The 144,179-nt window shown below is 28.5% G+C and overlaps 4 protein-coding genes across 4 annotated transcripts; 3 read left to right on the top strand and 1 right to left on the bottom strand.

Moving 5' to 3' along the window:
• Window positions 1–1,080: 1,080 nt before the first annotated feature.
• LOC129608528 (integumentary mucin C.1-like) lies at window positions 1,081–2,894 on the top strand. The gene is made up of 2 exons (XM_055520087.1): window positions 1,081–1,215; window positions 2,257–2,894. The coding sequence occupies exons 1-2, from the start codon at window positions 1,165–1,167 to the stop codon at window positions 2,821–2,823; spliced, it is 618 nt and encodes a 205-aa protein (XP_055376062.1). The 5' UTR covers window positions 1,081–1,164; the 3' UTR covers window positions 2,824–2,894.
• A 24,867-nt stretch (window positions 2,895–27,761) lies between these two features.
• LOC129608403 (probable serine/threonine-protein kinase DDB_G0282963) lies at window positions 27,762–111,540 on the bottom strand. The gene is made up of 3 exons (XM_055519888.1): window positions 108,896–111,540; window positions 106,903–108,803; window positions 27,762–27,886 (listed from the first exon to the last, which is right to left on the bottom strand). The coding sequence occupies exons 1-3, from the start codon at window positions 111,413–111,415 to the stop codon at window positions 27,883–27,885; spliced, it is 4,425 nt and encodes a 1,474-aa protein (XP_055375863.1). The 5' UTR covers window positions 111,416–111,540; the 3' UTR covers window positions 27,762–27,882.
• Window positions 111,541–121,070: 9,530 nt separating this feature from the next.
• LOC129608433 (collagen alpha-1(XIII) chain-like) lies at window positions 121,071–122,951 on the top strand. The gene is made up of 2 exons (XM_055519927.1): window positions 121,071–121,193; window positions 122,691–122,951. The coding sequence occupies exons 1-2, from the start codon at window positions 121,071–121,073 to the stop codon at window positions 122,949–122,951; spliced, it is 384 nt and encodes a 127-aa protein (XP_055375902.1).
• Window positions 122,952–124,527: 1,576 nt separating this feature from the next.
• On the top strand, window positions 124,528–124,915 carry LOC129608432 (cuticle collagen 1-like). The gene is made up of 2 exons (XM_055519926.1): window positions 124,528–124,563; window positions 124,622–124,915. The coding sequence occupies exons 1-2, from the start codon at window positions 124,528–124,530 to the stop codon at window positions 124,913–124,915; spliced, it is 330 nt and encodes a 109-aa protein (XP_055375901.1).
• Window positions 124,916–144,179: the final 19,264 nt, after the last annotated feature.

The following is a 144,179-nucleotide window of genomic DNA, read 5'->3' as shown; positions in this document are numbered from 1 at the left end:
AGGCAATATTCGGCAATATTCTTCGGATCGCCCTCAATGAAGTCTCTGTGAGTTCTGTGGGCCAACTTTAGCCCTGCCCCGTCCTCGCCAGAGAGAAGCCGGTAAGTCACTAGAAGAGCTTCCTTCAATATATGGAGGTGCAGTGGCGGCAATCCGATCATCACCTCCAATGCACGGGTGGGAGCCGTCCGCATTGCCCCGGTCACTCCCAGGCAGACCAGCCTCTGTAGCTTTTCCAGCTTGACCCGCACACCCGCCCGCTGAGCCTTGTGGCACCATACAATCGACGCATAGGTGACGATGGGCCTTGCAAGGGCCATATATAGCCACAGTGCTATTCTGGGACTAATTCCCCAGGTCCCCCCGATGAAGCTCCTACTTTTTATTGCATTTAGTCGTAAAATTTAATACTGGTCTTAAGCAATAAGTTACAGTTACTCATATTTATTTTCTTCTCATGTAAAATGATTGAAATATGATGCATTTCGGTTTTTTATAACCATTGTACACTTTTTTTGTGTGTGATTTTTAACTACTATAAATTTTTCTCTGTGTAATTTATATTCAACTAATAAATTGATAAAGGGTTATTGTTGGGTATTGTTTTAACTAATGACACAACAACTTACTATTAAACAATATTATCAGAATTTCTTTATTAACATCACAAAATAGAATTAACACTTGAGAAAATATTTGTTACATACCCTAGAACGCATACTACACATTATGTGTATAATTGCAGAGCAATGTTACAATGAAAATTCAATCAGGGGAGGCTTGGACTTAAAGCAATATTTTATTGTTAATACTTTTTGTATAAGTTATAACAATAAAATATATGCAATAAGCAGAAGTAATGTGTTCAAAACCTAAACAATTTAAGAAGTTCTTCTCTTAAATTTTACCTTCAGCTTTAGAAATTTTATAGGCAGCTTTATTTCATGATGCGCTCCTGCCTTAATTCCACATTACATTAATTAACATTTTATATACACTTACAAAGTTAGATAATTAACATACCAATTTAGATTATAAAAATAAGTAATTCAGAACATTTTGCAAATTAGTTCTCAAATAGCCGTTGCTCAGTGATTAAGGATTAAAAGAGGATATTGAAATTATTAGTTTTTTAATTATTTAAAAAAATTTTTAGTTTCAAAAATGAAATTATATTCAATATTCGCTTGTGTGACTTTAATTCTGCTCGTTTCTGTGAGTAAAAAATTAATAAAATGTGTTTACATTGCGTTTAATACTAAGACTAATACTTAAATGAGAGCCTTCAAATTAGATTTGGAGAACAGTTTAAAATAAAAACTTTGCCCGCAATTACAAGTACGTTTTACTTCCAAGATTAAAAGATTTCACTAATCAATTTTATTAAAAAATTATAGACCCTCTTTTTAATAAGTCTACATATCGTTTCAAATTTATTTAAAAAATAATATTTTAAATTAAATGTAAAATTCTTTTACAATCAAAATTTGTTTTTTAACTTAAATTAATTTTTTTTTACTTTTCGTATAGTTTACAAAAGAAACTGAGCAATATTATTGGTATCCATATTATTACCCAATTACGACAAGATCAACTACTGTCCAACCTATAACTGATCGTAGTCAACCATTAACATCAGTACCATTAAGTCAATTGGAAGCAACATCAAGACCAAGACCACTTCCATTTATTTTTGGTCGTTAAAAAAATCATAAATAAAATTTAATGTATAGCATTTCTTTTCAAAATAATTGTTAAAAATATTAGCGGAAAATAAATTTAAAAAAAAAACCAATGAATGTGCCTAAATTTTGTGATTTTACTCACTAAGCCGGAAAAATTGTTTCAAAAAAATTAAGTGTAAAGTATTAAATTTTAAAATTTTTAAAGGAAAATATTGTCATTATTTATAGAATCTAAACTATGTAAATAAAATAAATACGGCAAGTTTTGAGAGAACACAAATCGAACTATGGTGAATTCGAAATTATTAGAAAGTTAAAGAACCCCATTAGTTGACTTAGTCAGTTTTCAATTGGAACCATATGGATTAATAGGTCATGCAAATAATACCCAGCTCCGATTAATAATATTGCTCAGATTTAAATCAGATTTGAGACTTTGCTGTGAAAATTGTGAGCGTATGAATATCAATTCAAAATTTACATTTTTTTAATAACTAATCCATCAAATTCAAAAATTTTTAACTTTTAATTTTTAATTTATTTATTTTTTTTTTTGTTGTGTTTCTTAAAGTTTATAGAAAATACTGAGCAACAGTTTTTTTGGTATCCATATAATTTTCCGGTAACAACACCATCCAGAATTCAGACACCCAATCGTAATGCACCATTAACATCAATTCCATTGCGACAATTAGAAAGAAGAGGTGGTGTTCGGGCAATAACAACTAGTACAACCACAACGACCACTACTCCTTCAACAACTACAACCCCTACAACAACTACTACTCCTACAACAACGACAACCCCTACAACATCTACTACCACTACAACAACTACTACCCCTACAACGACCACTACTCCTACAACAACTACAACCCCTACAACAACTACTACTCCTACAACAACGACCACCCCTACCACAACGACCACCCCTACAACAACTACTACCCCTACGACAACTACTACTCCTACAACAACCACTACAACAACTACTGACCCTGTAACAACAACTGGACGTGCCGAAACAGCAACTAACCGTAATGCTCCATTAACATCAATTCCATTAAGGGAGTTAGAAGCAAGAGCTAGAGGAAGGCCTGGATCTTTTCCATTTTTCCCGTTTTCTTTCTTTGGTTGAAACAAATTTATATTTAAATAAAAATTAAATTTTCATTTCGAATTTCGATTTTGAAAAACTTTTAAATCGTATATTTATATAAGTATTTCAATCGTTAAAGTTTATTAAAATAGAATTGTTAACCCAAAGCGAGTTTTACTTAAAGTCACTAAACGAATTTTTACTCAAGCTGTTGTCAAGTGTTTTGAAAGCGGACACGCTTTACAATTTTTATTTGTTCAAAACTACTTGCTTGCACACAAATAAAACCTTTACTATGAGAAAAATTGTAATGGATTTAGTGTGAGGTGGGAACAATAAGCGAATTCTGCCATCTTATTATATAATAACCATAATAATTTTGATAAAACAATGGCGAATAAATTTGAATTTCAAGATTCACATCATAAACCCTTCTCCTTTTCAGTACATTTTTAATTAAACAATTGGGAAAAAATGTGCTTATTAGTTTCAGTCCAAACATCTTTTCGTCGTTTAATCTATTAATAATCCTATATTTCTGTAGAGGGAAATTTTTACCTAATTTATTCCTTTATAAAAATTTAGCATTGCCTTTTGCTCATAAGTGGCAAGTGCACAAAATTTTAGCAATCATTCGAAGAAAATCGTAGTTTTCAATTTTTAATTTTTCAATTATTTCTTAGAAAGTACATACATATACGAGTACAAGCTTGCATATAACAATTAATTTTATAAATACAAATAATTAATGGTAAATGTTTTCTTATCACAAAATGTAATTTAATACTTGAATCAAATTCACCATGACCATAATTTCACCAGTTTGTTATGATTACTTTTAATATTTTTTTTGTTATCCCTATAAGTATGCAATATTTATGACATATGAATTAATTATTGAAAGAAGTAAAAATTATTGTTTTTTTTTTCTCTAGCATTTTTATTTGGAAATGTGATACTTTAAAAACCAATAGTTTAATCTCTCTTCCCATTCAATCAAGTTCATAACATAGAGAATACACACAGGCAGAATCATTTTTAAAGCCAGAACAGCACGTGCGTTCCAACAAACTTAAGCTCTATTCAATCTGAATGAAAAAAAAAAAGTTTAAAATTTATCAAGAAAAAAAAATTAATTTTTTAATTTTCATTTCAGGTTTGTCTCTTCATTTTAAAGTGAATATGACATCATTTATACTACACGCACACATTTGATACATACATACATATATTTACGTCGCCAAAAACCCGTAAATTTTTAATAGTCATATACTTACATACGCGTTAGAATTTTAATACGTATATTCAAAAATATCTACATTCATATATATTGCTAATCGTAGAACAACAATGAAATACAAACTGTCACATTTTAATGCGTACTGTACGAAACCCAGATGGTTTATTCAAAATAAAGGAGATTTTAATTTGTTCTTTCATACATGTTAAATACATACACGTACGTATATATAAATTTATGATATTCAACTGAAGATTATAATCTTATTATATACAAGTATTCTGAAAAACAAAGAATTAAAATTAATCAAAGAAATGGGAAATTTTGTTCTATGTTCTTCTATTAGACCTATACATTTGTATGTATGTATATAGAGAATAAATAAAATGGCAAAACAAATTATTAAAATTAATTCTATGAAATTTACGATCCTCTTATTCAAACAAATTTTAAGAAAATATTTTGAAAAGACCTTTTGTTCACTTTTGGTTCATCACTGTGTTGAGCAAAAGAAAGCTAAGCAAAAAAAAATTCAATATTAACTCTCGTATTCTTTAGATTAATTTTTTTTTGTTCCTGCCTTTGAACAGTAACTTATTCGTTTAAAACAATTCATTATGGTGATGGCACGTTTTAATATTCAAAAATCTATTGATAATAAAATGAATACGGCGAACGTAACATCTTTTGAAATTAAATCTGAAAAAGAATATAAAAAACGTGTTTGAATTTTTCACTAAAATCTAGTTATTGGTTGGGAACTCAATTGATTGTTTGTGTTAAAGTAAACATAATTTCGCAAACTTATACATAAATGTAGTTCCATTTTTGACCAATTTTAATTATAATTGGACATAAAATTTAAAAAAGTCAAATTTTGTTGTTTCAGAGTCGGAAAACGCCAATAACACTTTAATTTAACTAAATGAACACAAATGCTTTTCAAGAAACAGCTGCGTTAAAATTACATTAAAACTGTAACGCCATCTGTTAGAAAATAAGCCAATTTCATTACTTCTAATGTAAGAATTCAAAATTAAACAAAAATAAAATATAATCAAATCAATTTTGTATAATTTTGTGATATTTTGATACTCAGAAAATTTCCCCACACAAGAAAAGTACTTCATTAAACACATGTGAGAGTCATTGACAAACAAAATTTTTAAAAAAATATTTAACATCCTCCAGCTGGTATTAACACTTAACACAAAACCTCACTTTTGATACCTGAATTCGTTTAACTAAATTGAACTATAGTCTAATATAATCACTTGAATAAACTCACCATATTGTTCATCTCTTTTCAATTGTTATATACACACCATAAAATTTATTATTCTAAAAACCGTATTGAGGAACATAAGCCACTTAAAAGAATTCTATAATAAATTTTCAAAATAAATTTAACTACAAAAAAAAAAATATTCGAAAAAAAGAAAGTTGTCAAAAAAAATTTCTTTTTGAACAAAAATTTATCAGTTGTCATAACATTTTTATAAAAGTTACGTTGCTTATTTTTTCATTTTTGTTATTCAAGATATTATCGACTTACTTACTGACTTATTTACTTTAAAAATAAAAATTTAAAAATTTTTCAAATGAAATTGCATGATGCATTCCATTCGCCCTCCAAAGTTTCGGTTTCCTTTTTTTTCTACTCTTTTTTTAACAAAAAAAAAAGGATAAAAGAGAAAAAAAACTGAGCAATCAACAGTAAGTATTGCATGCATGCATGAGTTTAGGAATACCGTGGTGAAATTTTTAAAGAATCAAAATCAGGTAAAGGAATAGCAAAAAAAAAACGCTTTTCACTTTTCAAGGTGAAAAAATCAAAAAGTTAAAAAATTTTGTTTTCAATAACAATAAACAAGTTAAAAATTTAAATAAGTTATTGGAAAAAAAACGAAAAGGAAATTTTTCATTAAAATCTATTATTTAGTTTGTTTCTTCATTTCACCACCAGGCAGGTGAATTTTTCTTTTATTGTTTAAATGTCAAAATTAAATCATATTTTTCGGTGTGCATTGCAATTATTTATTAAAGAAATCGCTAAAAAAACTTATTCTACTTTAACAGAATTTTGAAAATAATTCAATTATTTTTGAATTTTGTTTACCTAAAACCTATCAAATATTAAATGAAAAATCTATTACCTAACGTCAAAAGGTTGACATGTAATACAGAAATTTCGCTTAAAAGGGCTGATTTTACAAACAGACAGTCAAAAAACAAAATCAAAATTTTTTCTTGAAATTCCAAAAAATACGAAATATGCTAAAAATGAATTTGGTTTTTTAATAGAAAAACATAATGTCATGGTAAATACTTTCGAGAATTGTTGAATATACTTGATTTTATCATAGAAAGTAACAACTTTGTAAAAATAAAACAGAAAAATTAAAAAAAGAGAGAAAGAGAGAGTTCGAAATAAATAAATGTATACACGTAAACACTTATATTTATATTGCAGCTCTAGCTATATCAAATATAAATAACTAAATTCAAAGAATTATGTTTTTTTTTTTTCTTTAAAAAATTGGTTGCATACATTTAGGGATATGAAAAATATATGTGTATATATTTTTTTGACATGATTACAATATCTTTATTTTTAATAAAGTTAAAAGAGGATTTTAATAAAATTCCATTATTTTATATTTTGTAGATGAAATATATCTGAATATAAGACTTTTGTTGATCTGTGATTTGAGGGAAGATCAAAAAAAATTTTTTTAAAGTGTAAATAATAAGAAATATAGCAGGTGAAAATTTGTGTAAAGTATTGTTCTCAAGAATAAGAATTTTCAGATTTAATTATAAATATTATTTTCTTTTTTTGTTTAATCCTACTTCGCCCCTGGCAGGAGTATAGAGTTGGCGCAGATATCCATAAACTAGTTTCTTGCGTCATTGAATTTTAATAGGTAGGTGACTAGCCTACCGTAAATTTAAAATATTAAAGAATAATCAAAAAATTTTCTTGATTCTTGCTTCCATTTAAGAATTTTTTGTAAAAACTTTTTTTATGTGCACATTATTTGATTTTTAAGTTCTTATTTATTTAAAAATTTGACATTTGATTTGACAATATTGAATAATTGAGTAAAATCATTTAAAATATATTTCATTAGCGGGTAATAGCTGCATTAATTCAAATACATGTATTTTAATATATTGAAAAAAAACCTTATTATTCAATTAAATTTCTCATAATTAATCTCCCTCTATCGTAATATTTTTCAATTATAACAAAAACATTAAAATTAATATGAAATTTTCAATTTTTTAAAATAAACACAATAATTAAAATGCAAATGAACCAATTTTGTTTTTTATAATTTTTTTGTAAAATATTTGAAAAAATAAATTCAATTAAATTGAAAATAAAGTCTAATTTGTTATATAAAATTACCAATGTATTACCACCCATGTATGTAATTTCAATGGGAATAAGATTCTATTTCAAATATGAAATTTTGTAATTTTGTAAAAAAAAAACAAAACAAAGCCAAATTTTATAATAGAAAAATTGATTTTTTGTATTATCCTGTACGAGATATGTGGTATGGTGTGGTATAGTAATGGTGAGCTCATTAAAATGTTGATTATGTGGTTGATTTTCAACACAATTAAAAATTTTTAAATACAGATGGACTGTAAACAAATTGTATTTAAAAATATATTTTAAAAAAATCAACATGCAGTACCCTACATAATAGAATCTAAATATTTAAATTGCGTTTGTAAAGGATATTATTTAAGCGGTTTTAAAATGTGGTTGAAATAAAATCAAATAATTTTAAAATAGACCAAAATTACTTTTATTTCAATAACTATTTTATTTTATTTTAGTTTTTTACAATTATTAATTTACAACCCCTATTATTACTTATTTATTTTAAATTTATTCAAAAAATTAAAAAAAAAAAAAACAATTTCGAGTAATTACACAATTTTATGCAATAATTACTTTGTTATTCAATGTGGCGAAATCTTTAAGGTTACTAAGTGAACATAAAATTTATTTAATTTGAAAAAAAAAGTTAAATAGGCTTTAAAAATGAAAATGTAATTTAAAACTGGCAAGTATTTTTGACATTGTCAAAAAAGTGAGTTTGAAAGATTATTGCGACAGTGTGTTGTAAGTCCGTCTAAATAAGATTTACTAGCCTTTGTCAAAAATTAAATTAAAAAGACAATTTTATGTTCTTTACTGACTTACATAGCTGTATTGTTATATTAAAAACGAGCTGTCTCTTTTTTTCTCTAATCTGAAGATAACGCCATCTGGACTATACCACAAAAATTAGAATATTTTATTCACATTTGAAATACTTAAATACTCGCATATTCCGTCAGGAGGAATCTGGTTTATAAAGAAAAACTTCACACACAAAATGCAGACGATCGATCACACGCTCATGGAGATTACTAGATAAAAATGAACGTGACCAGTACACAAAAATAACTATTGTTTCATAACTCAATTATCAGCTCTCGTTTTAAAATTAAACGCATATCAAATGATTAAATCAAAATTAATAAATTAAAATTAAAAATCATGTTGATCGCTTTCAATATTAATAAACTTCTAAAATTTCATATCTAATTATTCTATATTAAAAAAACTAAGCTCAAGTATTCATCAATTATAAAATTCTTTACACTTTATACAATAACAATTTCAAATTTTATTGAATGTTTATAAAAGTTAAGAATTCAATGTCACCATAAATTAACGCCATTTATCCAATTCTAATGTTTAACATAGTTTTTTTTCTTGTTGTTTTTCTCAGTTCTGAAAAAGCTATAATAACGCGTTACGTCACTCAGTAATTTTAATTGTCGCTTATATAAATGCATATATACATACATGTTATTACACATGTGTACAATTGTACTTGAAATTAATTATATAACACAATAATTAAAAATACTAAATACTTTTAAAAATAGAACAAAATACATAGAAGTGCGTGTATTTGTATAAAAGTAAAGTCCATGATTTTGAACTTGTCTAAAATTAAATTTGATTTATAAAAATATTAAGTAATTGAAATCCCGCTCAATAATTGTATAGTATGGCGTTATTATACAATTATAATTCTTATAATCAATTAAATTCGGGCTTTAGTTTTCGAGTAGTTTTCGAGTAAAAGCTACCCAATGTGAGAGTTTTGAAAAAATAAATATTTCATAATTTTAAACGCAAATTCAAAATATTCCCTTATTATTAACTTATATTTCCATTATAAGTTCCTGCGAAACTAAAATTATTAAAGGCGAATTAAATTAAATATTAACTTAGTCCCGATTCTCTTTGATTTTATTACCTTTTATTGCCTGTATTAAAATTTTATTACCTTGTTGCAAAAAATTTAAGAGCTATTTAAAGGAACTGTTAAAAGATTTCTAAGATACACATAGATTTCCACGACTCCATGTTATATGCAACTGTATATACGACTCAACTTTTACAAGTTGATATAAACATGTTGAACCATGCTGTGTGAGAAGAAGAAGACAGAGAAACTAAAATAAAACTAAAACAATAAAAAGTATAAGAGAGGAAAAATTTCATTTTTTCTTTGTTGTTGCTAAAAATAGTTAAAATGAACGTCCTTCTATTTACGACTAATGAGAACTACATTTTGTTCTTATTATGTAATTTTTAATCTTACAAAAAAATATCGAGAAAATTACTTTTAATTTTCTTTCTTTCATAAAAAAAAATCTTTAAATTCTAAATGTTAAAATGTTAAAAATTCAAAATGTACAAAAAATTTTTACAAAAATAAAAACAAAAACATTTTCTTTACAACTTTTCTGTCATTTTCTCTCTTTCCTCTTCCTCTCTTGCTCTACACAACATCTTAATAATCTTTTTTCCTATTGTGAATGCCTTATTGCTTTTTTTTTAATTTTCATTCCCTTCGTACCTTTGAGGTTTTCTAAGCCCCGAAAGAAAATTTTTATGTTCATTTCATGCTCTCTTTTATCTGTATTACATACACATGTAATTTTCCAGTTAATTTAGCTTTTTCAATTCTTTTATATACTGTTATACGGTAGGAGATTTTTTTTGTTTTGCTTTAAAAAGAGAGAAAAAAAATTAAAACAGAAAAAGAAAGACTAACCTCTTTTTGTCCTATAACACAATAAAAATTTATTTTTATAAAATAACTGTAATCTACCATATTATACATTTTATATACATACACGTGTATTTTTATATTTGAACATATTGTAAGTATATTATAATTAGTGTGTATTCATGTATGGCTTTGAGCTGATTCAACATACATACTTATATAAAATTGCATATTTCCTTCCTTAATTATACTCAGTATGTAGGGTAAAATTTAAGAACAAAAATAAACTGCAGGAAAATGTTTTCAAAAAGTTTATGTATGTATGTATAGAAATGTAATTCTTATGTCATTTGCACTATATGCACACATACACACACTCATTTCTCAGTTCTTTTAAATAACTATATTATATAGGTATATATTTTGTTTCACTCTTTCTTTACCCTCATATAGATGCAAGGAATTTTTTGTTCTATTTAAATTAAATTTAGTCTAAGAAATTTTATTGTGATTTTTTTTTTGTTTTTAAACATTTAATTTTAACAAAAACTATTTTTGAAATCAGGTTAGTTACAAAACTAATTTCATTATGACAATTTAAGTACCTACACATACACACACATATTTATGCATTTTGGTTTAAGACCAAATAATTTATTGGTACTTTTGTCATTTTTAGTTCTGTATTTAATTGGAGAGTGAGGTACTAAAAAAAATCAGCAAATTTTGAACTTTTATTATAGGAAATCTTGAATAGAAACATAGAAATTTACCAGGTTCTGACTTAATGAAGTCAAATTCAATTTAGATACAAAAGTAATATTCGTAATTAATCCAAAACTTGATGTTATTCATGAAAGAAGAGCAACATTTTAAGAAAGAACAGGGAGAAAAAGCTTACCAGTACAAATAAATTTGCGATTGCAAACGATTGCTGCCTAAGTCAAATTTCACAATTTTTAATTTTATTTCGAATTTGATTTTCTTATTAGTAAAAATTTTATCATTGAACATTAATTATTTCCGAAATAAATGAAGTAAAAACTTGTTGTACCATTTTTTGAAAATTCAAAACAAACTTTAAACTGAAATTGTTAAAACCAAGTCTCGAAATTATTTTTTGAAAATTTATTAAAATTAAAATATAACAGTTAAGTTATATAACCGTTATATAACAGTTAGAAAAACTGTATCTGTACTCTTTCAGAATTTAATTAATAAGCTTCAATTAATTTAGAAATTGACAAAAACCTTCACTTTAAGGTCTTAACGTTTAAACTCGTAAAGCGATTTTTTTTGTGACTCAATAAATTTTTGTCTTTCATAAACCACATAAATATGCATTTAACAATTCTATATAGAAGACCAATAAAAAATTAAAGCAAATTATAAAAAATCTTACTTTCAATTTTCAATAACTACTAAAGAAAAAAAAATTTCTCAAAAACTTTTTCAACTTAATTATTAAAAGAAAATTTAATTGAGGTTAAAAATTTAATTTCAATATTGTATAACAGGAAAAAAATAAAAAATTTTCCCTTATTTTAATTGTTCTTTCTTTGTACTTATTGTGCTTATTCGAATTCACAAACACAAAAAAAACTTAAAATACCTTCAAGTAACAAAAACTTTTCCAACTACATTCCACACTTACAATGGAAAAATTCATATTCCAATTCATCCTAACCAATTCTATTCAATATTGCATTCGAAAATAATTTTTTCTTAGTTTGTGGACCGACCGAATGTTTTCAATATCCTTTAAAATTTTATACATTATAGAATTATACTTTTCTCTTTTTTAGATGACTGCAAACACAAAAGGATTCTTACTTTCTATAACTATAACTATTTGCTAATTGAATATATGTATTCAGATTTGAATGAAATAGAGAAAAAGCAAATTAATTTTTGGAAACCCTTAAAATGTAACAATTACGAGTATAAAATAACCATAATTAAATGAAATTTTTGTATCAATTGAATATTGTTTTAAATACAAAAGATAAAAATAAAAATGAATTTAAATTTTTAATAAATTGAATAATTTTTTTGGTATTTCCTTTGAAATATTTTTGATTTGAATTAGAAATTCTTTGGAAAATTTATTTGAAATTGAAAACAAAAGAAAATTACTTTATCTCATTGTAGGTATAATGTTATTAAAATGGAAGAGTTCTAAATAAATCTACTTAATTATTAAAAATAATTTTATTATGGTAATGCTTTTGGACCCTTCAGGGTTTATTAAAATTTTTAATATATAAAGGACAAATAATTATAAGTATGTTTTGAAAAGTACATTAAAAATATTTTAAAAATTAAAATTTTTGAACAATGCTAAATTTTACAATAATCTTATTAATTTTACATAACAGTGCTGCCAAAAGTGAAGATTTATCTTCAAAATGAAGATTTTTTGGTCCAAATTGGTGAATTCTTAAAATTTTTAAATTTTACATACAAAAATAACAATTTTAAATTAATCATATGACAACGCTCTTTCAATGACAGAAAATTATTGATATTCTTCGCTGTAATCAATTCTACATTTCATTGACTTGACGCAATAACTAAATGCTGATACGTCATTGTGCATGTCATTAATTTTTCTTTTTGACTCCTAATTTGGTTTGAATTGAAATGGTGATATTTTGATTCCCCCACTCCAAATTTTCAATTTAACTTCAATTGAAGATCTCGAAGGCTTATCTATTTGGCAGAACGGCTTCACAAGCTAAAATTATACGACAGTCTCAAACAAATCAAAGAAGATTCTGCTATATTTTAGACTGTACACGATGTATGACATTTAGTTTTTCCATTTGAACTTCTATAATCCTCGAAAAATATCCTTTTAATCGTCCCAACCCTCTTTCACTCACCCTTACTCGCCCCTACTTACGCTTACCCACTCCAAATTACTTTTACGCACGCCTGTTCGCACTTACCCTCCATTGCTCACCCTTACCCACCATTACTCACTCTTACTCACCCAAACTCACCCTTATCCACCCAAACTCACTTTTACCCCCACCTACTCCCACATACCCACCCCTGCTCAATCTTATTCATCATTACCCACCACAACTCACCCTTTCTCGCCCTACCCACTCCCTCAAGAATATTTGGCTCTCCGTCTGTTACTTTCGACCCTATGTTAGTAACTCAAAAAAGTGTGCTCTTAATCAGATTCCTCTTATTTTTATGTATTTTTTAAATTTGAATTTTCCTATGTAAAATTTTTTTAACTAGATGACAATTTTCTAAGTTCCCATATAAAAATTAACATCCCCTACATCCCTGTTTTTAAATTTAATTCAACTTTTATTTTACAAATTCTTTTTTTTTTTTCGATTTTAATCTGAAAAAAACTTTTATAGTTTTACATGATGTCAAAATAAATATAATTTTGTTAACTTTTTTATTATTATTTATATTCCGATTTTGCCAATAATCCAATGATGTCGCGCTTTATTCTTTTAACTATTGTTGTACAAGAATATTAAGAGCGTGTATATTTTCATTTTATGGGTCTTTTATTTTCTTGTCAGTTTGTTTGTTCGTTCGCTGGTTTTGTTTATTTAACACTATTGAAGCGTGGCTCATGGTTTGGTTAAACATAATGTATGTATGTAGGTATATGTATGAATAAAGTAAGATTATTCCAGTGTGCGGGTTTATTTTATATTCCCAAATGCTATTATTATGGTTTTGTTAACATTTTTGATAATGTTAAATTCTTTTTGAATTGAAAGAAATTATCTTTAAATTTATTTTTATTTCAGATTTTTTATAGTTTCTTTTTTTTTTGTGTGTGTTCATGGTATTAAAAAGTTTTTATGATTCTGAAGTTTTGGTGTGATTAACTTAAAAATATTTCTGGCTTTTTGTGTGCTAGCTGTGTCGTCGATAAGATAATGAAATTTGTCACTTTCAATAGTATATGTACAGTTAAAGCCTCCTACAAATAATATGAACATATACGTGTTTGTGTGAGGTTATGAAAATACGAATACTTATAAAAAAACTGCTGAATCAACAAATTAAAGCAAAATGTATTAAGTTTGTATGAATATAGTCGTGGGATGATTCTGGAATAATCACAAAAGGTGTTTTATGAACGCATTTTAATATTCTTCATAACGCATGTCAAGAATATTCTGTAACAAGGTTATCATGAAATACGAGGAATTTTTAATAGCGCATTTGAAGTACATTGACAGCGTAAATGATTGAAAAATATTATTTATTAATTTAAAAAGTTATTTTATAAACTTCTAGAAAATAGATAAACAAGCTTTCAAGAAAAATTTCTAAATTGAACTGACAAATTTGACAGATGACATAAATTTTTTTTTTCTTAGTAGCATTTGCATTTACAAAAAAACAAATGCACTAACGCTTTAAAACTGTTCATTGTTGATTAATGAGCTGAAATGGTATTAATAAATATTCCTCTGGTGGCGACAAATAGTAATTATTTGCAAAAATACTTCCCAGTAATTATTCAGCTCTCAATGCTTTAGTCTCCACATTTAGTACGCGTATGTTGTTAGAACAAAATATCCGAATCGAGGCATTGTTTTTAAAATTGTATGACAATATTTGTTTTTGAAGTTTATACTGAAAAAAATTATTCGTTTAAAATAATTTGCAACTACAAAATTAATATTTAGTAATTTTATAAAGGTATAAAATAAAAAAAAAAATAAAACCAAACTGATAAATGGTATAAAAGCCTTTAAAGAACACAATTCAAATTTAAAATCAGAAACGATAAATAGTAATAAAAACGATCATAACATTAAAAAACTTTAATATATGTCGAACTGAGTATTAAATGTCGTCTTATTTGTACTTCTCTGTAGATTCAGAGAAGTACAAATGAAAATGAAACAGAAAAGTACAATAAATGCAAACATACAGAATGTTTTTTATTTTATTATATAAAAGAGAATAACCAATTGGTTTTGTTTACAGATAACAGTAAACAAATGTCATATTAAAATGTCAAAATTAATGACATTTTTATTTTCATATACACATTTTGACATAAAAGTTGAACATAATAATGAATGCAAAATTAACTGAGTTTATTTTTATTTTGCATTAAGGAAAATAAATTGATTGAATGTATGATTACTAAAACTACTTATATACGAGTATAAAAAAAAATAAGTGGAAATAAAAAAAAAAATGAAATTTAGGATGCTACTGAGATTTTTATTTTATTACAGGTGATAAAATTGCCTCTTCATGACGATATTATTGAAATGATGATAAAAGAAAAACTAAGTGGAATAAATAAACTCAAGTAATATAAACTCTCGCTGCCTGTTTTAAGTCCCCTTAAAAAATTGAGGAGAAATAAAAATTATCTTATTCTCTCATTGATTTTCTCAATTTTTCAGACATTCCTTTTTTGAGGGTTTAAAATATAAATTGAACTTCTTATATTTTCTACTTTCCTGCGACTGAATATTGCTAACATTCTCTTTCCTACTGGATAATGAAATATCATGAGATGAGTACAAATATTAATCCACTTTTTTCTCATCCGCTGAGTAAGAAAATTTTAAAATACTCTTTACAATAATTATAATGAAATGTCAAATTTTCAGTTTGCAAAATTAAGTTTCCAATGTTGTTGAGCGCAAGAGCTACTACCTACCAGCAAATTTTAAAACCTGAAAGACTAAAATTCTAAAATCTAGCCATCTATCGGTACATATAATAAAATAAACTTATTTCTAGAGTAACTAAAATATTTAACCATAACATTTTTAGTAAAATTAATTAAAATTAACTTTAACAATATTCTCAAATGTTTTTAAAATTAATTATATAGATCCGTTATTAAATAGAAATTGATTTAAATAATAACTATTTTAAACTTTTAAATATTATTAATTAAATTTTTGTTATACTTGCATTTTTTACAAAAATTTACTAAATTTTCATTTGTGTTTCCATAGTTAGTCACTATATAAGTATTCAAAATTTATTTTTGTCATTCACAAATATATCATATACATATATATATTATACACAGGCATTCATATTAAAATTCAATATGTAATCTGATATACATGTAAGGGATTTTCAAAATTCATAAATATCTTTAAGAGAAATATTATAAATCACATAAAAGATTAAATCGTAAGAATAAACAATCCCTCTATAGTCTAAAATACATATTATAATATCTGTTATACATATACAAATTATATAATATTTAAATATATTTTAATAAGTAAATACTTTTATTTACATTTTTCCATAAAATTTTATACTATTAAAACTTTATGCATAAGGAAAATAAATATCCCCTTTAGTTAAAATGCTTAAATTATATATATATATATATATATCATATAAGAAGTTGATAAAATAATATGCAAAGGCATCTACTTACTGCCATATACATTAAAATTACTTTTTACACATATATGTATGTACAAATATTATCTATGCAAACTCTTATACATTCTTATGTATATTAACATAATATTTCAAATATTCATTTGTAAGCTTTATTATATAGCATGATCTAAAGTGTTATTAAGGTATCCTCATAATGTTTTATTTGTACATACAGTAAGTGTAATTATATATACATAATATGCATACTGTGTAACTATAACTGTGTATAATATTTATTTAGGTATAAAAGTGCTTTATAAATATTTGACAATTTATACAAAGAAATTCTTATAATATGTTAAAATTATTAGATTTTCTTTCTTTTTTACTCTTTCTCGTTTTAGAATGTCTCTTTTAATTCAATCAGCTTATGTACAAATATAAATGAAAATGAAAATTTAATTTCATGTTCAATCTAAGAGACTTTAAAAAATAATATGCAAGCACTCTGAAAAATATGAAAAATTAAAAAAAAAACATTTTTAAATATAAAAATTATATTTAAGAAACACAAGGAATAAAAAAAATTATTGCTTTCAAAAACTTTTATATTTGTATATAGTATGACAATTTGAAGTTGACATATAAAACTAATGTAAAGGAAATATTTTTTAAAATATTGATAATTTGAAAAATTTCCTTTTATCAGACAAATTCTCTAAGGTAGAAATTGCTCCGCATTAATAAAGTGTTACTTCAATAAACTACTGTTATAAAATAAATAAAATAATGTTAAAATTTACAAACATGATCAAAACATAATGCTTCATACTCCCGTATATAAAATAAATTAAAATTTCAATGAAAAGGATCCATTTTTCTCATATACATAGTATATGTATATACGTACTATTAAAACTTATATATGTATATGCGTATAGCTTTTGATTAAACTTTATTATACACGTTTTATTACTTTGAAAATCATTTCTCTTACGAATTACGTTCAACACTGATTAATGACAAGACAATGTAGGCACCCATATTTAGTACATATCTATATATTATATATATTACATATTATATAATATATTAGATTAACAATAAAAACAACCATAGTACCTATATAGCTATTTACATACATATTTATTAGTTGCTCTATAATAAAATGTTGACAGATGGAAAATTTATACTCAAATAATTTTTACTCCTACTCATTTATCATAAAGGATGAAAGACTAACAAATGTAAGCTGTCTTCATTACAGATTTCAATATGTTTATAACTGTTATACAATTATATATTAATAAATACGCCTACTTGATATATGTAAATACATAATATTATGATAAAATTAAAACCAAAGGCTTTGTTTTGTAAAAAAGCTCATAATTATAAATAAATTTTTTATATATGTATAAATGCACACATTTATTATAATACATATAACGTATATAAGTTGTTAAAGATAAGAAAAATTTTTCAAAATAAAGACAAAAGTTAGTTAAACTTTAAATAGTGAAAAAAGAATATTTAATTACGAAAAAATTAATAAATAAATAAAAAACTAAAATATTTTGTAAATAATTTTTTTTGTGTATAACAGTTTATTTGAATTTTGTGAATTTAGAAGCCTTATTTGACATACATAAGTATTTAATAAGTTTGTTTCTTGTATTAACTGAAGTGACGTATTTTCTAATTACTTATTTTATAAAGTTAACATCTTGTTGAAAAAAGTGTTATACAGGATTAAAACCTTCGGATAGATTTTTTCTATCTTAAACACGTCTTCTTATACCGAAAAATTGGTTGGTAAATCCAATTCCATATACATTTAGTCACAAATGCTATACGGGTTGATTGGAACGTCATAATATATGTAATTTAGATTGTGTTGTTATACCTCCAAACAAGTATGTTATACCTGAAGTGAAAAGTGTTATAAACATAGTTAGGCACAGTATGTGTGTATTTAGGAATGTTATATATGAAAGACTGAGTGTTACACGTGTAATTAAAGTGTTATACGCATAACTTGGAGTGTTATACGTGCAAATAGGAGTTTAAATTTGCAGTTAAATGTTATACACATACTAAGGAGCGTTATTCGTAAAATTTGAAGTGTTATACGTGCAAGTAGAGATTGAGAGTAATTATTTAAATTAAGAATACACTTTTTTTTTAAATGTGTACAAATAAACATAATTTATTCTATTAAAAAATAACACCAGATGGAACAGTCCCCACGTTTTGATGTGAAAGTTTTTCCTCTTTAAAAGTACCTAAAACTAATAAAAATGTTAAAACAGACTTTATTTTTTAATTTTTGATTTTATAAAAAAAAGTTAGCGAAAACAGAAATCTAAAATTCTCTCATCTGAAAAATCATTTTTCTTGATAAACTACACAATATAATTAATTTATTTATGTCCCATTTTATCAGTTTTAAGACTTCTTATAAGATTGAATTAATTTATATGAACCTTTGAACAAAAACAATATAATTCTATTTTTACTTTTCTCAAAATGTTGATAAATTAACACATTTTCTATGTTTTCATTTCCTATACAAAATAAGATCATCTTCAAAGTAAAAATAAAAGTCAGAATAACAACTTTGAAAATTCTATCTACTTTTCTATATATTTTCTATCCAGAAAACCAAAAAAAATTTTACTTACATTTTATTTAGTGTGAGTTTATTATTTTAACAAAAACTATACTTATAGGCACACAAATCGGATGTTACTATTTAAATGACATGCAAAACAGCAGAAGAACAACACAACAGAAACAAAAAAAAGGGTCTTATTTTTAACGCAATTATCATTCTAACATTTGGTTCGTTCAGTTGAGACAAGGTCAAGAAAAAGGAAAATAAAAAGTCACAACATAGAACATGAAAATAAACAAAAGGATGAAAACACAATAAAAAAAGAGTTGAGTGCTTTTTCTTTTGTTTTCTTTTCATTGAAAAGGTTTTTTTATTTTAACAAAAAAAAAATTGTGTCCCATTTTAAAATTTAATGCTTCAATCAATTTTGACGAAAGTTTAGGTTGTAGAATAATATGGTGAATAACAAGTGGGTGTTGGTGTTATAAGTCAAAATAAAACACAATTTTTTTTATTGTTTTCTGTTAATTTTTCTCTCATTTCAACAACACAAAACTTTTATTTTCATTATCACCCAAATTATCCTAAAACGTCCCTTTTTTCACTAATTCAATTTGCTGGGTTTGTTAAAATATTCAAATACCAAAAATAAATTTGAAAATTTATTGAACCAAAGGGTTTTTTTTCTTGTAAATTGCTGATGGTCTTAATCAATTTAGTAAAAATAATTAATTTATATTCATTTTAATTTTAAATATATTTTTAAGTATTATTTACGATATTGCGTTATTAATTTTTATGAAAGAATATTATGCAGAACGTTTATTTATTAATTATGACAATTATGAGAATATTTTATTGTGAAAGTGAAAACTTATGTTTCTGACACTTTTTTGACAGATTTTTGAGAATATTCATTATCGATTTTGATACTCGTATTACATAAAACCCATTTTAAAAATGGAATTTGTTCATTAACACGGGAGAATATGTCAATTTGTTTAACACGAGAAAAAAATCAGATGTCATGGCACAAATAGCAAAAAAAAATTTCAAATTTAATGAATGACGTCACTAACTTGACAGATGTAAAGAAATTAATTTGGCGACTAGTTTTTTCGGGGTAAATATTTTTTTTTATATCGATTAAACAGCAGTTCTTTGCTGTCATGGTACTTGCAATTGCTTTACTTGTCGTCATTTCATCACTAATAAAGTAGATTTGTAGATTTGTGCACCGGGGGCAACAGTGCACCGCGACCACGTATAAGGATCTATTTTGCGCCCCCCATCCGAGTGCGGAGCATGCCCTACAACACACGCTCGAGACTCACCCTCCTGATGGACTCAAGCAACTTGTGAGGACCAGAAGACCGTAACTCCGCCGCTGTTAGAGCAAAGCCCCCCAGTACCTCCCCCCCATATGAGCAAGAGCATCACACTCCCCCAGGAGGTGCACCGAGGTCTCCCCATACTCCCCAGAGAATCTGCAAGTATACTCATTTCCCAGGCCCAGCCGACTGAGGTGTCCCCTAAGCCTGCAGTGACCTGTCAAAATTCCGGTGGGGACTCTCACCTGGTTCTTGCCCATCCCTATAATTTTCTTAAATCGCTTCTGGTCATAATCTCGCAGGAGCTCCTTGGCTAGCCGCAGCCTTGGAAAACTTCTCCAGCGCTCCGACCGCCTTCTTTCTAATTTCTTCCTTAATTCCCAACGATTCCGCAGAAGAGCTCCGGCCCAAGAAGAAGTGTATTTGCCCCCTTCCTTGCAAGCGCATCAGCGGCCTGATTTCCTTCCACGCCGACATGGCCCGGCACGCAACACAGTGTGACCCGGTTGCATCTGCTTCACTCATTGAGCTTCTCAAGACAGCCCCATACTGCCGCGGAGGATACTAAAAACGAGTTCAGCGCTCCGATCGCAGCCCGGGTATCCGACATAATCATTATCCCCTGTCCGCGATACCCGCTTTCCACCCTGAACCGCACGCACATTTCAATGGCGTGCAACTCAGCCCGAAACACACTCGGAAAAGTTTCCATAGGTTCGGATAATTTGGTTCTTGGCCCAAATACCCCCGCACCTGTCCCAATTTTGGTCTTTGACCCATCTGCGTACCATCTGATAACGTGTGTTCCCACTGGGCGACCTGAAAAGTCACGCTCCCAGTCCCTTCTGTTACTCAGCAACGAGGTAAAATTTTTTAATACTAATAAAGTAATAAAATTCATTAACAAAGAGAAAATATAATTTACAATTTGGTTCCTACTTTCAAAGAAACTTAACACTTTAATCAAATAATTTTTTAATAATTTTCTAAATAAATACTGCAATGCACCTCAAAACTAGAATAAAAAACTGTCAAGTTCATAAAAATGTTAATAGACTTGAAAAATAAAAGACGCGTGCATTCAACCTCTAAAAAAAATTTTTTTTTTAAATAGTAAAACACTGAATAATTTAAAAAAAATTTTTTTTTGGGCAACAATAATATTAAAAATAAAGAGAACAACAACACATAATTTTTTTTTGTTCTTGTCAATTGCAATGACAAACACCTGCTGTTCATAATTTATAACGTTGTGTATTCTTGTGTTTAAAGCAATTTAGTATGTTGTTTAATATTAAAATATTAGAATGCTTTGACCAAAAATGAAAGGAAATAGAAGTACCTATACAACACGTAACGTATATATTTGTATACGATTGCGTACAGAAATGCTATTTCTAGCATTTAATTTGCATGTAAATTGTAATGTGACAATATTCAAATACCTCACATAACCTATAATAATAATTATAGAGGTGTCAATCATAATAGCAAATTCAATTATTATGGTGACTTGATTTAAAAATTACAATATTTAAATTGCTTTTTGTGTGTATAAATGCGTCTGTTATACATAAAACATTTAATTTTATATTAATAATGTTTTTGATTGATTCACACTTTTTTTCATAAATTTTTATAAATGGGAAGTCATTGGTATTAATTTTAGTATAAAAAGTTTATTAAAGGGAAAATGAAAATAGAATGTTTGAGAAAAAATTATTTAATATTGAAATTTCATAATGTTGTCATTTCGAATTTCATATCGTAATACGATAGGGCTGAATAAAATGGGAAATATGACAGAAAATACCTGACACTTATGATAGTGAAAACATTACTTGAATAAAGAAACTTTTAAAATAAGCGAATCATTTCGAAAATGTACGAAATTATTATAGAAGAACAATTTATTATGACAGTTTATCAATTAGGTCAATTATACACTAATAAGAGATGAATAAACTCTACACCTGATCTATTATATTGTTATAATCGTATGACTGGTCAGTGGGTGTGAAAAAAAGTTAAAATACTATATTATTACTAAAACATTCTTAATTAATTAAAAAAATATTTGACAATGATAAGTTTATATTTAATAATTTCGTCGCCGTAAAATACGATTTCAGCGACATCTTTATTCTTATTTATGAACAAAACTTTCGTTATTTTATCAATTAGTTACATTCCTACAGTCACACTTAAATTTTAATATTTCATACTTAACTGTTCTAACATATTTACAGTAACACTTTAAAATAACTGTAATATAAGAATAATTTTCGATGAAAAAATCTGACCTCTTGCAAAACACAATCAATGTGGGTTTAATTTCAAAAAGAAATTTTTCCTCTGTCAAATATTTTCAAAAACAAATTTTATTATTTGGAATTTGATCTCCATATTTAGATTATATTTACGAGTAATATACGATTAGAATTTAATTTATATGGTAATCGCTTTCTATTACTTTGTGAAACAGAATTATAGAAAAACATAGAATTTCCGTTTAAATTATAAATTTTTGCAAAAAATATAAAAATTTATTTTTTTTAATATTCCAAAGTTTATTGGACTTAAATTTACTATAAATGGGATTTTCTTAATTCTTCGCAAAAAAAAAAACGGAAATTCTATTAAGATTAAATTAAATATATTAAAAAATCGTTTACACCTCAAAATTTTTCACCACACCAGAAAAAAAAAAGTGATGACTGATGACGTTTCATTAAGACAATAAGCATTTAAAAACTTTTTAATTAACCCTTTAATTATGCCCATTAAAATCAACAACCAGAAAACGCCTCTAATACAACAAAAAATTGTATACTTTTCAAAACATCTTCAAATTTGAATTGTAAGGTACACAACAAAAGCTAGGCGGAACGAAATAAAATGAAAAATTTCCACATTAACACAAAAACTATATTTCTTTTTTTTTTTGCAATTTTCTTTTTAGAAAACTTTCACTTCTTTTAAGGAATAGAGCAAATGATTAAATGTTAGAAAAGTACAATGATTTAAGTACCAAGATCTGAAGTGGGAAACAAAACAAAAGTACAAAAAAAAAATTGAAACAATTTGAAGTTCATTTCTATTAAAAACTAATTTTGAAAAATTTACTAAAGAAAAACGTTTACTAAAGAGACGCCTACTCAATTCAATTGAAATTTATAGTCGAATCTTTTATAGAAGTTGCGATTTTCAATATTACGCAATTTTCGCTTTTTGTGTTTGTTATTTTTATTTCTTCTTTTTATTGAATTTTTTGTGTAGTTCATCAATTAAAGTTTTCAAAAAAAAAAAAAAAGAACATATTTAATTGAGGAAATATAAATGAAAACTGAAACTAAATTTGAAATATTTAAAAGGAAAAGAGAAAAAATTTTGAAAAATTTCAATTGGATTAAGTTCTACTGCAAACTCTGGTTCGATTAAATCCATATTTTTCTTAAAAACACGAAGTTCGCAAGATACGACATCTTCTAATACGAAATTTTTCGAGTTACGACATGATATAAATTTGGATTATTTACGACAGAGTTACGACATGATATAAATTTGGATAAAAATTTTTTTTTTTGTTTTTGACAAATTTTATTGTTTTTAACAAATGACAGTGCATTACATCAAACAGGAAAACATCCCCTATTTGTTCTTACAATAGAACAGTCTTTAAATATAAAAGGAGAACCGTCATTCCCAAAATTGGGAAGTTATTGATATTCATATTCGAATTCATTTAAAAATTTGAATTTTTGAAGAGAAACTTGGTCAGTAAGGGTTAAAATTGATATTCATTCTTAAATATGAAATAAAATTATTCTCATGGAATTTTATTATGAATTTATTTATATGCGTGTCCTCCTGCTGTACAACCTTCATTACAGCAAAACACAGAGTAGATTAAATTTAAGTGAAGATAAAGCATGTGTTTATAAAACTAAAAATCATTAGTGCAATTAGTCATATTGGTACATAACTACTAATGATATTTTTATAAATTAATTTATATTTTTTTTCAGCACTTCTGAATTAAAAACTGCTATAAAAAGCACCTGGTTCCCCAATATATAAAGTTTAGAATAAAAGAAATTTTCTTAATTAAATTTCATAATTATAATCTAATTATAAGATTAAAATAAATTTGAAATAGAAAAACAAAAAAAACAGTTTATATTTTCTCATTATGGTGAATAAAAAAAACTATTCCATTGTTCTCGTTTCAATTAACTACAATATAAAGCGCAGAACCATTTATATAATATGGGAATATCATTTGTCTGTATATGTGGTTATATGCAGTTGTATCTAAGTATTCCATTTATTATTATGAACATCTGCTTAAAACGATTTTAAAATTCTAAACTTTCTGCAACAAAAAAACTGAGAATATAATAAGCACATACGTACATATATATGAAAATAATAAAGGTTCATGACTCGCATTTCTATTTATAAATGAATGCATCATCTAAAAAGAGTTACTTTTCAAAGTATTCAAATGATTCAATATTAAATTTATTGAAAAATCTCACTGTGTTGTACTGTGATTTGATGATAGTCGAAAGCTCCTTTTAATCTTCCACGAAATCTCAAACTCATAATTCTTACTATATGAAATGTTTTTGAATTACAATTAAAATACCGGATTTTTCAAATCATATGTAAAGAATCTTATTGAATTTATTCAATGTTGACATGATCCAAGTTATTTTAAAATGAAAAACTTTTAAATTTTCAATATATAAAATTAGATTTCCGGATATTTTCATATATTAATTACAATTTAATAATTTAACAACAATTGATTTATTAAATTTTTTATTTGACTATTAACTATTAATTAAATTATAATTAAAATGAGTTTTTAACCAATTTCCTATACATACTGCAAATTATAGTTCAACACATACGACGGAAATTCACAATTAAATAAAATCATGAAATTAATAAAATTGAAAAAAAAAAAAATAGTTTACGAGAGAAAATTTGTTGCAAACTTAATTTAGCAAATATTACCACAGCGATTGTCATTTATCAAATATCGATCAAATCAGATTTCATAAGTTGCGAAATAAATATCACATCCACGACATCACGTCTCTTACTTAAAGTAGGTAAGTCAATCAACTTAAGTCTGTGCTCATAAGGAGGAAGAAAAATAGGATCCTCACAGGGAAGATAACGAAGCACAAAACGCAAAAAATGCTTCCGAATCGATTCAATTCTATTAATATGAATATTGCGAAAAGACGACTGAGCTTTTGAGGCATGTTTCAAATGGGAACGAACCAGAGACAAATAAAGCGATTTCAAAATATGGGGGTCGTTAAACTCTCTTGACCAGCCCAACATAAAGCTTGCCTGGCCAATCACATAGTTGTAGTGGTTGATGAATAATAGCTTATTATCAAAGCATACTCAAAGGTTCATAATTCAATCAAGCCTACCAAGAATCTGACCCTTTAATGTGTAATCCGATATTATTGACTGTCTCTGCCTGGAATAACACACTAGCGCACACTAACTACTAACGTTGATTTTTAAGTTGTTACTAGTGCATCACCTGTAATCCAGATAACTCTGTAGAGAAACCGCTTCATTTACAGAACGCATCATTTCAAAACGGACGCTACGTCATTAACAGCGATGATGAAGAGCAATGGATCCAAGTGGCTACTGGCAAACTCTAGAACTAGTCACAAACCGATCCTGTATTTCATTTCAGAAAGATAACAGCCAACCCATCTTACAAAATTATTGGAAAATTCTAATAATCTCAATGTCAAAAGAATTACGTCGTGGGGTAAAATGTCGAAGGTATTGCTAAAATCAGTGTAAATCACATCCGTTTGACACCCATCTTCCATATTATTTAAAAAAACAGAGGCAGCTTCCACCAGACCAGATTAGTTCCCGTTGATTTCTTGTTCAGAAAACATATAAGATCTAATGCAGCTACGTATGTAGCGGCCGATATTGTAATTAACTTAATAACTAATCTTTGTAAATTTATTATAAGCATGTAAAATTATGGTAGGAATTAACCAACACTTGTTTAGTACGAATGGTTAATTTACTTCATTATTTCCAACTATTTTTTTAGTAAATAATTAGCCATTGAATTATTCAATTTTTACTTTGGTTTGAAATAAATGAATATATGAAAAAAAAAAAATATCATAACTAGTGGCAACCCTACGAATTCTACTACTTATTCATAATTAAGTATGGTCATCTCATCATAACATCATAATTAGTTATATTAACGTAATTATATGCGACTCTCCCTCTTTCTCTCTTTCCTCATCTTTTATTAGTGCAACTGTCATACATAATCTCTGTTCTGCATATTAATTTTAATCTTTAAAGAAATTTAGATTCAGATTCGCGCAGAGCTTTATTAAACCAAACCAATAGAATTAAATTTCAATTTCTATTAAAAGCGAAACGATTACTTCTCGGTAATCCGAATATTTTCAAAAACGTAAACTCTGTCTGTCGTTTAGATTTTTGATCTGAACTACCTCAATCAATTTAAACTAAAACTAAAAATTAACACACTCTACAAATCTATCCAATTATAATACGTATTATTTATTAAAATATTTTAACAAGTTTATTATGAAAATTTCCTTATATTTAAAAGCTATTAACAGCAGTCATTTCCAGCGAATTTTTTCTTCTCTAATTTCTATATTAATTGATTGAAATGTAATTTTTTCCAAAAAAAAAAATGTTTTGTCATTTAATTTTTCCTCAAGAAATCAATACTAAAATAAGCAAAAAAAAAAAAAATTAACTAATGTTAAAAAAAATCACCTCTTTAATTAACAGCTTGAAATTAAATTTATAGACTACGTCAAGCAGAGACTTAACAAACTTTAGTTGTAATTGCCCGTCTAACAATGATTTTGGGTATCTCTTACTTTTTTTTTTAATTTGCTTTGTTGGGCTTTTGTTATTGGCATATGAGCTTAACTATTTCATATTTGTTTTGTTGTTAATTGATGGCAAAAACGGAAACTAAAATAAAACTTGTGATGCCATTTTAATACTTAAAATGTGATTAATTTTTAAACACTTTAAAAAAATATTTAAACTTTTAATTTAAACACAAGCAAAGTTGTTTATTTCCGAATTTAAAAAAGAGACACACAGTTTTGACTGCTTGAGCAAGATTTAAAGGTGCAAAGGTTTCTTTATTTTGTTAGCGTAGAAATTTTACACAAGTTATATTTAAATTAATAAATAGTTAGACCCAAATTAAATTTATATTTTTATAATTACTTAAATTTCAAATTATTTAAAAGAAATTGACATCAGTTTGTAACCTGGTGTGAACACACATATTTCTTTTTCGAAATTGTTCTTCTTCAAGACAAAACAAAACTTTTGAGATTTCAAATTATTGACGGTATGCCAAAATTGTTTGTAAAAAACTCACCTGAAAATATAAAGAAGAAAAAATATAAGATTAAGAATTGTATAAAAATTTTGTGGAAATTATAACACTAAATACTAGTTTTATACATAAAATATAACCTTTACGCGTTATAGGACTATTTTCCGATTCAATTTCCCAGCGCCATCTACTCGTGAATTTAATATTTACAATTGAAATTTGAAAATTACATGCTATAGAATTAGATATGCAATATTAGGATGAAATTTGCTTGCGCAGAAGCTGATATCAGGCAACATTAAGTTAGGGGTTTGTGAACTTAGTGGTCAGATAAAAATGCAACGCAATATCAAAAATATAATAGACATTCTACCTTTTGGTTGACATTTTATAGTTTGATGATTATGACATTTGCTTTGACATTATGTCAAAAATTAATAATAACTTAGTGCACGAAGCCTTAACGCGTTTCTAGGTTTCAAAATTTTACTTTGAAATCAATAAATTTTCTCAGTGTTTTAATTTATTATTTTTTTTTTTTTACAAAATTAAATGACTATAAATATAATTTTTACTAACTAGTATAAAAATAACAATAATTAAATAACTTGATAAACTGTTTTTTTGTTTTCCTGTACCAAGTATACCATAAATATATAGATACAAGTGTTTAGATAAAATTTTGTATGCTTCACGTTTTTTCTTAATAATTTAAAAATAAAAATAAAAAATTAATGAATTTATATACATATACATTTTCCAGACCTCTGAGTTTTTGAACAACAATCCAAAGAGATAAAAACGCAAAAACATGAATATTACTGAGAAATGAGCAGAGCAGAATAAATAAAAAACAATAAACCAATTTAACACACAAGTTATTTTAACTAAGAAAAAATCTTAATATAAGTACAAATTTCCATTTATGGCACCTATCTTTTATCAAGAATACATAAACAACTAGCACAATACAATCAGTCAGCCTGTCACTTCTTTCCCCTTCCAGAATTAATTATGGCAAACGTACAAACATCAAGTTTGAAGTAAATGTTACAACTTAAGTAGAAGCAAATTAAATAATAGTCGCTTCTATAAAAATTTGCAGTATACAAGATAAATTATAAAAATTTTTGACAATTCTAAGTTATCAGTCGAAATTCAGAACTCTTAAATGCTTAAGTACTCTAAACGACATCGTAAATTCATTTAGTTTCTGAAAAATTCGAATAATACGTTAGAGAACGCAATCATGGACACAAGTATGGAGTGTTGCCGTTATGAAATATTTTGTTTGAAATTATGGATTAAACAATCAAATAATTTAACAATAAACGGACCATTGCGCAGTTTGTTATTGTGTTGTCATGATAATGTCAAGTATACACTATAACGAGTTTAACATACAAACATGACAATACTTAAGGTAATACAAATTTTATTACAAATTTTATTAAATTTGACTTATATGTTTTAATTTGAAATTTTCGGAGTGTTGTCATTATTTATTCGGAAAAAGATTTTTTTATATTCGGAATTTATATTTTAATTCGGAATTTTATTTTTTTAAGTTTGTTATAAACTGAAACACAAATTCTTTGTTTCAAACACTTAAAGAGGAAGTAATAAAATAAGACACTATTTTCCTTAATTTTAAATTTTATATTCCACCATTCTAAGATTTTTCACTCTTATAACAATGATACAAAAATGGCAAATAATTATTGAGTCAAAAATGGAATAAATAAAAATACTTAATAAACAAAATAACAAATATAAAATAAAATTTATTGTTTTGATTGTATTTTTTTTTAAATCAGTAAAAATTCTACTTAGTAACTAGACTAGCCTAAAATTTTATTATTAACCCGATTTGGAACATGTATTCATTGTAAAAATGGCAAAATGCACACAGTGTTCGACCCAAATTATGTATAATAAGTAAAAATAGTATTTAGATATCAACAGTAATACTCGTACATTGTTTTATCATAATACATATATGGGATCCATATGGTAAAGATATGCAAGACACATCCATATATGTATACTACATATATTACACTTACAATATACGATAATAAAATTACTGTTTACGCTCATATTTTATCAAATTGTCTGTATTATGCTCATATTGTGTACAGACATAAAAATGAGGTGCACAGTGCGGTATATATACGAGTACATATATGCATATACTTAGTTACAAATATCTTTTGCAAGGTAAGTAACCGTGATATTCGATTGTTTGGAACATTTTTTTTTTATTTGTACAAATTATTCAAAATTTTTAAGGTATTGTAAACTCATCACTCTATTTGTAACAGTAAAACCATTAAGTCATAATATTATGCATGACAACAATGTGAATATGATTTATGAGAGAAAATTGCACTCGTGTGAGAGAGAAATGTTACGTCATTGTTTTTGGGTTTGTTAAAATTATGTTTATCATGTTTGAATTTGACATCACATTGACTTGATGACAGCTGCAAAATGTAATTATGGAAACAAACCAGGTGAGGTGGCGCCAACTTCTCTACTACGTCATTTTCATTTTAACAAATACTCATCACGCAAGGCTATAAAATATTTTGACAATCACTGCCTAAAATTATTTCTAACTTATAATTTACATGACCAACTTTATACTTCCTCATTTTTTATTTTGGATCGTATAATGCAATATGATTTACTTTTGTGGTACATCAAGCATATCAGACGTAAATTTTACCCATACCATCTACGTATATGCATATATATAAACAAACACATTTATTTTACAATAGACATAAAATATATCCATTAAGTTTTACAAATGTATACATGAATGTGCTCTTAGTTCGTTTATATATGAGAATGCAATATCTGTGAAGAGAATATTCAATTATTTTTGAAATTTTTGCGGCAGATCTAATTAATAATAACAATATGCAAGGTGCATGTCTATATATATATATATATATATATATATATATATATATATATATATATATATTTTCAATACAATAACAATAATATTAGCAAAAAGGTGAAAATTTATATTATCTATATTTTGAAGAACAATTGAATTGAGTTGTAAATATACACACATGTACACATTTGTATAGGTAAATAAATTTAGCATAAAAATTTATTATTTCACCATAGCTAAAATTTTATGCACATTGTTAAAAAGAATACTGTTACGTCACGGTATTCTAATATGGGCAGAAACAATATAAAAATAAAGGAATCATTTTTATCTTAATTTTGATTTGATATAGATTACACAAAGAGAATGATATACGATAGAGAGCGAGAGACAGAGAGAGAGAAGTTGAAGAATTTTTTCCCCAACGTGAGCTCTAAAAAATAGTGGTCTTGAAAGCAAATTTTGCCTATTGTTATTAAACAGCTTCAAATTTTAAATTGATTGTTCAAAAATTCGGTCATCATTTCCCTCAAATTTGCCGAAAAGTGAGCGGATTTTATTAATTAAAAAGTTTTTTTTAGGTTTATTACTTTGTTGTTCTAGATTTCACCACTAATTTAATTTGATTTTATTTCACATAGCTTATGTTACAGTATGCCAACTAAAAACTGCCAAATATAGTTGTTAGCAAAGTTTTAAATAAAGACATATAATAGGTTTTTAATTGGGATAGGCTCACAGCATGAGGTCCCAAGAACGAAATTATATTATTTATCTTTTAAGGAATAGGTGAACATAAATTTTATTAATTGAATATCTAATAATTCTTATACTCGTAAAATTTGTTATTTACGAAATAGAAACAATTTCGGTTTTAAATGAAAAAATTTTTGAACACCATTTTTTTTAAAAAAATTTTTTTTGATTTCCAAAAAGTCATTGTTTTCCGTCATTAGCAATATAATAAAAAAAATGTGTTATGAATTTTTCAGGTTAGAAAATTTTTTGATTAAAATATTAAGTGCATTCATAATGAAGACAATGAAATCGGAAAAATCAAATAGAAAAATAAAATTATTTATTATTTCTATTAAATAAGGCATACAATAAAAGTAAGTATAGGAAAATTTTTAATTTAGTTTATAACAAAAAAAAAACTAAACGCATCTTGATGATTTTCTCTATGTGATTTCCTCAATAAATTTTTAATCACGAATTAGATTTTTGCACAGCAGTTGTATTAATTGGATACCGTAATGTGTAATTTTCCCGATTCTTTTTACATTTTCATGCAATTTTTATTGTAATACAAAATTTTTCGTAAATACAAAAAATTTCTGTTTAAAAATTTGTAAGGCTGTAATAAGCATATATTTAAGTTGTGTTAATAAATTAAGATTTTTGATCGTACATTTAAGAACAAATTCGGTCTAAAACCGCATTATCATTTTATTTGTACTTTTCTTTATTGAGAATAGTATACATAATAATTAATAAAATTTCCTGCTCGAAATATTTGGTTATACTCAATGTTGTGATATTTAGATTTTAGAATTTCCCACAAATTATGATTTTCCCATAAAACGATTAAAAAATTCCCACAAATATTCTCACATTTTCGAAAAGTGTCTCTTGACTTTTCAAATAAAATTCGACAATGACAATAAATGGCATGTCACACATCATAAGGTTCACAATCATAAATTTTGTTTTGTGGTTCGATTGATTCCAAAAATTCGATATCTTGTTCAGTTAATTCCAGAAAATCCAAAAATCGATATTTCGTGTGAATGACGAAATTATTGTTATTTATAAAAATTCCCAAATATTTTTATTAAATTTCCTCATTCCATTTTTTCAATTCGTTCAAATTCTCATAAATAATATGAGAGAGCCAAATACCTCAATATCGCAACATTGTATATTTTCCTAAAATTCTCTCAATTCATCAAATTATTTCCCAAAAATTCTCTCATAATATTGTGAAACTGTTAATGTCATTCTATTAATATTAAATTATTTATATTATTATCATGAGATATTTTATATATACTCGTATAAATTTAATTATTTTAGAAAATATCGAGAGATTAAAACTGGGTTATTATAATAATGCGTTATACTCGTAATGTAAAATCAGTAATAATTTATAATAAATTAACAAATATACATAAGTAATAATGATTTTATAGGTTAATTGAAGAAAACAAATTGATATTGGGAAATTTTTTATATATTATTTTATTCTTACTTTGTATGATTTTTAATATTTCAAATTACTGTTTTAGTATCTAAGTATATACAAGAAAATATATGTGATTCGATCTCATCAAATTATCAGTGGAATACTTATGTAGGTTAGGAACTTAACAGACTTACATGCAATAACATATTAACTGGAATTCTTAATTAATATACATTTGGGAAATTTTCTAAAAATCATAATATTCACACACATTAAACACAAAGGTGATATTAATTGATTTTCATTAAGTGCATTTTATACACTGAAAGAAATTTTATATTTATTGAAGTATAATTGATTGTGGTGTAAAAAAATAAAAGAATTAAGTAAGATTTTTAATTTTTGGAAAAAACCGTGTTTTTGATTTCTAAGTAAATTTACATTTTAGGTTTTACGGAAAATGCCACAGTAATTTCGTTAAATGAAGAGATTCATAAAAAATTGCTAAATTTTAAAAATTGCGGCGAATGTGGCCGCGCGAATAGCAATAATTTTTTAAAGACTTAAAAAAATCAAACTAGCATAAAAAAAGGTTTCAAACAGTGATTTTTCAAAACACAATATAAAAATGTGAAAATTAATGTGAATTTATCGTACCATCGTACTATTCACTAGAAATAGTAGTCGGTTACATCATAACCATCACAATCATCGCAGTGTTTTGAAAAACGTGAGGTAATTAAAAAAATTTTAAAAAATTGCAAAAAATCAACAAAATCTACTGAAATGTTGAATTTCTATAGAATACTGAACTAAACTGAAGCTTTTTGCTATTTTGTTTTGTACAGCATCTTTAACTAATTATTTTCTAGATTTAAACACTTGAACACTTTAAGATTTAATTTTTTTTGTCTTTTATTATTTTACCTCTATATCTGTAAAAATGATTAATGTAAAAATTTCAAATTATAGTCATTTTTAACGATTTTTTTAAATATCTTAATAATTAAGTGACAATTATTGAGTGTTTTGGATGTAAATTAAATTAATAACCATAAATCACATCATAAAAACAAAATGTTAAAAGAGCAAAACAACAAATAATTTAATAAAAATAATATTTCTAATTTATCATATGACTACAATAATTTTTTATTTACTAATCCTCATTATACGATTTTAGTGAATTGAAAATTTCCAACAAAAATTAATTGAAGGGTTCCAACTTATAAGAGTTCTGGTTTTTAAATCGCCTTACAACAGCCTTTTAACTTTATTGTTTTTACTTCTATGTTGTAACGTATTGCGTTTGCATTAAGTATCGAACGAATTTTGAAATTTAAATTGTCAAAATCATATTTTTTGACATATTCGTTGCTATCGTTTAATAATTTGTGTTACATTCTGAAATTTATATATTAAAAGAAAGCAAAAGCGAACAATATTTTCGAGTTGATTCTCTTTTTTAAAAACATTTGCTAAACAATATCAAAAAGAATAGTTTTTCAAAATTTCTCAATAAATTTTGTCAAAATGTTAGCGCCAATGTAATTTTTAAAATATGAAAATCTCCTTATAAAATTTTATTCTATGACTCTTTATGACTCTTTTCTTTAAAACTTAACTTTTACGTAAAATAAATAAAGTATGTACTTGTGCACTGAATAGGTTAAATAAAAAAATACTTAAACGAAACAAGATTCAAAAACTTTTTTAATAAAACGCATACTTTTACTTTTATTTTTTTAGATAAAGTTGAGACAAACTGATTTCACTTTTCATATACTCAAATCTTTGACTATGTTATAAAAAATATTTAAATTCAAAATAAAATTTAGTATTCATTCATTTAAAGTTTTTAAAATTCAATCAAATGAACAGTAAAAGTTTTTTCATTCTTCAGATTCCGGGTATGATGAAGTTTAGTGTTCTTTTAAAATAAACAAACAAATTAGTAACTCTTTTGACTCTTCATAACAATTTACAAGAATTTTTGTATACAATAAAATAAGTTTTATAAGAATTAAAAAGTTTCCTGATATTTATTTATTTATTTATTTATTTTTTTAATTTACTTTTAATTTTGATATTGAATTCAACAACTCAATTTATGAATTAATAAAGTCAGTTTTTTTATGCAGTGAATTTGTTTTCGACTCCACAGTTCTTTTATAATTCATAAATCCATTTTTAGATCTAAGTGGATGCGGTATGCGGTAATGTAATGTCAAAAAGTAAAAATTATTTTCATGTATTTGAAAATTAATGCGATTGCTGCACATTATTGCACAGGAAGCGCGTCAATTTAGAATTTCCAATTCTAAGTGTGAGTTGAGTTGAAACTATGAAATTAATTTCATTATTTTTGAGGTTTAATGCAAAATATTTCAGATTTTTATAGCAACAAAATGCACCTAGCATCGCGGCATTATTTGTGTATGCCGCACTCACAATGCGTTTACTTTTATTTACAATGAACGCACCGCACTGTTCATTTATCTTTGACGCATAATTATAGAAAAATGAGAGCTGTGTATATTTTTAATTCTTTTTCAGCATAATGTGTGTATGTATGTATTTAATTTATAACTCCCTTAATTTTTCATAATAAAAAGAAGAGAAACGAGAAAAAAATTATTTTTTGTTTCACCTAATTTTAGATTTTTTTTCGTTTCTAGTGTGCATTTTAAAAAAAATATGTTTTTTTTATCATTTATTTTCGAGTATAAAATTCAATAATTTTTTTTTTTTTTTAAGAATTTATTATAACTAAAGGCTATTTTAAATTTTCAAATTCAATAAAAATAAATTTTACTAATTTTATTTTGTATAAAAATGAGGCAAAATAGGGCAAAAATTACTTTATATAAAAAAAAAATAAATTCATTTTTAAAAATAATTTATTGTGTGCTTTTAAAAAACAAAATGTATTTATTTTCTTCTTTCTTTCTTTTTTTTCTCTGAATTGAGGAAGAGATCAATTTGATGGTTATTCAATATGGTTTAATTTTGTTATACCATATAACATTTGTAATTTACTATTTGATTGGACTAACTTATACAAGAGATAAATATACATTGGAGGAGTTTACACAGGCAGTGTTAATTATAAATCAAAATTAAATGTCTGACATTTATGTGATTTAAAGTGAAGAGCCAACGAACATTGAGCACAATTTTTCAAGAAAACAAATTTCTGTTACTACAATTTAATCATCTTTGAATCTTTCTGTTTTGTCTTATACGATAATATTGTGTTATATAAGGCAGTGTTTACACATTATAAATATTGTTCTTAAATTAATTTTAGTCTTAAAATTTCTTTGCGTTAAAACAAATGCAATTCTTAATGAAATTCTTAATGACAGCAAAATTAAGTCATAAGATAAATGGCAAATTACAACAAAACTAAAAATTTTAAAAAACTTTTATAAATATTTTGACAATTAAAAATCAATATTATTGCTGACAAATCATGACACAAAAAAAAATTTCAAAACCATTAGAAAATCAATAAAAATTTCAACAAAAAAAAACTTAATCCCAGTAAAAAAGAATCAAAACAAATTTCAAACAGAAAGAAAAAAACACCAACGATCAATAAAAAATCATTTGTTCTTCTGTTTTTTAATTACCAAAGCAAAAAAAGCTAATAAAATTAAAAAGCACAAAAAAAAATTTTTTTTTGTTGTAATTCAAAAGAATCTGAAAAAAATATTACGAAAGATGTGACAATCTCGTAAAAAAAGAACGCAAAAATAGCAACAACTAAAATAAAAAACAAAATATAAACTTCAAAACTGATAATAACACACGTTTGTTTTTAATTCTGTGCGATTAACTCTGACACACAAGTCCAATAACAATACCACATTGCAATAATAACAAGACTACAAACTATAAATAAATTTCCTTATACACATCACACCGCCATATACACCAAAAGTTTAATATCAATTTTCCAAATAAAAACTTCATAACACAAACACTATCATAAACAATATTCATAACATTTCCCGCCACTTTATTTTGTAAATGTTCAAAAATTTATAATAGAAACATAAAATTTTACGGCGAATATTATATAGCACATGCTTTTGTATATTTGTGTTAAGAAACATCGTGTACTTATACTTCTTAATGTAGTCGGAGCGAATTCAAACTTTAATAATATTCCCCGTTTATTTTATTGTGGTGTGTGATCTTACTGAAGTTTAAGAGCTCAACAGAGTAGCAAGTTGTTTATGAATTTACATTTTAATTTTATTTATTTCTGAAATTAGGGACATTGGGGTTTGAATTCTACTTACAACATATTATTGTTGAAAAAATGTTAAATAATATGTATGTGTTTAGTTAAGTTTACAAGCAAAGCATATGTGCACATGTTAATTGCCATAAGCATACATCATATTGTGTAGTTTGCTGCATTTCACAAGAAAAATATTACGTGAAATGGAATGATATTCATTGAACCACAAATAGTATCGCTACAATAAAACTGCAACAATAATAACATCGATGATTTTCTCCTTAAATGAATCTATTTCTCATATAATAATAGCAGTGTCGCTTGCGTCATTACTCTTTATTAATTAACATTGTTGATTTTTAATTTTTTTTGTTTTTACGTTTTTAACATATAAACTGTAAAGTTTGTTTGTTTTCTCAGAAACTTTATACAAGTATGTAAGACTCGTAAGCAAATGAATGTAATTAATGAGAATACTATGAACACGTACAAACATAAATATTGAATTTTAATCATTAAAGCTACAATATTATAAAGTTTTGAATATTTTTATAGAACTACAAAAATGTTAATTTACATACGTGTATTGTTTTTTCGGGTTAAATTTTACGCATTTAGATTGATCGTAAATTTGCTGTTTTTATTCAAGTGATATATGCAGCGCCGGTTACCATTTTTGGAAAGTTGCAAAGTAAACAAAATTTGAAATTGAAATACTCGTATGTATGTCACACATTGTACGTGTTGTAATTGTCTCAATATTAATTAAGAACAAGTACATTTTATGCAGACAATTGGTTCCGTCAGTGATATCGTATTTAAGTTATTAATTTAGTTTTTTTTTTTTTTGACAAAATTGTAGTTTATCTTAGTTTAAAGCCTTATTGTTTTTCTATTTCTGTTTTGATGTATGTACATATGTACATACTTACATATAAACAATGAACTTATTTCAAGACATCTTCTTCTTAATTATAGTCATTATAGGTAAGTAAAATTTTTTAATTTTTTTTTTTTGACTTGTTTGTCAATTACGTGTTAAAAATTTTGCACACTCCCTTTAAAAAATATTTTGTGTATGTATGCAGCTACAACTTCAGCTTTTACATATTTACATACATACATACAATACCATCATTATTAGTACGGGTACTTATATTTGTACTATTTTCTTATAAAAAGTACACAATCGTTCGATATTGTTACTTTTCATGAAATTTATTTTATATTTTTAGGTGTGCATAGGTGAGATAACGACAGACAAAAAAAAAAGTTATTGAACATGACTATATAGCTCTATATATATATGTATATCAACATGTATAACATGTTAATAAAAGCACAAATAGTGGTATAAATAAAATCTATGTTACTTACTTACGTTATGTAACTATGTATGTATGTTGAAATGAAAAAAATGGTTGTTAAGTCAAAATAAAAAACATGTGATCAAAAATCAATCGTAACTTTAACACATACTTGATATTGTTATATACATATGTGCGTTGTATAACAATTTGTATATAACAGTAAAATTTTAAGAACCCCGTTATAAATATTTTCGGTATTGCTATACATTATATTGGTTTAACATTTACAGGAAAAAAATGAATTTTAAATGTGGTTTACAATTTCTGTTGGTGCTTTTTCGGGAAAATCTAAAAAAAAAAAGTTCCAAATTAGGTTAATAATCATGCTGTTTTTTTTTATATCCTATTGTTGGTTTAATTTGTTTTTCTGTTCTTGTTATTTGTATTGTGTTCCTATTGATAAGATAATAAAGGTAGGAACAGCACAATTAATTGACTAAATGGGCAAAAATTGGTAGGTAGGTGAGTTTTTTTTTTCCAATTTTAATTTGAAAAGTAAACAATTGAAGTATTTTTACTCGTTTTTTTATTTTTTTGGAAAAAAAATACTTTCTTTCACGGAAATTAAAATTAAATTGAAGTTGCATTGTGTTTCTACTTATATGTTTCATGTCAGAAAAATCAGGAAAACCACAATATAAAAAACGTGATATGGTTAGATTAGATTCATAGAGCCTTTATTTTTTTTATTTATTTTTTGATTATTTCAACTTCAATTAAAGATTTTATACATGGTATGTAGAAACAATGTTTTTTTTTATGTCAAAATTAGAACTATGTTTTGCTTTAAACACCATGAAATTACACGGAAAGAGTTTTATTGAATTCAGATATAAAAGACATTTGACGCTAGAAAGCTAGGGTACAATAAGGTTAAAATAATGTGTGAGTTGAGTGTGAATATGTGTTTAAAAATTTTGACATAAATCACTTGTAATTAGTTTTAAAAATAGCATAAAATTTACCATGATGTGGCGAATATTAATGAAATTGTACACCACAATGAGTTTGCTCATAATCGGCGCGCGGTTACAATAAAATTAAATGTGTGGTGTACACACATTAATTTTTAATTAGTTAACCAACCATAAAATAAGTTTCAAATAAATTAAAATTTGCGGTCCAAAACCAATACTATAACAGTTTTTGCAAAAACAATAAAAGTATAATAAAATGTTTAAATTACTGTTACACTTTGTAACACTCTCTGGAACAAGTTGTCGTAAACTTAGAGATAAGTTGAATATATCGAAAGAGAGAAAGCTTTTATCATTTTACTTGAATATCAATAAGAGGAAGGTAGGAGGAACAATTCTTTCTCTTGGTTTTCACCTACACAAATCATACATTTGCAATTCATAACTCATCTAATTATGTATGAAGATCTATTAAAAAATTACGATAATAAAGAAAATTATTTAATTATTTTTAGTTTATGAAAATCAGTATATTCCAAAATTTTGTAAATTTTAAAGTTGTCACTTTTAAGACTTAAATGATAAGTGATATCTTAAAAGTTTCAATATAGACACAAACCATTATGGTATATGGGGGCCCAAAACCGCACTGTCACCTCCTAGAGGTGGCCCCCGGTAATGGCGGAGGATAAAGGGGTGATTGAAACGATCAAAGTTACGTCCGTGTCATGGTCATGTCTCGCGGCGAGCCTCTTACTTTGTGAGTTTCAGCCCTATATCTATACGTCAGCTGACGACAGGCGTCCCCAGTCAAGGTGAAACAGCATATGCCGATGACTGCGTGGCTAAGGGGGAGCTTAGTCGTTAGTATGCGGACTCTGGATACCAGGCCCCCTCCAGTTTAAACGAGCCTTCCCATAGTATGCCGGGCTCTGCCATGGGTGACTTTACTTTCCCGCGCTATTAGTGTGACCAAAAATGGAAAACTTAAACAATAACAGCAAAAACAGCAACAACAAGAACAACAACTGTGACAAACACAACAACTCCAACAACAACAACAACAATAACAACAGCGACAATTACAACAACAACAATAATACTAAGGACAACATAAACCCAGTTAGTGCTCAAGGGTCTTCGGAACCAGAGCTTCTCTCGACTGACGCAGAGGAGAAACTCCTTCTCACGCCAGTAGAGGAAAAGGCAGCGCCTCCGATGGAGACGGATAATCAGGATCCTCTTGGAGCTATTATCCAACAAACTCAGGAGGACCTGAAAAGGTTGGACATCAGGGGAAAAAAACAATATTTCTCTGGTGCATCCAAGCGGCGTATCGCGGCTTATATCAGGGATGGCATTTCCCCAGAGGAAGCTCGCAGATATGAGAAGGAAAGGTTCTAAAAGCTGAAGGCCTGCGGATCGGGTTTTGTGGCCGACCATCTCCAGAAGAGGGAAAGGTCGGAAAGCAACACCCCTGATGCAGGGCCCTCAAAAAAGAGGTCGATGAAGGGCAATGTTGAGGAAAAGGTCTCTGGGAAAATTCCTCAACAAAACCCGAAAATGACTTCTTATCGGGATGCAGTAGCACAGGTCAAGGTGGCCATCACTCATAGACTGTATCGAGAGGAAAGGCTATCCGAAGTTCAGATGGGGAAAATCAAAGTAGCCATCATGGATGAAATGGATAAAGTTGTGGACTCTCATCCACAATTCATTGCAGCGTTGCAAAGGGATGGATGGATATCCGTAGCCTGCAACAATCAAAACACCAGGGAGTGGATAACCAGTGTCTGCAGGAAGATAAAGCCTTGGGACGGTTGCGACGTCGTGGTACTGGATGGCGACGACATGCTCAAACAGCATGTCTGTGTCACCTACGTACCAAAGGACGAGACAACCGTCAGTCACTCCAGGGACAAATTTCTAAGTAGGGTAGAGAAGCAAAATCCCGGCCTCAAAATAAGTTCCTGGAGGGTGCTGAGGATGGATAAGGAAAAGGACGGGGGCTGCTCCATCACCTTTTCCGTGGATGATTTCGGATTGGAAGATCTACGGAAAGCGGAGTTCCGACTTTTCCTGAATTTCTTCCGTGTTATCGTTCGGGTTAAAGGAAAAAAATCCTCTCAAGGTGCTGGCGGCAGGGCAGAACAAAATAAAAAACTAATGCCCACCGCGACAACGACGAGCACTTCAGGCCAACCAAAAGAGCCAAAACTCATTGGAAAGTCTGAAGTCGCTCCGAAAATGGCGGCAAGGGAAACGGAAGGACCATCGACCAGCACGCCAAATACAAGCGTCCCGGGTGAACCAAAAGGGCTCAAGCCCATTAGGAAGCCCGGAACTGCTTCGGTATTTGCTGTTGGAGGGGCTAGCGTGGCACCTGGGACGGTAAAAGAGACTGTGGAAGGGCAGGCGCCCACCAAGATGTGTAAAAAGGCGGCAATGGGAGGTAAGGCTCATGTAAAGCCTTTGTCTAAAGGGCCAAAGCCCATAGACAAGAGCCGGAGGAAATGATATGGCTGTGAGGTGCATCCAAATAAATCTACAGCATGCTAGGGCATCTACTGATGTTCTAGTAATCAATATCTCAGAATATCGTTAAAGTAATAGGAGAAATAATTTAAAAACAAAGTTACTGAAGATAGTCTCCGCCATTCTTATTTAATTTAAAATTGATTTCTCTATAAAAATTGAATTGTACATAAAATTTTTAATTCTTTAAATAAATATGCCATAATAAAATAGATTCTTTAAAAACTTATTAGATATATAAGTAGTAGACACTATATGAAGAATAATAATTATTATATTTTTACCACACCATTAGAAGGCTCCCAATAAATTGTTATTTATGGGAGCATGTTATATGAAATTTTGATTCTTTTCCTTTTTGTTTTCTTTGTTAAAAATTTTTATTAGGTCTATGATCTACATAACATTATATAATAGTGTTAATAACAATAAAAATATTTAAATGATGCATTTTACAATTTTCAAAATATCAAAATAAAAATATTTATTAATAATTTATGTGTATATGCATGTTTTATGTTTATGAATCATGCATTTTATGTAGATCAATAATTTACATGATCTTTAATCGAGTGAAAAAAAGAGCAAAGCTTGTAAATTGAGTATATAATTATGAAAGAGCATCGTGACGTGTCGTTCTAGGAAAGAATTTCCGAATTTGCCTAGAGATTATAAGAGTATTGATTACAGAGATACATATGTAATTAATCTTTAAGCACGGAGTGACGTGGTGAATTGAGTATAATTGAGTATTAATGTTAATATTTTAAAATGTTTCGAGATTCCGAGATAAGTATTCGAGATTCCTAATATTTATTCTGAGAGGACACGAAAGAACAATAAGTAAAAATTAACTTCTCTCATGTCTGGCGTGACCTTCTAGTAAGATTTAAATGAAAGTTTTTCTCGAAATTTCGAATCACTCAATAATTGAGAAAATTAATAGAAGCATCTGTGTCGAAAAGTAACTCAAAATTATTTTCACTCAAAAGTTTCGAAAAATTTAAACAGCCAAACTGACATTATATAAAATATTATTCTCAACAAATTTTACTATTTTTAACGAAAACTTAATGTGAATAAGTACTTTTGTTTTTCATGTAATAAAAATTAGAAGAATTTTTAATTTGACAATAAAAAACAAGATCAATGAGGCCATCAAGTCTATTCAAATTTTTATTGTGAACATAATTTTATATACATACGTAGTTTTTATTTCAGAATAAGTTTACGATAAAGTCGACAAATCTCACATACTTGCATATTTTCAACTATTCATAAACCACAAAGAATTTGTATAGATATTAAAAAACTTAAAACATAAATGTGTGTATGTATAAGTCTTTGTATTTCAAGAAAATGCATCCAACAACAATATCCAATATAAACTGCATATTAAATTATTGAAGACGCATTTCATTATTATAACGGGTCCATCAACATAATAAAATCATAATAATAATGAAAAAAAAAAAAACACAATAAAAATATTAAATTTCAATATTCAAAAACCAATGATTTTGTAATATTTATTCAAAACAATATTGAATAGCATTGCCATATATTTTGTTATTTTTGGTTTTATTTAAATATTTTCAATTTCACATTTTAAATAATCAGTCAAAATTCAATTATTATACGGTTAAATTTCGAAATTCAATTAAGTACAGCTTTAGTATGCAATTCAGCTTATAAGATGTAATTGCTGAATTAATATTTAAATTATATTTAATATCTGACTATACCTTAAAATTCTGCTGATTAGTGAGAATTGCAAAATTTGTATTGTTATAAGCACTTCCGTTGTGGTAAAATATTATAGCAACTGCGATGTCAAAAGTAGTTGAAATTAAAATACTTAATAATGTCGCGCTAACAATTCAATAATAATGTACTTATTTTAATAAAGTACTTTTGTAATTACACGTTGTGTAGAATAGTAATTATTGTGATACAGTGGTAACAATAAATTCTATATGAACGTATAGATTACAAACCTCATAATTGAGTGAAACATAAACAAATAATGCTTATAACCGTAATTGGCACATTAAAAAAATTACATTAAATTTTAATATTTTCAATATTATGTATGAATATATAACCACATGTTATACATTATATATACTTATATAATATGTATATATACACAATGTATGCAATTGTGTACATAAGCCCATGTACTATCTCATGATAATAAAGTTCAACTTTAAAGAGATTTGAAAGAGAAATATTAAAAAAATATTGTGAGATTATTTACGAAAATAACAACAAGCACAATAAAAACTAGCAAAATAAATATTTGAAGCTTCAAACAACAAAAATAAAAAAATGCAGTTATAATTATGTATGTATGTGTATGTTTATGTATGAGTTGAAATTTTCATGAGTTGAAATTTTCTACAATAAAATTGCATACAAAATATCAAACGAATCGAAAAAAAAACTCACAGATCGGTTACAACTCTTTGATGCTAAACTCTTGCAACATAGTGAATAGAATAACGAAAAAAAATTATTATGTTACTGTTGAAATAGTATTGTAAAAAGTGTACATGTATATATGTATTTATGTATATTGTATAATTAATATTTAGTCGATTGTAGTTTTATTTAGCTGGTCCATTGATATGTTGCAAGTATTATACGAGCAAGAAAGAGAAAAAATATCAAAACCAGATGTTAAAAAATGAATAATTTTTAAGTATTTATTATGAAATAATTCGTGATTTTTTTAATATAATGAAATTAATATATGAAATTAATATTGTGTCTGAACACAAATACTACTTACATCATAATATTCTCATTAGGTTTATACCTCTTTCAATTTAAATATATAAGTGTTTAATACTTATACCTACTTTATTAATTATTTTGACAATTATTGCGTTTTTACAATTACGGTTCGCGATTTTGATAAGAATTATGCTCTAAATAACAAAAATATGTTCGAAACAGAGATAGTTCGAACACACTTACAAAAAAACACAACACAATCAAATATTTGAGTACTTTTAATTCAACAACAACAATTTATTGAGAGAGCTGAGAGATTCGACTTAAAGAAAAGTTTCAGGAGTAAGAATAAGAAATGTTTTTTTTTTTTAGAAAAATTTATGCCACAATTTGTGATCGAATTCGAAATTTGTTTAATGTAGCTCGAAAATATAAAAAATATGTAGCTCGCTCTCGAATTTTTTTTTGCTCTATTTAATAATATAAACAAAATTCTCAATATTCTCAAATGCTAACAGATTCCTAATTTCAATTTTAACTTAAAACTGTAAATTTATACAAGGCTACAAAATATACAGCATTTCATAATTTTGCACTAGTAAGACTATAATTGTATTTGCTCAGGAAAAAAATATCCTATTTTCGCAAGTTCTCGTAAATTTCTAACTCGGGTCTCATATTCATATTTGTAATTTACTTTGCATTCAAAATTTCATAGCTATTATTTTCATAAAAATATTTTTCTGTCTTTTAAATACAAAAACTTAATAGAAAAAAATTCAATAGAAAAATAAAACTCAGTATTGTCAATTGATATTTGAATTAATAGCAACACATTTTAATTGGAAACTCTACAAAAAATGGAAATTTACAAATTAGGTATTTTTAGACAAAAAGCAAAAAAATTTCGGAATTTTTAAAATTTACCTTTTTTTTTAATAAATTGCTAAAATGAATATTAATAATTGACTAATTATGATGTTCAGCCCAAACTCTTTTATATAAATAAGTCGCCATATGCAATTTGGAGATCATCATTGTTATTGTTATAAAGCTATTTAAATAATGTGTGAATAAATTGATTTTTCCATAATTGGAATTTTAAAATTTTATTTAAATTTATTGATAAAAAATATAATTGCATCTCACTTTAAAAAAGTTGTATAAGATTAATGGTTTTAATTTTTTTTTAATAGAAAAAATAAAATTTCCAAAAAAAAATATTCGATATTGATTTATTGTACAATATAGTGGGTTGCAAAATTGTGTCTTGACAAGAATAAATACAAAAATATGGTCAAAAATAGAGAGAGAGAGAGAGTGTAAAAAACAAAAACAAGTTGTCATAAAGTATCTACATTACTGTCATGTCTCTATTATTGTCATAATAAACATGATAGTATTCTTATCGTAATAATGAAATATGAACTTTTTAACCTTGATTCCATATTTTATTGGATATATGCAATATTTTACGTTCTATAGTATAAAATATTAGTAGACATTGTAAATTTGGGAAATTTCAAAAGGAATTTGTTTATTTATTACGATAATGGAAATTATGTTTGTTGCAATAGTATTATTGCTATAACAAAGTAACTTTCCCTCGAATCGATCAAAATTGCAAGCCGTTAGAGTAAACTAACTGATTGACAATAAAATTGAGAAAATTCTCTGAAAAATAGAGATTTTATTCGAAAAAAGAGAATTATTGATATGATTACTTTCAAATAACTCAGCTTGAGAGTAAAATATGGCATAAATAGTTGATTTTATTCCTTAAATGAGGCTTAAAATGAAAGCGTGTATATACAATTTGCTCTTAATTTATTCAACTAAACACTATTAATTTCATTTTAACACTTTTAATTAAGTGAAAATACGGAATTTTTGAATTTATTACTTCATTTCTAATATTAAACCCACATACTTATGGTATATTTATATATTATAACTAAAAGCTACAAATTTACGATGTGGAACGATTTTAAGTTTAAATTTTATATTAAGTTACTTTCCAAGTCACTGAATTTTATTTAGAAATCACTTTAAAATATTTTATTATAATACACAAAGGTTTTATTAATTAGTATTTTAATCATTATAAAAATTATTTTTATAACATCACAGAAAATATATAAATTCTATAATTTCTATAATCTCACAGAAACCACTAATTTCTAATCCATAAAAGAACTCCTAGCATATTTCTCTTGTTTAATAAAATTTTAATATATTTTTTATAGTTGTATAAATTCATTAATATAATTAATGGGCTGTAAATAATGTACTATAATTTTGGAAACCGCAAGTCGCAATTCATCGCAACTGAGAAAAAATTCTTATTATTTGTATGAGAGTACTAAATTTTAAAAATGACTAATAATGACAGACATAATAATTCTCAAGTAAATTTTTGTATACTCTCAATTTGAAACAGATCGTTCTCGTATTAACTTAATATTAGAAATGAACAGGTATGTAACGCTACAAAAAATTGAGTAATTCTCTTAATTTAAGCAAGTATTAATTAATTAAAACAGCATTTAAATTTTTATTCCAATTCTAGTGAATGACAATCAAAAATGACACCAGTAAGAAAAATTTCATAACTTTTATTTAGAGAATACAATTAAGTATATTGTATATAAATAAAGTTATATAACAATATAATTTTAATTTCATGGAATTCATTGAAAATAAATTTCTTAATATTATATAATTTTTTATTTGAAAAATTTGAACTTCAATTAATTTCAAGAAATATGCGACGATTTACATAATGAATACTAAAATATTATATTTTTAAATAGCTTTATGATTATAAATTCGTGTTTTATTGTTATAATTGTTATACATTCATAATATTGATTATATAACAATATTATTATTATTATTGTAAATTCGAAATTTTTCAAGCATATTAAAGTCGGATATGTCATGATTTTTATAATTATTTTATTACTCATTTAATTTTAAAGCACAATTATTGTGAAATTCATTACGTTATGTAATAAAACTATGAAATTTGATATTGTTTGAATTAAATCAAAATTCTCCATGCAATTACATAAGTAAGTATGGGGTTTATGATTTCAATTTCAAACAAATGAATAAAAAATTAAAATTTATAAATGAAATTATAAAATTTAAATTTTAATTAATTTTAAGTTTGTATAACAGAAAATTACAATATAATAAATAATTCATGATTTTTCATTTAAATCAAAATAAATTCAAATTTTAATTTTTAATGTTTTAAAGTAGTTAATTAAATGTTTTAAATTAAATTCTAATTAATGAAAATTTTATTTTAATTTTTTTTTTTTGAAAATTTTAGAATATAAAGGCCGGATGTAATAAAAACTTTCTATTATACTCATTGAAATATACGATATGTAATCTTATAAAATGTTAATTCTATTCTATAAAAAAATAAATTGGTATATGTGAAATTTAATTAAGAAAATTAAATATAAGAATGAGATCATAATTAGATTTTTCTTTTAAATTAACAAGGGAATTCACTTTTAAACTCTTATAACATTTTTTTAACAATATTATACAGAAATAGAAATTTTTAATTAGAATTAAAATTCTGAAATCGGTTGTAAAACAAGTACCCTGACTACAATTATGTTTTTAAATTTAGTTATTAGGAGAAGGTGTATTTAAGCAACATTAAAGTATTTGTAAGAAGGTGCTATTAAGCAACACCAACGTAAGTCTATATAAAATTGCTGAAGTAAAAAGTCATTCACAGGGCTATATCAATGCAAGACGCCATATGATATTGTCCGGGCTATTAATTTTTGTAAATTTAAGGAAAACTCTATTGTTAAGTTGAACATTCGCATAACAGAAGAGACATAAACCATTTTGAACGGTTATTCTAAATTTTTCTGAGTCTTGGGAGAAAAAAATTTGGAATAAAATAATGTTTGGAGTACTCTAATTTTCTCAATAACTCCCAAACCAGATCTGGTAGCATTATAATTCATATACCAAATTGACGTTTAGTTGAGAAGGTTGCCTACTGTGCTAAAATTAGAGAAAGCTTCAATGTTGCGTCACCTAGAAAATTACCATTTTTTAAAAACAACAAGTTAAAATTTCAAGGTTTGAGAACTTTAAAGTAATGTGAGATTCCGAAATCTGAACAGATTATAGGTTATGTAGATATTTACGGAAAAGCCCATTATTCTGAGATTTATAAAAATCATATTTAATAGTGCAGTTGTCTTATACAAGCACGGAAGTATACTTAAAAGATGTAAAAAAAATCAGTAAAGATTGATTTTAAGCCCCAGCTTTTCAAACCTGTTGAGCTGTGAACAACGTCTCCGTATAAAAATTTTGTCAACTCAAGAGGGCTCATACAGTGGTATATTTATGTAATAAAAATTGTTTAACTTCTTAACAGAAATTGGTTAATACATACATTAACGAAAAAACACAGGCATGTTGAACAGCTTAATAATAATTTATAAGAGCTTCAGCTATATACTTTCTGTTTAAAACTGATAAATTTCGTAATCCAAAAATTATGTACTTAATATTTATGAACCCTCTACCTTCTGTAATAAGACGAACAACACAAGTGTACGTATAATATAAAATTTCAGTACATTTTGAAAATACTCGTAAATTTCGCTGACTTGAAAAGTTTTAATTTTATTCGCATGAAAATAAAAAAAAAAACAAAAACGAGTGCAAATTAAGTACACAAAAGCAAAATTACTTTTTTGCTAGCTTAAACAATTGAAAAAGTGAAACGAAAGAAAAATAAAAAAAAAATTGTGTATTTTTGTCCTTTTCATCAAATTGCGGTTCGTTAAATGCCAATATAGGGTATAGTGTCAAAGGGTAATTAACTGTGAAATTGCGTAACCAATAAAATAATTTCTGCATGTGAATGAATAAATTTTTTAAAAATTCGATTTAAAATAAATTTCTATATCTCTTATATAGTTCAGTTAGCAAAATGTGTTTAACGATTTAATATTAAGAGTTGCCATCATTGGTTTAATTCAAATTCGAAAATTTTCGAATTTAGAAATAGTATCGAAAATATTTATTGACAAGTAATTTGACACGCACCATTTTTATACATTATTTTCTACAGATAATTTTATTTATTTATAAGGTGTTTATTAATAATAACTATTTATCACAAATTTTATTTATTTGCTTATCTTCGAAAAACAGGTGAAATTTGTTTTTGGCAAATATAATTAAGTTGCTGTATAAAACTACTGACTAAATATAAACATTAAATATAAAAGGGTAAAAAAAAATTGTTTTCTTTTACGTCAGTCACAATTAATTAAGATAAAAATTAAATAAATTAATAAAAAAAAAATATTGTAATATTTTTAATATACGTGTGTGCCTTTATTAGAAATTATAATGGAATTTTTTTTTGTTCAAATTTACGAAAAAATAAAACAATAGTTCATTCAGGTGGAATATATTTTTAATCTAAATTTCAGGAGTATGACCAAGATAATTCTAGCTTCTTCTAGTTATATTTTCTACATTTCATTCAAAATTCACGCTATAAATTACATAAACTAGCTGTAAAATCAATTCAGCGCATTTAAAAATAATTGCTGAATTACGTATAGAGTTCGGTGCCACACTTTCACACTGATATCTTATCTTCACCACGTACAATATTTTGCGTCGATTGAGATTATCACACTCCAAGATAATTATTGTACACCCTTACACACCTTTACATTTTACGGTATTAATATACAATTCAGCTTATCACTTGTAATTGCTGAATTGTGTAGTAAGAAATTATAAATGAAATTTTGAAGTGAATGATGGTAACACCATAAAGAATTTTATCTTCTATTAAAATGAATACATATTCTCAATAGTATAAAAATTTAAAAGCACCAATTATAAGATTTTTCAAATTTTTCTTAAAAAAAAATAGTAAATAAATAAAAATAGTTTACAATCAAGGGAGAGTATCTTTTAAAAATCTTTTAAAAAGCCTTCTGTTTTTTAAATAAATTAGAACCATCTTATAAAATTAATATTGTATAAAGTAGTAGTTTATTCATTATTAATTATGTACTATACTTAAATTAAATATACCAACCACATATAAATCACAATGGAGTATAATCCATATAGCATGTACATGTGTGTTCATACTTATAAAATGTATGATATATACAACACATATTGTATAATATCTGTTATAACAATATATTTGTGTGTATGAAAGAAATAATTTCAACATGAATATCATTATAAATGCATTAAATAGAAAACTCTTCACGAATATTAAATAGATTTTCTTAATAATATTTATGATATTTTTAAGTATAACGTATATTTAGGATTTTACACATATCATACACATTATATTATGAGTGTATGTAAGTATATCTAAGTGTATAACATTAAGTATACAAGATATAAATATTTAAGTAAAGATATTAATTTATTTTTAATGTACATTAATCTTTCTTGTCCATTTTAAAATCTAATGTAGAGCAATTTTATATTTTTCTAAATTTTTGGATTAACTAAAAGGATTAGGTTTAGGTTTGAATATGCACATACTTCTGTAAAATTTTATATACATATACATAATATGGGCTTTAATAAAATATTTAAATGGTTTATGCAAAAAATCTTACAGAATAAAATTTAAGATTAGGCTAAAAATTAAAATTTAATATTTATGTATGAAAATTGAAATAAAATAAGTATAATAAATTTTTTATTAAAAAATCAAAGCTCTAACGGTAACCCTAGAAATTTTACAAAATGCGATAAGAAAATTTGCTTAGTAGTAAAATTTTTTAAATTTCGTTCATAATGAATGTTTATAAAAAGTTTTTCATAAATTCAAAGATGCTGAAATAAAATATGAATTACTTAAGACTCGTGGTCGAAAGCGTAGTGTCGAGCATTTCTTTATTCAGCAGTTCTGCATGGTGAACTGTGCGTCATACTGTGAATATACTGTGTCGTTACATAATTAATATTTTAAGTATATAATAAAATTGTTATTAGATAATTCAGCTTATAAGCGCCAATTGCTGAATTATATAATAATGCAGGATTGTTAAAATTTGAAAGTTTAGCATAATTTTTTTAAAAATTTAAAGCATATTTTGACGTAAGTTGTTCAAATTAGAGGTCTACTTCTTAACAGAATTTGAAAAAGAAATTGTTATACACGTAACCAACATTAACAGTTCGGATGATATGCATCAAAATCATAAAATGTACGTAAAAAGTGCTCACTAATTTTAAAAACAAAATTTATTAAAGTATTGCACATAACTATCACATTATCCTAATGAATCCTTTAATTATTTTTTACTCTTTTTCTACATTTTATGCAACCTTATTATAAATATTTCATTCGGAAATAAATAAACAATTTTGAGAGCATAAATTTCAATGAATAATTTAAAAAGTGCTTTCTATATATATAAAAATTTGATATATTCAACAAATATTTAATTTAATGATGAATAAATAATGAAGACATTTTGTTTCCTTTTTTTTTCGCTAATAAAATATTTGATAAAACCATGTACCAAGTAAGCTTCTATATGCACAAGCAATTCAAACTGTTAAATAAATATTTAATATTTTGATTTAAAATGATCATTTTAAATGAAAAATATACGAGTCATTTTAATTAAAAAATATTTGAATAAAAAAGGGTCGTACATAGTCTGATTTACCCTGGTAAAAATTCATTCACGATTTCAAAATTGCAGTAATAACAATGTTTATATACAATTCAGCTTATGAATTTTAATTGCTGAATTATGGAGAAATACAGTATAATTGCAACCTTGAAGTTATAGTATGTTTAACGATGTCGTAGAGGAAATATAGTTCTTATTTTTGACCGAAGTTTAATAAGTAATTCCATTTTTCGTTAAGCTTTTATATAGTATGTTGGTATACTGCCATATTTCAAACTCTTTTAGGGGTTTTAAACCACAAAATTGTATTGTGACATCAAAATTGTATTAACACTGTGCTGATACACAATTCAGCAATTGTAAGTCACAAGCTGAGTTGTTTGAAAATTTCATATAAATCCAATTTTTAAGTCAGGGATAATAAAATTTTGATATTTTCTTTAAGTTGTAAAAGTTACTTATAATTTATTTAAAAAAACCAATTATGTATGTAAAATTAGTTTTGAATATATTTCTGGATAATGTTTACTTCACATAAATAAATTATTCTTGTATGTTTATTATTTTAACACTCTTGAATACAAAGCACTTTATCTCGATGCCATCACTCATTTCTAAATATCACGTTAACATATTTAAATAATTGAACAGAAATGAACTAGAAAGTAGAGTATGTACTATGCATTATATCTAGATCAAATATGTGTAATTTACATAAATTATAATGCACAATATTTAAAAATAAAAGAGAACTAGGTAAATAAGTTAAGTTAATTATCTTATGTAAATTATTCAAATCATGTAATTCATATGTATACATAAATGTTTTAAGTATGTATTAGATTTAGTTGAGAGAAATTGCATAAAATTTCCAATATTTAGTTAAATTATACTGTTTAATGCTAAATACATTACATTAAAAATAATTACAACATTACAAGAACCAGTAAATTACTAGACATAGACTTGTTGAAGTCAGTTTAAATATTCTTTTTTAACAAAAGCATGTCAGTTAGAATATGTCGGAAAATAGTTTATTCGTTAGTTGATTGAAAATTCATTAACTTTTGCAAATTTTAAACTGTAAGTGAAAAGTAATTTTGTTGTGTTATAAAATATCAAATCTGTTTAACATTTCCTGTAGAGACAATTTTCATTATAATTATAATTTAATATATAGATAAAAAAATAACTGAATATAAGTAAAATCAACCTGGAGACTTACAAAATATGTTACAGTGGAAATTTGAATTTAAAGAGCGTTAATAACACAAGGAAAGTTATTGAAATAAATTTTATCAAAACAAGATAACTAAGGTGCATTAAATTTAAAATTGAAGTGATCTTACCATCGTGATCTAAGAAGAGAATTCCATGCACCTCTGGCTTATAAAAAAGTCAATATACTGAGTTTCTTGAGACTTATTCAGTGGATTATGGTGCGAAGACCGACGGTTTATTATACATTAACCTCCAAACACTTCGATACATTAATCGAAGAATAAGCAAACAAAAAAATTAGCAGTAACATCAGTGATGTCGTATAGTAACAGTGATAAAATCAGCTTGTAGAATATTTATATACATATATTAATAAAATAGTGAAACTACTCGAAAATCTTCGATTGCGATTCTTCGAGTGTTTCTCCGGCAAAATTGAATCTTCGATTCGAAAGCTGTGCTTTTTATTTACGTCGGATTTTATATATATTATAATATAGCGAATTCGCCAAAAAATTCGGCGTATGCAATAATTTTGTGATATGTACCGCGAATTTACCAGATTTCCTTATGAATTTGACGACAAATCTGTCATTGTTTATTTTAAAATATTGTGAATACTGTTCAATCCTGCCATTGTGCTTAAAAAGAATTGTGGAACAAATCCATAAATAGCGAATTCATGAATTTAAAAGAATTTGACAAGTTTGCGTAAAAAACCTATTAATTCGAACTTAGACCACATTTCAATTTAATTTACTTAAATTAAACTTTCGAATAAACTTTCAAAAAAATTAATGAATAGCGTAAAAATTTAAGAATTTAGCACAATATGTATATTTTTTTTATCCAAATCATCTTGAAATTAAATCTTTAATACAACTACTATTGTCTCTGAGAAGAACTCAAGAAAAAGAACTATAAAAAGTACTTAATAATAATAACGTGTTACAAGAAATTAAGATTTTTCTTCTTTTAAAATCTCCGAACATACACACAAACTAAATTCATTTATCTTTAATTTGAAAAGTAATTTTAAATTTAACATATTAATAGCTTATAAGAAAATTATAAGAAATTTCCCACAATTTTTTAATAATTTTTAAAAAAGTTAATAGTTCGAAATTTAATAGTTTACTAGAAAAATAATATAAGAGAAAAAAAATGACACCGTGTTGTTACGGAAAAACCTTTTTTAATTTTAAAATGCTTATTAAAACAATTTTTTTTACTTGAATTTTTCTCCCTCCTGCCCATTAAAATATATATTTATTAATTTTTATTACATATCTACAAATGCAGAATATATGGTAGATGGCCACGGTGAATTGGCTAAAGAGAGGTGAAAACTTTTAATATGTTTTTTTTGTTATTATGATAATTATTAAAGGTAAGTGTGATATGTGTGTATGGTGGTAGAAAATAACTCGCATTTTAAATATTTTTATTTCTCTGTACATAAGTGTTACCATAGAAAAAGATTAAATTACTATATAGGTACATATAGAGTTCATATAAGTTAAGCTAGTAAAATTAAAATGATTATAAACATAAAAATTATTTTAGATATAAGCACTTACATGAGCTCAATGATAGAATGTAATTTAGGGAAAAAAAATTTTAAATTACCGTTTACATAGATTTATACAAAAATATACTAGATTACTATATCACATACCAACGTTTTCAACATATAAGCACAAGTAATATCAAGTAGCACAAGTAATAATAATTGAGAGTGAATGTTCTCTTTATTCATGTTCAAAAAAAAAGTGTTTAATAAAATTTATTTTTGGGAGCATTATAAAAAAATTGTACCTTCCTAGAGAGTTTTAAGTGTTGTTATAGCAGTAAATTTTTGTTGAACTTTTACTGTTCAGAGCAAAATATATGTGATGTTATGTATGTGCTTTTAAATAGTTGATAATTATATGAAAATAAGTGTTAAAAATTTATAAAGTAAAATAAGAATATAAAATTGTTATGGCAGTATAGGAGCGTAGAGTTGATAATTTAGCTATGATAATAACCGGGATTTTTGGTTGAGCACAAAAATAATAGAAAATTATAGTGAAAATCAATTTAATTTTAATTTTCTTTCCAATTATTTTTTTTTTGTGCTTCTTCTGGGATTAAATCTAACTTTAATCGGTGCCTTTTTTAATTTTTTTTTTTTTGGAAATTTACGAAATAAGTTTAAGAAATTCTCACAAAAAAATTTTTGCTCTTTTTTCGTTCTTATTACATGCTGTTTAATATTTTTCGAACATGGAAAATTTTAATTAAAAATATTTGGTTGTTTTTATAAAAATATTTTAAAATACTTAAAAAATATCTCTTTTTTTCTTGTACATTGTTAAGTCAATCATGGTATCTGTAGCTTTTAAAGGAATTGATTATTTCCTTTCAAAAAGCTATACAGTAATGAGTTCGTATTTATTTAATACTACAACGCAAAAGTGTTCCCTTGAAGACCAATTTGTAACTTGACAGTTCGCGCTTATATGTGAATTATAAGTGAATTTTTGAAATCTAAAATTTCTGAGCTAGTTTGCTTAAGGTAGAAAAAATATATAAGGCCTGATCGTCTATCTTCCTGGATGTTGAGCGAGCCTTCGACAATACCTCTTTTGAATCAATAATGAGGGCGGCTGCAGGCAAGGAAATTGAGGCACCCACTCTGAGATGGATCGGGGCCATGCTGGGTTCCCAAAATATTATCGGCAGGGTGGGAGGAGCCAAGATTATAGTGCAGACAATGCGAGGTTGCCCGCAGGGCGGGGTCCTATCTCCCTTGCTCTGGTGCATTGTGATGGAGGGGCTGCTGTACAAGCTGTCTCATAGCGGATATAATGCTACGCTGATGATCTGGTCGTTGTTGTGAGGGGCCAGGACGATGATGTCGTGACTGACCGAATGCAGGGTGCCCTAAACATCGTACGGGACTGGACGTAGGTGGAGGGTCTTGGCACTAACCTGGGAAAGGCAGTCATTGTCCCATTTACTAGGCTACGGAAATTTAGTGTTCGCCCGTTGCTCCTGGGGGGCACAAACATTGAGCCTTCCAAGGAGATCAAGTATCTGGGAGTAATCCTAGACCAACGACTAAACTGGGGGCCACATCTTGATGGAGTCATAGTTAGGGCCACTCGGGCTCTATGGGCTTCGACGAGGCTATATGGAAAAACGTGGTGTCTTAGACCTAAAATGGTCTACTAGAGCTACACTACAATTGTTCGACCAATTGTAACTTATTCTTCTGTCATATGGTGGCAGAAGGCTGAGAAGGCGACGGCGCCGGCTGCTCTAACTCGATTGCAACGCCTCGCATGTCTTGGCATAACTGGGGCCCTGAGAACGTGCCCAACGACCTCGATGGAAGCTCTCCTATGTATCCCTCGTCGATGGATCCAAAACCAATGAAGGGGTGGGCGTGGGTGTGTATGGAGACGGCGTAAGCATATCAAGGGTCCTCGTACGCTGCCCATCGATATTTCAGGCTGAGACATATACCATAGAGTTGTGTGCTCTAGAATGTATCAGAAGGAACATAAGAAGGAGTAGGATTTTTATTATGTCGGACAGTAGGGCTGTTCTCGGGGCCCTCTTGTTTGATGTAGTGGGATCCAGGCTGCTGAAAGAATGCATTGACGTCCTTGGCGTTCTGGCCAGGCACAACAAATTAACCTTAATGTGGGTGCCAAGACACTACGGGGTTGACGGGAACGAGAGAGCTGATGGTCTTACCAGGGAGGGAGCGGCGACTCCATTCATTGGACCGGAGCCATGCTTTAGGGTGCCCAAGACAACGGTCTTGCGTGCCTTCAGTGAATGGGAGGAGTGGGCCAAAGTTGAACACTGGAACAGCTGCCTGGGCCTGTCGCACTCTAGGAAATTTTTGCGTCCGCTGGGACTGGGGGGGGGCAGGATCTGACTTTGCTCAGTCGTCCAAAGTTGAGAACATTAGTGGGGTTCTCACTGGACACTACCTCACGAGGGTCCACCTGAAAAGGATGAGGTCTGCCGCTTATGCCTGGAGGAGGACAAAACCATGGGGCACTTACCGTGTGAGTACGAGGCGGTTGCTCGCCTGCGGCTGAGTTGCTTCAGGGCTTTGTGACCCCGGGTAGGATCTCGCAGCTTGATGTGGCTGCCATACTGCGGTTTGTCGGGGGCCTAGGAATAGAGCTAATGTAGGGGGATGGGAATCACAAAAGATGCTATGGGTCCACGTGAGTGGGGTCTAGGGACCTCGGTCCCCGTGAAGGAAAAACAGAGAATTTTGATTTAAAAGTAGGTAAGAAGTGAGTAAAAAAGCATGATACATGATTAGGCTGTTAAGGTCAAACTTATAATTCAATTTAACGACATAGTTTTATCTAACAATTATTATTACTAAAAAACGATGAAATCTGAATAAAATATTAAGGTTATCAAACAGTCTATAAGAATTTTTATAACATTATTTTATATACCTTTACTACTTAATAATATAGAAAACCTTAAATATCAATTACAAAAACACTAAAAATGTTATTAAAATTGTAAAATTTCAATAAAAAAAGTATAAATTAAAATTTATAAAATAAAAATCTGAGTTTTCTCATTAAAAATATCTTTCATTATCTGCTTTATAATACAAAGTTGTTAATAATTTCTTGTGTCCAAATTAATTCTAGAGATTTAATTTTAAAACCATAAGTACACGGACATACACACTCATTTATGAGCCATAAAAATTAAATACTTAAAAAAACATACATAAATTCTTGAGTTCAACCAAACCAAATATAAAAAAAAAAAACAAAAAAAAAAATTCTTTAAATGCAAACTAACAACCAAAAAGAACAAAAAAACTTACAAAATATTCACTTCCGAAATGTTGAAAATTTTAATTTCGATAATCCGCAATATTAAGCCGCAGATAAAAAAATAAAAATTGCAAAAATTCATAAAAAAAAAACTACCAAAAAAAAAAAAAACTAAAACAAAATCTCGAATTCATTAAAATTTTTACAAAAAAAAAACAGACAAAATTGGTTTTATTAAGAAAAAAAATTAAAACAGAAGTCTGAACAGAAAAAACAAGTAAAATTAATAATAAAGCAAAAAGATAGAGTGGACCTTGACAACCCTATGGTTTGAAATGGTTTTGGATTAACAAAATAAAAATTATTCTTGATATTCTATGGAAGCTACCGCAAGAACTTATACAATCACCGTCCAATTATCCAAACTTACTTATGCAAAATTTGAATGTTATAGCTTTTATAGTTTCTGAATTATATAGCTTTTGTAGTTTTGAAATTGTTTGACAGCTAATCTAAAAATTTATGAAACCACAACCAAACAACGTATCGAAATATAACCATTCAACGTCATCACAACGATGATTATGATTTACAATTTCATCGAGATCTTAAACCTCATTTATATAAGCTCCATTTTATGTAAGCTCCATACGGTAATTACTTATAAAACGGTAAGTAACATATATAAAGTTGGGTCAAACCAATGGTTTGTATTGTAGCACTTTTCCCTTCAGCAAGTGAAAATTCTGCTTTTAAATACAGTCTATGTATACCTATCAAACTATTAAAATTATTTTCATTCATATACAAAACTATTTCTAGAATTGCATATATTTAGGATGACGCATATATGCAGTGTTTGAAATAAAGCAAAAATTAATATAAAAAGGGGTCAACATAATGCTCGATTTTAAGGTTTAATTATGTGAGTTAAGAAAAATAATTATATTTTTTAATTTCATGGAATTTACCGTTAGCTTTTTATGTTTATAGAAATTTGAAAAAGCTTGCGGTTTCGGAAATATAAGGTGTCAAAAATTCAAATTTTACAAATTTCAAGAGGCCATAACTTGAGAGGGGAAGGAGATGGAAAAAAATTTTCTTCTAACGAAATGAACTATTTGTTAATGTCTAAAAGCCCATAAAATTTCAAGCTTCTACAGGCTGGGGTCTAGAAAATAAACGACATCAAAAATTTGGAAAAAACGGACTTTAGATAACGGTAAATTTGAGCGGCCATTTTGTTTTTCTAAAGTTAACCTTTAGTATACCCCGCTAGGGGAAGTAAGCCACTGCCTTTCTGCGTTTGCAAAATTTGAAAAATCCTTATGGTTTCATTGCACTAAATAGTTAAAGAATGGCATTTTTAGGGTTTTGGGGGGGTATAACTTCTAAAGGGGGGGAGATAGGTAAAAATTTTGTTCCACGAAAATAAGTTTCTAGTAAAAATCTATGTACGTACAAAATTTCAGCTTTCTATCTTCAAGGGTGTAGAAGTTTTGTAAACAGACACACGGACGGACGGACGGACGGACGGACGGACGGACGGACGGACGGACGGACGGACGGACGGACGGACGGACGGACAGAGTGAAACTAATAAGCACTTTTTTTTCAAAAATTTTTTGGAAAAGTGCTAAAAACTATTTGGTCGACTATCTCAATACGTTTTTGATTTTAGAACAGACGGACGGACATATGAATATACAAAGCTATGTCGGTTAAATTCGATTTAACGGTAACAAATGCAGTGATATATTTATAATACCCCTCGGAAATTCGATCGTATACGGGTTTATAAAAATATTGTCTGAATGAAATAAAAAACTGCCCATTTCAAAAATTTTATTATCCATAATTATTATAATTAAAATTGTTTTTATATGAGAACATAGTTATATAGTATACCTAAAATTAATCCTTTAATCGAGACCATAAGAGCCATCTGCAAAAATATTAAGTTTTTCATTTTCGTCTTCTATACAAACATTCAAACGTATACCATTCACAAAGCACACAACTACAAAAATTCACTCGCAGTTCTACAAATGTTTGTGTAATATACGAAATTAAAAATTCACTAAATTGATGAAAGAAACCGAGATTCTCATTGTACACAAAAAAAAAAAATTTTTTTTGTTGTTTTTGTTCATTGCCCTTAACTATGGCATTAAATACACTTTTGCACTTATACACTTTGTCTATAAAACAAAAAACAAAATTGAGAATGAAGATTTTTAAAAGTTTTTTATGAGAACAAAAAATTTGCTTTTCTATTTTTTTTTTTTTGTATACTTAAATTTGAAAAAAAAAAAAAAATATAAATTGGATTCTTTGTTCATAATCTCGGAATATACGGGGCATAAAATTTGTTTATGCTAAGCAAACATTAAATTTTACATATCGAACGTGTTCCATACTATTGTTTGATTTGATTATAATTTAATGAAAGCTTGATGTCTAAAAGTTCGCTCTATCTTCTTGCTATGTTTGACTTATTGTAGTTTTCGTCCAAATCATACATGTCGTATGCTAGACCTACGGCTGTTATCAAGCAATAAATTTGATCTGAGATAAGTAGAATTTGGAACTAACACATTAAAATTGGTTGATACAATTGTTGCATTCTTATGTCAATTGCAGTTTTATATTACACTCCGAACTGTTTCTGGAATATTCGAAGTAGGAAGGTAATTGGGATGCTGCTTTTCAAAGTAATTTTGTTAAACATGAGCAAAAACTACCCTATAAATTTGTATGTTGATAATTTGACGTTTAATATTAATAAACAAAATGATAAGCCATCTAGCGGGATAAAGCTTAAATAGTTTTTATATGAACAGTGAAATACTCATAGAATATTAAAAATGTGGAATTATGCTTAAAATACTCGAGATCCTATGAAGATTAGCACAACTTCAATTTAATTTCATCTTGTTTTAGTTTTATAATAATTCATTTGATCAAATGCCAAAACTATAATTTATTATTGTAGCCAATATACTAATAAAATATTAAAAATTGTAAAAGAAATATCTATAGATTTATATATTTAATTGTTATACGTATAACAGATATAGTAACAAATACTCAAACTTGAATTTATATACATTCATTCAACATGTACATACGAATGTGAGCACAATGCACACAATCTAGGATGGGGAGTTGTTCACAGACGGGTACAATAACACAATAAACAATTATTAATATTGTAATTTATACTTATATTATTTTTTGAACGTAAGTACTTTGGAAAATATTAAAGGTCATTATACAATAAATTGTATAGAAACATCATTAATTGAGATCTAATTATATAAATATATGTATATAAACTTACTTATAAATAGAAAAATACTAATTTATTGTTATTTTAGCTTAGATTAAGCATTTTGTATTATTGAAAGTTCACAATACGAAAAAAATAAGTTAAAAATATTTTTTATTTTATATTTTATTTTTTACAATTCAATAAATTCAATTCAAAAAAAAAATAAACCGTTTTGTCTACATATACACACACATTATACATTATAACAAATGTAATAAATGGTGTATGACAATGACATTGACAGATTGTATAATAATATATTTAAAAATTATTTTGTAAACTTTTGCAATAACATTGAAATTTGAAATTTCAATTCAAATACTATAAATTTATTGTTTTAACTTATAAAACATGTAAGTATGCTGTACTTCTAATTAACATATGAATTTTAATTCATACATTCATACTTAAGTCCGTTATTATGTATATACATGTAATAACGAACATGTCAATTTGTGATTTACACAATTTAATTGCTAAAATCCGGAATACTTACATGTACATATGTACTTTTTTTTTCTCTTAAAATCTAAAATATATTTTAACATTGAAATATTGGGAAACGTCAAATATTTGACAGTTTCTGTCAATACATTCTGTCATTTTTTCAAGCCATAAATAAATAATTTTTTTTATTTTTAATACGTCAAAGTAAATTTTGAATTGATTAAGTACTTGAAAAAATTTAGTATTGTTAACAGGATCTAATTAAAGTTTTTTTTGTTTTTTCATCATATTTTGCCAGTAATGTAAAATCGGAAATTTTTTTCTTGTCCCCGATTTTAATTTTAGTGTTAATTTATTTTTAAACTGATTTGCCAATTTAAAGTGATGATATTGATAAAAACGAAATGAAGCCGAATCTCTCTATGCAAAATTGTCTAGAATCTTCCAAATAATAACAAAAATGTCATTTAAAGGAATTTAATGCCTTCTATTGAAATTTCATATAAATTGTCTGTTTAGAGCAGAATTGTTCAAATATAATTTTCTATAAGTAGGACAGTAACTTGTTGAGTTTAAGTTAAAACAAAAATTTCTAACATTTATAAAAAAAAAATGAGTCAACAGTACTCTTATATTTATATAATTGTTTCTTTCTTAAATATTTTTAAGAAGCAACTATAGAACCTTTATCTAAACAAGTGTCTTACTTATTACAACATTTGATTAGACATTATTACTATTGTTAGTTTAATTGACAAGCAAGATTAAAGGAATTTTTTTAAGCATTAAAATCAAATTCTTTTCATATCTCAAGTATCATAATTCAGTTATAATATTTATAGTATTAAAAATTATATTTTAGTACTTATAGTTACATATAATTATACAATTATAGGACAAATCACAATATATAAAATACCGAAGCTTAAGATAATATTAAAAAAATTCTATATAAAAAGCACTAAAATAAATAATTGAAAGCCGTTGTTTATTTACAGTGGAAACGTTACAGAAAGCCTATAAAAGTTGACTACTTTTATTTAGAGTGATTTGGGAGCCCCAAAATTGCACTGTCACCTCCTAGTGGTGGGCCACGGTAATGGCGGAGGATAAAGTGGTGGTTAAAACGATAAAAGTTACGTTCGTGTCGTGATTATGTCTCGCGACGAACCTCTTGCTTTGTGAGTTTCAGCCCTATATCTATACGTCAGCTGACGACAGGCGTCCCAAGTCAAGGTGGAACAGTATATGCCGATGACTGCAGCTAACGGGAAGCTTAGTCGTTAGTATGCGGACTCTGGATACCAGGCGCCCTCCAGTTTAAACAAACCTTGCCGTGGTATGCCGGGCTCTCCCATGGGTGAATATACTTTCCCGCGCTACTCGTGGGAATAAAATGGAGGATGTAAATAATAACAACAATAGCAGCAACAAGAACAACAACTATAACAAATAAAAAAACTGCAACAACAATAACAATAACAATAACAACAACAATACTAAGGGCAACATTAACACAAAGTTAGTGCTCAAGGGTCTGCGAAACCAGAGTTTCTCTCGACTGACGCAGAGGAGGAACTCCTTCTGACGCCAGTAAAGAAAAAGGTGGTGCCTCCGATGGAGACGAATAATCAGGATCCTCTATTATCCAACAAACTGAGGAGGACCTGAAAAGGTGGCCATCACTCATGGACTGCATCCAGAGGAAAGGCTATCCGAAGTCCAGATGGGGAAAATCAAAGTAGCCATCATGGATGAAATGGATAAGGTTGTGGATTATCATCCACAATTCACTGCAGTGTTGCAAAAGGATGGATGGATATCTGTAACATGTAACAATCAACATACCAGGGAGTGGATAACCAGTGTCTGCAGGAAGATAAAGCCTTGGGAGGGTTCCGACGTCGTGGTACTGGATGGGGACGACATGCCCAAACCGCATGTCTGCTTCACCTACGTGCCAAAGGACGAGACAACCGTCAGTCTCTCCAGGCACAAATTCCTAAGCAGGATAGGGAAGCAAAATCCCAGCCTCAAGATGAGTTTCTGGAGGGTGCTGAGGATGGATAAGAAAAAATACGGGGGCTGCTCCATCACCTTTTCCGTGGATGATTCCAGATTTTAAGATCTACGGAAAGCGGAGTTCCGACTTTTTCTGAACCTCTTCCGTGTTACCGTTCGGGTTAAAGGAAGAAAGTCCTCTCAAGGTGCTGGCGGCAGGGCAGAACAAAATAAAAAACCAACGCCCATCGCGACAACGACGAGCACTTCAGGCCAACCAAAAGAGTCAAAACTTATTGAAAAGTCTGAAGTCGTTCCAAAAACGGCGGCAAGGGAAACGGAAGGACAATCGACCAGCGCGGCAAATATAAGCGTTCCGGGTGAACCAAAAGGGCCCATGATATGGCGTTGAGGTGCATTAAAATAAATCTACAGCATTCTAGGGCATCTACTGAAGTTCTAGTTCATAGATTTATGAAGGATCACATCGATATTGCCCTTATCCAGGAGCCTTACATAGTGAAGGACCAGGTTAAAGGCCTAACAGGTGAGCTATTGTATGATAATACAATTGGGGGCAGGCCTAGATCTAGTGGACTATTGTGGAAGGAGGAACTTCCAACTGATAATAGGAAGTGATGCCAATGCCCACCACACCGTCTAGGGAAGCAGTAATATAAACGAAAGAGGTGAGTGCCTACTTGAATTTATATAGAGCAATAAATAAATGGTTATGAATGAGGGGCAATAGGCCGACATTCATAAATGCAATTAGGGAAGAGGTCCTTGACATCACCCTTTGCTTTGAGTTTATCGGCAGTAGCGTTAGTGGATGGCATGTCTCAAATGAGACATCCATGTCCGATCATAGGCAGATTAGGTTTGATATCATGGTCTCCGGGGGCCTGGCAGAAGAAATATATCGGGTACCCCAATCCACAGATTGGAGTCAATTCGAAACGCTGATGGATGGGATTGGATCCATTCCTACTTCTGTCAGAACGGTGATGGATATGGAACTGGTCAGCGAGGCTCTGACGGCGGCTATTACTAGTGCCTACCATGGGAGCTGCCGCGCTAGGCCGAGGCGGAGCAATAGGAAGTGCCCGTGGTGGAATGAAGAGCTTTCAAGGCTTAGACTAAAGACCAGAAAGCTATTCAATAACGCCAAGGTGTCGAGTTCGTGGGAAGAATATAAAAACTCACTAAAGAAATACAATAAAGAAATTAGGAAAGCGAAGAGGATTTCGGGGAGGGCTTTCTGCAAGGGCATTGATGAACTCTCCAGCAGTGCGCGTCTTCACAAGGTGCTTTCCAAAAAGTATGCTAGCGGGTTGGTTTTCTCTTTCAGGCCCTTCAAATCTCCAGGTGATGACGGGATATAACCTGCATTTTTGTAGAGGGGTTTCCAACATATCGCTAGAGCACTGTTGGAAATTTTTCGTGCCAGCTATGCGTGGGCTTACATGCGTCAGGCATGGAGGGTGACTAAAGTGACGTATATTCCGGAAGTGGGTAAGCGACCAAGCAACCATCTAAGGTCTTTCCGTCCAATCAGCCTTACTTCTTTTCTATTGAAAGCAATGGAAAAAGTGATTGATAGATTTATACGGGACGATGCACTGGGAAGCAATCCCTTGCATGAATCTCAGTACGCCTATCAGTCGGAAAGGTCTACTGTACTCCCTCTGCAGAGTCTGGTGGGGGTCCTTTTAAACTCAGTGGAAGTACGGGAGGTGGCAGTTGGTTGCTTCCTTGACATAGAGGGAGTTTTTGACAACACCCCATATCATGTCATCTGTAAGTCGTTGCACAAACTAGGGATTGATGCGACGACGAGCTGATGGGTTAGTCGGTTAATAGGATTATTAAGTCCACCATAGCTGACGAAACATTCTTCATCTCCGCTGCAAAAGGGTGTCCGCAGGGCGGAGTTCTTTCGCCCCTCCTGTGGTCCATTGTAGTGGATGATCTAATCGCTGTTCTCAGGGGGTCCGGAGCACGTGTCTGGGGATACGCCGACGATGTGGCCTTCGTCGTACGGGGAAAATTTGAGAGCATTATTTCTGATCTTCTACAGCAAAATTTACGATGTAGCCACTGTGCTATCCTGAGACTGATTCCCCAGGTCCCCCCGTTGAAGCTCCTACACGTCCACAAGGCCGTCGTAGCCCTCTCGATAACTCTATCTATATGGGTACTCCAGGAGAGACGATCATCCAGGGTTACCCCCAGATACTTCACCTCCCTAGAGTAGCTGATACGTTTACCAAACAGAATTGGGCTTGTTAATTTATCCCTGCTTCTGCGTCTGGTGAAGGTGACCAAAATGCTCTTGCTTGGATTTATATTTAACCCAACGCCTTCGCACCGCCTTTCCACAACACGTAAATTTTGCTGTAGAAGATCAGAAATAATGCGCTCAAATTTTCCCCGTACGACGAAGGCCACATCGTCGGCGTATCCCCAGACACGTGCCCTACAATGGACCACAGGAGGGACGAAAGAACTCCGCCCTGCGGACACCCTTTTGCAGCGGAGATGAAGAATGTATCGTCAGCTATGGTGGACTTAATAATCCTATCAATCGACTAACCCATCAGCTCGTCGTCGCATCAATCCCTCGTTTGTGCAACGACTTACAGATGACATGATATGGGATGTTGTCAAAAACTCCCTCTATGTCAAGGAAGCAGCCAACTGCCACCTCCCGTACTTCCACTGAGTTTAAAAGGACCCCCACCAGACTCTGCAGAGAGAGTACAGTAGACCTTTCCGACTGATAGGCGTACTGAGATTCATGCAAGGGATTGCTTCCCAGTGCATCGTCCCGTATAAATCTATCAATCACTTTTTCCATTGCTTTCAATAGAAAAGAAGTAAGGCTGATTGGACAGAAAGACCTTAGGTGGTTGCTTGGTCGCTTACCCACTTTCGGAATATACGTCACTTTAGTCACCCTCCATGCCTGACGCATGTAAGCCAACGCATAGCTGGCACGAAAAATTTCCAACAGTGCTCTAGCCATATGTTTTAAGCCCCTCTACAAAAATGCAGGATATATCCCGTCATCACCTGGAGATTTGAAGGGCCTGAAAGAGAAAACAGCCTATCTAATCTTGCCCATCGTGAAGACCAGACGGGATCGTTGCCAGTCGTCCCTCCTGGGCCAGGATGCCCTCGGTTCAATGACCGCATTTCAGTGATTCCGAAGAATCTCCGAGTCAGGAAAGTGCGTTGACGCCATAAGCTCCAACGTCTGTTTTCCGTTCTCAGTCATGGAGCCATCAGGCCGTTACATTAGGCCCATCCCGCTAGCATACTTTTTGGAAAGCACCTTGTGAAGATGCGCACTACTGGAGAGTTCATCAATGCCCTTGCAGAAAGCCCTCCCCGAAATCCTCTTCGCTTTCCTAATTTCTTTATTGTATTTCTTTAGTGAGTTTTTATATTCTTCCCACAAACTCGACACCTTGGCCTTATTGAATAGCTTTCTGGTCTTTAGTCTAAGCCTTGAAAGCTCTTCAATCCACCACGGACACTTCCTATTGCTCTGCCTCGGCCTAGCGCAGCAGCTCCCATGATAGGCACTAGTAATAGCCGCCGTCAGAGCCACGCTGACCAATTCGATATCTATCACCTTTCTGACAGAAGCAGGAATGGATCCAATCCCATCCATCAGCGTTTCGAATTGACTCCAATCTGTGGATTGGGGTACCCGATATATTTCTTCTGCCAGGCCCCCGGAGGCCATGATATCAAACCTAATCTGCGTATGATCGGACATGGATGTCTCAGTTGCCATCCACTAACCCTACTGCCGATAAACTCAGTGCAAAGGGTGATTTCAAGGACCTCTTCCCTAATTGCATTTATGAATGTCGGCCTATTGCCCCTCATTCATAACCATTTATTTATTGCTCTATATAAATTCAAGTAGGCACTCACCTCTTTCGTTTATATTACTGCTTCCCTAGACGGTGTGGTGGGCATTGGCATCACTTCCTATTATCAGTTGGAAGTTCCTCCTTCCACAATAGTCCACTAGATCTAGGCCTGCCCCCAATTGTATTATCATACAATAGCTCACCTGTTAGGCCTTTAACCTGGTCCTTCACTATGTAAGGCTCCTGGATAAGGGCAATATCGAGGTGATCCTTCATAAATCTATGAGGTAGAACTTCAGTAGATGCCCTAGCATGCTGTAGATTTATTTGGATGCACCTCACAGCCATATCATGGGCCCTTTTGGTTCACCCGGAACGCTTGTATTTGCCGCGCTGGGCGATTGGGTTCGGGTGTATACGGTATCCGCCCGGACACGCGTGTATACGCAACCTTTGACCCGTATTGCACGGTGTTCCAGACCGAAATACATGCAATAGAGATCTGCCTAAGAATCAATTTAGAAAGAGGGTGTAGAAACCGCACCATCTATGTGTTCTCAAACAGCAGGGCTGCACTGCTGACGCTTCTTTCAGCTCAGCTGGTTTTGGGGCTGCCTTGCTCATGGAGTTGGCATCGGAGAACAGAGTCACGCTCATTTGGGTGCCGGGCCATAGTGGCCATGCGGGCAACGAAATTGCCGATGGGCTGGCGCGGAGGGGATCTGGGACTGACTTTGTGCAGCCGCTGCCTTTCTGCGGTATACCTTCTTCCACCGTGGGGGCCAGGCTTGCCTGCTTGTCTTTCGGCGTACTCCAGCGGATTCACCGCAGAGTTGCTGGGGATGAGCAGAAGCCGGGTTCGCACTTCTTGCAAATTCTGCAAATTTCTTCACGGGGCACTGCCCGGTGAAGTACCACTTGCATAGGCTTTGGAAGTCGGGCTCCCCCCTGTGCAGATTGTATATTTTGTAGAATTCCAATATAGCTGTACGGCAATAACAGCGGATTTTAGTTCTTAATTCCAAGCGTTCTATTTTGGAATTAACCAATAAAGTACTTTATTGTTTTCGACATTTTACACAAAATGTCAATAATTTTACAGCAGCAATACAAAATTTTTGACAATGGAATACCGAATACTGTGTGTTCGTTCACTATAACCGTAGACTCCTATAATATACAAGACATGTTAATATTTTTGTGTTTGTGTCTATTGATTATTGTACAAAAAATGAGACTATGGTATTCTTTAGTCCATATATAAATTTCGTATGGGAATATAAAGATGTCTGTAGTATAACCCAGATTAAGGTATACATATATACATATATGTAATTTTTTTTGTCACATCTTTCCGTCGTTTATAATTCATGAACCTGACAACACTTTCATTTTCAATATTGATTTTATAAATTTTTTTTTTTTATAATTTCGTCGAATTTCTTTATAAAACAATTATATTGAATGCTTTTTTTTCTTCTTATTCTAAACAACACAAAAAAAAGTAAAGGCGAGGCAAATTAAATAAAGAAAAAAAAAGCAAAAACAGAATAATCAATTTTCGCTTTCGCTACCTTCAAACCGATTCATAAATTACGTCATAAGGAAGGTAACAGAAATGATAAATTTTTTAACCAGTTTGTTTAACTACTTTTTCAATTTTTTTCTTTGAATAGATAGACTTTTTAGGTTTAGATCGTTGTTTACCAAAAAACAACAAAAAATTCTTTGCTTTTTTCTTTGTGTGAATTTTTTAGTTTCGCACTTGCTACTTGTATGCTAGACGACTATTAGAGTAGCTATCAAATTTAAGTATATTTAATTTTTGGGTTGATCGGTCAAAAAACAAGTTTTATATAAACAAATTTGCATTTAACTTACGCAAGTTTTCTAAATAAACTTTGAGTTTTATATTTTAACAGCTATCTATAAGTAGTGATTATTTTATACACATTATAATGATTATTTAATTTTAATATTGATTTAAAAAATATTTTTAATGCTTTAATAAATTATTCATAAAATGTAGATTAAATTTTAAAATTCGGAATTTTCATATTAAATTTATGGGTAAATTATAAACCATGGCAGTAAAAATGTTCTCATAGGCATTTTTAATAGATTTGAAAAAAAAATATATTAACATTGCCAAAATGTATTTATACAAAATCTATCAAAATGAATACCAGTTAACCTACAAATATTTGTTGTGTTCCTTTTACATGAATATAACACTCCAAAGTAGCTGAAACGCTAATAACAAAATTCTGTAACTCAGATGATATTTCAATTATTTTGCGTATAACAATGATGAGCCATCTTCCTGAATTAACGTACTTAAATTGACCGTTGGATGCGTAGTTGAGAGTGACTGCACATAATGTCGGTAAAACGTGCCCTTTAACATAATGGAATGTCAAGTTTTCTTCAAAAAATTACTTTAATTTGTGAATTACTGAATTAAAAAAATGTGAATTATTAATTTCATAAGATTAAATTCATAAAGAATTTGCTTGTCAAAATTTCTAACTAAATTATAAAATATAAATTCTACCACGTTTTATCTCAAAACAATCAAAATTATGATGGTAGCCGGTTATGGAAATTAATTATGTATAATCATGGTAACGAAAAAATTAGAAAATGACGAAAAAAAAATATTTTTTTTAATTTATTCTATATTATCAATATAATTTACATTTTTTCTTTATAAAATTTAAAAATTCTAAATTTAAATTTCAAAAATTTTTAAATCATTTCTAATTAAATACATAATTCAGTCCCCAGAGTATAAATCAGGTAATTTATATAATTAAATCATTTTAGTCATGCAAAATGAAAACAAATAAAATAACATACGAATGACTTAATCACCTCTGGGATTAAGTATAGAAAAGTATACGAAATTTTTATAAATTTCATGAAATACCCGAAAACAAACGATTTTACACGAAATGCTAATATAAAAATGTGTGGGAACATCTCGTTACAGTTAGCGAAAAAGAATTGCTGTTGAAATTTAAATAGGTATAGCGGTAACGTCATTTTCAATTTATTGGCAATTTCAAATTTTTAACATACTTCTAGCACATGTCAAAAAAGAGAAATAAGTTTGCAACTTTTACCCTATTTGAAAACAATTAAACCGGATTCTTAAGGCTGTCTTTCTTGAATTCGTCGTTTAGTTTATTATAAATGACTTTTTGGAGACGAAATTAAGCTGTAAATCAGGTCACCAAAAAGATTTTATAATTTTTATACACTTACAAATTTCCGTTTCAAATATCACCAATGGACTACTTAATTTATAATTTCAATTACTTCAAGTGTAATATTAATTAACTAAAATTATGAATTTTTTAAAAATAAATTGCATGAGATAGTAAAATTATCGCACTAATTTACGGCGGCTCACATGTTATACCTATTACGTAGTTAAATTAAGAACTTTTACAAATCTAGAAAATCTCAAACCAGATTTAGATTTTTTTTTCTATTGTTGTCGTTGTTTGCGAAGAAAAATATTTTGACACATGATACCAGATTTAATTTGTTTTTTTTTTGTTTCTTTTTTTATAGTTATTATGTCACTTATGATTTGACATTTCATAATTATATTAAAAATATTATAGGTATAAAGTAGTGTATATGGAAAAATTTTAAAATGATCAGCATAAATTTCATGATAAAACGCAATACTCATATAGAAAAAATTATAATAGAAAAAAAAATGTTTTACTTCCAGATTTTGATATTCAGATTATTAATTTAATTCCAAGTTGTTAATAGTTTATGTAATCCGATTAAAGTATATAATTTTTTTTATATTTTTTGTTTTATGAAACACGTACATAACTTCTACAAAACTAAAATGGAATCTGATGAATTTGATTTTTTTGATTTTCATGTGTATAAAATGTTTTTATTGTTATAATTTAAAAATAACAGTAGCTGACGCAGGTAATTATGAGAACAACAAAAAAGATTTTGAAAAATCGGATGCAATTTTTTGACAATAGGAATTTATTTTTTGTCCTGCAATAATTTTTTTATTTGACAGACATAAGGAAATTACGAAATCCGATAAAAAATTGTCCACTCAAATCTAATTATTTTAATTGATTTTGATGTTGTGAATAAAAACCAAAATTATATTCTAAGTAAATCACAAGTTATTCTCTATTATTTTATTGATTTTCAAAAAATATACGTCATTATATATACATACGTCAAATTAAATGTCAATGGTTTTGCTTACAATAATGTTATAATGGGAAACTGCAATTTTAAATTAATGTTGCATATACAGCTTAAATTTGAACGAAAAAAATATTACAAATGGTCTAACATGTAAAATTGAATATATTATAAAAATATATATATTTTGTACCTAAATAACTATGATATATTGTAGAAATGGAAATCAATTAATCTGGTTTTTATGAGGTTTTTAGATAAAAGTAATTAATAATAGTCTCATGTTACGCATATTAAATAAATGTATATATGAAAAAAAAGGTGAAGAAATTCAAGTTAGTAAAATGTAAAATGATATTTTCACTCCAGATAAACAAATATAGTTTTGTAAATTCAATAAATATACATAATAGATGACGATGTATAACAGATTACACAGCTTTTGAAATAATTTTTTAATTATGTAATTTTTTTTATATACATACATAACAAATATTTTGTATCACAAAATCTCTGATTCATTTCTTAATTTTTGAAATAAATAAAATTTATAGAAAATCAATTATTTCAAATCAACTTAAAATCGACTTTCTCGAAAAATTAATAAAATTGTTCACCAATATTGAGAAAAGTGACGTAAAGACGCACTTGGGAGTTCTCAAACATTAAACGTCAATAGAAGAAAACAAACATAAAATAATTTCATATCAAATGAGTTTACTGTAATATCGTAAATTAATTTCAAAATTTAAAATGAAGAGAATAAGTAATGTAGAACATTTTAAATTCTCTCTGAATCAGTTTATTTTATCTTAAATAAATGGAGAGATATTTATTTTGAGAGAACTCTCTTTATAGCAGTAAATTAAAAGAAACATCTTTCTATCGATAAACCAAAATATTCTCAAATATCAAAAACAATAAGTAAAATTTCTTAAATTATGAATTTTACTAATACAACATCATAGTTGCGGAATTAATAAGAATGTGCTTATTACACTACTAATTTATCTTAATGGAAATTTCTTCATGCAACTGCAGAACAGATGGATGACGTAATCAAAGGAACGAGTTAAAGGCAGAAAAATTCATTAAAAAAATTTTTCTCCTCGAACTGGACTCGAACCAGTGACCTACCGCTTTCTAGGCGGACGCTCTACCAACTGAGCTACAGAGGCATGAAGAAATTGCCGACGAAATGTTCTCTACATTGCTTATACTGTAATTCACATGATTACTAAGTATTTGTTTTGTTTACATTGATTACGATGAAAATACATTACGATGATAATTTCTTATTTGAGTATGAGAAATTAAAAATGTGTAAATTATTTCAAAAAAATATAATCTTAGATTTAAAAGCTATAAAAAAAAATATTTAAGTACGTTCAGAGGAAAATTCAACTCAAGCCATAAAATATTTTCACTTAATAATACAAATTATATTTATAAAGAACTCCAGTTCAAAATACATGCATTGTAAATAAGTATTTACGATTTTGTATGCGTATATTTACTCTTGGCCACCCAAAACGTTATTCCATAGTTCCAAGTCCTGGTTATCATAAAAACGTTAAAATATTTTCACTAAACCTCAATTTTATATTTATACAGGCGCATTATAATTATGGTATGTTTACTTAGATTAACTTACTAACTATAATCCTTCAATCACAATAAATTACATATTTTAATTTTAAGTACATGTATATGCTTTACAGGCTTAACAATCAAAATTCCATGTTAAAAACAACTTTAATTTATATGAAAAAAAAAACTATTAAACTAGTTCCAAATTATTATACGTTTGCGATAAATATAACGTGTAACGCCCAATAATTAATTTTAAATTACATTTTTTTTTGTTATTGTACTCATAATCTTTATACAAAATATAAAAACAAAAATTTTAAATGAAAATTTATGGGAGTTTAACAACCATTTGTTTTATATTTTATCGATAATATTTTATTATTATACAATAATAATTAATATAATCAGTTAAAGGAATTGCTTATACATGTATGCAATTAAAATAAATTCATTTAAGTATGTGAAGAATGACGAAGACTGCACAAATTCAAATTGCTAACTAACGCAGAACGATGACACAAATTGACTTTGAATTTATCTTAGAAAGGCCACAAAAAGAAAATATTAACTATTAAGAAATTTGCTACTACCCGCCGTTCGACCTCCTCTCATTTTTTCTCTTTCGTAATAAAAGTAATCCCTCAAATCATCCTCCATCTTCTTATTAATAGAAAGTCATTTATAATTAATCTGATATTACAAATCCCCTTGATAATTCTTTTATATTTTGATATAATAAAGATGAAGATTATAAATAAATAAAAAAATTAATTTTATAAAATAATAAATTTTAAACCTTTTAAAATAATTCTTACTTGTGTACACCTAAAATCTTAATACATTTGTACTCAAAAAATGAGATTATCAAAACTGTTATACATTAAAACTTTTTATTGAAAAAAGAAAAACTTCAAGATTCTTCTTCTACAACTTTTCAAGTTCACTTGAATCAATATTTACTTTTTAAAATACCATAAGTTTTCGAGTTTTGGACAAATTTATAATTTTAATTTTATTTAATTTTTAGCGTATTTTCATTTAGAAAAATTGAAAAATATGAAAAATGTTTTTTTCAATCGCCGTCCCCCCTTTTTTCAATCAGAAAATTTTTTTTTTTAAATTTCAAGCAATGACAATTTACAAATAAGAGCCATTTCAGAATTTACCTAACTCCTTAGAATGAGATGGCAGATCGTCTGGGGTGGGCGGGGGTGATAACATTGTGGAACGACCGGTGCGTCTGCGGCTAGGAGCGTATCTTGACGTCATAGATGGTGAGTGTAAAGAGTGGGGTCTTGTGGGCGTAGCTGACATGTGTAGGGTGACCAAAACAATGTGGCCTATCAAGGAGGACGAGGATGTTGTTGAGGTATGGTAGGGCTGATCTCAGCATACTGATGGGGGTCCTGACGGGGCATTGCTTTTTTGGCAAAATGGCCAGGAGGCTTTGGGTCGCTACGACGGATATATGCCGTGGATGTCGGGATGTGGCGGAGGTGGAGGATGTAGAGCATGTTCTCTGGGCCTGTCCGTTCTTAATGCGGAAGAGAAAACATGTCTTGGGGGCTTATTTTTATGATGGCCTGGGGAACCTATCCGTGTCTCCCGCGCGGCTTTTGGGCTTCATCAGGGAGGTTGGTTGGTTTGGATAGGGGGTGTGGTGGGTCGGATTGCATGGGGATTGTTGGGTGTTGATGTTGGGGATTGCCGATGGGCCTTTTCTGTTGCCCTAGTGCGTGGGCTTCGCGCGGGTGGAGCCACCTCTCTTACTACTGCTATTTAACTCTTTAGAAAGTCAGTTCATTTAATAATTTTTTTTCGTAAAGAAATTGCCGCATATGCACGAAGAGATAAATGAGAGAAAACCACTAAAATCTACGGTCCACAAATCCAAAATTTATTCTAATATTTAAACGAAAAATAATAAGAATAAACGTATACCGTTAACATTCGTGATACTGAAAAATTTTGAACATTTTATTAGAGCCATTTTATCGTTGAAATCGATATTGTTTATTATTTGAGATGTGATTAATTATAGTGAACGATTTTAGGGTCTAACTAGTTTAAGCTTTATAATTATTAAAAAAAAATTAAAGTACAAACTTATACCTAGACATATTTACGTTTATAAACAAATACATACAAACATATACTTCTTTATTATGTTTAATAAAATTAAGTTCTGTACTTAGATAATGACCTTGATAAAAGTTATTTATTCAAGACAACAATGTCAAATATGACAACTATACATCTGTATATTATCTACCATACTATTTCAAAAGAATAAAGATTGAAATGAAAAGAAGAACGAAAAAAAAATGACAACAATATTACGATAAAGAATTTTTTGACAGCATGTTGTCAACATCTTATTTATTTTGTATACAATATAAAATTTCAAGTGAATTTTTCTGATTTTTTGTTTTTCTTATTTCGGGTATCCAATTGTGTGTCCTTATTATCTTTTTGTGATTTCTTATTTTTGTTAAATCTCTTATAATATATTTTTGTACAAATGTATGTATGTCGTTGTCTACTTTGCAAAAATTGAAATTGAATTCGTTTTACTTTGTCAGAATTCTCAGATTTATTTCTACGTACTTATGTAATTTTTTTTTGAAAGTCTAAATGACATTTTTAAATTCAGGTGTGTTTTTGCGTTTACAATTTAAAATATTTTTGTTTTTTCATTATTTATTTTTGTGCTAATGGATTACTAAAAATGGTAACTTGATGATTGAAGAGCAAAAATGTTATGCTTATTCGAAAAGGTTTTCTTATATTTTTCTCTTTAATCCCATAAGAAATTGAATGACTTGTATATATATATATATAAATAGGTTTTTTATTATTTTAAATTTATAATTATATTTTAAAAAATTCGTTTACAATGTAGAAAAATAAGCAAGAGAACAATTGGCAACACTACAATGAAATTCAAATCTCGAATGCCCTGATTAACAGTAATTCTAGAATTCCGATTGAAATGAAGAATGTATGGCTGTACAGCCATGCTTCTATTCGATGCCTTTTTTGTTGTTTATAAGACTGACTATACGAGTATATTTATATTACACTATACTACAAATTATTAATAATATTCTGGTTTTCACTCAAGAATTTATTAAATATTGTTTACCATAGTGACTAATAACAATAAGTTTTACTTGTTAGTAGGCACTAAGTATATCTTATAGTAAACCACAAAAATTTGGATACAATTTACCTAATTTTTTAATGTTATTTTGAATTTTATACATATTCAAGTCTACAATCACACTCATATACTTATTTTTGATAAAAATTGTTGATATTTAATACAACTAGGTAGAACAACTTTTTAGAATTTAAAGGAGTAAACAATATACGTTATGTATACCGTATAAAGTATGTGCTGTCAATTATTTAGAGTGACAACTTTAACGATTATTTAAGATTAAAATTTGATTTGAAAGAGAGAATTTATTGTTTTTCAACAAAAAAACAAAACAAACCAACATGGAATTGAAATATTTTAAATTTATTTGTGATTTTTATTGTAATACAAAAAGGATTAAAGTTTAAATGAAAAATAAACAACTTTAATGATAACAGTTAAATATGTAGGTATTTCTATATTATGTTGCTATATGTAAGTATGTAAAAAATTACTAAATTAATTTATCTTTTGTATTTATGTCGCTTAAATTAGGCACACCTTTTTCCATTAAGAAATTTAATTGAAAAATCGAAAGGATATTTAGTATTAAGAAAAATTTTAAAAAATTAATTCGACATTGAAAATTTTTTAATTTGAAAAGGGTAATTTAGATACTATAAGTACATCATGCCAATAAAGTGCAAAAAAAATGAGACTGTAAATGAAATTTTTAAGAATAATCGTGCTCAAAAGTTCTACATTTATGAATACATTAACTCTTTTTTGAAATTTTTTTCTTTTAGGACAATATCACTTACAGGGTTAATTTCCTTCAAAGGTAATCAACTCAACAAAATTTTTTCAACGGTTTATGCAAAATTATCCAGTTAAAACTCACCAATAATTGCTGTTAGGACTCAGTACATTCACGAAATTTCAATCTTGCTTGATATTGGTAAATTAAAAAAAAAATATTTTCTCCCAAACATGAAAAAAATACAAAACCATACACAGAACAATAATGAATTAGAAAGAGAATAAAATTACGTACATGTTTTGGTATACTATAATTAAATATAGATGGCTCTAGTATGTATCATCTACAATTTTAATTATATATTTGTTATCTAGCATAAAATCACTGTTAAAATCTTTTGAAAAAGTATAAATTTAATTAAAAATCAAATTTTACGAGATTGAATGCGGCACATAGTACACACAATTTAATTTAAAATAAATTTGCTATCGTAAAAGTGTCACAAAAACTTTAAAGCAATTAAAATTTCCCATTGTAGTTACTAATTTTTATTTTAATTGGTTTCATTATTAATAATTAGTCACAAAAATTTTTAAAATCTTGTTTTGTATTCACAATTTTGATTTTTATGCGGAAAGACCATCCACCAATACAAACAAATCATATGTCATACAAATTACGTATAAATTCAATTCCATTAAATTTTTTTCCATTTTTAAAAAATGAAAATTCAATCCTATAAAAATCGCATTTTAATTTTAACAAAAAAATTTAATTTTATTTGACGTTGATTTTAATTGTTTTGCGTATGTAACGTGTATACATATATGCATAAATGTATGTGTAGTATGAATATAATATGTCAAATTATAGAATATGTATATGCAATTTCAATTTTACTAATTAAAAATAGAAAAATACATTAAGTAAATGGAAATAATTTTTATTTTTACCCAATGCAAATTAATTTAATGTCACTATTGGGTTGATTTTATTAAAAAAAAAAAAAGAAAAACTAAATTTTCGCTATTCAAATGAATTTATAACGATAAGTAGTTAATTAACTTAGAAAACAATTTTGAAATTAAATTAAAAAAAAACGCATTAATATCGTTTTTTACTCACACTTTGATGAAATTTAATAAACTACTGGTTTATGCATATGCTACAATTTATGTTACACGATTTCGCAAGTGAGTAAAATATGGGACACAAGACACAACACAACGCACGTAGTCATAAAAGTAATAATAACAATAGAAACATAAAGCAAAATTAATGCCACATGCAAGCAATAACTACACACATATAATGTAAGTATGTATGTACGAGTACCAAAATAATTTATCAATTTCCTGTTAATTTAATATTTGTGTGAAAATTGAAGCGTAACTATCCGATTTTTACTGCTGTTAAGAATCTATGCCAATAATATGTACGTAAACATGCCAATAATATTGTCAATTATCTACTATATCAAAAGCAAACATAATATGTATAGGTATAAAAAATGGGCATAAAGAAAAAAAAAATCGGTTACTATGTAGCCAAAGTTAATAAAAATAATAAAAACATGCAAATAGAAAATGATGAAAAAGCAAATAACTTGGGTAATGCAATAACGGTGATTAAGAAGTAGAAAAAAAAAATTGATAAAACGTTATTAGTATCGTAATTTAATACTACCATTATAACAATTGATGACATACAAAAAAAAAGCATACTCTGCTATTTTGCGTGTCTTACTTATGTGAAATATGGTAAGAGTTTGGTTCGTACACATTGTGTATAGGTATTATTTACCCAATATACACATGCATTTTTTATGGTTGTAATAATTGTGGTTTTTTATAAAAAGGGATCACAATGTTCACCGAATAAACCGGAAATAATAATTCTATTAATTTCATTTTCAAATATTTTGCTAAGTTTTCCAGACAAGCACGAATGTTTTATGCACAAGCACGAGTATACGAACCGGAACAAATAATTTTTATTACGTTAAATAAGTACTTACAACAGTCTTGTACTTATTTCAACAGTATTTCAATACCGAATTATATATGTATATAATTAAAAGTGGAAGACAAAATATGGAAGAATTGACATCTTGTTGCAAAATTGTACCTAAGTAAACAAGTAATCACAAAAATGGTTATTACAAGACTCACTAAAATTCACCTAATTAACAACCTTCACGTATGTATGAAATATTGAAACACGTTATGGTCAGTAGGCACAATAATGACGATAACGTCGATAATTTCATATAAAGTATGATTTTTCAAATTTAAATTACGATATTTCCGAAAAATTTTTTTTTGACAAGCTATTAAACAATTAAATATTTCAACAAAAATCCTTCCACAATTCGAAATTCAATGAGATTGCCTGTTTTCTGTAAATTTTGAATTTTTTCAAAATAAAACAAGAATATTTGAATTTTTTATTATATTAAGTTAAGCCGCCACATACATACATACGACAAAAACACTGTAACAACATTATTCTTAACAGGCTTGTCAAAAAAAAGCTCATCGAAAATCTAGTTAAAAAGGTCATACAGGTTAATGAACATTAAAAACCGTGGCTTGTTTTTATTTTCCTCAATTTTTTTTTTTACTTTCAATTTTAACTAGTACAACTTTGGCATTTTATTTCATATATTTCGTGTTTTATTGCTGTTTAAAAAGTCAATGTACGTCTATACTATGTAGGTAGGTAAATATATATTTGAACATAAAAATATACCAGTTAAATTTGTGACTGTCTTAATAGTTATAAAATTTTTATACAAAAATTTTTTACGTTACACCTAACTAAAAATATAATTGGTTTTCACTTTTCTTCTTCTATTACGTGTAAAGTACGTAAAATCTTTAAAATTTTCTATTACCGCCATCTGTTGTATAGAGATGTTACTATCTATGTATGTAAATTATACGTAGTTTACGATAAAGCAGTAAAAATAAATAATTAATAAAAATTCGAAATAATAGTGTTAAAAAAAATATAAAAAATATTTTGCAACCTTATACAGGGTTATTAAAATTTTCTTAAGAAGATCTAAATCAAATCAAGTTGATCCAGATTTTCGAATCTTAAATAGAAGAATTCCGTTCATTTATTATTAATTTTTTTAGCAAATTATGTTTACGCTACTTTAGTTGGTATAAAAAATTAATCTGTGTCTAATTTTGCCTCAATATCAAAAGAGTGGTTGACTACTAGTTACAAAAATTTTTCTCGATAGATGGCTTCATTGCATTTGTAATCAAAATTAAATGATAATTTTTTTAAATTTAAAACATTTCCATAAGTAGGGGTTTGGCTTCACTCCGGTATAGTACATTTAACTTCTTCACAATTTGATTATATAAAATTATTTTGTAAATGCAATATAAATAATTAAAAAAATATTCCATAGATGACTCTGGAAATTATGTGTCAAATACTGGACATTTAAATTTACAGGTTAATTTTCATTTCTAATAATTAAAGAATTATTTTGTACTAAACAGCATTGAATAAAGCATTGTAACTACAAATGAACTACAAGTACTGTTTCTACAAAATAATGTATCAAAGTTGATACATCTTGCATGTTGTACTATTACTTAAATATTATATTAATTTACACATGTTATGTACAAATACGTTTGATTTTATGATTTTTTAAAAGAAAAAACACATTATACACATTTTGAAATACGGAACGCAATGAAACCACAACAGCTAAAATTACATATTAAGTTCATTAGTTCATAGGTTATTAAGAAATATTTTCAAATGAAAATGAAATTTAAAATTAAGTACATTATTATGTACTTATAAGATTAAAAATTAGTTGACTTCATTTTAAAAATAAATTTTTAAGACTTATTAAATTATTAAAATGAGATTGTAAAACTTAAATTTTTTGTAGCTAAGAACATAAATTGAAATAGAGCAAATAATTTTAAATTGAAAAAGCTTATAATTTAATTATTTTAAACTAACCAGGCTTCCTAATTGTCCGTATTAAATGCAAAACCATTCTTAATTTAATAATTTTACAAAATTTACAAATATTGTAAATTATTGCAAATTATTTCAAATTAAATGAAGGTTATTTAATATTTTACAAAAATTTAATTTATAGTATAAAATTTCAAAAGAACGGGAAAAGCAATTCCTTTGTATACACATGTGTATATATATACACAAATGTATATACCAAAGAAATCCGATAAAAATCCCTAAGAGACGATTTTTGTAATTTAATACTAATGAACATTTGGTATAAATTAATTATGACAAGTGAATTTTACTGTTTTCTCTTTCGTGTTATAAAGGAAATTGCAATAAAAAGGGGATTTTATTTTGAATGTATTCCTTGAAATTTTAGATATTTAAAAAATGAATTGTAGTCTGAGTTATATAGGTCAACTTCATTCTATACTCCAATTAATAAAAAATTGCAGTATTCTAGACTATATAGAGTAGAACATAATGTAGTAATTTAAAACTTTAATTGATTTAAATTAAACGTATTCTTGTTAAGTAAATGGCATACATAGAATTCAACTTCCGAAATAAAATATTGTGAAAGGAAATAATCGAAATGGAAGGCGAATTTCAAACTAATTTTATAAAAATTTTGTCAAACATTTTAATGAAATATACAAACAATTTCAATTTCTGTGCGTGAATTTTTTATGCGGATTTAAAGGGTTAAATAAAGTGGAATTCAAATTCAAATTTAAGTGAATTCAAATATTTCAACTTAATAAAAATTCTTGTAATAATTAAATTATATTGAAAATAATTATAATTAATCAAATTCTTTTAATCACAATTATTTTTACTGCAATTTTCATTAAAAAATGAACTTTGCTTTGTAATAAAAAATTACTACATTTTATTACAATTAAAATAACAAAAAAAATTAAAATTCCTTATCGAATAAAATTTAATTCTTTTCTTTTTCTAAAAAAAAACTCTTTGGCTTTTATGGAATACAGAAATTGGCGGAACTTGAACGTTTTCTTTAATTGGATTTTGCCCGTAAATGTTTACTTAAAATTTTTAATATTGTGAATTGAACCTAACTTATACGAACCCTAATACGCATACAAAATTACTACATCTACTTATTTGCAAATTATGACTTGAAATATTTTTTTTAATTGAAATTAATAATAATAAAATTCTAGAGTTTAATTTTGTTAATTTAAATCTCTTTGATGGTCCTAAATTACAAGAGAAGATTTTTTAATATTAAATCACAAAATTCACAATCAAAAGAATAGAGAAAAAATATTTTATAATTTTTTATATTCACAAATGACTGTTTTATTATATGTAAGGACGGCAAATTATACAAAACACAAACAAAACACAAGAATTTAATAAAATTCAATAAAGACTTTATATTACAACAAAATGAACAATCCGCTGAACAATAATATGAACTCCTAAGGTGTCAGAATTTAATGGAATTTTGAAGTAGTCTTTGAAGCGAAGTTGGATGTCGAAAACTTGAGCCGAATTTGTAAAAAATTTATTTTTAGACTAAATTTAATAAGTAAACCCGGAGTTGATCAAAAAATACTTTATATTGAATTGGTTTTCATGAGTTTTGATAAATTTTTGATAATTACTTATAATTTTCTGTTTAGTAGACAAATTATTCATGTAAATATGACAGTTTATTATCAACAATATGTCAATAGCCCGTTATTTTTAACAATATGTCAATAGCCCGTTATTTTTAAGCGCCTTTTAAATCATTTATAAATTTTACAACATTTTTTAAAATTTTCACTACTGACAAGAATTTTTAAACGAAAAATATTTTATCAACGAAACAAATTAAAGATGCTCTGTAAAATATGAAGTAATCAGGAATGTTATGCAATATAATTGCCTTCAATATTTTATTATAAAAAATTACTCATAATATTGTAGTTTTTGCAATACAAACTTTTATGCATATACGAATACAAACATACGTAGTAAAATCATTTGCTTTAGAATCATTGAGATTCATGCCCTCTATGTGTAATTTTACACAACTATACATATATGTACATATTTGAATATAGAATATAAAACATAAAATAATGAAGATATTTTAATAGCGATACTTGACTTTCTACAATATTTTATTGTTATTTTTATTATTGCCGTCAAGTGGTCAAAGTATTGTCTTTATTTAGAAATGCAATAATATTCTCTGTCGTATAATTTCTTTCTGGTCTTGCTCCCAAATGTAACAAAAAACCCTGATTATAACAAATTGTAAAATTAAAAAATTAAAAATTAAAATAAAAAAAAGAAAAAAAAAGCGAAAAAATACATTAGCCATTATTGTTGAATTTTTCATCTAATTTAAATCTCATTTTACTTTATATTTACATTATTCTTTCCGGATTTCATACCAAAAATTCTTTATAAAATTTGCATACAATTCACAATAGTTGCTATACTGTTGTGTTCTCATGAACGCATGCAAATTAAAAAAAAATTGTAATCAAAAATAAAATTGAGTATTTTTTTTGTTTTTCTTTAAATTTTATTATTTTGATCATGCAAACAACAAAATAAAAATCGTAATAAAAATGCAACAATTAGTTATTTTGGTTTTGTATAATGAATATTGTGAATTGAAAAATTATTCAATTCATTAGATTTAATTTGAGAATTTTATATTAGGAAATTTTGTAAATAAATTTTTGAATGGGATTGCACTTAGTTATTTACAATTATCATAGTGGATAATTTTACGGTATATGCATAACATTCTGAACGTATAACACTCCCAACTTCATTTTAGTTTATTCTGGGAGATGGTTTCATATTTTTTTTCAAGTAAAATTAACGTCAAATTTAAAATTTTTTAATTTATAGGTTAATTTTTACTCCTATGTAATAAGTTTTTTTATACAAAACAGCGTTTGCCATTAGACAAACTACCAACAATAATTCCGGAGTAATAGAGAGAAGTGTTCCATTAGTGTAAAAGGAACAAACCAAATATAAAATTAATAAATATATAACGTCTTTGGATTGTTTTGAATTTCGATAAATTACTTGAGATAATTAGAATTTATATGATTTCCTTGACTATAGAAAATAAAAATGAAGTAGTTCTGCTTAATTTCAATTCTCAAATTCAAAAATTCAGCCAATATGGTTACACGTATTTAAGTTTCCTAAAATAAATATTATTGTATTAATATTTCTTATTTTCATTTTCTTCTTAAAACATTATGGAGAAATTATGGAGAATATTGAGCAGGAATTTTAATTAATTTTTTTATTATTTTAAAAATTAGAATTTGTTGTCGAAAATATTGATAGGCTTTTAGATTTTGATTGCAAACTGGAACAGAATGTAAATGATAAATTTTGTTTTAAATCAAAAGTTTAGAATCATTTCGAATTAAAAGAAAAATTTTTTAGCGGTTTTATTAAATTTTAACCGATAACTTGATTGTGAACTAAGTAGGTTAGGTCAGGTTGTCGCGGCTCCCCAAAGGGTACACTAGGCCCGTTGTGGTATCGCTGGATCTCTTCCATTCCGCTCCTCATCTCAACAAGCCCGAACCCTTTAAAAATCGGTTCAAATTTCTAACGCTTACATCCGCCAAGTCCGTAGCGTGCTTGAAGAAGTAAGATCCAAGGAATCTCTGCCTGGAGTTCGCCAGTGCCGGACACCGTCACAGCAACTCCCACAAAGATCGTTTGCGGGGCGGCCCATTCCCCTAGCATGTTCGCCGATCAGACAATGGCCCGTCAGTAAACCTACCACAGCACTGATATCCTTCCTTCTGAGAGAAATCAGATCCCTTGTGGGATGTAAATCCAGCTTTGGCCACAAATTCCTTGTCGCACATCTAAGATTGATGCGCTCCACTGCCGCGTTGCGCAGCAGCAGCCCTAGGTTTCTTAGAGGCATGCCCAATTTCTCCTTTTCAGGTGGAATTTCCAGAGTATTTCCAGGCTTCCCTAAGCGGTATCAAGGCCCCAAAGTTCCTCGTGAATAAGAGCACCGGGGGCACATAATCAGCTGGCCCCACAGCATGTTCACAATCCACGAGAACGGAAGCATGCCCCTTAGGCGCACAAGACAACCGAGATGCAGCCCGCAAGCGCACCACAGATCCCGCAGCCATCTGCCAACCCAGCACATCTAATGGCGGCAGATGGAAGAGAATCTCGAGAGCCTGAGTAGGGGTGGAGCGTAATACCCCACCAATACATACCATCGCCATTCTTTGAATCTTGCTTATCAGTCTGAGGCTCCCCGCTGTGTGGAGCGCTGGCCACCACACCAGAACGCCGTACATCAGGATCGGCCTCAACACTGCGGTGTATAGCCAATAAACCATGGTTGGTTTCAGGCCCCACCTCTTTCCGACGGCCTTCTTACATGAGTAAAGCGCAATAGTTGCCTTCCTTACTCTCTTCATAACATTTGACCTCCAGTTAAACTTTAAATCAAGAATTAGACCCAGGAATCTAGCCTCCCTGCTAAAGGATAAGCGGATTCCGTTGAGTGTCGGCGGAGTTATTGTTGGTATCTTATATCTCCTACTGAAAATAACCAGTTTCGTCTTTGATAGTCAACCCACAGCCGACAGCCCAGCCAGACACGAGGCCCAGGGCCCTTTGTACACATGTTGTGCCGGAGATATAAGATTTGGGTTAAGGTTACTCCTTATACATACGTCCATCAACTTTTCCAATATCTTTAATAGAAAAGACGTTAAACTGATAGGTCTAAAATCCTTTGGGCAGCTGTGAACTTCTCCCAGCCTTAGGGATGAAGACCACCCTAGCAACATTCCACGTTTTTGGAATGTAGGTTAAGTCTATACAGCGCTCATAGATGATCTTAAACCAAGGAAGGATGACCTCCGCAGCGTATTGTAGTTCTGCTGGCACTATGTCGTCAGGGCCAGCCGACTTAAATGGATCAAAGCCGCGAATTGCCCAGAGTATTCCCCTTTGCGTGATCACTGCTCCCGCGCAGGACTCGCCAAAATGACTATTCGGAGCATGCTCTTCGCGATCTTCAGGAAAGTGCGCATCCAAGAGCAGCTCCAGAGACTCCGAAGCGGAATTGGTCCAGGAGCCGCCAGCAGCCATCAAACTCCCTCCAGGACGACCTCTGAGCTCTCCTTAACTCCTTCTTATACTTCCTTAGGTCATCCCTATAAGCGCACCAATCAGATGGTTTCCCGATGAACTTCGCCTTGTTAAACTGAGTTCTACATTTTTTACGCAGGGCGTTTAACCCATCGGACCACCATTGTGGTTTCTTGTTGCCTCTTATCCGAGTTAACGAGCACGCCTCTCTAGAGGCGCCATTTATGGCTACAGTGGGCGTAGAAACCATACTGTCAAGGTCCGCAGGCGTCTCAGGACGTGAAGAGAACCCGTGTCCAAGGAGATCGCTTAACGAGTCTCGGAACCTTGGCCAATCAGTCCGCCTGCGGTTCCTGAAAGTCAAAGGAGAATGGTGCCTAGCAGCGAATTCAAATTCTATATACCGATGGTTCGAAAAGGAATGCTCTTGCGATACTTTCCAGTTCGTAACCGAGCCAAAAATAATTTGTGAGGCAATGGTTCTGTGTATAACCTCCTGCCAATTTTTAGTAACGAATGTGGGCTCTGAGCCTCTATTACATAGTCAATCAAATCAAAAAGTGATGTGCGTTGACATCGCTCGCAATGATGACACCAGTGTTAAGAGACCGCGCCTTCTCCACCAGGTCTCTCAGATTGCTAGGTGGAAGCATTCCCTAGGAATCATAGGGCAGGTATACTGAGGCCCACCAGGAAATCCTGCAGTCAAATCTTCATTGCTGTAAAGAGGCAACAGAAAAGCATTTAAGTTACTTTTAATTAATATGCATGATCTTACCTTTCCGTCGCTGTTGCTATAAAACAGCTTATAGTTCGCCGTCCTGAGTCCGCAGATCCTTCCACCTGCCAGCTAGGGTTCCTGGACCAGAACTATGTCTTCTCCGCCATTTTGTAGGCAGAGAAGGAGCACAGCCGATGCCGCTTTAGAGTGATGGAGGTTGATCTGGATTATTCGAAGCATTACTGCTTTCGTCAACCTCCATCAACGTTTTCTCTGTATCGTCGTCGAGGTCCAGGTCCAGCAGGGCCCCCCAGGTCGAGATACGTCGTCGTCTGTCAGATCCGACCCATCCAGCATTTTTGCTTCTGATGAAAGCGGTGTCTGAACAGACGCCTTTGCGGTTTCCTCCCTGTCCTGGACGACTACAGGCTCCCGTTCTGGGACTGGCCCTTTGTCGTCCTCCGGCTTCTGGGTCCCCTCTACCCTAGTGTCCGTTTTGCACACCTTTAGTGTTGTAGAGGAAAACCCATAGTTGATCACAAACCCCTGCTTCTCCAGAGGAGCCAGCGACTCTTTATTCAATATAACGACGGCCTGTCTATAGTCGCCCTTCTTATCTTGTGAACTAGGTAACTTGATTATATTCGGTCATTGTACAAAACACAGTGTAGTGGAGTAAAAATGAGTATTTGAGAGGACTTTCAATTAGTGTTATGTTAAATCGTGGAAAATTTCCCATTTTGAGGGAATTTTGAGCCTTGAAGAAAAAAGGCAAAAAAGTTATGCGAAATTTTTCATTGAAAACTTTTCATTATCGTATTATTTTTTTTTCAATTTCTTTTTTTTTATTTTTGACCAAATGCATGGACAATTTTTGAAATAAAGATGGTAAACTGAGCAAGAAACAATTGACAACACTGCTTCAAATACTCATACTGAATGAAAAATACTCATTATTGAATATTAGAGGGAATTCTTCTTAAAGAAAAGCCCATTTTTACTAAAATAGAAAATAAGCAATAAATTATGAACTATTATAAATTTTCTTTAATTTGAGTGAAAACCTGAACATTTTCAAACATTATTATTTGTAATAAAAATTATATAAGTGAATTTTAGTTGAATTCATTCATTTGTCATTTAAGTTGCTTGCTTCATATTATATTTTTGATGAACTTTAATTAATAACTATGTAAAATACGGTTATATGCTATAAATGACTATTTTCGAAAACATTTTCATTATTTTACTAATCTGTAATTTATATCTTAATTAAGATATTCATTAAAAAATCAATATAGCAAATAGAAAATAATCTACTTTTAATATTATATTGGAAAAATATTTTAATTACAACTATTTTTAATAAGAATCTGGAATTTCTTGTTTTTCAAAAACATGTAATTTAAATTTGGAAATTGTAAGATATAAAATATAAAATTAAAGAGATCAATAACAAAAAAAAGTAAAAGTTAAATTAAATATTCAAAATTATATAACAACAAAGGCATAATCATCTCCACCTTTTCTGAAAACTGGACATAACTGAATTTATGCTGTAGAGTTTAATTCATTGAGGTAAACAAGTTTTTAATGAAGATACTGTTTACACATTATATTATTATTTGTGATTTTTATTTTAGGAATCACGACTTACCCTAAAATATAAAGCTGGTTGAAGTTTGTAAAATATTTTTTTGGATTAATTATTCAAATACTTAATCATTAGTAAATATTCATTTAAGTAAGTCAATTTAATTTTACTTAAAACTAATAAGACGACATATAACCTACAACACGTTCGATGGAATTTGCCGTTAAAGATTAATTATTTTGGACACATAGAAAGCAGATTATGTTACCAAAATTTAAGTTTAGGTTCTTGTATTTCAAATAAACTGCTTTATCGGGACTCAGCTTTATTCAGCTTAAGCCGTTTATGGGAATTCACATAAAGTTAAGCATTTTTCAAAAGAAAATTTTGTGCAAATCAAATACTCAGTGTTCGAAATGAAATTATAAATCAGAAAATAATGATCTTTTTACACTATTATTAAAAAACCAAATAACTTTCTTTGCTGCTAGATTTTACTTCTCTATTTGGGATAAAAAACGTTCCAAAAGATAACAAATACTTTGCGTACATAAAATAATTGCAAAAAAGCGAATAAATTTTTAACACTTTTTTAATAAACTTCATCCGATACAGAAAAAAAAAGATAGTAATGTATTGAATGCAATTTACAATATTAGCAATTCGTTATTCATAAATGGAAAAATTGCAGTATCACTAAGATATCTAACGTGAATTGGCGTACACTGTATAACAAAGAAAAAATTATTATATGCATGTGGGTCTTAAACTAATTAAAAAGAATAAAAAACAAAGGAAAATTTTTGTTTGCAATTACTTTCAATATTATTTTCCCGAGCATTTTAAAGAATATGAATATTTTCTCAAGTGAACAGTGAAATCAAACAAAATTCTAATACAACACAAAGTTCAAACAAGATTCTCGAACATTTGAGGTTGAGCTTAAGATTATCTGGCGAATTGCATATATTTGAAAGTGGTTGGTTATGAATTTGTCGATTGTTTTGTTGATTTTTGTGTGTTTTGTTTGATATGACAAAAGTTGGATGAGATTTTTATTTGTAAATATCAAGAGAGTTCTGTTTGATAAAAAAAAAAACAAAATATAAATAACCACACTATAATAAAACTCATCAGAAGTAATTCCTGAGCAATTATGGATATAGTAAAAACATGTTTGATATGGTAACAACATGTTTGATATGGTAACAACATGTTTGATATGGTAACAACATGTTTGATTAGGAAACAACATGTTTTTAATAACAATTTTTGTAAATGTGAAATTTTTTAGCACTCTACTTCACACAATAAGAATCTTACTATTTTTAGTCTTAAATTTACACTCATTTACTGCAAGATCTGCCATTAAGACTTTCATTAATCGCACCATTTTGTATTACATAACAATTTACTATATGTATTGATCACAAAACCTTTTCGAGCATTACAATTTCTCTATACAAAATCGGGAATGTTAAAAGGAAATTTTCAATTTACCAGGTTTTTTTTTCTTAGTATTTTACTTTGTTTGTTGTTTTTTTTGCTTTTAATTAATTTTTCATCTAAAGTTACCTTTTTCGCTTTCTTTTATAATAAATTGAATACTGTTTTGCAAATAACATTATCATCATTACAATAAAGTTATCAAAAGTGAGTAGACATAAAAGACAGCCAAAAAAAAAAACAAAATAAACAAGAGAAAAAACGATGGAAATCAATGCATCACAACGTGTTATCATCATCAAAGTCATCCATAACATCTGCAGCTATCAATTCATTCAGTTTGAAATATTTTTCTGTCTTTTGTATAGCCTTTGGCTTTTTCTTGTTTGTGTTTTTTTTTCTTTTCATAATTATTTTTGAAATTGCGTTGGTTTTTCACTTTTAACGTTAAACAAAAACAGAAAATACACAAAGTAAGTAAGGTCTTTTTGCGCTTAGTATTGAAAAAAGCAAATTTCATAATTGAATTTTGATTTACTTAACATTCATTTTAATATAAAAGTAATTTTTTTTAGTTTCTTGAATTTTCTTGAAATTGAATATAGTTAATTAAGGTTAAAATGTGTGCCACTTTTGTTGATATTGAAAAATGAAATTCATTGAATAAAGATAGATAATTGTAGCTAAACCACAGACCAAGGATATAGCGAATCTTTTAAATTAAGAATTAATTAGGACAGCTTCGAAATATTCTGATAATGACAATTTTGGACTTCGGGCAAGTCCTTCGGAATATTTAGTAAATAAGGTCGTATGAGGTTCCATTGAAAGTCTTAAAGATTAAAATTTTGTTACAGTATATTTCTGTAACATCTCAGTCTTTAGCATATTGTTCAAAAACTTTTGAAAAGTTCGAGAAACTTTTATTCTAAAACTTGTCAAAGGCCGGCTCTGTTTAATTTGGGACCTCTACAAAAGTTAAGAAAAAAAGTGAAATAATAATTGTCTTCTGCCTATCGTAGTCATATTCCGGCAACTTCTAAAAATCGCAGAGTACAATTTGTTTTGGACTTTCTTGCTTCTTTGCAGTGCTATGTCATTTTCTTTCTCTAACTGAAAAAAACTGTTTTTTTGAAAACTTTAAAACTCATACGGCAAAGCTTTTCCTGTGAACTTATTTTGAACTTTATGCTCATAATGTATTTTATAATAACTCAAGTATTAAATAATAAAATTCCTTAAATATATTTCTCATTCTCATATTTTAGATACAAAACCAAATATGTAAATTTAAATTCAATTATAAACTGCTCCGCGAGCATTGAACAGACAAAATTGTAATGTAAATCACACTTGTATCTATGATAATTAAGAAAATAAAACTTGTACCATAAAATATTGAAAAATAACAAAATTTCTAACTTGTACAATAAAAATATGTCGGCTGTAAAGCGCAAAAAATAAAATGAAATACAAAACAATTTTATTGTTGAACAAGCAAACCGCATACTATTTGATAAAAATCATAAAAAAAAAGTTTTCCCGATAAATAGTCGGTCGCATCATTTTTCAAGCATTTATACAAAACGCACACAATCTAAACATGCAAAACATTACAAGTCAAAGTACCTTTGAATTAAACATTCATGCCTATAAGTAATAAAAACTCATTGATATTTTCTTATGCAAGCACAAGTATCAGTGTTGCCGTTAATTAATACTACATGTCCATGTCAGGATTACCCTTTGTACATATTAAAAATTTGTATAGAGTTAGTTGGAGTGCTTGCTTGAATATGATGGCTAATTTACTTTTTAATTCTTCATCCTATTGGTTTGTAAATTTGTTTAATCTAACCAAATAAATTTTTGAGAAATTACTGGACATACACAGTAATGATATTGTTGAATATAAAAATATACAACATGAGATATATACTCCGATCAGAGTACTCCGACAGCACTAATATGCATTAATAACCTTAAAATACCCAATTTTCTTCACTTTCAACTTCAAAACTTTCAGTCCAACGTTTACAATGTTTGCATGAAAACTACTTACACAACATAACATAAACATATTTACAAAACATAATTTTTATTGTTTATAACGTACCGAATCAAATCAACATCATCATCAAAAATTATTATTATTGTTATTAAAATATACAATGAACTATTTATTATAGAAGACAGCATAATTGGCTTGATTGATAAAAGAAATATGCGTGAAAATGAGAAAAAAAACTTGAGAGAAGATGACAAAAACAAAAAGAGAAACAATAAAAAAAAAAAGACAAAAAGTGAAATAAACGAGATTGAGTACGGATTGAATTTGAATTGAGTGAGTTGAGTATACTTGTAAGAGTTACAAGATTGACAGACAAACTGAGATAAATGAATGCGGACAATGATAGATAGACGAAGATTGAAGCTGTTAGGATATAGGAATATGAGAACGCTTTGTATCACTTGAATGTAGGTAGAGTTTTTTATTGTAAAATTATTGTTAGACATAAAAAGCTGTAATTTTAAGCAAAATAACAATTTTAATTAAACGAAATCTCTTTCGTATACCTATAGTTTTCTCTTCATACATTTTGCTTATTCAAATTAAATTTTGAATGAAAAGTATTGTTACTAACACTCTTGCGGTATTATTCTAAAATTTATACGCAGTTTTTGACATTGCAATCAATTTCTTCTATAAAAAAAACCGTATTAGGAAATTTAAAAATGAAAAAATACAACAAGCATCAAATGATTGATGAAGAAACTGAAATTTCTGTTTTTTTTTTATTCTCGTGCTTCTTTTTATTTTGACATTATCTATATTAGTGATAAATTTTATTTTGTTTTATTTTGGTATGCTTAGAAATGTAGGAGACATTTTGAGAGAGAAAAAAAATTCATTAAGAAATTTATTAAGGCAAAAAAAAACACAAAAATAAAATTGTAGGAAGTAAGTGGCTCTTAAAATATGCATGTATGGTGTTATGGGAAGATTTTGAAAAAAAAATTTTAAATGAAAACACAAAAATTCTTCATTTCATCCGGAAATAAAACTGAACATTCTTTTTTAATTGATCATTACGATTTTTTTTTTAATTTTTGAATATAAAGAATAGAATTTTAAGTAAAATATTTAATTTGGCTTTTCAAACGTTTTAGGTTCGGTTATATTAAAAAATGTTTTAATTTTAAATGCAGAAGTCGAAGAGAGAAATTTTGTTAATTAAAATTTTTAAAATTCTTATTAGTTTTCAGAATTAATCGTACATATAAGCGATAAATTTTAATTTTTAATTTCAATTTTAATCAAATATTAGTTTAATAAAACTACAAATTAAATTATGGAAATAAAACTAATAATCTAGACTGCAATATGGGCATGACAATTCTGCTCGTATTTTACAGAAATTTTTCAATTAAAATTTGCGGAAAAAAATTTTAATTAGACGATACCAGCCTGTTTCTTATTTGTTTCTCTCTTTTTATGTACTAAACACAAAGGGGAGGCCTGAAACCTGTTCATATTGAAAAATCCCACAAAAATCAAATAAATATATATTGCTGCAGAAAGCTACATAGCTATGAAAAATAGCTTCTGACAAAAGTTGTAGGGTATTACAAATAGAGTTAGCTTTCGATTAATTCCTTCATAGCATTTGGAAATCGGAGAAGAAAATCGATAAACTGAAAACTTCGTGCAAAAATTGAAACTAGACTTAAGCCTAATGTTTAATTATAAAATAGTAAAAAAAATAAAGTTGGGTCAAACCAATGGTTTGTATTGTAGCACTTTTCCCTTCAACAAGTGAAAATACTGCTTTTAAAAATAGTCTATGTATATCCACCGCACTATTAAAATTTATTTTCATTTATAAACGAAACTATTTCTAGGATTGCATATATTTAGGATGAACCATTTATGCAGTCTTTAAAATAAAGCAAAAATTAATATAAACAGGGGTTAACATAATGCTCGATTTTAAGGGTTAATTGTGTGAGTTAAGAAAAATAATTATATTTTTTAGTGTCATGGAATTTACCGTTAACTTTTTGCATTTATAGAAATTTGAAAAAGCTTGCGGTTTCAAAAATATAAGGTGTCAAAAATGCAAATTTTACAAATTTCAAGAGGCCATAACTTGAGAGGGGGTGGAGATAGAAAAAAATTTTCTTCTAACGAAATGAACTACTTGTTAATGTCTAAAAGCTCTTAAAATTTCAAGCTTCTACAGGCTGGGGTCTAGAAGAAAAACGACATCAAAAATTTGGAAAAAAAGGACTGCAGATAACGGTAAATTTGAACGGCCATTTTGTTTTTCTAAAGTTTAGCTATAGTATACCGCGGTAGGGGAAGCAAGCCACTGCCTTTCTGCGTTTGAAAAATTTCAAAAATGCTTATGGTTTCATTGCAATAAATAGTTAAAATAGGCCATTTTTAGTGCTTTAGGGGGGTATAACTTCTATAGGGGGGGAGATAGGTAAAAATTTTGTTCTACGAAAATAAGTATCTAGTAAAGATCTAGGTACGTATTAAATTTCAGCTTTCGATCTTTAAGAATGTAGAAGTTTTGTAAACAGACACACGGACGGACGGACGGACGGACGGACGGACGGACGGACGGACAGAGTGAAACTAATAAGCACTTTTTTTCAAAAAATTTTTGGAAAAGTGCTAAAAAGTGATTAACAATTTTTCAATTTACTCAAAAAATCAAATTTTTAATGCGATTGATTTCACATTCACGCACACACACAATAATTTTTGTAATATCCAAACATTAAGAAATTTGCAATCATCTTCAATAGTTTTTTGTTTGTTTTCATAATTTCTTTTTTCTCTTTTGTTTACAAATTGTACAACAAAATGTGTAAAAAAAAGAAAAATACACAACATTGGTAATAATGACACAAATGTTTTAATAACCGTAAAAAAAAAAATATGAATTGAAATCTGAAATAATAAAAAAGAAATAAAACAATTTTTTGTATTAAAATTAAAAAACAAAAAAGAGAAAAGAGAATAAATACCATGAAAAAAGAGAGTCGCATATTGTACTCGTTCGGTTCGGTACGCGTATGCTTTGCAGACGTTTAGTTTTTTTATTTTGTTTCTTTGAATGCACCCATAAGCCGGTAATCATAATTTTTTTTTCTTTTGCTTGCTTTCTTTCTTTGTTTAAGAATTAAATAATTGAAATTATAAAAGAAAAAAGAAAATTATACAAAAGAAATTAAATCAAAAAATAAAAAAGAAAATGTGATTTTCTTTCTCTTCAACAGGGGTCGGTACGTACTCTTAGGCATTAAAATCTATTATAAAATTTATTATTTTTCATAAAAACCTTTATAGTTTACAATTATAAATAATTATAAAAATAAAATAATTATGCGGCATTGTTTGATTGCTGATGGCATTTCAAACTCTTATTAAATTATTTAATTTTTATTTCATTTGGAAATAAAAAGTGTAAAAGAATTTAAAAACAGGAATGGTCTCTTATAATTGAAACAAAATCTTGCAATAGTTAGAAAAATAGCAGTATTTGAACCATTTATACCGCACAAAGTTTTCCTGCTTTTGAAAAGCTCTCACTTTGTTTCGTATTCTGATATTCGAATAATACCGGACGCATACATATACGCACATATACAGTCAAACTATACACCAATAGTAACTAGAACTGCTAAACACTCAGGACTTTTAAAAATTTTCTCTATACAATTAAATACAACGATTTCGCGTTAATTTCTACGCAAAAATTGGGTTTTTCTTCTACGTAAAATCATAAATAACTTAATGCAAAAAGAATAATTAGATTTTATATAGATCAAATGCTCATTATAAAATCTTATGTTTTCACTCATTGCATAAATAAATTTCCTCCTTTTTAATAAAAAAAAACAAACTATAGTAGAAGAAAATTAAATTTATGTATTAAGTCTATTTAAAAACATTTGGAATTTATAAGTTTAGCATTAATTATCAATAATGAATAATAATATGTAGGTAAGCAAGTGTGTATCTTAATAACATATTATTAAAGTATATATATAGGAAAAATAAATTATACATATACAAATATGCTTTCTCAACTCAAGAATGCTTATATGAATTTCTTTCTATGCATACTTATATACAACAAACACTTGTTTAGAGCATAAAATTTAAAATACAATAAAATATTATTGCATTTTAACTTTCACTGACTGACAAGAATTCTATATGTACGATTATATACACTAGTTTTTATAAAACTAAATTGTGTGATGTATTTCGTGATAAAATTTTATAAAATCAGTGTGTATACAAATATATGTAGTTAATTTATTGTATTTTATATATTATGGTTTCTGATTTTCAACCTGAATTATTTGACAGGAATTTCAAATTAAAAATTAAAAATTTAGATGAGAGATTTATAGAGATGGGAAATGGAAGTATAGAAAATTAAATTAAAGTAAAAAAAATAAAATTTTGGAATGAGTTAGTCTTTTGGAGAATATACAGTCAAACAAAAAATGCATTCATTAACATTCACTTGTCAAGAAGTGTTTCTGCAACAGTTCGGTGCAATACCTTATAGGATAGCTCCATTTATTTCGATTACTTTCCCGTATTTTTTTATCTTTGTTTGATAAAAATTCTGTTATAGAAACAACTATTAGCTGTTACTATCAGAATCTAACTGTTATCGAGAGGTGGTGCAAAGACGTGGGGCTAAATATAAATCCCAGTAAGAGCCCTCTGGTTGCCCTCACAAAACGTATGAACAGGAAAAGATTAAGTACTTAGTTGCACCCTATTTGGTGAACACACCGTGTACTCTAGGAAGATCCAGTTTTTGGGGTAACCCTGGACGATTATCTCTTCTAGAATACTCATTTCGTGTAGAAGGGCAGCAATATGACTATACACGGCCCTTTGGAGGTATTCGTGGGACCTCTAAATCGTGCTGGAAGCTCGGCTCACAATTTACCAACCTCTTACTGGTGATTTCACATGGAAAAGATTAGTTCACAGCACTCATGCAGCTTTCGTCGAGAGCAAGCCAATTCTGGGGATAGCCATCTCGGATGTCTGTCTCTTGAGGTACAACTTCGATCAGGGATACAAAATAGTGTATCCTGTTCGATGCGTAAGGGGACAGTTTTTGGGACTGGTTCTAGTGTTAGGTACACTCATGGGTCCAAAACAGACTGGGGGTGGGCTCGGATGTCTACGAAGTCCGGCAGGACACACGTATAAGGGCGAGCCTGGATTCGTATTGTTCGGTGTTTCAAGCTCAAATACATACAATAGAAATATGCCTGAGAATAAACTTAGAAGGGAGATATAAAAATCGCATCATCTATGTGCTCTCAGACAGCAAGCCGGAACTGTTGGCGGTAAGTCGGACTCCTTTTTGTGTAGGTTCTCAGAGATGAGACGAGAGACAGGAGCTGCAGATGATTTGTGCGACGCTTTTTCAATGTGGGGGAGCTCATGCCCAACTTCTGAGCAGTAAGTATGAACGATTTCAGAAAATTAGAAAACCAACGCTGGTGTTTTTGTTTTTTTTTTCAAAATTCGCAAAATCAGAAATTATCCTCAATTTCCACGAATTACCACTTTAGAGTGGCGAATGTAATAGGCAATAAAAATGAACTGAACCGTTAATCTCAACGAGATTACTAGTTCAGTCCAATAATCTCGACCAGTTTACTAGTTCAGCTCATTAATCTAAACGAGATTACTAGTTCAGTTCATTAGTAAACGAACATTTGAGAAAATATTCACCAAAATAAATATTTAGCCCAATGTGAATAGAATAATTATGAAATTCATATTATTATTGTTAATATTTTTGGTAGATTTTAGATTGACTATACTATTATGGTACTAACCATGGATATTTACTGTTGTATCAGTAATCAACTGTTATATCAAACTCTAAACACATACACAATTTCAATTGAATATTGTTAACAATATACCTAACCTGATTGTATCACATTTATTTAAAAAAAAAATCATACAGAATAAATTATGTTAAAAATTTTTTTTTAATTATTATTTATGTTTAACTAATTAAAATTTAAAAATTATTTTGAATATTTTAATTAAAATTAATTAGATATATAAGACTATTCATTAAAATATTGCAATAATAAATCAAAATAATTTATGCAACAATTGTTAAATTTCTACTTACGTAGTGTTTTCATTATTTTGAAAATAAAATTTAAATTGTATAATTGTATTCCATTACATAACATTTAAGTAATTTGGAGATTGTTTATTGTAATTAATTAATATTTTAATAAGTGTTGGAAATTTTACTGAATCGTAGTCGCTAATGCCGTTAGTAAAAAAAGAAGATTAATTGTTTTTTATTATTACACAATCAAAATTGAACAAGTGCTTAACTATTTTAATAGAAATTTTAAGGTTATGTTATTTCACAAACACAAAATAGTTTATATACAAACACAAAATAGTTTATAGATGAATAAATGAAAAATGACAAGAGAACATGAATTGCGCATCTCATTCTCCTTTCAATATAAGGCTCTCCCCAAGGTACTAATTTCTGGTTTTCTGGTTCTGGTCTTATAGAATATGACTTTTCTATCTCAATTTTTGATTCGTTTATTTATGGGTGTTTACAAAGTTCTGTCTCATAAGCATATTAAATTGTTGAATGTCTGTTTCAGTTCTTCTATCCGGTGTAATTATTCTGCAAAGGTGGTAGAATTTGAAAGTCTTTATGAGGAATTAATTTTATGAAGAGCGTTCATTCTAAGACCTTAATACTGATTATACTTGTGTATTGAATTTATTTAACGTGATTTAATAAAATTTCAAAATAAAAATTTTTTGCATTTCATTCAAAAGTTTTTGTTTTCCATATTAAAAAAAATTTAATTACCCTTAATAACCTATACAAATTTGAATATTATCATCATTTAAATATTTTTTATTAAAATTAGAATAAATAATAAAATAAATGAAAAGAGAAAAACAAAAGCAAGTATTTACTGTTGATAAAAATTCCTAATTAACCGAGTATGTATGTAAAATTTAATGATAATGAAAGCAAAAACTATAACCTTTCAACTCAAATATTCCATGCACACACCAGTTATATACTTATTTATTTATTAGTTTTTCTATATAGAGGTCAGTACCAGTGAACCTTTTTTTTTTGTTGACATACTAAATTTAATATGCTAAATGCGAATACTATATAAGGAAATGTAAATTTGTTTAGACGCGCAAAATTAAATGTTGAATGAAATGAAATAAGGTAAGTGTAGCTAATACTGACAGTGGCGGTAATACTGACATATATGAGGTTTTTTATAATTATTAAGAGATTTTCTCTATACAACATATATATATATTTTTATTTCTAGATTAATTCAAATTATCGCAATACTTCCTTTTATTTAGTTTTGAAATAACTCCAAAATATTGAACATAAATCAGTTTTGTTTCCATAGACATAGCAATGGTGGGTTGAATTGGAGAATTTCTTATACTTTTTGCTTAATTTTTCCGATTTTGTTTTTATTGCTTTTTGACTTATTTGAGGGTTAAAAATATATGTATTTATATTAAATTAAATATTTTGATTATTTTTTATCTTATTTTATAAGTAATTCGGAGTAAAAACGTTAAATAAATAAGAATTTTAACAAATAATTTCTGTCAGTATTAGAAACATCGAAAATTCGACCATGCTTCTATTACTGACATATGTGTCAGTAATACGTCAAAAATCCGTATTTTTATAAATTACGTCATTTTTAAAATATTTAAATTTTTATTTTCGTATTTATTTAATTAAAATCGAATTTCGGAGTAACAGGTTCGGAGTATTTTACCTTTAAAAACTGGTGTCAGTAATACGATCTAAAGAGGGTCAATATTATGTACAAAATTATGTCAGTATAAAGTTTTAATTTTTATATTCATTTTAATTAATTAAAATAATTTCTTTATACTTTAAAATTGTTTAAACTATTTCAGTCAAATAAAAATCGATTACATTTGTGAAAACCTATATCTGACTACGACCTTTTTACCTTTTTAATAGTGATATTCGTCTAATAAATTGTGTATCAATATTGTATACAATACTGTCAATAAAACAGTACAATTCGGTTTCTAAGAAAATGCTTTAAAATTACTGTAAACGTTAACGTTATAACAAATATCACAACGGAAATGGTTCTCTTTAAATAAGAAAAGTAGTCCTTTTTAATAACCCAAAATGTTGTTCTAAAAATTGAGAATGGGTTGCTTTCGTTACGTACTTAATACATAAATAGTCTTTGTTAAAGCAAAAAGCAGCTTTAGAATAGGCTTATTAGCAGCTTTAGAATATATTGATCTGATTTCTTATAATTTCGTGTGATATGGTACATCATATTTTAGGTATTATTTATAAGAATACATTTGTAGCAAATATTACTTATAATACTTTATAAAACATTATGTAATTTCGAATTAGATTTTTATAAATATCTTTTAAAAATTTTTATTTATTCATTGTTGCATATTAAGACTACTAGCAAAAGTACATTCTACAGTAATAATAAATTCAAATCAGCTGAATTTCACATATTTTTACCTTTAATTCAATAAAAAATATGTTTTTTATTTTTGTTTGAATTATAATATGATAAATTTTTAATTTTTTTTTTAAATAAAATGAAATATCCGTAGAAATCCAAATTATTATTCCATTTTTATTGAATATTATCATTTTAACCATTTTAAACTATTATTCATAAGTATATAGAATATGGATTACATCATATAAAATTACATTGTCAGTATTAGGAACACAAACTGTCAGTAATAGACACAAACATTTGCGGTTATGTCAATATTAGGAACATTTTTGCTCTTCATTTTTAATGGAAAAATTATGAATTAAAAAATATTTTGATTAAATAATTTTATAAAAAACATTATTCTCAATTATCCAAATTATTCAAAAAATCGGAAACACGATCATTTATTGTGTCTCACATATAAAATATCTCACGCCAAAGTTGAATTTGTTGCGAAATATGTCAGTAATAGGGACACTTACCTTAAATATAAACAATTAAATAAATATAAACGAGAGTAAATAAGTGAGTATACATTTTAAGATAATATTACTTATTCAGATTAAAAATTTTATGAACATTGCAGGTCACTATAAACGACAACCTTAGCTACAAAATGGTAAATTAAGTACTTGATAGTGAAATGATGCTCCTGAATGAGATCAATAGAATGGATTCGGAAAAAAATTTTCCATGTCATATTTTTTATCTCAGGTTCCATTTTCGTACTGTCAAGCAAATAATATTGTACCAAGGCAGACCGGGTCTCATATATTAATTTCTAATTTTTCAAATTTGCTTTTGTTACACAGTTTAGGAGGTTATTGTTCTAAAAGATTTTATATTAAAATTTTTATGTTTCGTACATCAATTTTAAATTAAATTCTGATAACATTGAAATTTCAATTAAAATAAAATCAAAGGAATGAACGCAAAAAAATTTGTGATCGCAATATTTTTTTTTATTTAATTTTTTTTTTTTTTAATTTAATGAAGTGTATGTATGAATGTAAATTAAATGTATTTTAAGGAATAAAAAAAAAAATTTTTAGTAACTTTTACTTGTGACATTTTCATTGATAAGATTATAAAAAAATAAAACACGAAAATTTACATTAAGCGATAAGAAATGAATTGTTGAACACAGTTGGACTGATAACAAATTATTGTAGAGACCTTCTTATCATGCAAAATTTTTCTCTTATCTGAATGGATTCTTATTGCAAAAAAATTTACGTGTTTAAGTTTTTGAATTTGAATTAATTTATTATGAAATACTTGCACAAATTTTACAAAAAAAAAATCAAAAATAAAAACAGTCAAATTTTAATAAATACTTAATGCCAGTGACGGATGCAACCAAGGTTAAAAATTAAATAATCTCTTTTATTATACTTTTCTTTAACAACGCAACACACCCTATCACTAAATAAAATTACATAAGCGGACGAGAGCGTCATGACTCTTTCATTGAGCCAAATATTCTAATTTGTTTCGCAAAATTTACAAATAACATGCTTTATTCAAAACAATTGTTCGAAATAGTCCGGCTCTGACTACTGCATTAGAATAATATATTAATTGCCTTTTTTGATATAAAGATAAGTTATTTTGTTAACGAAATAGGTATAATAAAAAAATTAGATTAAAATTAATAAAATTGAATAAGAATTTTTTAGGGAAATTTTGAAAACTCTTATCTGTTTTATGTTAGTACGTTAATTGAACTTACGTTATTTGCGATAAGTGTTGCAGAAAAAATTTCAAAAATTTGGTTAATATTGTTGTCTACTGTCTGTACTATTAAGGTAATTATAATTAGCATTCGATAAACTAATCAATTGATTTCAATGACATCTGCCAATTTTTGGGATGCTAAAATGAAAAATAATGCATAATAAGTTAGACTAAGAGAATGGGAGGAATCCCAATAAACAGAATTTTAAATGAAAAAAAAAACTCTTTATATAAATTAAGTAGATAAGTACTTATGAAAAATTGAAAATGTGTAACATAACCACATTCTCATGTTCTCATGTGTCAAAATCATAAATAATTAAACCTTTTTACAACAAAAAAAAGTATGCTCCAATCGATTTCAAATCAAAATATTTTTTTAGGTATATTCATAAAATCCCATATTATCACGATCATCTTAATATGAAATCTTAGACAGTATAAATACAATAGAATTTTGACCACAAATTTTTACACACAACTTCCTGAACATATAAAGAGATACACAGGAATAAATTCCAATAATATTGTTTACAACACTTACTATCATAACATCAAATCACCTATTCTGCTCGTAAATGTTATACAAACACTTAAGTAATGAGCTTATAGAATAAATACTTCATTCTTTTATATTCTCATATTATAAATGAAATTTATGCAAATTTTAATTGAAACAAGTCCAAAAACTTTAAAATATACACGAAAAAAAGAATTTCCATTTATTTCATTAAAAACAAGACAGAAAATAGCTATGTAGGTACCAACATATGTGCGGTTTGTACTAATTTCATGTAACATGTTGACTACTTGTATAACAAAAAGTAATTATTTCCAGTACTTAACAGTAGATATTGTTATAAAATATAATGTAGTAAAAACTAACTAAAGAGAATAATCGATGTTAAAATAATTATAAAAAAAAAAAAAATAACAACAATAAAAAAATATATTTGTATAATAATGAAAAGAAATAAGTACAAAACTGCTATACAATATTCTCATTCGCAATAATTAGTTGTACTCGGAAACAAGAACATAATATTATATGTGCACTTATCATTTTTGAGCTCAAAATAATAAAAGTTTAAAATAGTTGCAAGCTTAATAAAACCTTCATTTTATTTTATTCTTTTGAAACAACGAGGCATAGTGAAAGAAATTTAACGCAGAACAATAAATAGTCAATATTTAATTTAATTAAAAAGTACTGTTGCCAAAGTTATAAGTATATTAAAAGTTCTAGAAAACATAATTCTACAATCTATATGCGTTAATACACTATTAAACTCATTCACTTGTAAAATTCCCTGGTTAGTATCATATTATAAGCATTAAATGACTTATTGATTGAAATTATACTGTAACTAAGACAGACAATTGTGAGAATAGTATTAGATTTAACTATTTAAGTAAATATTATTATACTAATTCAATTGTATAACACTTTCAACTACATTAGTCTCTATTTCGCGTATTTTCTTTACTTATATGGTTTTATATTCTTACGTCAAATAAATATCAAATGTTTAATATTTAAACTTAACAGGTAAATTTTTTATTCTTATATAACAGGATTTTTATAATAGCTTTTTATATAACAAACTCCTTCAGTTTTAACAATGAAATTCATTTTGAAATTTGAAATTCTGTTAGTTTTAGAAATGTCAACTACCTAGTTCAATTCAACATTTTGTTTTTCTGAATTGCTTCAGATTATTATATAATTTATGGTTAACAATAATATTTTAGCCCGAACTCAGTATTAAAAGTAGGTCGAACGCAAACTTCTCTTATTCGCATCATAAGAGAATTTATTTATTTGTAGCTTATTAAGTTGTGTCTGCAATTTTGAAATCACTAACATCTAGAGACATCTGTGCTAAAAATTTAATGTTATATAAAAATTTCATTATTATTTCAAGTTCAATCATTTGAATAGTTTAATTTTTACTCTTGAATTTTCTAACATCTCTCCTTACATATAAGTATACATACTCTTACATAAATTCATTCAGAATTTTTTTTGAGTTAACCTTGAAAAATTTTAAAAATCACATTTTTCTCTAGATATTTTTCTATTTCTTTAATTTTATTTTCTTATTAGTTTTATTCTCGTGATATACCTTTCAAGGTGAAGCACGTAATTTCTTTATTGCATTTTTAATAATATGAAAAATAACAAGCAAGTATTTATTTTTTTTTCCACTAAGTCATTTTTTATATTCTTTAATAATTTTGTTGATCTAAACATTTTTTTTAAAATTCGCAATATTTTTTAAGTAAGTAAGTATTTAATAATTTATAGCATTGCGGTTTCGATGATTGCAGAATTTTTCTAGACTTAAGTAGAAAACTTAAAAAAAAAATTAAAGTTTTCGATTAAAACCTTTGCACACTTCATTGAACATTTTAAATTTAATTAAAATAAATATTATGGGATTTATTAAAATTTTGAAATTAGCATGGAGTTATTCTATACAAAAAAGTAAATATGACGATTAAAAATTATTTGTAAGATCACTGAAATTTTATTTTGTTATTAAAAAATTGGTAAAAATTTTTCTAATTGACATAAATTTTATCAACTTAGTTTTCAAGATCAATTATTGTGAAACGGATTCTGAATAAGTGTTCGCCGAATAATTTGAATTTGTGCACTTTCAAAAAGGATCAAGTTTCAAGTGAAACACTTTAACTTGAGACTTAACAACACTTTCATAAATTCTTAATTGTACTGTTATGAATGCCATTTTAGACTTGAAATGTAACAGATAATGCTGTTGTATTTAAATGAAAATTATTGAAATTTTGAAGAGTTAAAAACAAAAATTTTGATTCCGATAGATTTATTATGTAGATCTGCAAATGAAATTGTTTTAAAACAAACGAGCGTACTTATAAACCGCACATAAGTTTATTTTTGTACAAGTGAATTGACGTTTGTTATCATGATACACTTATGACTAAAGAAACAAATTAATCTAGTGATCGTCGAGGCTCTTTGTATAAGTTTACATTAATGCTACCCCTCAACCCTTATACTTTTCGACATTAAACCTTATATTTTAACGTTTTTTACATACATATATTAAAAACTTGTTCTCTCATTGTCATTATTACAATACTTCGTATAATATTAATTTATTGGTATCTTTTACAATCTCTATCAATAATTACTATTATAACAGTTCAGTAACTTTAAGAGTGCAAAGATTATAAAGTAATCGGATATTTACCTAGATTTTTTTTTTTACTTTTATCCAAAAAATTTAGTAGAAAAAAACAAAAATTAAGTAACGCTATGCTATGGCTAAGAATAAATCAAGGTCATTTCAAATAAATTTTACTATTATTATAATTAAAGAAAACCTAAATAATTATTAACTTCAAAATAACCTTCAATATTTTAATTATTTGTTTACTGTGTAGTCATTATTAGGGTGTCTGTATATTTTAAATCGATTCTATTTAATTACATATAATGGTTAAAAGAAAATTTTAAAGTACACTTGGTAAGCATAAGTACTTGATTTTTAAATGGAAAAGATAAAACGAACCGCGGATTTCAATGATTTTAGTGTAATTTTTTTCAATTCACAAAAAGAATTGTCAATTTTATCAATTTAAATTTAGCATTTTGCGAATATTTATTCGGAAGTTTTAAGAATTTTTGCTGATCTTCAAAATTGTTTAAAAATTAATAAAAAATGTTTTTAAGACCAAGAATGTGAAACCTAACCTATAGAAAACAAAGAAGAACAGTACAGGGACAGACTTTTCGTTTTTTAATTTTATAAATAAATTTCAGCACTTACCGTTTGATAGCACCTTGAATTAAGCGTTTCGTTTGAGGTGATGTTAATCCACTTGTATTTGCTGAGCAATCAAATGATGAATTAACTGATGATGAAGAATTTGGACTAGTTGCAACAACAACATTATTACAATTAATTAATTTTTTTTGAATTTTTGTTGTAACTTTGATTAAATTTTCCTTATTTAAATTATTATGATGGGCACCATTTTGATTTTCATTTTTACCACTATTATTATCATTATTTAATGAATTATTAACACTATTTATATTTGAACATAAATTTTTCTTATTATTAACAATATTATCTTGTTGTTGTTGTTGTAATTGAATTTTAATACCAGTTGAAATTTTCGATTTCACTTGATTATAACTTTTTTTAACCAGCTTTTGCTGGTTATTTTTATTTTCAGCAATTTTATTCATAACAGCATCCCATTTATTTGGTGGAAATTTAGTTGAACGATAATGATTTTGTGTTGCTATTAAATTAACATTATTGTCATTATTATTACAATTACTATTACAATTATTATTACTATTATTATTAAGATTATTTGAACCAGTTGATATTGATATTGAACTTGAATTATTTGATGAATTTGCTGTTATTGAATTTTGTTGATGATTTATATTTTCTTGATTTGATGAAATATTTCGTGTATTAACGGTATTTTTAGTTTTTATTGAAATACCGTTAACTAAATTATTTTTACTATTTAATACCATAATATTATCACTAGATAATATTTGTTGTTGTGGTGATGTTGTCGATGAACACGACTGCGGCGATTGATAATCGTTTACAATTGAAGATGATGAATTACCGATTAAACCAAGTGATAATTTTTTACGATGATTATTCGAATTAACCGTTTTATTTGATTTCGTAACCGAATTTAATTGTTTATTTTTATTTAAATATTGTAATGATTGCGAAGGCGACGACGATAACAACGATGACGGCGACGGACGAACAGACGACGACGTTGTAGCAAGTACATGCTTTCGCGACGGACTCGATTTTCTAACTGAAACTGATGAATGCGCAATTGATTTTAATGAATTTTTAAACGCTGGTGATTTTGCCATTGTTTCACCAATACTACTATTGCTACCACCACCACCACCACCACAATAATTTTTTATAGTAGTATTCGTTTTCATTTTATTATTTGAAGCTTTTATTTTCGCCGCGCTTAATAATGGTGATGTTGCTGCACGTTTTTCTGTTATCGGTTTACTGTAAACTGTTGTTGGACTTGTAGCATTTGATGTTGGTGAGCTACGTACATTATATACTTTTCGTTTAGTTGTAGCTGTTGTTGTAGTTGCTGTCGTAGCTGTTGTTGCTGTTATGTTATAATCAGTACTGATACTAATGCGATCTGAACTAAAGCTACTATTTATTGTTGATGTCTGTGAATCAGTTAATAAGTTACCACTATGATGACTACAACCACCAACGCTACCATAATATTGACCTTGGCTAAGTAATGACGATGAAGGTGTAATTGAACGATCACTATTTGAATGATTAGAGGTTGTAGTTGTTGTTGCTGTTGTTACTGATGTTGAAGTTAAATTGGTATCATTTTTGTTACTTTTTACAGTATCTGTACTTCCATCCGGTGACATATCAATATCACATGTACCAGTTGTTGATGTTACATAAGTCAGTAAAGAATTAGGAGATGTTGTATTAGCCGAAACATTTTCTTTTGCAGCTGATTCAATTGCATCTCGACGATTTAAGGCTAAGTCATCATCACAACGATTTTCAACATCTGTAAAAATACCACTTGATTCCATACAAGAATCTTCCATTTCAGGTTGTTCACTAATAAAAACATTAGCGGCCGCTTGTTGGTGCATTGGACCATAAAGTTGACCGTCAATAACCTGGAAATTTAATTAAATCATTTAGTAATGTGATAATTACTTAAAAAATTTGTTAAGAACGATTGACATGTATGCAAAAAAAAATAACCAACCTGTGCTCTACGGTCTCCCCTATGAAATATGTCAACATCAGCATCTGATTCAGTAAAAAAGTCCGAATCGGTCATTGGATCTTGCCTTCGTACTAAAATATTTTGATGTTGATTATTAAATGATGGTTGTCGGGATATTTGATTTTTATTTTTGGGCCCATTTGATGGTGAATGATCACCACCCCGAGATGCTGGACGTGACATTTCTCCATCACCTTGATAACCATTATCTAAACTTGTAATACTCGTAACACTAGTTATAAAACTCGTTGATACTTTAGATGTGTTTGATTTTGTCATTTGATCAGTTTTTGACTCTGTATCCGTTTGTGATAATTCCGTATAGGTTATCGTATTGGAACTAGGTAAAATTTGTGATTGTGTTATACAATTATTGTTATGATGTATATTATGCATTGGCAATGACATTAATATATCTAAATCAGTTTTAACATCAACTGGATCTAATGGTAATTCCTCTGGTGACGGTGTTAAATCAATTCTCATTTGATGTAGTGATAATTTTGAACCAGCTTTACCATTAAAATTTAAACCATTAATATTTGATGAATGATGTGCTATTAAACCGGGTAAATCTAAATTATTTGTATTATTTGTTGTTGTTGAATCTAGGAACTCTTTCATTTGATCTGGTGTTAAAATACCTAAACTTTCATCTAAATCAAATGAATTTTGTTTTTTTAGTAATGTTCCAGGTGAATCAATTTGAGCTGATGATGATGATATACCATTACAACTATTAATATTTCCTCCTGGTCCAATTGAAGCTGATGGAGCATTTGATGCTAATGATATATCACATAATTCAATTGAACAATCTAATGTTGATTCAGTTAAATCTAAACCAAATGAAAATCTCGGTTTTGTATTTTGTTTTAATTCTTGTAATGCATTCATTGATAAAGCTTGTTTCACATTCATTGGTATATCAAAAACATTACCATATTGATCAATATCCATTGGTTCTAATAAATCATCTGGTGTTTTTGCTAATGATGCACGTGAACTTGCTTTTCTAGGTGCTAATATTGAATGTTTTAATTCAGTCTGTGGTGACATGTATAAAAGTGCTGTTTGATTTTTTATATCTTTAAATGGTGGTGAATCTAATAGTCCTCTTGTTAAATTCATAAGATGATTACGCGGTGAAATACTTGTTGTTATATCAATTATTCTTTCATTTGGTGTTAAATTATTTTGTATTGTTGAATTCAATTGTAATTTCATATCTTTTTTATCTGGTGCTATTGTTATTGTATTATTATCAATTACTAATGTTTTATTTAATAAACTTTCATTATTATCATTTAAATTTCCTGTTAAAGTTTTCTCTAAATAATCATTATTAAAATCATTATTATCATCATTATGATTTGAAAGAATTAGGGTTGCATTCAAAACAGAATTATTTTTATCAGTTAAACGTTCACATATTTGAGTTTCATTAAAATAATTTTCATCTAATAATGGATGATCTTCAGTATTTGGTATTTGACTAAATGTTTCTGATCTTCTTAATGGTTTTAATGGACTTATTGGTAATGTATTTTCTAAATAATCTTCGTTGACTGTATTTTCAAAAGTTCTAGTTAAAAATGCTGCTGCTGTTGCATTATTATATATTTGATCAGAATTTTGTGTTGAATTTATAATTGGGTTTAATGGTTTTTTAATAGTAGTAGTTATATTTGTTATACCAGGAGTAGTTATTGAAGCTGATTCCAGCAGCTGAGTATTATTTATACGTAAATTATCGTTTATAAGATTTGTTTTATCTAAAATTTTTGTCACGTTATCAATTCTAGGTGTAGATTGTATTAAATCTTTTGATGTGTCAAATAAACTATAGCGTGGCTGTTGTTGAGTTTTTCTAATCATTCTTGTTGTTCGGGTTAAATCATTACACTCATCTTCTATTATATCATAAGTATGACCTAATAAATCAGCTGGTATAGTTTTTGCTGTTGTTATTATTGTTGAATTTGGACAATCGACACTTTCATTATTACAATTACCATCATTATTAACATCATCATCATCATTATTTGTATTATCATCACGTACAAATGTTTCGGAACGTGTTAATATTGAACGAGGTTGTTGTGGCTGTTGATGTTGTTTTTCATTTGGTAAAATTGTTCTAGATTTCTGATTTAATTGTAATTTTTCGTTTGAATTCTCTTCTTTACTACCTTTTTCTAAATTTGTAATTGTACGTTTTGTTTCAATATTTTTTTCTGATTTTTCCGGTTTTGTTAAAAATTTTCGAACTGCTGTTGTCGTTTTTTGGCTCATTAAATTCGCTGCCTCCGTAAATTTTTCACCAGTAAAAGATTTTTTTAATGATGCTATTGTATTTATTGGCTGTCTTATACCAGTTAAAGTATTTGGACGTGCTATTTTTGTTGTTGTTGTTAATGTTGCTGTCGCTGTTGTTGCTGTACATGGTACTGATGCTGCAGGTATTGTTGTTGTTGAAATAATTTTTGTTGGTTGCATTAAACCAACTGGTGGTACAATATGACTTTGTTGTATACGTAATGAACCAGATATTGGTATACGAGTCGATGTTGCTGTATTACCGCCATTTATTAAATCAAAGCGTGGAATTCGAGTTGAACCGGAATCCTGCAGGAAAAAAAAAAATAATTAAATTTCTCTTCTTTTGATTAATTTATAAAAGGAGAAATTTATTATTTTAAATAAAGTTTGATAGGTAATTAAAAGGATTGTACAAAGAAAATTTAATTGAAGTTCATGAATTTATAATTTTATTTTAAATATAAAAACGTATATATATGTATATGAAAATATATAAAATGATTTTATACTGTTACTTTTATGAGAAGGATTTAATTATATACTTATTTTTTTAATTATCTCTTTATTTCCTGTCTGTCATATATGATAAAACCTTTGGTATATAAAAAATCCTTTCCACAGGGGACTTGACATTTATAACTTCAATAGGAATTTATAAATCATTTTTAATTCCTTTTCATTTCCAAAACGCATAAGTACATACATGTGTGTATTAGTATCTTGAATATGTGTTACAATCATTTTCTTCATACGACAAATTACCCACACATATTCTTTTGTAAAAATTTTACAATAAATGACTAAATGAATAAAAAGTCAAAAAAAAAAATGTATATGAGTACATTGTGATGCTCGTTAATTTTCTAAAGATAATTTCCAAAAAAACCGCAGCATTTTCAGCAGCAGTTAATTATTATTTAAACAAAAGTGAAGATAATTTACAATAAAGGAATTAATTCTAAAAATTTTGTTATTTTTTTATGAATAAAAATACAAAAAATCAATTATTATGTACATACTTTATAGCCATTAGACTCTAAAATTTTTATAGAATATAAGTTTATCTTTCAAGTTAATTATGTATTAGTATAAAATTTCCAGCTATAGAATATTCTGAGCGAGAAAACAAAAGAACAGAAATTAACCAAAAAAAACTAAATTTAAATAATTAAAATTATCGCGTTATTATGCACGTTTAAAAGGAAAATTTTGAAAAATTTTAAAATTTATTAAATTAAAACAAACACATATATATATACAGAGTGTCCGACAGTTAATTATATGACCTTCATGTGAGGATATATTGTGCTTCTCCACTAAGTGTGGGACATGCCTTCACCATAACCTCTCAAAAGCCATCCATCTGATGAATTCGAGTATCTTTAAAGGTCACTTATCTTGAAATAAGAAGGTCACTTATCTTGAAATAAACCTTAAAAAAGGTTTATTGGTGCATATATGTGATTATTGGTGCATTGGTGCAAATTATTATTGTCTTTGCAAGTTAACACAATTTTACTTTATGATAGAAATATTGATTTAATAAGAAATACCAAAAACATTTCCATTTTTATATAATACTGAATTCTCAAATTAAGGGTGTAGGAACATGTATTTCAAAAAATTTTTTAGAAAAGTTTTAATATACAAAATGTAAAGAAAGTCTTTTCAAAATGAAAAAATTTTAAAAAATTTACTTTCAGTCTTTAATAAGTTGCATGGCATGCATTGATTTTGATTTTTTTTTGTAAATGTCAGTTTATTAATCCTTTATAGAACCTAATTGCGTTAAAATAATTTTCTAATGGAGAAACCACAAAAGAAAAGGGACAAAAACGAAGAAGTTCGACATATTACAATGTAAATAAAGTCTTTTCAAAATTAGTTTTTTTAATTTAATATTAGGAAAAAAAATAAAATGCAGCTACAATTGTTAAATTTAATACTTTACGTGATAGCCCGTAGATTTAGAACAGCCCAAAGTCATCGTTTCATAGAAGTAGTCAATTTTTCCATATCAATTTAATCCGAAATTTTGGACAATTCTTCTATAATATGTTTTATACGGTCACTTTTGGATTTTAGTATACTTTTCGCCAAACTTTACTTCAAGTGGGCCCAAAAATTCTCAATTGGATTGAGGTCTGGACTTTAGGGGAGTGTTTCGATCACTTTTGGGCAGTCATGAAGCAAACAGCTTCTTACCAAATAAGATTTATACTGCAAGCGGTTATACCAATAGAATTTAAAATAACCAACAAGACCAAATTTTTCGACTTTGTTTACCAGGTTCGTTTTTAAAATGTCTAGATATTGTTGCTTATCTACATGACCATCTTTAAAAAACAAGTTTAACACCCCGCGACAACATATACAACTCCAAAACATTACAGATAATTTTCCAAATTTAATGATTGGTATAATATTTGTTTTGCCGAAACTTATAAGGATGAATCAGAACGTTATTGCAACTCTGTTATATTCTGTGATGAATTTAAAATTATGCTATATAACAAGCAAGGATCAACTAGTGTGAGGAAATCCGTTATAGGCTCCAAACAACAAAAATATTATACCAATCGTTAAATTTGGAAAATTATCTGTAATGTTTTGGAGTTGTATATGTTGTCGCGGGGTGTTAAACTTGTTTTTTAAAGATGGTCATGTAGATAAGCAACAATATCTAGACATTTTAAAAACGAACCTGGTAAACAAAGTCGAAAAATTTGGTCTTGTTGGTTATTTTAAATTCTATTGGTATAACCGCTTGCAGTATAAATCTTATTTGGTAAGAAGCTGTTTGCTTCATGACTGCCCAAAAGTGATCGAAACACTCCCCTAAAGTCCAGACCTCAATCCAATTGAGAATTTTTGGGCCCACTTGAAGTAAAGTTTGGCGAAAAGTATACTAAAATCCAAAAGTGACCGTATAAAACATATTATAGAAGAATTGTCCAAAATTTCGGATTAAATTGATATGGAAAAATTGACTACTTCTATGAAACGATGACTTTGGGCTGTTCTAAATCTACGGGCTATCACGTAAAGTATTAAATTTAACAATTGTAGCTGCATTTTATTTTTTTTCCTAATATTAAATTAAAAAAACTAATTTTGAAAAGACTTTATTTACATTGTAATATGTCGAACTTCTTCGTTTTTGTCCCTTTTCTTTTGTGGTTTCTCCATTAGAAAATTATTTTAACGCAATTAGGTTCTATAAAGGATTAATAAACTGACATTTACAAAAAAAAATCAAAATCAATGCATGCCATGCAACTTATTAAAGACTGAAAGTAAATTTTTTAAAATTTTTTCATTTTGAAAAGACTTTCTTTACATTTTGTATGTAAACTTGTTGTGAAGATATGTGGGAAAGTTCTTATTGTTTTGTACTATAATGGAACGAAGGGGTCCAACAAGCATTTCTTAGAAATTAAAAAATTAATCAAATAAATTTCGAAAGTTTTCATACATAAAATTTTAAAGGTGTTGAAGGATCTTATAATGAAAACTTTTATAATTAAATACCTTATACCTACATACAAATATTACAGTTTTGCTATCTTTCGAATCTAAGACTGACACGGAAAAACAAACCCTAAAAAAAAAAAAAATCAATTGTAATAAACCATTTTTTTTTATCTAACATCCTTGAACCTTATATAAAAAAACTTGGCTATTTTATATTAGTTTAAAATTAATCCATGTTTTCGGGAAATGTACCAAGTGTTGATTAAAAAGGTTCACCTTTTTTGTTCAAAAATACAATTAAAAAAAAAATTCTTAAAATTTAAAACCTTACAACAATTCTTTCATATTTTCAAAAAGCTAACAAATTATTTTCCATTTCTGCCCTTTTATCCTTTATCTTTTAAAAAAAAAAGAGTGCTTCTTACTCTCGAAGAGGAAAGAAAAAACAAGTTGGGGGTTTTCTTTCAAAATTTGAAAGGAGCAATCACAATCATAACGCCCTCTTATTAAATCTCTTATTTATATTTTTCTACTTACATAAAATGATTAAACCGCCCATATCCTTCCTTCTTCTATATATATAACATGTAGAATATTATTACACCCACTTGATTTTATTATGTGCACACATATGTATAACATGAACATATTCACAAAAAAAAAGAGGATCTAAGAAAATTGTAACCGTCTTTTATATTTCTAAAAGTAGATGAAAGGATCTGCTTATAAAATTTCTTTTGAATTTGAATATGAAAAATAATATTTTTGCAAAAAAAAAAAAAAAAAAATATGTGGTTCCATAACATATGATAGATACATATACACCTACTCGCACACTTGTTTTTTTGATAAAATGCTCATAAACCAATTCTTAACACATAACTATCGAATTGCTGCTTAAACTTAATTTGTAGTAAAACTACTCTATATATAAAAAAATTATATTTTACCATTTCCGATAAATGAAAAATGTGATTAAAAATCAAATTACGCACGTTACTTAACTCGCCGCCTCTCTAGTTCGTTTTCTTACTCCTTCAATTATTTATAAACATTTGAAATGTACGCACTGCGCAATAATCACGACAAAATTTTAGCGTAACATGGTAAGACCCATGTCAGACTAACGGTCATGGTATGAGACAACCAAATTTTTAATAAGTACGGAAAAAATTATAATAAAGAAATGTGAAGGAGAAAAGGCTGCAAGAAAACAATAAATTATGTCACATGTGTAAGATAAAATATTGTTAATAAGATTAGAAATCGTATTGACTTATTAATTTTGAAGAACTCACTGGAAGGGAATTTTGAAAAAAAAGATGACAACGAATTGAAAGAAAAGACGATCCATTATCATTAATTTTTATTTACAAAATAGAATGATTATTTAGTCGGTTTACTTTAATAAAACGGTAACTCTGATTACATTTGATATTCATAAATTATTTTATATTGCATAAATCATAGTTTTTTGAGAGCTCAACTATCTTATTAAGTAAACATAAATAAACGCGCAAACATAACATCATTTATGATATGTAAATTTTGATTATCATCATAAATTGATGAAGATTATCGAAATTTTTCGAACATATGCAACAAAAATATATAAATTTTTTTATATGAAGTTGATTATTTAAATTGAAAAATAAAATTTTCTCTGTACATTTTCATAAGTTTTTTTTGTCTCCCTTAAGTTTTTATTAGCATATTTGAAATAGCGCTAAATATTACCCACCCTTCTAAAGATACAATTCAAATTCTCCTAAATTTGTGAAAAAATCCAATGACATTTTCATTTCTCCAAAAAATTATTCAATAAATTTCGAGTAACATCTAGTATTTTGAAGCCAATTACGTTAAAGATAATTTCAGTTTTCTTTTCTATTGCTGGATACCTGAAGAAATTAATGCGTTTTAACTACAATTACAAAAAATATTGCTTACATCCTCCCGTAATATACATACATATGTATACGTATGTATAATGCTAGCACACTTAAGAAAAAGAAAACCTTAAAATTTAGTAGAAATTTAAAAATATAAATTAGAAATTTATTGATTTTTACGATTTACATACTTACAATTTCAACACACGCACAAATATTAAAATCCCTTTTCAATCTAACATTATGAAAATTTAAAAAAAATTTAAATAATTTTTTATTAATAGTTAATAAAAAAAAATATTAATAATTTTAATTTATTCTGACATTGAACTTGATAATAATTTCATAACAACTTGAGAAATAAAATTATTAAGGCATACTGAAAAAAAAATTCTACAAATTAAACCGAAAGGGAAATAATGAAATATGAAAATAACGTAAATTTTTCAACACCAGATGGTGTTAAGTGTTTTTTTTTATTTTTGAGGTTAGTTTTAAAAGTTGACGTGTTTTTAAAATTGGTATGAAAGAAAAATTAAGAATTTTCTTTCGAAATAAAAAATTTTTATTATTAAATTTGTTATTTTTATATTTTTTTTTTTGTGAAATTTCTCAATTTTTAAAATTGTTTGAAAATTTCCTTTCTTAATTTATACAAAGGAAATACTCGTTACTTAAATTTAATGAAGCGTAATTTTTTTAAAGAATTATTTTAAATAATGAAGGTACATTTGAGTTTAACAATAATTGTAGTATTTGTGTGTAGAATAATTTTTTTTTTAATTCAGTAATTACAAACAAACAAAATATTGATAAAATAACTGTCGAATTCAAACATGATGTAGATGAGTTCGAATTTGACAGTTATTTCATCAATGCTTACATATTCGATTCACATAACTACTCTTTTTAATATTGAGTTGTCAATATTCTTTACTCCATAATTTAGAGTTCTCAATCGCTACCCCGTAATTTAAAACTGTTCTGCGTATATTTGATGTTATAGCAGGTCTAAAATTTTATTCATTTGTTTTCAACAAAATATTTTTACTCTTTAGTTTTGAACATTTTTTAAAGATTAAAGAAACTAATAAGCACTATTTTCACAAACATTTTTTTGTGAAAAAGTGCTAAAAATTAAAATTTATTTCTGCCCTTGAAGTTGAATAAAAAATTAAAAGAGTGCTTGCCGTTACGACTAAAATACTGAGTTATAAATCGATAGTTTGATATTTATTTTTAAGTATTTCACATAATCAAACATTGCCCGTTGTTTTTGTTTTATGGAATGCCATTCAATTTTCAAAATCCTAATCCCATCAAATATACCAGTTCGATGAATTGCAGATTCTAATCCCATCAAAAAAATGATGAATTGCAGATTCTGAGCTAGTGAATGTTTATACACTAGGACAAAATGGGTTAAAATTGTTTGACTTAAAATTATTTTTAATTTCTGATTCTTATAAAGCTTAGATATTAAGCAAATATTGTAAGTATTATTAAAATATTATTTTATTTCTACACATTCTCTTTCCTTTTTTCCAACAAATATCTGGTTTTTATTTACTATTCAAATATTTAAATTATCCTTTTGTTTAAATATACTTTTTATTATTTTTTACTTTTTTAGTACAACATTAACTTTAACTTTTTCTTTGTCAAATTAAAATAATATACCGTTGTTCTTGTTTCATTATCAAATAGATTTTGTTATTGTGAAATAAAATAAAATTATTTATCAATAGTTTTTAAAGAACCTAACGAAATTTAGGTCAGTTTGAAAGAATATACAACTAAGTCAGATTGGTTCCCAAACCCTCAAGAAATAAAGTTATATAATTTATAGTTGTATATAATACACGAAATTAATAAACTATAACATTAACCGTTAATGTCCAATGTTCTAGCATGTAACACAAGCAATAAAATTTTTTTTTAAAAATATAAACATTTACGATTCACTACCACTGAAAGTCATAGAAGAAGCTGTTAGTTGAAGACATTAATATTAAATAAAATGTTAGGTTAACAAACTGCAGGAAAACCCAAAACATAGTTTTCTTAAATGTTGGCGGTTGTTTTATATTAATTTTCGTCTTAAAATGCTTTTCTACCTAATAATATTGTTTAAAAACGAATTGAAATTTATTTTTAATATCGTAATTTATTTGCTATAAGGCTACAGTTCAAAAAAGTTTGAACAAATGTACAAATATTTTCGAATTTCATATGATTTTTTTTTGAAGTGTAAACATTTTAAATTAAATAAATTTTAATAATAAATAAAAGCTAAAACAAGACATTATTTAAATAGCCCATTTTCTAAAGTTTATAAATGTGGTTGAAAATCACAAGAACTGTATCGATAATTTACTTAAAAAGTGGCCGTCTACATTGAATCCTACAAAATAATAGATTTGCCAAGATGTTTAATAGATTGATTTACAAATCAACCATTAAAACATCTTGGTTGATTTGAAGGAAAAACGAGTTTCAATCTACAAGTCTTTAACTTCAAGTATTTAATAATTGTAACAATAATTCCGTCTGAAACTAAGCGTACGAGGATCTATCTACTTTTAAGAAAAGAAATTTTCTACAGATACCTCTGAGAACTACCTAAAGTCGTCCAATTCAAATAAAATTTATTTGGTGCATTCGTGTATTTTATTTTTTTTTTCCTTCTTCACTACTAGGAGGAGAGAATAGGGCTAGTGGATGACATCATGCCCTAGTTTCATACCGACATAAAGTTAACTAGATAGGTGACCAGCCTGTTGTAGTTTTATTTATATTAAATATTTAAGCTTATTAATATTTACTGTTTATTTTTCTTAGTTTTTAATATCTATTATTTTAGTATTTGAAAATTATTTGCATAATATTTATTAGTATTGTATATTAAGTTATATAATATTGAATATAATTTTTATAGTGACCTGACCGGGACTCGTGTATGTACATCAAGCTTTTTACAAAAGAATGCAACAACCGAGATTTGGCCACATTGATAATCTTGTTATTTTTTTCAAATTACATAAATACTTTTATCAGTTAGAATCGTCTGTGTAAATATTGGTAAAATTTTTTTTTTGAACTGAATTTTTACATTTGCTATAAAATTAGCAATGTAAACCTACACATTTATTCCGCCGCAGAAAGCCAATAATATTAATTTGAAACGAATATAAATGACAACAAAATTTTTAAAAATTCAGCTTTTTTTAAATAGTTAGAAAATTATAATTGGTAATTATTATAATAAAAATTAATTATAAGAATAAATTTAAAAAAAAAATAACATAACCCAAATGAAATCCTTAATACTTTTAACTCTTTTAGTTTTGGTATGCTACTCATATTTAAATGTCGTATTGTTTATTTAATAAAAACATTTATTTTAGTTTTGCTTTGCATTAGCTGAGCCTGACTATGATAACAATAATTTTCAAATCATAGTTAATGAAGCTGCTTCTTGTTGCGGAGCCACTGGTAGTCAAACTGGTTTAAAAGGCGAAAAAGGTGTACAAGGTCCTCCAGGTGCGCCAGGCCCACAAGGCATACCTGGTTCTCCAGGTTTACCAGGGCCATTAGGTATGCCAGGACCAAAAGGTGATCCCGGTGTACAATTAAATGGTTAAACATGTATGAAGTTATCATTCAACAATTGAACATATTCAAATATATTTTAAATTCTTCTTGATTTGTTTCCTATAAGTTTATTGTATTAGTGGCAGTTTTTTTAAAATCAAACTAATTTTTTTTGTAATAAAGAATTCCAATGTGAAAATTTACAAAAGAAATGTGAAATTTATAATTTCTATTCTCTCTTTTTGATTTTGTGTAATTTTTTTTAAAAAACCTGATCACAAATAAAGCTCTGAAACATTATATCGATACCATCAATTTATAAATAATTTGTCAACAAATTATTTATCAATGGAATAAAATAAATGAGGTTTGACAGCGAGAATCTTTATATATAAGCTTCCAACCAACAATTTTTTTCTTGCCACCTGCATAGCTATTGCTTAGTTTACAATGATTTCATAGACTTGTAGATTGTAGATTGCGTAGATATGTGAGACTGGGTGATATTGTATGTAGAAATACATACAATAGAGATCTGTCGGAGAGTCAGTTTGGAAAGGGGGTATAGAAGCCGTACCATTTGTATTCTCAGACAGCAAGGCGGCATTGTTGGAGCTTCGGTCGGAACAGGTTACATTCAGGCTGGGCTGGAGCTATCTTACTGCACTTGTGGAATTGGCATCGGTAAACAGAGTACCGCTTATTTGGATGCGTGGTCACGGTGAACTTGCAGGCAACAAAGTTGATTGGTTGGCGCGAAGAGGATCTGAGGCTGACTTTCTGCAGCCGCTGCCTTTCTGTGGTTTGCCTTCTTCCGCCGTGGGAGATTTGTTCGCGGCGGAATGCGGATTTCACTGGCGGAACACGAAAGAATGCCATCAGGCGAAGGTGTTTCTCCCAACATGCTCGGAGAAGTTCACCGTGGAGCTGTTGGGGATAAGCACGAGCCGGGTTCGCGCTATTGCGAATTCTTACACGGGCCATTGTTCGGTAAAGTACCACCTGCATAGGCCGAGAAAATCGGCAGACCTTGATTGTGCAGATTTTGCGGGGATAGTGATGAAACTGCCGTGTACATCCTTTGGGACGTTAAACACAACATAAGCGCGTCATAAAAAACACTTTAAACTTCGACAGCAATTTTTATTTTATTATTAACAATAGCAGTGTTCTGTTTATTCTCACTCTACCTACCATCATACCTCAAACTTTTTGCACTATCAGACCTACCTCACTTTTTCAGTTATCTTTTTTGGTCACTTTCAATTCCCATTTTTTTAATTATGTGCATATTGTATAACTGACCATTGGTGCAGTAATATGCAGATTTGTCATTTTTTCAATAGAATTGCTCACTTTTTTATATAAAAATTTTTTTTGAATTTTTCACTAAACTTGCCACCTTCCAAAACTGAGTGAAAGAATGTTGATTGAATCTCGAATGGTGAAATACGATTTATAAATTAAATTACACGAATATGATATGACAGCAACTCATATTTTTCTATCTATAGGGCATAAAAACGTATGATACAGAATGAGACCCTAAGCTTTTGAAAATTCGATCATTCAAAAAAACATTGTAAATTGAAACATTCGAAACAAAATTTTGGTATTCCTTTGGTTTTCGGTGTTTAACCAATTTAAAATAAATAACGGTAATATTATTTTATTTGTTATTGAGAAAAATGTTTGTTGTGGTCACAAATTAATTTAATTTTTTTTTGTTTTTTGGAAGGGGAAAGCTTCAAAATTTGTGGCAAAAGAGCATTTGTTTTTGGTAAATTTTTAACAAATATATTTTATTAGTTTAATGCAATAAAAATTGACCGTATTATTACTGTTAGTACTTCAATTTCCTAATTTGTGGGCATTTTTAAACTGACAGACTTTGGAAGATTATGTTTTCGATTACGTGTCCAGGCTGGCATAGTTTCATTCAGATTACGTTCCAGGCTGTAGAAATAAATAGAACTGGAAAGCTGAAATTAATATAACTTGAAGTATAACGGAATTTTCCATACGTTTCACCGCATATTCAATATTTAAGATAGAAGAGAACAGTTAAAAAATTAGATTTCTAAATTTTGTCTCAAATTTGTTAAATACAACTTTTTGTAGAGCTCCAGTTTTGTTTTTATTTAATTAACTTTTTGTCTATATAAATATTTTTTATAAAATGTTATTTTCTGTCAAAATTAAATTTTTAAGCAAATTATTTATTTTCCTCTTATAAACTTGGTATTAAATTCGGCGTAAGTATATTTTCTTAAACAAATTACAAAAATCAATAAAATAATTAAATTTTCTTTAAAATGATGATATATAAATGATGATCAAATTATTTAAAAGTTTAGTTCAAAAAGAATCGTGATAATATTAAATTATAAAAATGAAATTCTTCACCGTATTTTTTCTTTTGGCTTGCGTATGTATTAAATTTAGTATAAGTAAATTTGAATTGCAAATATAAAACTATAATTGTGTTTTAGATATATGTAGCATTAGCTGATCCTGATTATGATAACAACAATTTTCAAATCATAGTTAATGAAGCTGCTCCTTGTTGTGATGGTGCCGGTGGTGGAACAGGAAGTCAAAGTGGATTAAAAGGTGATCCTGGTATGCCAGGTCCACCTGGTCCGGTAGGCCCACCAGGTGCTCCCGGTGTACCAGGCCCACCAGGTTCAATGGGACCGAAAGGTGATAAAGGTTCACCAGCATCTTATCCATATTATGGTATTGGAAAATAAACTGGAAGATTCATTTGAAACAATTTTAAAATGCAAAATAATGAATAAATTTTTGAAAATATATGTAAAAGGAATATTTCTTAAAAAATATGTTTTATTTCTTGGAATAAAAAAAAAACTATAATTAGGGTAAAACATCAAGTAGTTAATCATCCATATTTTAACTTGGAGGATAATGTGGAAAATATTAAGTACTTAAACGATTTTAAATCTTTTAAAGATTTTTCAATTTAAGATAATAAGAAGTTACTGAATTACTAATACAATGTGTAGTTGTTTAATTAATAAGTTAATTATAATAATATTAACTCAATGGAAATTTCAAGAAGTTGGTTATTCTAATATAATATTTACGAGCTTTATGATTTGTTAAATTTTCCTTTTCAAATTATAAATATAAACGATTCTATACAAATCACCATTAATTATTTTAGAAAATTTAGTTTTACGGAAAATTCATTAAAATAAAAATCAATTGATTAAAACAAGTTTATGGACGCAATAGAATACACAATGGAATTCTTTGTGGATTGTGTTTTTTTTTGGTTTTGGTACGTTGGCAATATTATCAAATTATAAAATATATTCAAAGAAAATCGCCGGATTTTCTTGAGCAAAAATTATTAAAAATTTCAGGGCGATTCATTCAATTCTTAAAGGCATGGACAAAATTGTTTTTATAATTGAATCAATTCCCATTTTTATCTTAAATTCATTAGATTTTCCAAGTCCAATAATCAATAATTAGAAAATATTTTAAATTTTTTTGAACAATAAAATAATTTTTCAAGTAGATATAAAAGTTTTATCAATTCACGATAATTTAAAATAAATAGCCAGGTACAGAACATATGAATTAATTTTTGTAAAATGAAAATTTAGTTTTTAAAATAAAGAAAGAACCTCTCAAATTTTGTTAAAAACAAAAAACAGATTACAACAGTAATTAACTCAATTTGTTATACATTTAATATTAATAACGAAGAGTGAAATTAATTAGATATTCGATACGTAAGTTGTTAATGAAACGCTATTTCTGTTATACAGAACAAAAATTTCAACTGGTTGATTTGTTATGCTATCTACATATTAATAAAGTTCAATAGTTTTTGAACTAATAATAATTACTACACCCTCAGAGTTTTTAGTGTTATACAAAATAAAACATTACTTGTATTAAAAATTGAAATTAAATAACTGTTATATGCAGGTATATAACAGAATTGCCATATTTATTGAGTATACCGTTGTTTACAAAATCTGTTTTTTACCCAAATTTTTTTTTCTTTTAATATTTTGTCTATACAAATATTTTTATAAAATGTTTTTTAAATACTGTAAATTTCAAATAGAAGTTAAATAAAGCAAACCATTTTTTGTAAATAATTTATTTTTTCTCTTTATTTGAACTAAAATTTTACGTACTATGTTTTTCTTAAACAAATTGTGATTTTAAGAACCATCCGTTTTTTGAAGATGGTTTAAACAACCTGGTATATAAATGATAATCAATTATCGAAGAGATTAGTTCGTAGGGAATCGTTAGCACGTTAACTCATTAAAATTAATTAATAAAATGAAGTCTTTAACGCTATTTTCTATATTGGCTTTGGTACGTTTCAAATAAATGCAAATTGTGAAATTTTTTTTTAAACAAAATATGGTTTTAGATATGTGTAGTATTAGCCGATCCGGATTACGATAACCATAACTTTCAAATCATAGTTAATCAAGCTGCTCCTTGTTGTGGGGAGGTTGGAAATCCAACTGGTGGTGTACAAGGTCCTCCAGGCCCTCCTGGCATGCCAGGACCTCCAGGCTCTACTGGTTTACCAGGTCCTCCAGGCCCATTAGGTGGCCCTGGTTCAGTCGGTCCGCCAGGTCCTGCTGGACCAACAGGTCCAGCCGGTCCACCAGGTATGCCAGGTCTAAATGGTCCACCAGGCGTACCAGGAAAAAAATAGATTAATGGCAGTTGATCATGTTTACTTTTTACATTTTGAAAAATTAAAAATTCATAAAAACTTTAATTTGATTAATAAAAACTTTAAATTGATTGAGGGGAAGAAAACTTAATGAGTTTTATTTTGCCTAAATTTTTTTTCTATCTTTTAAACATTTAAAATTTAATTACGGCCGATGTTATAAAACGACATAAATAAGTCTTCCTTGCAATTTTTCGAAATTCAAAACCCAATTAAAAAAAATCAATTATCAGTAAAGAGTACCAGGACAAGAATTAAATATGCCAAAGCTTATCAATTACATGATTCATATTTTATGCAAGCTATTCCATAAGGAGTTCAGCATTTCTTTCAAGAACTTGTTTAAAGTGAAAGTAATACAAAATTTAACAAATATCCCTCTGCTCAAAAATATAAATATATTTTCAAAATGTTTTTTAAATAATGTGAATTAAAAACAAAAATTAATGTTAACAGTTTGCTCAAATTTGCTGTACATTTTATTAAACAAATAACCAATGTAGGAAAACTTTTCGCCTGTGCATAAGAATCTAATATATAAATGATGATCAATTATCTAACAGTTTTGTTCGTAGGAATCCGTTAGCTCGTTAAGTTGTTAAAATAAATTATTAAAATGAAATCTTTAACGCTATTTACTATATTGGCTTTGGTATGATTTAAATAAATGCAAATTGTGAAATTTTTTTTAAACAAAATGTGGTTTTAGATATGTGTAGCATTAGCCGATCCGGATTACGATAACCATAAATCTCACATTATACATAATGAGGCTGATTCATGCTTTGGTGAAACCAAAAGTGAGACCGGAATAAGTGATCGAGGCATAACTGGTTTGTTTGAACCTCCAGGTTATAAAGATCAAGCTACTCTTCCAGCACTATCAGTTTCGGCAGCTTTGCCAGGCACAATAGGTTTACCAGGAAAAAAATAAGTTAATGGACAGGGGATTAAACTATTTTTTTTTACAATCTCAACATTTGAAAATTCTTCATATTAAGTTAATTTCTTCAATAAAGAAATAATGCTGATGGAAGCCTAAGCTTGTAGTATAACTTAACTCGTTCGCTACCAGGGTCTTCTGGGAAAAACGTCCACAATAGCCCAACATTTTTTTGGTGGTTATATTAAATGAATTGAAATAGATTTTACGTATGTATATTTAGAACAGTCTAAAAAAGTAAAATAAGTATTCTTTTAAACTGACCCAAATATGTGACGCTGGGCTAACTTAACAATTTAGTTCAATACTCAACATGTTCAAACATGCTTTTGTAAATTATACAAAAATATCTGTCACTTATATGTGTCGCCGGGCTGTGGTAAAGAAACGCGGTGACACATATATGTGACGATTGGTAGCGAACGAGTTAACTTTAAACCTAATTTGAAATTATTTTCCTTGTAATTCTTGTTTGTTGTTGTGTGACTAAATTTAACATTTTAAATTAGTTGACATTTCTTTTAATTTACAAAATGGTTACTAAGATGAAAGTTTGATTCAATTAAGCAGTTAAAAATTTCTAATATTAAAATACATATTAATAGCCTCTCCATGATGTAATAAATGATCTTACTGAAACAGATTGGCGTTGACCTTTCTTAAATACCGCAAATAATTCTTTTTTCAACCTAGTAATAATTAAGTTTTTAATATAATTACCAACGGTATTCAAACTAACAAATTTCGTATGAAAATTCATGGCTCAGTTTACTTTGAATATTCGATAATTTTGATAAACTTTTGGTATATGTATAGTCTCGGAAACCGCACCTTTACTCTAGATCGATTTCATATTTTTGATAATTTTTAAACAAGTATTGAACATATTAACTTGAAATTTTATGTATAATTTTTGTCTGACAATTCTACAAGCTCTTAGCTCTTCAATAAAATCAAGACTAGGGTTTTTAAGTTTTGGAAGAATAACATTCCCGCCAAACTAGAGATTATTCTTTGCGGCCGGTTTATTTATTTATTTTTATTTATTTTATTTTCAACTACAAAAATGCCTAAAGAGACAAGTCTCATAAAAAGGCTTTATAAAAACAATATAAAGTATACAAAACCTTCATTTACTTTTAAGAGTCAAACAAAAGTGCAAATAAAAGAGAGAAAAAAAAATTATAGACTTTGTTCAAGTTAATTTAGTTATAAAATTTTTTTGCAAAAAAAAGCTAATCTTAAATTCATTTATTAGTTTTAATAGAAATTAGTTAATAGATACTCTACTATAATTATTAATATATGTTTCTCGAAGATTCTTTTTTAGTTTATAATTATCGAGTGTCTTCATATTTTCAGGAATTTCATTATATAATTTAATTGCCTTATAGATTGATGTCGATGTTCCAAATTTTGTTGTGTTCTTTTTGGCGAGATGAATCTGTTGTTTGCTTCTTGTATTGATTTCATGATGATCACTTCTTGTCGTAAGTTTAGTGGTAGAATGTAATTCGCCATTAGAGATGTCGTGAATATACAAGATCAGTTTGTATTTAATAAAATCTTGTACCAATAATATCCTATTCTGGCTATGAATAAATTCGGTATGCTCAAGCCTATTATAGAAAAACAAGTTCTTTAACGCTTTATTTTGAATGACTTGAAGCTTGTCGCTGTTTTCTTTGGAGAAAACACCCCATAGTATTATTAAATTCACTACAATAAAATTTGAGCGGTTATGCGCTCAAATTTTATTGAAGTGAGTTTAATAATTTGTGCCTAATTTTTCTTGACTGTACAATTACTGAAAGTGTATAACAAAATTTTTCACACGTTTTAAAAAATTTTTTTCCAAACCAGAAATTATGCAAGAATTATTGAATATGCCGTTATTTACAATTCCTGTTTTTTAAAATATAACTGTATATGTTTTTTAAAATATTTTTTATATTTTCAAAGCAAAGCAAATTATTTGCCTAAATAATTTTTGTTTTTTAGAATAAAATTTGATGTATTATTTCCTAAACAAATTAGCAGTTAAGGTAAACTGTGCGCTTTTGTTCAAAACTTTAGTATATAAATGATGATCAATTATGTAAGAGTTTAGTTCTTAGAAAACCGTTATTAAAATGAAATAAATTTTTAATAATAATAAAATAAATTAACAAAATGAAATCTTTAACGCTATTTATTGTTTTTGTTTGGTATGTATCGATTTAAATAATGCACTATGAACCATTTTTAAACAAAGTACTGTTTCAGACATTTGTAGTATTAGCCGATACGGATTATGATAACCATAACTTTCAAATCATAGTTAAACAAGCTGCTCCTTGTTGTGGGGAAGTCCGAATGGTGCACAAGGTCCTCCAGGCCCCTCCGACGCGCCGGGAAATCCGGGTTACATGGGGCCACCAGGTCCACCTAAAAGGTATGTTTGGACCAATAGTCCTAACAGGTCCAGGAGGCTGACCAGATTTAGCGGGTCCATCAGGTAATCGAGGTTTACCAGGAAAAAAGTAGAGTGATGACAGTGTGATAAATACCATATTTTCAGGCAAAATGATTCAATTTGTTTTAGTGTTTTTTACTTTTGAAAATATTGAATAATCTTTTTATTACAATAAACTTAAAGAATTATAAAATTATTCAGGTATTATACTCATAATCGTTAGTAAAAGGAATGAATGCTTGTTTTGTTCCACAGAAATAAAAATATTTATTAAACGCATTTGGTATTAGTAAATGTCCGTAAAGAAGAACCCAACTACTCATTCTACTTTATAAAAACTATCTATCTATGTTTTTTAGTTTTTTTTTAAAGACATCAATTTCTTGACAAAGTTCAAGAAATCACATTTATTCTGGTAAATTGTTTCAAATATTTTTACAAACTTTTCCAGATTATTTCACGAACGGTTTAAAGTGTTATACCGCCAATAGTTTCAGTCAGCGTGCTGAAATTATCTTAATTTTATGTAAGTATATGTATAACAGAATGCTTCACATATTTTAACAAACGTTGGTAAGAAACTTTCAGAGAACTCAATTACTGATTACTTAATTCGTTCATTTGTTGTTGTTTTTTATGTATGTAAATATTTTTCTAATGCTCTTTAATGATCACACTGCATACAATGTGGAATACAAGGATGTCGAATTTTTGGTGGAAACGCACTTCTTGATAATAACATAGGAAGCGCAAATAAGCTGATTTTAGAGAGATGTCGTTCTGTGTGTTCACGTGTCTTTTACAATTTCTTTTTTCGTTTTATTTTGACTAAATTTTTGCATGGCAGTTTTTATTGGCTATATCACGAATTGAACTGGACTAAATTACCAAACTTTTTGTTACCGAAACTAACTACCAAACTTTTCAGGAAAATCGAATTGCATAAAACGAGACTCTACTTAGAGTCAAACTTATGTTATTCGAGGAATGTTAATTAAAAACTTACTAGTGTCCTTAAAATTGTAAAGAAAAGTTTAAATACATACTCTCAATATTGCTTGTCTCAAATATTTTCCTTTAGAAAAATTATGTTCTAATTGTGACATAAATTTCTGAAACCGGTTTCGATACATTTTAACCGGCGGATAAACGAAAAGCGCTGGTAACATGTGTGAAATCTTTTCTGTGAAGGTGAACCGCTATGGCCATCCATGAACAAAAAATAATATTGCATATTTGTTTAAAAATTTATTGATCTATTTATTTATTTGATTTAAAAAAAAACTTTCGTTTTTTCAATGAGATCCGATAATGAAGTTTTTTTTGGAAATTTAACACCATGTAGGCCACAAAAGGGTTCTGATCATCCTAAATCAATTGAGTTTTTTATTTGCTCTTTTCCATATCTTTGAAAGTTCTGCCATTAACTAAATAAAATTCTTAAAGTTCGCATCTGTAATAAGGTTAAGATTTTATAAACTTTATAACAAACTTATAAAAATCTCATATGTGTTTGTTTAATAAGTATTTGCATTTCCATTTACGTTATTCCCGATCTGTACAAATATATTTTTTTATAAGACGTCTGTAAATATTTTATAAACTTTATATTTATTTGATTGTTCCATTATTTTTAATATTTATTTTATTTTTTTTTTGTATCTATTTTCCCAAATAATACTGAATATCCGTTGAGCCCAATAGCTCGCGTGGATTGAGTAATAAACTCGTGTACAATTTATTTGAAATATTTTAACAGTAACGTAGTGATAATGTTGTTAAGTATACAAGTATATTTTATGTCTATTTATACACACTTCATTCTTGTTTTTGAAATAAAACAATTTTTATACCCTGTACCTTCGTGAAGCATATTATCACTTTGGTATGGAGTTTATAATCACTTGAAGGAGTCGTTTCCGGTATGGACACATTTTTGCTCAGCGCAAAATTCTGAGCAGATTTAGAATATCCCTCCGTCCGATCGCGCGATAACTCAAAAACGAATAATGTAATCGATACCAAATTTTCACAAGCTGTTTCTTTCCTGCCAAGGACGGCTGCTATTGTAATTGGATCAATTCGGACAAAGGGTACGAGTAGTTGCCGTAGAACTTTTAGATTCAAGTTTCGCAAAGGTGTGTGAACATACGTAAAATTACATTTTAAATGTGTTTTGAGAATTTTATCAGTCACATGTCAAATTGTGTGTGACATACATACTTGAAGTTTTGCTGGAATGATTTGAAAGACCACATAACTTCAAAAGAAAATTTTCATTATTTAGAAAAATAATATAGTTATACTCATGAAACTTGGAACACGTGTGTCCAATTACAGGTCCGATATCTCTCTGAAGTTTTGATGGAATGGCTTGACAAGTTTGGGTACAACTCCAAAAACAAAGCTTAATTTTTTGGAAACATAATATAGTTAAATTCATGAAACTTGGCAATTGTGTGTCCCATTATAGCTCAGACATCCCCATGAGGTTCCTACAGAGTGGTTTGGCAGGTTCGAGTACTTACAACAATGAAAGCTAAATCTAGATAATTCAAAAACAAATTTTTAAACTGAGATTGTCAAAGTGCAGAGCACAATTCGGTGGGCTTATATCGACTAAAACGTTTTTACTTGTTTCATTTAATTTAAACAGTGTTGTTATACAATTCAAAGTTGAAAAATTTACAAGTACCTTTTACAGTAATCTATCAATTTTTCGAGAACACCAACATTTACGTTCGAGAACCTTTTTGATCTCGTCAGTTGTTCGACGAAATCACATATTTAACGTTTCTTGATTACTATTCGTAGACTAACGTCCAATCTCTTGTTTATGACAAATATTCATACATATTGGTCATACATATTATTATGATATGTGCATATAACCAACCTGTAAGTTGACTACAAAATCGTGTTCAGCTCAATATCATTTTTATATATTTTATGAGACCCTGCTTTTGTTTAAGTTACCCTACGATCTTTAACAATCAAATTAGTTTTAACATAATCTAAATTTAAACTTCAAAAGAGTCTTGAAAACGGAATAATGTTAAGTCTGTCAATCACTACAAGCATAACGTAATGATTGAATCAAAATTAATACTATAAATAAGTTTTTTAATATGTACAAATAATTCCAAATATCCTTATTAACCGTTTTTCATCTTGTTACTTTACTTTGTTTTTCCGCTCTTAAAAGGTATGTCATATTTCTAAAACAAACTCATGATGTATGTTTAACGTTTTTATTTATTTTAAATGGTGATATATAAACGGTGGATAAAAATATACAGAAATTTAGTTTTTTTTAAACAGTTGATTAAAGCAGGGTACTAATATGAAATATTTTTCACATTTTTTCGCTCTGTTCGTTTTAGTAAGTGATTAATAAATAACGAATCTTTTTTTTAAATTCAATTAAGTGAAATAAATTATTTTTGTAAAATATTTTTAGATTTGTTTTGCATTAGTCATCAATGCACATTTTGATAATTTCCAAATTATTGTTAATAAAAATGAATGTGGCTGCGACAGAGTTGATATTCACCACGTACCATATCATGTATATCAATACAATGTTACAATAATTGGATATTTTACAAATACAACTTTTGTTATGCTTGATGCTTTAATAATGGATCAAATGTGTCTGACGTAATATAACAGTATCTTCAAAAAAAACTTTAATCTTTAACATTGATTGTTTTGGGATATTATGAATTATCTATAAATTCAAAAAAAATTTCGAATTCTAGTTTTGAACTGTATTATTTTTATTATTTAAATACATTTTAAGAAGATTCATTGACTACAGGATTCAGATACTGTAATAAATTAATTGGGAAATGAGCTAATAAATCATCTCGTTTTTGACATTTCTAATGGATGTCCGATTGCAGAATAGTGTAACGCTATAAATTATACGTTAGCTATAATTGATAGGCGAACAAAGTGAAAACTATATGAGATTATTTGGAGAAAATAAATTTATAAAAGAAAAAAATTAATACATTTTAAAGAGTTTATGAAAATATTTATTGATTTTATAAAACCTTTGTACTTTCAATATTTTAAGTGCCACATGAATTCCCATTGGCTCAAATATATTTTAACATTTATAGATGTCAACATCATAGACGTGCGAATTAACTACTGTGAAAACTATGTGGAGCATAATTGCACGATATGTAACATATAATACCATATGTATAATATGTTATACATATTTGGCTTTTTTAAAAGTAGTATTGATGAAACAATACGAAAATTTCATGACCTCAAACTAGATGAAGTTGGAGTTTAAACTTTTTTTTTATAATTATTATGCTCTAGTAAAATTATAGTCTTTATTTTTCACTTTCAAACCATTTCTCACTAGTATGTCAAGTATGTCAAAAAGCTCTTTAAGTTAATTTTCTTCTTTTGTTCCTGCCAAGGGTATCTGGGTTTTTTTCGATTCATTGTTATAATTTGTATTTCGGAAAAGTATTTTGAACTTAATCAATGATGTCACAAATGTTTCTATATATATATTACCGTTAATATAAACATGTTTTCAAGAACAACAAACAAACCTTGACCACTTTAAATTGATATAAAACGTTCGCAATAAATTTTCTGACTGACCTAATAAGATTTGATATTCGGGAACTGGTATAACAGAATGATGTTGGCTTAGTAAATATTTTAATTTAATAGTAAAAAAAGTTATCAATTTAACAGTAAAAAATATTAGAATATCCAAATGAAATGCCGTTGATTCAGTAGCTTATTGCCTCTTTTTAAACGTTTGTACTCTTTTTGACGTATGATTTATATTGACGACAGAAAAAGATAGACGACGTGTCATACTTTATCAAATTTGTTTTCAAAACCACATTGCTCATTTTATTTTCTGTGCAAATATTTTTAATAAATATTTATCATTGTTCGATTGTTATTTTATTTGTATGAAAATTATTTATCTTTTTTTTTTCGGAATTATTTATCCTACTTGTGAATAGAATTGTGAGCAAGTTTTATGAGCATGACGTTGCCGTTTAGGCTTATGCTGATGAAATTGTTATTATTCCCAGAAGAAAATACGAAAACATTCACTGCAAAATAATTCAGAGACGGAATGATTTATAATGGGCTTGTACTAATTCGGTATGAAAACATAGTAGCAACCTTTACAAAGAGCAAAAACAAGTTACAATAGTTGGTAGTGGATGCAAGGGCCACGGTGATTTCAGTAATCAGTTAACCTGGCTAAGGATTGACGTGACGATAATCACCATGAAAATGATACCATACGTCTCATATCTAACAATATGCAAGGTTTTGATATTGTTCTGATGACTTGATTTTCTTTATGCAGACATGCGTGTGTCGAAGTGGACCCATGAGGACTTATCCTATTTTGAAAATAAAGGTCACAATTTCATGTATGTGGTAATGGATTAAAGAACAAAGATAGCAGTTTCGAATTTGGGGAAAAGGCGTTTGGAAGCTTTGGTTGCCGTTGAATAGAAGTAACATGATGAATCAGGGTCCAAAACCGCACTGTCACCTCCTAGTGGTGGACCCCGGTAATGGCGGAGGATAAAGAGGTAATTGAAACGAGCAAAGTTACGTTCGTGTCGTGGTCATGTCTCGCGGCGAGCCTCTTACTTTGTGAGTTTCAGCCCTGTATCTATACGTCAGCTGATGACAGGCGTCTCAAGTCAAGGTGGAACAGCATATGCCGATGACTGCGTGGCTAAGGAATGGAGGATCCTCTTGGACCTATTATCCAACAAACTGAGGAGGACCTGAAAAGGTTGGACATCAGGGGAAAAAAACAATATTTCTCTGGTGCATCCAAGCGGCGTATCGCGGCTTATATCAGGGATGGCATGTCCCCAGAGGAAGCTCGCAAATATGAGAAGGAAAGGCTGGAAAAGCTGAAGGCCTGCGGATCGGGTGTTGTGGCCCAGAAGAGGGAAAGGTCGGAAAGCAACATCCCTGACGCAGGGCCCTCAAAAAAGAGGTCGATGAAGGGCAATGTTGAGGAAAAGGTCCCTGGGAACATTCCTCAACAAAACCCGAAAATGACTTCTTATCGGGATGCAGTAGCACAGGTCAAGGTGGCCATCACTCATAGACTGCATCCAGAGGAAGGGCTATCCGAAGTCCAGATGGGGAAAATCAAAGTAGCCATCATGGATGAAATGGATAAAGTTGTGGACTCTCATCCACAATTCACTGCAGCGTTGCAAAGGGACGGATGGATATCCGTAACATGCAACAATCAAAACACCAGGAAGTGGATAACCAGTGTCTGCAGGAAGATAAAGCCTTGGGACGGTTGCGACGTCGTAGTACTGGATGGCGACGACATGCCCAAACAGCATGTCTGCGTTACCTACGTGCCCAAAGACGAGACAACCGTCAGTCTCTCCAGGAACAAATTTCTAAGTAGGATAGGGAAGCAAAATCCCGGCCTCAAGATAATTTCCTGGAGGGTGCTGAGGATGGATAAGGAAAAGGACGGGGGCTCCTCTATCACCTTTTCCGTGGGTAATTCCGGATTAGAAGATCTACGGAAAGCGGAGTTCCGACTTTTCCTGAATTTCTTCCGTGTTACCGTTCGGCTTAAAGGAAAAAATCCTCTCAAAGTGCTGGCGACCGGCCAGGACAAAATAAAAAACCAATGCCCACCGCGACAACGACGAGCACTTCGGACGAGCAACTGAAGGATCTAGTGGACTTTTGTGGAATGAGGAACTTCCAACTTATAATAGAAAGTGATGCCAATGCCCACCACACCGTCTGGGGAAGGAGCAATATAAACAAAAGAGGTGAGTGCCTACTTGAATTTATATATAGCAATAAATTAATGGTTATGAATGAGGGCAATAGGCCGATATTCATAAATGCAATTAGGGAAGAGGTCCTTGACATCACCCTTTGCACTGAATTTATCGACAGTAGGGTTGATCGATGGCATGTCTCAAATGAGACATCCATGTCCGATCATAGGCAGATTAGGTTTGATATTATGGTCTCCGGGGGCCTGGCAGAAGAAATATATCGGGTACCCCAATCCACAGATGGGAGTCAATTCGAAACTCTCCTCATGGATGGGATTGGATCCGTTCCTGCTTCTGTCAGAACGGTGATAGATATCGAACTGGCCAGCGAGGCCCTGACGGCGGCTATTACTAATGCCTACCACGGGAACTGCCGCACTAAGCCAAGGCGGAGCAATAGGAAGTGCCGGTGGTGAAACGAAGAGCTTTCAAGGCTTAGACTAAAGACCAGAAAGCTATTCAATAGTATAATAAAGACTCACTCACAAAATACAATAAAGAAATTAGGAAAGCGAAGAGAATCTCGTGGAGGGTGTTCTGCAAGGGCATTGATGAACTCTCCAGCAGTACGCGTCTTCACAGGGTGCTTTCCAAAAAGTATTCCAAAAAGGAGGGATGACTGGCAACGATCCCGTCTAGTCTCCACGATGGGCAGGAATAGATGGGCTGTTTCTCTTTCAGGCCCTTCAAATCTCCAGGTGATGACGGAATATATCCTGCATTTTTGCAGAGGGGTTTCCAACATATCGCCAGAGCACTGTTGAAATTTTTCGTGCCAATTTTTCGTGGGGTTACATTCCTCAGGCATGGAGGGTGGCTAAAGTGACGTACATTCCGAAGGTGGGTAAGCGACCAAGCAACCACCCGAGGTCTTTCCGTCCAATCAGCCTTACTTCTTTTCTATTGAAAGCAATTTAAAAAGTGATTGATAGATTTATACGGGACGATGCACTAGGAAGCAATCCCTTGCATGAATCTCAGTACGCCTATCAGTCGGGAAGGTCTACTGTACTCACTCTGCAGAGTCTGGTGCGGGTCCTTGAAAACTCACTGGAGGTGCGGGAGGTGGCAGTTGGCTGCTTCCTTGATATAGAGGGAGCTTTTGACAACATCCCATATCATGTCATCTGTGATGGATTAATCGGATGCTACAGGATAGGATTATTAAGTCCACCATAGCTGACGATATACTCTTCATCTCAGCTGCAAAAGGATGTCCACAGGGCGGGGTTCTTTCGCCCCTCCTGTGGTCCATTGTAGTGGATGATTTAATCGCTGCTCTCAGGGGCTCCGGGGCGCGTGTCTGGGGATACGCCGATGATATGGCCTTCGTCGTGCGGGGAAAATTTGAGAGCACTATTTCTGATCTTCTACAGCAAAATTTACGTGTTGTGGAAGAGCACTTTTGTCGCCTTTACCAGACGCAGAAGCAGGGATAGATTAATTCTGTTAGGTGAACGTATTAGTTACTCTAGGGAGGTTAAGTATCTGAGGGTAACCCTGGATGATCGTCTCTCTTGGAATACCCATATAGATAGAGTTATCGGGAGAGCTATGGCGGCCTTGTGGACGTGTAGGAGCTTCATCAAGGGAACCTGGGGAATTTGTCCCAGAATAACACTGGCTATATACGGCCCTTGCTAGGCCCATTGTCACCTATGTGTCGATTGTATGGTGACGTAAGGCTCAGCAGGCGGGTGTGCGGGCCAAGCTGGAAAAGCTACAGAGGCTGGCCTGCCTGGGAGTGACCGGGGCAATGCGGACGGCTCCCACCGCTGCATTAAAGGTGATGATCGGATTGCAGGACTAAATGTGGCCCACAGGACTCACAGAGACTTCATTGAGAGCGATCCGGTTCTAAGAACAACCATGTCGGATGCCTGTCTGCCACGGTACAACTTCGACCACAAGTACAGGGTTCTGTTTACCGATCGATGGACATGGGATCAGGGTGGCCCGGTACTTGAGTGTTCGCCCGGACACGCGTGTATATGCAACCCTTGACCCGTATTGCACAGTGTTCCAGGCCGAAATACATGCAATAGAGATGTGTCTGAGAATCAATTTGGAATGAGGGTATAGAAACCGCACCATCTATGTATTCTCAGACAGCAGGGCTGCACTGCTGGCGCTTCGTTCAGCTCAGGTTACATCCAAGCTATCTGGGGCTGCCTTGCTGCACTTATGGAATTGGCATCGGAGAACAGAGTGACGCTCATTTGGGTGCCGGGCCATACTGGCCATGCGGGCAACGAAGTTGCCGATGAGGTGGCGAAGGGTGCCGTCATGCGAAAGTGTTTCTTTCGGCGTGCTCCAGCGGATTCACCGCAGAGTTGCTGGGGACGAGCAGGAGCCGGGTTCGCACTGTTGCGAATTTCTTCACGGGGCACTGCCCAGTGAAGTACCACCTGCATAGGCTGGGGAAGTCGGGCTCCTCCTGTGCAAATTTTGTGGGGGTGGCGATGAGACCGCCGTGCATATTCTCTGCGATTGTCCGGCACTGGCTGTTCGGCGCCGCAATTGACTTGGACATGGGTCCCTAAGTGTTCGGGAACTGTTGTCCAATTCCCTTAGGGATATCTTCGGCTTTGTTATTGAGATGGGGATATTATAGACGGGGGAGTGGGGGGGCTGCAATAAGTCAGAAATGTCTGCGGTGGATTGGGGGGTTACTCCTGTCCCATTTCTCCATCTCTGCCATAGGTGATTCCATAGTAATAGAAAAATCGAGTCCCTGAAATACGTGGCAGAATTGCAAACCATAGTGTATTAATTAACTAAATCATTACGACACTCCAAAACCAAGACCATTCATCTCCTAAACATGTTTCAGCAGAGATGCAGGTGAACATGTTTCAAATGGCTTACAAGTATATGTATGGCAATTGATATATACATATACTGAAATCTCTTGATATTTCAAGCTAAGGAGAAGAAAAACTGAGTATCATTGTAGTAGTCATCTAGGCACATTATTTTGGAAGGAAGGAGAGATCCACGCGTTGGTAAATAACGGGATTAATAAGCTGTTATTTCAGCTGGAACTTAAAAGAAAAGAGTAATTCCTCTTTAATGCTTTTACCTTTTAGGAATTAATTATTTTTATATAAAAATTTTGTGAAACTTTTCTATTTTTGAGATCTTACTGAAACAAAAAATTTTATTAAATTTCTAAAATACTAAACAAGTGCATAACATATCAAAAAATACAATAATTGTATATAAACTTTGCATACATTAAATCGGTTAATCGACCACATAACATTTTTATTATATTGACGTTTCTATTATTCTTCTCCTTAAAGTATGCAATAAAACATTTTATGATGTCAAGTGAGCAATATAAGTTAGAAAAGCGTTTTAAAAAATATTTTCATCTACTTTAAATACCAAAACAATTTCTTCGCATTTATTTAATGTATTTGTTTAATAACAATATAAAAAAATTTAAACTTTCATAATTTCAAATATTAAAATAAACTTGTATAAAACCTCATATTAAAATAGCATCAGAAAAAAACTCTATCTAAAAAATATACAAACTAAATTCAAAACTTTATATGACTCACTCTGGATGAATAATAATCAGCTTTTGAATTCTGATGCAATAGTACGTTAACAAATTTAAACATGATTTTTGAATAGAGTGAATGGAGAAATGGTTTGGAAATCAGTCGATGGCAAAGTTTAAAGTTGACGGTTTGCATTTGTCTATCTTAAAACTGTTATATTAACTGGACAATTTCTTAAATTCAGGCCATTGTGATTTCAACAACAGCCACATTTTCTGGCTTATTGAATATTTTCTGATTTTATTGAATATTTTAACCTATTTTAATTATCAAAAATGATATAAAGTTCAATATGTTTACGTGTATCTTGTTTTAGTTTCGTACACGTTTTGCTTAGAGGTCTCCAAGGGCATATATCACACGCTAATAAACAATGATCTAGTCTAATACACTACGTGTCATTTTGATGGTTAAAATCTGTATGTGCACATGAATCAATATATTTAAATAGTTTGAACAATTTTTAATTTATAAATAATTTCATATTATCTGACATACAAATTTTATGCAAATATTTATAACAATCTATAGAGAAATTATTATCTATAATTTTTCTCTTTATTTTTATTTGAATGGAAGTTGTTTTTTAACGGTTCATTTTTCACAAACATTTTGTTTACATTCCCTTTTCATGGAGACATTTTGAATTTCTCCTTCCATTTCAAATGCTAAGTAATACAATGAGCTCGTAATGATATTTTCCATAAACATAATTATTATTCTTTAATTATAAAAGTTTAAATGAAACTTTTTTGTTCACATATTGATTACCAACATTTTATGCAAGAATTTTAATCTAACATGGTAAACCATGTTGTTGAAAGGTGCAATCGATATTTAATACCGAATTCTGAAACAGAAACAAATCCATGGAGATCTAATAAATCTTATTACAACAGGATATGAAAATTTTTTGTATAGAAGGTGTTAATTTGTGCAGTGAAACCATGACCTAGACCAAGTGTATAAAGTACGAGGGTCACTATTTATATTTCGGGTCCTGGCAATTGCTGTGCTGCCAGGTGCAATCTGACACTTCCATTGGAAAGTTTGACATTTTTTAGGACAACTTCACTCAGAACGTTTTGTCATTCGAGCGTGAATTGTTTTGTTTACAGTGACTTGAAAAATTCATCTCGGTCAAAAAATGGAATTGTCCCGTGAAAATTTTCGTGCGATGATTTTTTACGATTTTCGGCGCGGATTATCGAGACAAGAGTGTCTCGATCAACTTGTTTCGACTTTTGGTGATGAAGCACCATCAAAAACCACTGTAAATCGCTGGTACCAAGAGTTTGGTTTCGGACGCCGTTCGCTCCAGGATGAATTTCGTGAAGGTCGGCCAATTTCGATCGTTTTGCCGGAAACCATCGATGCTGTGCGCGAAATGATAATGATGGACCGGCATGTGACATACTGTGAGATTGAGGCATCCTTGGGCATTAGTTCCACCAGCGTACATAAGATATTGCATGAACATCTTGCCGTGAAAAAGGTGTGTTGTCGATGGATCCCAAAAAATTTGACGATTGCACAAAAGAAGGCTCGTGTCGATTGGAACAAAGAAATGTTGAAAAAATTCAATCGCGGTGCGTCAAAAGACGTTTATAAGATAGTCACAGGTGATGAATCATGGATCTATGCATATGAGCCCGAAACGAAACAGCAATCGACCGTATGGGTGTTCCAAGACGAGCCAAATCCAACAAAAGTTGTTCGTGGAAGAAGCACATCGAAGCAAATGATCGCGTTTTTTTTTGGTATAACCGGTCATGTGGCCACAGTACCTTTAGTGGAACGTAGGACGGTCAATTCTGAATGGTACACCACCATCTGTTTGCCGAAAGTTTTCGAAGAAATAAGGAAAACAAACAAGCGCCGGCGAATCATTCTTCATCATGACAATGCAAGCTCTCACAAATCAGCTGAAACAATGGACTATTTGAGCACTCAAAATGTCGAATTGATGGGTCATCCGCCGTACAGTCCTGATTTAGCACCCAATGACTTCTTCTTATTCCCTCACATCAAAAAAAAAATGCGTGGACAACGATTTTCAACACCTGAAGAAGCAGTCGATGCGTTCAAAAACCATGTTTTGGAGGTGTCTCAATCGGAGTGGAAAAAGTGCTACGAAAATTGGTTTCAGCGCATGCAAAATGTATTGATCTTCATGGGGAATATTTTGAAAAACAATAAAACCATTTCCAATGATAAATGTTTGTTTTTTATTGCTAGACCCGAAATATAAATAGTGACCCTCGTAATTATAACTGGAATAAGTGTATAATCACTTTGATATCATGTTCATAAATATTTATATCCTACAGTTCGTTTAACAAACTAGGTTATTTTATTCCTTTGTGTTTCACAAACAGAAAACAAAGCTATGATTTCAAAAATAACTGTAGTTGTGTGTACATAACATTACTTTTGTTTGCTTAAAATTATCATATATAAGTGGTAAGAGAGTTACTGCAAATTTAGTTTCTTCAAAATAATTGAGAAATATAAAACGAAAAACTTAATATGAAGCTCTTGGGATTTTGTACTTTTTTAGCTCTGGTAAGTCAATAACAATAAAGGCGTATATTATGAAATTTTCATAAATTAAAACTGGTAATTTTAGATGTGTTTTGCTTGGGCTGCTCCAGTTGCAGACTTTGATAATTTTCAAATTATCGTGAATCAAGATGCTTGCTGTGACGATGATTCCTATGAATGGCCTTATTATACACATTATCCCCACCCACCATACCCATATCCAGAACCTTATCCTTACACGTAAAACCATTACTACTTTAAATGACAGTACTGATATTGAGCGAAAAACAATTTAATAAAGAAAAATTTAAAAAATATTTTACGAAACATAAAATTAATTAAAAAAAAGTGTGATTTAATAAATTTTGTAAACATATACATCATGTATATTAATTAATAAACCTTCATTTTAAATATAGTTTTCGAAAAAAAAAAAGTTTCCCTTTAATTTATACAAATCTAAATTGTACCATTTTAGGTGTGTAATTTGTTTCCAATTTGAATAAAATATTTTGCACATTTGGATCTTGTGGTTTGTAAGAAAAGTAAAGATTGAAGCCTATTGAATCAATTATTTAGAAATAAAATCGCATACATGATCCGCGAAGGAGCTGTGACTTTTTGAGAACAATGTTTTCGTCTCTTATATTATTTTGGTTCTCTAATTGCGTTTATATGAAATTTCCTTATAGTTAATCGATTCAAAATGCATTACAAATTTTTCTACAATACAGAAAAGTTGAAATTTTTACGATCCTTAAGCAACTAACAGAGACATGCTACGCCGGAGTTTGTGGCAACTACACTTTCGCAAACACAATATACCGGTAGACAAGTGTAAACTAAGATACTATAATAATAAGTACACCAGAAACTAAGTACTTATTATTAATAAAGTATTGCGCATAAAAATATTAGCATCCTAAGAAATAATTGATTTCTTGGTTTCATTATTTTGCTTCATCTAAATGCAAATAAAAATAAAGCTATGATTTTAAAAATAACAGTATATATGTGTAAATAACATTATTTTTGTTTATTTAAAACAAAAAGTTTATATAAACCGCACGAGGACATTTGAAAGTTTAGTTTTTCAAAAACCTTTGAGGAATAGAAAACGAAAAACAAATAATAGTATGAAGATCTTGGGATTTTTCGCTTTTTTCGCTTTGGTAAGTCGAAAATAATATAAAAGAAAGTTATGAGATTTTTATCAAAACCCATAATTTTAGATTTGCGTTATTTGGGCTGCTCCAGCTGCAGATTATGATAACTTTCAAATTATTGTGAATCAAAATGCTTGTTGTGATGACAGTGATTCTTATGAATGGCCTTATACATATTACTCTTATCCATATAATCATCCACCTTCTTACACATAATATCTCTTCCACTTGAATTAATTTATATTATCAATATATGGGCTGAAAACAATTTAATAACACCAATATGTACATAAAATAATAAACGTTCATTTTACATACAAACTTGAAATAAATTTTGTTAACAATCTTTTATATAATCTGTATTAATCTTTAATATTTTGTATATTTTACTTCTTAATTTTCAAATTTTAAATTCTATTAATTTGCGAGTTGCAGCGTATAATTTTAAAGAGTAAGAAAAAATGGAAGAGAAATAAAAATCAAATATAAGACACGCAACACTGGCAATGTTAATTAACTAATAGCTTTCTTAATGTTATTGATTTATGTGTTAGTTAAATTGTGGCTTTGTAGCACTACAATAATGTAGAATAACTATTTCCTTGTTACTGTTTTCTCTAATTGTAAATTCTTAGTTTGTTAAAGTGTTATACGCGAGTATAGTATAACAAAAGTTTTACTCTTATAAAAAATCAATCATATTCCAAATTAAATACTACAGTGTGTAAAAATTTTTAAATGGACAAGTATACAATTTATGAAGGTATAAAGCTCTATTAAAGCTCCGTTTAAAGCAATCCTTCTTACACGTTTTTATTTTGCATAGTCTACTTCAATTAATGGTGTTGAATAATTTTAATGAAAAAGCCTGTTTATTTTCCATTTAGCTTACTGAGTTAGATACCGCAATATTGTAAGAGACACATTAAAATAAGAAAATATTGTATGAGTATGAAAATCAAAAGTTAATCTCTCGCTCCACTCTATATTTACGCTCTACTCACTCCAAATTTGCTCAAAAAAATTCAAATACACATACATAATATGGAATAAGAAATATACGCTCTTCAAACGTTTCATAAGTTCCTATATTATTTTTCATAGTAAATAATTTCTAAATTCGATGACCTCTTGACATTAGACATATATTTATGGTGAGAAATTTATTTTATATTTTATATAACATATTTACTATTTATTATTATTTAACAATTTAAAATGACTATTGTATAAACAAAAATTTATTTTTTCAGCTTATCTTTTATCAAATACGATATTTAAATATTTATTTTTAATTTTATTTTCAAAAAACGAACATAAATTGGGGTTTTTACCATAAATTTCATATTTTTATATAAAATATTAAAAATTTAGATATATTAACCTTATGACAACTTTATTTCTTCACTTATTTATAATATACTCTGCACTCTAAAGAAAGAATAATGGAAAATTTAGACATTTTATATAAAGCGATTCAATTTATGTTTTCAGTAAATTGATGCAAAAACAATTTCAATACTCGTATCAAATAGAGCTTAAAATTTACTTCTCTGCTTGATACTTTAATTCTACACAAATAAACTAATCAGCAGAATATTTCAAATTTATAGAAGATCTGATATTGAGAATTGCATACAGAATGCGTATAGGGTAATGATCTTAAAATGAAAAACGTTTAATGCCTAAAATGGTCGTATATGTAAATTATTTTGTTAATTGAG

This window comes from Condylostylus longicornis, unplaced genomic scaffold, assembly GCF_029603195.1.
Source record: "Condylostylus longicornis isolate FDR11 unplaced genomic scaffold, ASM2960319v2 ptg000031l, whole genome shotgun sequence".
Taxonomy (NCBI): Eukaryota; Metazoa; Arthropoda; class Insecta; order Diptera; family Dolichopodidae; genus Condylostylus; species Condylostylus longicornis.
This window is presented reverse-complemented; position numbering and strand designations above follow the sequence as displayed.

Bases quoted from the DNA above. Each gene is read 5' to 3' on its own strand.
- LOC129608528 (XM_055520087.1), top strand. From the start codon at position 1,165: ATGAAATTATATTCAATATTCGCTTGTGTGACTTTAATTCTGCTCGTT. The intron at 1,216-2,256 runs GTGAGTAAAAAA...TGTTTCTTAAAG, and splicing joins CTTTAATTCTGCTCGTTTCT to TTTATAGAAAATACTGAGCA.
- LOC129608403 (XM_055519888.1), bottom strand. From the start codon at position 111,415: ATGCAACCAACAAAAATTATTTCAACAACAACAATACCTGCAGCATCA. The intron at 108,804-108,895 runs GTTGGTTATTTT...TTAAATTTCCAG, and splicing joins GGGGAGACCGTAGAGCACAG to GTTATTGACGGTCAACTTTA.
- LOC129608433 (XM_055519927.1), top strand. From the start codon at position 121,071: ATGCCATCAGGCGAAGGTGTTTCTCCCAACATGCTCGGAGAAGTTCAC. The intron at 121,194-122,690 runs GTACCACCTGCA...ATTGTGTTTTAG, and splicing joins ACGGGCCATTGTTCGGTAAA to ATATATGTAGCATTAGCTGA.
- LOC129608432 (XM_055519926.1), top strand. From the start codon at position 124,528: ATGAAGTCTTTAACGCTATTTTCTATATTGGCTTTG. The intron at 124,564-124,621 runs GTACGTTTCAAA...ATATGGTTTTAG, and splicing joins TATTTTCTATATTGGCTTTG to ATATGTGTAGTATTAGCCGA.